We start from the raw sequence: 144,179 nt of genomic DNA on the forward strand, positions 1-144,179 counted from the left end.
TATACAGGTAATAATTGCAATCATTTTCCTCAACTCATGGGGTGCCTTTACACCTCAACCCATGCAAGTAGACCTAAGTCCATGGTACAACCCATCACACTCTAAGATGGTTCTAATTTTCTCCTCAAAACTAGGGCATAACACACCTTACAATGCCAAATGGTTAAGCCATCTCAAACTTGTGGGTTGTTTCCTTCATGGAACACATTCTAGCTACTAGTCATCAAAGTTTCAAACACAATGAAGTAACACCACTAACACACACCAAAAGTCTAAGATACCCATAAGATGTGGCCTCTGGACTACACCTTCAAATTTGGATGTCCCAAAATAATAATATCTTAACCCAATATGGCCTATTTGTTAGATTTGTGTAATTCGCTCCTTATCAGATGCACCTCCTTGACACTCCATGACAAATCTACTGCGATGGTCACCTTCCAAGTTCCAACACCTTTTGCAACATGATAAAACCACTATATATGTTGCAACAACCTTGCCAACTTCTTTAATGGATTGCACATATATTTCACATTTCTTCTTCGTCTTGCAAAGTGGTAGTGCCAAGGAGAGGGTATCAACTTCAATCAAGGAATGTTCACTTAGTACCACTACCAAGTTGACTTCGTTTAGCTCGTCAAATGTCTTAAGGTTTCTTCACAACTTCTCATAGTGCTTAACTTGCTTGTGTACACCTCTAAGTGAGACTACAACCCCCCAACCTCTCTAACTATTCCACCTCTTCAACCATTGTTAGAGTCTTCTTAGATGTGCACTCACGCCTCAAGCAAAACATAACACTAGCATCCCAAATGTGCATGCTCATTCCATCTTTTTATGCCTCACTGAAACCACATTATCACACTGCTTTAAATGAAATGTTCACATCTTAAGGCAAAGCACCTACTTTTCTTATGACAGCCTAAACTATGTGAGTGACTTGGAGAGGAATCCATTTTCTCAAGATGAAAAATAGGGTCTTACAACATGGGAATTGTCATGAAACTCTTACTCAAGTGATAGTATATACACATAGACATGCACATGTGATTAACATAGATGGAGGAATGATGTGAAGTAAACAATGAGGAATGCCTCTACTTGTGATGGTAACTTAATTCAAGATGGGGACCTCCATATACACCTTGATGTCCACATGCATAGTTGTGGAACACAAGTGTCTAGCCAACTAATCAGGACTTCCTCTTGATGCCTTCATAATGATCTTGTTTCTTGACTAATGAACCACTCCATAAGATGATAAATTACTCATTACATAATAATATGATTTCTAGCATATGTAAATACTACAAATCTTGGTCCATTTCTAGCACTTTTAGGACTAGAGTAGTGGTTTACAAATTTGTAAGCCTCAAAAGGGCCTATTGAAACTACTATATCCATACAAATTCCTTAACCTTCTTCTTGACCTTGGTAATGGCATTAGCTATCTTGGAGAATTCTTCTAGGAATCTCCTATAATACCCAACCAATCCATTGAAATAGTGTAGCTTATGAGCATCCTTTAGTGTTAGGAATTCCATAATGGCCTTGATTTTGGCAAGGTCCATGACTATACCTTCTCTAGAAGTAATGTGGCCCAAAGAATGGATCTTTGACTAGAAGAAGGAACACTCAGAGAGATTTTAATCATTCTTATTCTCTCCAAGTCACTACAATATCAACCTTATGTTCTCCTCATGCTCCTTTGGAACACATGAATAAATCAAACTATCATCCAGAAACACTTGAACAAACTTGCCTAGGTATTTCTGAAAAACCCCATTCATTAGTTTCATGAAGAGTACAAGGGCATTTGTAAACTTAAACAGTACCATAATAAAATCATAATTGCTTAATCATGGTTTGAATGAAATATTTGGGATGCCCTTCTAAATTCTTAATTGGTGGTATTAAAATCACAAATCAATCTTTAAGAATATTATGGTCCTTTTCATTTGATCAGAGAAGTCATTAATCTATGAGAACTAATATTAATTCTATATGGTGATGTTATTCAACCATCTACAGGAAATGCAAAGCTCCAACGACTAATACTTCTTCATCACCAAAATTAGTAACTTCAAAATGTTGCATTAAGCCAGATCAATGCAAAATTCAACAATTATTATAGATGCATATGTAATTCATATAACTTGGGTGAAATCGTTTGATAAGGAGCCTTGGAGATAGGAATCATCCCGCATTGAGTTCAATGGTGAACTTGAGATCACACATGGGTGGGAGCCCAAACAAATCTTTTGGAAATATATAAGGAAACTCTAAAAAAACTAGGTGTTGAGTCAGATCTATCATGTCCCTTTTGTTCATGGTCACCACATGGAAACATTATAGCAACCTGACATCATGATCAAGCTCTACACATGTCTGAAAGATACAACACAAACAACTTTGTTATCTGAAATATTAGTGTGCCCTCTGTCCTTATATAAGCCAAGAGGAGGGGGTTAAAAACTGGCCATTAATGGCCTCAAGGAGTGCACCATTCTTGGCTAATTAAATCCCTCAAGGAGTGTAACTCCTAAAGTAAATGCAGCCACCTACTGAGAAATAAATTCTCCTTGGTAGGTACTTAGAAATTAATGCCTCAAGGACTGCATGAATATGACGTTCGCACACACCTATCTAGATTCAAGTCTGATATTGACCTAGGGATTCCTAAGGTTGAGGATCCATCAAATGCACACAATTGATTGAGTTCTAAAATATATAAATAGGAGATATGCAACTTCTAGCTTCACAAACTGGGAAGTGCATCTCAGACACGGGTCTATATAGATTTGTGCTCGATGCAGGGGCAGTAGAGCATGACACACCTCCACTTATTGACCCATTTATGGGAGTTGTTGGGTCTGTTAATCATGAGGAGCTAGGGATGGATTTTGGAGCCAAATCGCAAGAAGAGAAATTACAGTAAGACCATGAAGCAAGATTCCTATGCATTGTGTAGTGGGTATCTAACACCTAAAAAATGTGGCAGCGTTGGTATTTGGGGATTTAGATGTATTTCTTTCAAGAAATTTAGGATATAATGATTGTAATCTTTGTGTATAAGGGGACAATCCTGCCTCTATGTAACAAAGACAGAGAGATAATGTGCTCAGAGGAGTCTTAGTATGCATGTGGCATTAATCATTGGCTAGAAACCATGGTTGTGTTCTACATTAAATATTAGAGGAGGAGCTAATAAATAAAGAGATTTTGTTTATGATGCCACAGGTTATGTATTCATGTTCATTTATCTGCTAGAATTAGGTGTTAAATATCTCTTGATTTCTCCAATTATAATGTTGTGTGGTAGAATGTATTTCTTAGTTGTATTGATACATCGGGTGCAAATTGACATGGTCCTAGCTCAAACATTTCTTCAAGAAATTGGTTGGTCTCTATATCTCCTAGGAAGATACACAACATGCAGATCCATAATTATATTCAATTTACAAGGAAATATTGGAAATGGATTCAAATATTCTAGACTTGAATCTACTAGGACTCATGTTTGTGATAGAACTTGAAGAATTGTGTTCCCAAAAGGTTATGGAACTTTATCAAGCAGATAGAGACTAACTAAATATCAAAATTTGATCCACATTGTAAACAAGATTCCTTTCTTTCATGCATAGATATTGGGAAAATGAAAATATCAATTAGCTTAAAACCCTGAAATAATAAATATTTTACTTAAAAGCCTTAAAAATAGGACCATTAAAAAAAAAATATCGTGATTATCACTTACCTCACTTAAATTTTGTTGAAAAAACATAATCTCATAATTATCCTTATAACTAGCAGGAAATTTTTCAAATAATCAAACAAAAACATCAGTATGTCTGGCTTCCCAACAAAAACTCCCACTCTTTTCTGCACCAGCATTATCATTTAGATTTATTTATTTTTGTTTTTTCTTTCCTGGTTCTGTGGTTCAATATATCTTAAAAGTTACAGAGATCTAGTCATTTTTATACGCCATTGAGTTGGGATGACTAAAATTAGTAGATACCACCCTCAAAACATTCAAAAGCCTCAACAGGTCAACAATGGTTCCACTAAAGCTGCCCTAAATTTAGTATGATATAATCCTTAGGTAACCAACCTCAGACATATCGTTGGTTAATTTATGTTGTTTGAAGTTTATTGAGTTTGAGTTTATCATGAAACTACTAGAAGTGTACTAGCATGGGTGAGTTGATTATCTTGATAACAATTTTATGGTTTGATCTAGTCCTTGAAAGGAACTTGTAGTTGATGGTCAAAATTTCACATTCCTTTCATTTTTTTATCTTCACATATAACAAATGTTTTTATGTTATAGCCTCTAGCTAGATATATACAGTAACTGCCACTCAGAAGTTGGATGCCATCATTTTGGAGCTTGAGCTTACTCAACCTACCTTTGTTTGAGTTGAAAATCTCATTAGATCTCATTATATCATCTATTGTAGAGCATGAATCCAATTTAGCTTTTTTTCAGTTAAAAATGTGATTAGATCTTTCTATATCATCTTTTGTAGAGAATGAATCCAATTTATCAGAGTCCATCTCTTGAGGTATAACAAAGATACTTTAATTCATTAAACTTTCTTTTCATATTATGTTTGCTGATTTTGATTATGCTGGCCACATTTTCATTGGAAAAGGGGCATATTTAATTAAGTGTGGAAGGAGAGGGAAGCTCCAGTTCTATCCTTTCAAACTTTCTAAGGTATGTCATAAAAAATTTAAAAAATTTCCATAGAATGTTGTGCTTTAACTTTTTCTTTTGATAATGGATTATTTATGTGATCTCCCCTCTCTGACACACAACCAGAGTCCAGACATACATGGGTTTTTGGGACATGTGGACAATTGACAAATTTAGGCTAGCCATTTATCTAGAAATTTACACTGTAGGAGATCAGGCATTTATAGTTGAATATTTCTTTACCACTAAATTAGAGTTGCAGAGGCAGACTCCTATTTGTCAAGGATATACCTCACTTTTAACTCAATTTATTGTTGAATTTGTACAGACCTTCCATGGGAGGGCAAAGAGTGATCACTACCATTGCTTAATTTTTCTGCAGACCAAGTAAAGATTCCAAATGTGTATAAATTAGTGGCTCCTTGGAGAATACCAAGAGTGGCACTATTGTAGCAACAAGAAATTCGTTTATTTTGACTTCTTCATTAGTGCATTGATAGTATATTGTTTATTCCATACAATACCTCAAGAGTGTATGATTAAATTACAGTTAAGCCTGTCATAATATTTTGACTTACCCTCTTTTAGAGGGAAACTAGAGTGTGTGTGAAGCTTGCACGTCACAATTGTATCATGCAAAGTTTACCTGGGACAAGTTTTGTGGATATAAGCAGTAAGATACCTGTTGGAATTCAAGAGGTGGAAATACTACAAAGTGGTAAAGAGGTTTCGCAGTTAACATGGCTTTCACATTATGGTTCGAGTCGGTTTGTTAATGGAAAGATGTTGGATACCCCAACTTCCTTTTTATGATTGAGTGCAAGATTGAATCCTTCGACATATTCCTCACTCAATTGTCATTAAGTGATGGGTTTTCTCAGAAGTGCTTCACACCTATAAACTTTACCAGAGTTGTTCTTGAGTCTTTGGAGGTGGTTAGCTTTTCAAAGCACACACGTACAAGAAGATAAGAAATAATATGCCCGACTAATTTGAAGTTATCTCCCTGCAAATAGGGTGTTCCCATTCATAAACCTGATGACTCGCTCTACTTCTTTCTAGTCAAAAACTTTGGGACTTGCCATGAATCGTGAGACAATTCCAACCCCGTAACTATAAATTTCTTATTTAAATCCATACCCACTAGATTAGAATCTGCACAAGGAGAACTTCATTCTTGTTTCAAAAAGAACCTACAACCGACTTGTACCATGTTATTTAATATTTCCTGTACTTATTTGCATCCTTGGTCTGTGACATAAAGATGCAACAGATTACCTTGCATTTTCAATACTAACACTCCTAAAAAATAATAAAGTATGCCCAAATCTATCATTTCAAATGATCTATGCAGCTCACCTTTTGGTTTTTCAATTATTGAAGTTGTTACCTATATTGATGAGATCTTCTACAACTGATACCACAGTGACAATATATGTTAGATTTTTATTTGTGTTGCTCTAAAGGTGTTTCTCCTTTAGTAGAGCAGCAATACACTGAAGTTTCCATTTAGGGGAGAAGTGTACCTATTAGCAATATTGGCATGTGTGCAGATGGGTTGAATGCACATTAGACTCTATTTGTTGTTTTGAAGGTGTTTCTCCTTTGACAGTACTTCATCTCAGTAGATCCTTTCGGTCTGCACCTTCAGTAGATGCATGCAACCTTGGGATACATGTTGTAGATTATAGTTTTCCTACGAGGGTGTAGCAGCGATGAAAGAAGTGTATCGATTTTAGGCATCTTGTGGTTTTTGTATGCAAACATGCTTGTTTAGTGTTTCCCAAACTTAGATAGAGCCATATTTATTATGCTTTTATAGTTTGACTTAGATGCTCACTTTTCTTAATTTAGGCGTTTTTCTTAGTTTTGTTTTATGAACAAATTTATCTTTAAGAAAAGTGCATAGTAGAGAAGGGTTCTATATTTTGAGCAAGGGACATACTTCTAGGTAGGAGGTACTCTATTCTAGGAAGCTTTTGCCATGCAGGTTAGGTGCTTTATCCAAAAATCCCAAGAGTGGCGCTATTGTAGCAATAAGAAATTCGTTTATTTTGAGTTCTTCATTAGTGCATTGATATTATATTGTTTATTCCATGCAATACATCAATAGTGTATGATCAAATTACAGTTAAGCTTGTCATAATATTTTGACTTACCCTCTTTTAGAGGGAAACTAGAGCATGTGTCAAGCTTGCACGTCACAATTGTATCATGCAGAGTTTACCTAGCACGAGTTTTGTGGATCTAAGTAGCCAGATACATGTTGGAATTCAAGTCAACAATACTACAAAGTGGGAAAGAGGTTTCACAATTAACCTGCCTTTCACATTATGGTTGGATTCGGTTTGTTGGAAGGATGCTGGATATGCCAAATTCCTTTTTATGACTAAGTGAAAGATTGAATCCTACGACATATTACTCGCTCAATTGTCATTAAGTGATGGGTTTTCTCACTTCACATCTATAAACTTTACCAAAGTTGTTCTTGAGTCTTTGGAGGTTGTTAGCTTTTCAAAGCACACACGTACAAGAAGACAAGAAATAATATTCCCGACTAATTTGAAGTTATCTCCCTGTGAATAGGGTGTTCCCATTCAAAAACCTGATGACTCGCTCTACTTCTTTCTAGTCAACAGCTTTGGGACTTGCCATGAATCGTGAGACAATTCCAACCCCGTAACTATAAATTTCTTATTTAAATCTATACCCACTAGATTAGAATCTGCACAAGGAGAACTTCATTCTTGTTTCGAAACAACCTGCAACCGACTTGTACCATGATATTTAATCTTTTCTACATTTATTTGCATCCTTGGTCTGTGACATAAAGATGCAACAAACTACCTTGCATTTTCAATACTAACACTCCTAAAAAATAATAAAGTATTCCCAGATCTATCATTTCAAATTATCTATGTAGCTCACCTTTTGGTTTTTCAATTATTGAAGTTGTTACCTATATTCATGAGATATTCTACAACCTATACCATAGTGACAATATATGTTAGATTTTTATCTGTGTTGCTCTGAAGGTGTTTCTCCTTCAGTATAGCAGCAATACATTGAAGTTTCCGTTTAGGGGAGAAGTGTACCTAGTAGAAACCTTGGCCTGTGTGCAGATGGGTTGAATGCATGTTAGACTTTGTTTGTTGTTTTGAATGTGTTTCTCCTTCAACAGTACTTCATCTCAGTAGATCCTTTCGATCTGCATCTTCAGTAGATGCATGCAACCTTGGGATACATGTTGTAGATTATAGTTTTCCTATGAGGGTGTAGCAATGATGAAAGAAGTGCATCGATTTTAGGCATCTTGTGGTTTTTGTATGTAAACATGCTTGTTTAGTGTTTCCCAAACTTAGATAGAGCCATATTTAGTATGCTTTTATAGTTTGACTTAGATGCTCACTTTTCTTAATTTAGGTGTTTTTCTTAGTTTTGTTTTATGCATAGATTTATCTTTAAGAAAAGTGCACAGTAGAGAAGGGTTCTATATTTTGAGTAGGGGACATACTTCTAGGTAGGAGTTACTCTATTCTAGGAAGCTTTTGCCATGCAGGTTAGGTGCTTTATCTGAAAATCCCAAGAGTGGCGCTATTGTAGCAATAAGAAATTTGTTTATTTGGAGTTCTTCATTAGTGCATTGATAGTATATTGTTTATTCCATGCGATACCTCAATAGTGTATGATCAAATTACAGTTAAGCTTGTCATAATATTTTACACATCACAATTGTATCATGCAGAGTTTACCTGGCACGAGTTTTGTGGATCTAAGTAGCCAGATACCTGTTGGAATTCAAGGCAACAATACTACAAAGTGGAAAGAGCTTTCGTTGTTAACCTGCCTTTCACATTATGGTTGGAGTCGTTTTTTTGGCAAGATGTTGGATACACCAAATTCCTTTTTATGATTGAGTGCAAGATTGAATCCTTTGACATATTCCTCGCTCAATTGTCATTAAGTGATGGGTTTTCTCAGAAGTTCTTCACATCTATAAACTTTACCAGAGTTGTTATTGAGTCTTTGGATGTGGTTATCTTTTCAAAGCACACATGTACAAGAAGACGAGAAATAATATGCCCGACTAATTTCAAGTTATCTTCCTGCGAATAGGGTGTTCCCTTCCATAAACCTGACGACTCGCTCTACTTCTTTCTAGTGAACAACTTTAGGACTTTCATGAATTGTGAGACAATTCCAACCCAATAAATTTCAATTTTGTATTTAAAATTATACCCACTAGACTAGAACCCACACAAGGAGAATTCCATTCCCGTTTCAAAAGAACTTGCAATCAACTTATACCATGCTATTTAATATTTTATGTATTTCTTCGCATCCTTGGCCTGTCACATAAAGACACAACATGCTACCTTGCATTTTCTAAACTAACACTCCTAGAAAATAATAAAGTATGCCCAAATCTGTCATTTCAAATGATCTATGCAGCTCACCTTTTGGTTTTTCAATTATCGAAGTTGTTACCTATATTGATGAGATCATCTACAACCGAGGCCACAGCGACAATATTTGTTAGAGTTTTATCCGCGTTGCACTAAAGGTGCTTTTTCTTCAGCAACACTACAATACATTTTAGTTTCCATTCAACGGAGAAGTGTACCCAGTAGAAACCTTCGTCTGTGTGCAAATGGATTGAATTCACAGTAGACGTTATCTGTTGTTTTGAAGGTGTTTCTCCTTCAATAGTACTTCATCTTAGCAGTTCCTTCTAATCTACGCCTTTAGCAGATGCATATAGCCTTGGGGTACATGCTAAAGATTCCAGTTTCGCTGTGAGGGTATAGCAACAATGAAAGAAGCACATCGATTTCAGGCATCTTATGGTTTTTGTATGCAAGCATGCTTGTCTAGTGTTGCCCAAACTTATATAGAGCCATATTTAGTATACTTTTATATTTTGACTTAGATGCTTACTTTTCTTAATTTAGGTGTTTTTCTTAGTACTATTATATGCACAGATTTATCTTTAAGAAAAGTGCACAGTAGAGAAGGGTTCTATATTTTGAGCAAGGGACACTCTTCTAGGTAGGAGGTACTCTATTCTAGGGAGCTTCTATCATTCATGTTAGGTGCTTTATCCTAGATAGAGTTCCAAGTCCCTGCCTCCTTGACAAAGTCCTTGCCAGACAAGACACCAGTGGACAGAGTTCCAAGTCCCTAAATTTTCCAAAAACCCACCTGAGCCTAGCTATCTAGCCTAAAATCCTTTACATTCTAGTCATCTCTTGGTTGTGATTTCATAGAGAGAGCCTTCTTTGGTTTGGTAGGGCTAGCTACCAAACTAAAAGCTTGGTCTGTGGTTACCTTCGTCGATATCCTCATCAGCCTAGGACATTGTGGAGGATAACAGAGGGCATGGCAACTAGGGAGTGCCAAGGTGTTCTACTGAATGTAAGGTTCCCAAGTCATGGAAAAATGTAATGCTAGTTGTGAGGTCATGACAGCAAAGGTGTGTTAGGGAATGTTAAGGCATGCTAACATGTGCCAGATAGTATGGAGACATGTCAAACAAGCTAAGATGTTTCAAGTGCTAAGGCATGCCAAGATATACAAGGGTTCTAAGCACCTACCTCCTCTTCTTCCATATGTTATCCACTTATGACATTTCCTTTGCAATATTTGGTGCATTTACTAGTTATAGGTCATTTATAGGTTGCATTTTATCTTCAGAGTTTCACTTCTATTTGAGTATTCAACTGAACATATTGATTCTCTTATTCATAACTATTTTTCCCTCCACCCACTTTTCATAACTTCAATAACCATTAGGTAGGGACCTGCAGCTTCGATGTTGCTTTGCTTGTTTAGTAAAATATTGTCGAGACTTTAATTTATTGAAAGTTGTAGAATTTACAATCTATGAAGTTTCAAGGTCTAATTTTTAGAATTATAATTCTTTAAATGGTTCTAGCTCAATGGAAGAGCACCTGCTTTACAAGAAGGAGGTTGGTGGTTCGATTCCATTGTGCCCTGACATCCATATGGAATGGTAACGATCAATTTTTGGTGACGGAGGCTCTTTTGACCATCACCAATGAGCTTTGGTGACATTTTTCGACCCTCACCAAAAATATGAATGGTGACGATCAACAAACGCCACCATATATACGCATCAATAATGACGACTCTCAAAGATCCGTAACCATAAATTGTTGTTGTTGATATAAAATGGTGATGGTCGTTGTCCGTCATTATTCGTGACGGACCTTGAATGTCACCACAACACCTATACTTTTGGCAATGCAACTTTTGGTGACGGTCAATGAGTGTCACCATATATATGCACCAATAGTGATGTCCATTAAAGATCTATCACAATAAATCATTAGTGTTCATATGAAATGGTGACAGTCACTATCCGTCATTATAATCAATATTGTTGATGGACCAAGAATGTCACCATAACACCTATACTTTTGGCGACGCCACCTTTGGTGACGTTCAGTTTTTGGTGACCAAGGCTATGGTCTATCACCATTGCTCATATGCAATGGTGGCAGTCATTATCCATCATTATAAATCATTATTGGTGACAAACTTTGAATGTCACTACAACACCTATACTTTTGGCGACACCACCTTTGGTGACGTTCAGTTTTCGGTGACGGAGGCTATGGTTCATCACCATTTTTCATATGAAATGGTGACGGTCATTATCCGTCATTATAAATCATTATTGGTGACGGACTTTGTATGTCACTACAACACCTATACTTTTGGTGACGCCACCTTTGGTGACGTTCAGTTTTTGGTGACGAATGCTCTTTTGACTGTCACCAATGAGCTTATGGTGACATTTTTCGCCCCTCACCAACGTCCTTTTTTCTTGTAGTGGATCTAGAACTTGCCAAGAGGATTCAACCTCTTATAAATGCAGGCTAAAACATGCTTCATCCAGCTGTCCTACTTTTCAAACAATTTTCAAACTAAAAAATAGTGGTCTACTTTTATCACATAAAAGCATAAAGAACCTATTTTGTTGTTTCTTACAACTCCTTCTTCTATGCTCTGCATCCACACTCTTAGTTTCCCTCTTCTTTGCAACCTCAACTCTATTGCACTAATTTCTCTTCTATTGTGCACAATTACACTCTCACTCTTAGAATAGAGCACTCCACACACATACAACATTATTATCTCACACTATCTAACTCAGTGTTCCCTAATTTTTGTTCTACAACTACATAGAGAATGATGTAGTTTGTCAACTCATCATTCAACTCATGTATCCCACAGTATGGCTCATTGATATTCAATAAAGAGCTTAAGTATGGGCACAATTTACTCAACCAACATGCACAAGAATGGTCTCCATTGTTTCTTTTTAAGGCTCTACATATCTGTCAACACGCTATCAAATATTTTAATTACACAGCATGGTTATCCTCGCTCATTAAAGGATTTGTTGCATAAATGTTATTATCAAGGATGGCTCTCTTTAATGTAAGTGCCGCTCCATTAATTCTTTGAGCTTCATGGTCCTCGTTGCCTTGCTTCTCAATTCTCTGCAGTCATCATTAATTCCAGTAGCAGGTTTTAGCAGAGTTTCCTAACTTTGGCGAACCTACAGATATGGCATAAGTACCAAATACAGTGGTTTGATGTCAAATTTGTTGACACGTTTATGCCTTCTGAAAAACCCAAAGTGCTTTGTTTTAAGCCCCAAGGCCCAAAACCTCTAACATAGGAACCACACAAGTCCTTGAGCTCCTTTCCTCATCTGTTGAAACCATTAACTATTGGGAATATTTCTATCTTTTCAGCTTAATTACCTCATAAATAAAAATTAGTGTTGTGGGGAATACCTCTGGGGTCAATCCTCCGAGATTACGTGTCCTGGTGGGACAACACTCCATGCACACTAACCAATTACGAAATAGACAAGATGATATGTCAATGCTAACTCACATTCCATAGTGTCCCAATGCTTTGTTAGCTTGGAAATAAAACATGCATATCATTCAAGAACTTCGAGGGTGCTTGTACTTTTGGGGTCCAAGATGATGTGTCCATATGGTACATCACCTTGCACACATGGACCAATCATAAAATAGTCAGGTTGATGTGTCTTGGTCACCTTTACTCCACCGTGCCATAGAAATTTTTGCCTATGCACCTACGAGAACTTTTGGGGTCATTCTTCTACAGTTACTTGTCCCTGCTAACTTGTGTTCCACCTCTGTAGGGATGCCACATGTCACAAACCTATGCCATGTGTTACTCATTTTCATCCCACTTGGGCACCTGAATATGCCAAATCTACATGCCATGTGCAACTGTCCTGGACTGCCAAGTGTTTGTGTCTTGTACCATACTGAAATCATCCCAACTTTATGGGATACATATATCATTTACCATCATTATTGCCACCCACCTCCAGCATCCAATTAGAATCTGTAATGTAGCCTTTTTACCAACTCACCACAGACCCCATATCCATGGAACGTTTGGTCTAATACTACTATTATAGGCCATTTTGTCACATCTGGTCAATAGGCCTGTTAACTAGATATATCAACATTCTTTTATCCCTTTTCATCATCATTACACAAAGCCCTAAGCATGACTCTCCCTAATCCATGAATTTATGCCTTGAACTACTTCATTTCAATGATTTTAAGGCCCAATGCACCATGTTTCCTTGAGGGATTGTGTTCACCAGCAAGTCAGCCCTCTCTGGACCTGCGTTGATCACCAGTAGGTTGCCCCTTGCTGTGGGTGCACTGATTCTAGAAATTCGGGAAAAATAAGAAGAATCTCGAAGCTTCCTCTTCCAGAAGCTTCGAGGAGTTATTATAACCATTTACCTTGGATGAAAGTCTTGAATCCTATCCTATCCTACCTTGGATATTTTTCCTCTTATCCCTTGAGCTCATCCTCCCATCAAGAGTGAATCTCAAGCCTAGGTTGGTAAATGGATAAGAATTCCTAACCTGCCATTCTCTTATATATATTTACTTCCATCCACAAGCTAGGGGTTGGCTTTTGGAGATATATTCTATCATCATGTTGTTGTTGTGAGAGTCATTATTCCATGAATTATGTGACATAGAGGAACACTTTGTGACAAGGAAGGACAAGTCAACTTGTAGGAGTTATTCTACAATACCAACTCCAATATTTGGTTGTAACTCTCTCCATTTCTATTAATATAATGAGTACATTTCTTTCCTACATGTGATGCTACGATTTCATGTATTTGAATACTATGTTTATCTATTGAATGAAGTGATTGGATTATGCTACATAGATATTGTAGATCTTTGGCTTCTGGTTTTTTATTGTGCAGGTTCTAATTATAGTGATTAGAGCTAGGATTGGAGCATACAAACCAAGAAAGTAATGAAGTTTGTGACAGATTCTAAGTAGGCTTCGTCCCATTATCCATTTAATTTAAGGAAGAAATTATAGTCCTTGCTTTTTGTTGTTCTAGTTCAGTCCACCAGACATAGAGAAGACACTTCTATCTCCATTCATAGATTCCATATAACAGCTACCTTTGAGTCTTCCTTGGAAGAAATTATGTGGTGTCATATCCCACGAAGGACTCATACTAACTCATGAGATTTTGATTGGATATTACTCTGCACAAGCTCTAGCTCATCTCATCACCTATCCCCTAGGCTCTTTATCGCTTACTATCGATGGTTTTATGCAGAGCCCCCTAGTGTGGTTTTTTGGAATAAGGGGAGGGGCCCCACTTGTAACTAGGATCGTGGATCATGAGACTAGTAGTGAAGAGCCTCACAATCAACCTTGTTCTAGCACATCCTAACCATCTTATGTGAATCAAAACCTCAAGTTGTGTGTCACATTTCCTTACACTTTATTATTCTTTCTTTCTATTTTGTGCCTTTAATTGCATCTCGACTATTAAAGGTAATTACCATTGTTTTTATGTGTTTTCTTGCTAAATTTATCTGCATTTCAGTAAATTATCTTATCTAATGGTTGTGAGACTTTAGCGCCCTTATTTTCCTAAATCTTGGGGTGGATGATCGTTGGTTACTAGAACAAGCATTGCATCAAAATCTACTGGAATGAGCCATCCTGGTGTTATATATCCATTTGGGCACATCAACCTCGACTTACAGATCAGTACCAGGGCCCATCAAACAATAATTCAGTTGTTACATGCCTTAATGAAGTCAACCATCAAAATTTATCCTTCCCAAAAGATTCCATGATTGAAATTATCCAAAAGCTGCCTCTAAGAAGATCAGCGCAGGCAGGCCTTTATCAAGGTGCACTGCAATGCAGCCCAGTACACTGCCAGGGTGCATTGCAGTGCACTTGAGATCTCTTTGGCTTGCGCTGGGAAAATTTGAGCGAAATATGCATTACGGTTTGGAATATTATTATCCATAGGATGCTTCTAGAAGTTTCCCAAGACTATCCACTCCTTTGGGCTCTAAATGGATGAGAGAGGAAGTTAAGGAACATCAATCCCTTTATCCCTTCCTCCATGGAACTAAATCCTAAGTTTGGGAGGGCATTCATTGTCACTATTTATGGCATAACTTCCTTCATCCACCTATAAAAATACCACTCATCTAAGTGATCAGGGGCTGGAAATCATTGAATTATAGGGAGATGTTGTTAGTATGAGACTTGAGTTGGTTTCAAGTATTGTATGATGTCAAAATGTCTTTCTTGTCATGAGGAGAGGATGGGATTGAACTGGAGGAGTGGCACTGAATCAAGAAAATTGGGTTGTAACTCTTCCTTTTACTAATAAAGTGTTCAAAACTTTTTCCATATGTTTGTATTGTTTACTGATGCTTTCATATGTGTATTATGCACTTGATTCCATTTCATGTTTAATCAATATATCATTATCATATGCTTTGATCAGTTTTTGTCTTATGTCTGTGTGCAGGTACTTTTCAAGCGGATTAAGTATGGAAAGGAGCGTCAAAATTGGTCAAGGGAGATAAGTTCAATCAGGCTTCTTTACTGTCTTATTAAATCTATTGGTTATAGAAAAAGTAGAGAATGATTTGCATTGTTGTTCTAGACTTAGCTACTAGTCTAGGGATTTAGGCATTCATCCATAGACATTAAAACTTCCCAAAACAAATTGGCAACTCCGCTAGGGATTGATTATACATCTTAGTAGCTTATCAGCCTCTTAAGATATTTTTACATATTGTATTTATGGTCGTTGATTGAATTCCAGTCTTATTTCATTGAAAATTGAGTAAAATTGTGTCAAATTGCCTTCCAAAATGGCTTACTGTCACTAGCGCAGCCCAGTGAAGGACACAGTGCAGTGCAATGCACTTCCCGCATCGAGCCAGTGCACTGAAGTGCACTGTATCTCACTGCAGCCTACGCTGATCCCTTGAGGGTCAGTTTCCCATCTAGGAGCTGAAGTCTTTTGCCAATTTTCTCTTGTTTGAATGATTTGTTGAATGTTAATGATGTCTTGTCTCTGAAAATAGTTTTTCATCTCCTTAGTTGGCTCTACTTAGACTAGGATTGATAAATGTTTCTTATGTATTTACTTTGTCATTTTCAATCTATAGTCGAAAGTTAGTTTTTTTGGTTGATTGGTCTTTGTCGAAAGAAAGTGTCGTAAAATCGTATTTTCCTTCGAAAAGTGAATTGTCGTAAAGTCTTCATTCATGAAAGATCGATTGATTGATGTGTGCATATGATTAGTCTTTTCGTTGAAAGTGTCGTAATTCCTCATTTCTTTGAAAACGAAAGTGTCGTAAATTCTTCCTTTCCTTGAAAAGAAATTGTCGCAAAATCATCATTTTTTATGAAAAGAGTTTATTGATCGATTGTGCATTAGTTTTCCTTTTTTTTCATTCACATTAAGGGAAATAAAAAAGAAATACATGCATGTTGCATTGAAAAATTTTGTGTGTGCTGATAGGAATAGTGTAGGGAATTTGCATTTATATTGTGCTCTTTGCTCTTTTATCAAAACGAATCTGATTGCTCTATCCCTAAGTAGCTAGCATTTTCATCGTTAAATTGAATGGAAAAAAATGCTTATCATGATAGTTGCATTCCTAGGAATTTTAGAATACATCACGTGGTGAACTTGAAAGGAAAATTCCTAAGCAAGATCAACTTAAAATAAACATCAATTTACCTAATGGAGCATTGTCATTAACGAGAACATTTAGTGGTTCTAGGCTAGAGACGTGTTCTAGCGTCATAAAACAAAGCAGTTGTCGCTAACTTGTCTGCAATACATCCCGAGTGTGATACCTCATTCCACGTACGTGAGTATATTGTAGCTCGTCCATGTACCTTCGGGTATATATGGCAGTGTTACAATACGTAAAGTATATGGGAATGCTCTCACTGTGCGGTTTTGCATTAGACAACGCTTATACGGATTGGGCCTCCACGTACCTTCGGGTATATATGGGAGGACAAATCTAGGTTGCTATCCATCCTTAGGTAACCGAGTTGGCCACCTTGTACACTGTGATACACCAAACACAACATTCAGGGAGATTCCCTGCCTGTACTTCTTGGTTCGCCAAGAGTATTCTATAGTTCACAGTTATTTGGTAATCCTTTTGCCTAGATCATCCCTCTTTTGTTTTGTTATGTTAATTTGATTAAAATAAATTTAATTGGCCACAGATAACATCCTCCACGCTCGCTCCTTAGTTGATATTAGGTTGAAACATATGGCGACAAATCTGGAATCCATCGATCAAGGAATTCCTTTTGATGGGAATCCTAGTCCTTTTCCTCCTTTTGGAAATATTGGTGCTCCATATATGGCTACATTTTCCCTTTCGGGATTTACCATTGGCTTGCCAGTATGTTTGTTTTCAACCTCCTTGGTTCCAAATGGCATGATTTCTCTACAATCGAGTACACCTCCAACTAGACAAAATCAACCTCCAATTGATCCTAACGTTGACCCTTTGCCTTCTTCCTCGGTCATTTCTTCCTCCCCTTCTTCCTCTTCACCTGGTGAAAGTATTGGTACTAGTAACCAGGTGGCTAAGAAGAAGAAGAAAGGGAACAAGAAGAACAAGAATAAAATACAGCAAAGGGCCAACCAACCAACCATTTCTTTGAATGCAACATCTCATGAGAAACCATTCGTCAAGACTCACAAAGTTCATATCCATGCAAACTTTTTGCGGGAGACCATCTTCTTCGAAATTGTCCTGATATTCCTTAGATCTTAGAAGAACGGTCTTCCCGTTCACATCATCTTGTGTCATCAACTTCTGGAGATCATGCTGGTGACACACCATCAACTAGTGGTAGTAAAGTTCATGTAAAAAAGGGTAAAGTTAAGTTTCCCTATAGGTTATGTGAGGGGAATCACCCCATTCACCTTTGTCCCTATCTAGATGAAGAAGCCAAAAAAGTGTTGGATAATCGTCCTGCTTCACCACAGTGACTTCCATATGGTTACAGGAAACTCTCCCTAAATCCTTCACTAGTTGGTGAACTGACTGACTCAAATCAACCATCGGTCAAACCCACTCTCCCTGAAAGTGAATCCTATGAGTCTATACATGACCCAAATCAACAAGTCGAGATAACAGTTGACCCGTTTTCACCTTCAGCTAATCGTACCTTTCCTGAAGAGAATGAATATGATACCACTCAAGTTATTTTTGTTTCTTCAGATTCTAATGAGCTTGGGGGTATTCCTCATGTTCCATCAAGACAGGAGGAAAATCCTCCCACTCTCGTAACTCAAGGGGTTAATTCTCTCATTCTTACGGTACCCCCTCCAAGTAGTCTGGTCACTTCGTTTGATTGGAATCGACTGGCTGGATTCTATCTTCCTTCTTATGTGCCTTTCCAAATCATAATACAAGTTCTTAATATGATTGTATCTGGCACTATTATAGATGAAGGTGCATCTATGAGTATCCTTTCCTCAACTACTTGGCAAGCACTCGGTTCGCTGCCACTTGTGCCAGTTACTCAGAATCTATTAGCTTTTAACAAAGGAACCAGTCAACCATTAGGGATCCTTCCTCAGTTGCCTATTAATTTTGGAGGAGACATCGTTTATCTGAATGTGATGGTAGTCCAAGGCCATTTAGATTACAACTTACTTCTAGGGCACGACTATGTTTATGACATGGGAGCTATTGTTTCAACACTCTTTCGAGTGATTTGTTTCCCGCATGAAGGCATACTTGTCACCATTGACCAACTTTCATTTCCCGGTCCAAATATGGCTTCCAATCAACCATCTTCCCTAAATGGTCCTTTTGTATCAATGTTACCATCCCCCCCACGGGTTAATTATGTGGCAACCCGTTCCATACCTACATCAACTGACGATCAATTCAGTGATGCTATACATCATCTACTGGGGGCATTGGAACTAGATCTCACTTTCATGACCTCTTATGAGTTGTGATTAAAGAATATGAGGATAGTTCCTGGTCTTGTTTCAACCTCGTTAAAAAATGAAACCAAATAATATGAGGATAGTTCTTTTACTGTGTCAACCTCGTTAAAAAATGAAATAGGCCCATGAGGATAGTTCCTTGTCTTGTGTCAACCTCATTAAAAAATGAAACAAAGGAGTATGAGGATATTTCTTTTACTATGTCAACCTCGTTAAAAAATGAAACAGGTCCATGATGATAGTTCCTTGTCTTGTGTCAACCTCGTTAAAAAATGAAACAAGGAATATGAGGATAGTTCCTGGTCTTGTGTTAACCTCGTCAAAAAATGAAACAAGGAATATGAGGATAGTTCTTGGTCTTGTGTCAGCCTCGTTAAAAAATGAAACAAAGGATATGAGCATAGTTCCTTGTCATGTGTCAAGCTCGTTAAAAAATGAAGCAAGGAATCTGAGCGAAGCTCCTTGTCTTGTGTCAAGCTCATTAAAAAATGAAACAAGGTCCCCTGGAGCAAAGTTCCAAGTTGATTAGATCTCGTAAAATCCTAGTCAAGTCTTTCACTTGATCTCGTAAACGAACCTTCATTCCATCCACCTGATAGCCACGAGTAGTCTACTTAGGTGAATGTAATGAAGCTTGGGGGGCATGCAACTAATGGTAAAGTTAAGTTTCCCTGTAGGTTATGTGAAGGGAATCACCCCATTCACCTTTGTTCCTATCTGGACGAAGCCAAAAAGGTGTTGGATAACCGTCCTGCTTCACCGCAGCAACTTCCATCTGGTTACAGGAGACTCTCCCTTTCATCATGTTGGGGGCATGTAAACCAATCTCAAGCATAGTTCTTCATTTCAAGCTTGTGTAAAAATGAAACTGAATTCAAGCATATTTCTTCGTTTTAAGCTTGTGTAAAAATGAAACTGAATTCAAGCATAGTTCTTCGTTTTAAGCTTGTGTAAAAATGAAACTGAATCCAAGCATAGTTTTTCATTTCAAGCTTGTGTAAACATGAAACTAAATCCAAGCATAGTTCCCTATGGTTCAAGCTTGTGTAAAAATGAACCCATTTCCATTTTTAACCCTTGTGATTGCCGTTCTATTAGCCTCTTTCGTCAGATGAGCCTTAGTTGTTTTCATCCCATCACCACCATCCCTTTGGCTGATCATACGCTTTCACCTGGTTGTTTTACCCTTTTTGAGGAATAGTTGCAATGAGTTGTCTTATTAGCCAACCTCTTCACATAAATCAACATGTTTTGAGGAGTTCCAACATCACCGGAACTAGTTGCTATCCTAGACACCACTCATTCCTCAAAGTGGAGTCCTCTTTAAGCTCTTTTCAAACTCTCCAAACATGAAAATATTGTCGAGTGCTTGTCCTTTTCAGCTCGTTGACGGATTGTAAATGATATCTCTCTTGTATTATTTTACGCTTTTTCGGACTTGAGAGATTAATTTACGAAAAATAACTTGCAAATTTTTCTTTTTGTCCCTTTTCAAACTCTTTAAACATGAAAACGACTGAGTTATCTTTGTCGTTAAACTCGTTAAAAACATCAAATAGTGACAAACTTGTCCATCTACACAAGACCGAGTTTCACCTTCACTAGACTCATTAAAGCATCAAATAGCGATGGATTCACCCAAAGGGTGAAAATATACAACAAGCATATGTTATCCTCCTCAAGCTTGATAAAAATAAAGAGGTACTGGTCAACAATGACTAGGGAAAATGGAAAAAAGGGGAAAACCACTTTATGGTAGCAGGTCGCTCTTGAACATGACACTTTCACTTTATCTTCGTGACTATTTGGGTTGGGTTATTTGCTTGACAGTTATCATACTTATGGTCTATGACACCATCCATCACTCTTTTTTGGGTCAATGCTGCCAATTCATTTAGACTATTTGGGTTGGGTTATTGCTTGATGGTTATCATACCTATGGTCTATCACACCATCCATTACTTTGGTTTTGGGCTAATGCTGCCAATTCATTCAATGTCGCCAATATGTTCAAGAGAAGTCATTCAGTTCAAACTTCATCCTTTGCAATACCGTAAACCTTCATTTTCATGACCACCATTCCTGAACCTTCTGTCGTCAGTCGATTTTCATCTCCAAAATCATTTACCTCGTTTTGTGTCGTTGATGTGGGATACATCAAGGCCCTCCTGCGATGAGTCGCTTCTTGTCGACATCAGCACATTATCCAAGAAGTTGACTTAGAAACACCCCTTCAGTACCTTGAGGCTTGCATACATCAATGGCAGGTTTCTTGCTTCCGGCGATAGGTTGACATCACTTGCCTTCAACCGAAAAACTTTGTATGGTGTTCGATATCAAATCATTTATTCACACCATGCGAAATGTACTATAGTACCTTGAGGGTCATTATCATTATCAGTGACTCCTCTCGTGTTTGTTTACGGCTTACATCATCAGCTGGTAATTAGTTTGTGTCTTCCCATGTTTGACTTCAGATCATATATTCACATGGTTAGACTCGTACTTGAGCGAATGGTTGAACGAGATTGAAGACTCCAGATCTAGTTTCATCCATCCGGGCTGCGATGTTTTCAGGAGTACTAAATCAAATGTACAATGGCCTTACATTCATGGTCATCCATTCATGGGTCTATATCTGTAGACGACTATATTTTTACATGTAGTGAAAGTTTATAAGTTGAGCATGGGAATGCCTTCCCTCAGCAAGTTCATGAGAAACAATCAAATTATCATGATATATGTATTGTAACTGATGTAGGTCACCTTCCACCTTGAAACCTACTCTCCACATAGTAAAGTAATTCACTTGACATATATATTTACGACTTCATGCCTTAGGGGGAAACTATTATAGATCCATTTGGGCACATCAACCCCGACTTACAGATCAGTACTATTAGGGCCCATCAAACTCTAATTCAGTTGTTACATGTCCTAATGAATTCAACCATCAGAATGCCTCCTTCCCAAGAGATTCCATGATTTAAATCATCCAAAAACTGCCTCTAAGAAGATCAGAGCAGGCAGGCCTTGCTCAGGGTGCACTGCAGTGCAGCCTAGTACACTCCCAGGTGCATTGCAGCGCACTTGAGCCCTCTTTGGTCTGTGCTGGGTGAATTTGAGTGAAATATGCATTGGGGTTTGGAATATTCTTATCCATAGGATGCTTCTAGAAGCTTCCCAAGGCTATCCACTCCTTTGGGCTCGAAATTGGATGAGGGAGAAAGTTAAGGAACATCAATCCCTTTATCCCTTCCTCCATGGAACTAAATCCTAAGTTTGGGAGGGCATTCATTGTCACTATTTATGGCATAACTTCCTTCATTCACCTATAAAAGGACCACTCATCTAAGTGATCAGGGGTTGGAATGATCCAAATGGAAAATGGCATCAACCCATGGTATTCATCCACCCATGGAATTTACCCATGTTATTCTAAGTGGCATCCACCCATGGTATGTATCCACCCATGGTATTCACTCACCCATGGTATTGTGACATCCACCAATGGTATTCATTCACCCATGGAATTGACCCGTGGTATTGTGACATCCACCCATGGTATTCATTAACCCACAAAATTGACCCGTGGTATTGTGATATCCACCCATGGTATTCATTCACACATGGAATTGACCTGTGGTATTGTATCTGAAAAATACTATAAGCAACAAGTCGCATTTTGTAAAAGGATAGATTGTCCACCACAATGTAGTCCTTACAGTTATTATCTGTTTTAATAAAAAACTTGTTTTGGGTTTTTTTTGGCATTCTTCTCTTTTTCTTCTGGCAATTTCAATTTTTCAGATCTTGGGGGCCTCCCCCCCAAGATCCATTTCAATATTTTATATCTTGAGGACCATCCCCCAAGATCCAGATCATGGAAATCATTGAATTATAGGGAGATGTTATTAGTATGATACTTGAGTTTGTTTCAAGTATTGTAATGATGTCAAAATGTATTGCTTGTCATGAGGAGAGGATGGGATTGAACTGGAGGAGTAGCACTAAATCAAGCAAATTGGGTTGTAACTCTTCCTTTTACTAATAAAGTGTTCAAAGCTTTTTCCATATGTTTGTATTGTTTATTGATGCTTTCATATGTGTATTATTCACTTGATTCCATTTTAAGTTTAATCAATAGATAATTATCATATGCTTTGATAAGTTTTTGTCTTCTGACTGTGTGCAAGTACTTTTCAAGCAAATTAAGTACGGAAAGGAGCGGAAAAATTGGTCAAGGGAGATAAGGAGTAAGCAAAAGCTTTAGGTAGGCTTCTTTATTGTCTTATTTAATCTATTGGTTATAGAAAAAGTAGAGAATGCTTTGAACTATTGTTCTAGACTTAGCTACTAGTCTAGGGGTTAGGCATTTATCCATAGACACTAAAACTTCCCAAAACACCTGGATAGTTATAAGAAGGGTGGACGTAATGTTCAATTTACATGCCATCTTGGATACTCTGACTACAACCTACACAATCAAATCACTTTTTATTTTGTAATCCTTTTATATATCATCTAGCTTTTATTTAGAACGACATTGTTGGTAGTTTCATCCACTGTTATTTTTGTAAAAAGACCATTCACTTAGTTATAACACATTTCCTTATTCTTTGGACTAGATTGGACGATAATGGCTTATATATTTTATTGTAAATAGCTGAAGAAAGTTAGTTGTAATGTTCTTGTGATGATGGTGAAATGGTTGAACTTAGTTCTAGACTCTGTACTACATTTTTCATGACTTTATAATATAATTCACACAATTTCTAATTAATTTGTCGCAGTAACCTGTTTCTTTACCTGTAGTGCTTCCAACCCAGTAGGGCCCACTGGACTGGAATGCACTTTCATAGATGATGTGTGTTCAATAGATTAAGTGTGGTGCTTTACAATTTTTGTAGATGTGTAATGTTAATGTTGTAAATAATTATCTCGTATTCTTTCCATTGCAGTTGTTTAATCTTATAAATTCCTTTATGAGCATCACATTTCAATTTAAATAAGTTTGATTGTTACTATGTGTTAAGGGCTCTGATTGCATGTGTTAAGAGAATACTAACCCAGGGATCCACCATAGGTTTGAGAGACACCCCCAGGACTTAAACCTATAGTCCTCCAATACTACGTGGTCTTATTTATTCTTCTTGGCATAATTGTGAAATGATTGAGTAGTTGTTACTATTATTGGACTTTGTTGAACATTGATGAACGTAAATTTCTTATGGGATTAATGTATATTGAATATTTGTTAACTGAGAGAAGCATAAAATCATGTCCAATAGAAATTAGTTTTTAATTAAATGTTGCAACGTGTGATATAATTTTCTAATCAAATCTAATCCTGCATATATTGTGTCGGTGCCTCATCATTTTACAAGACTGGGTCAATAATTTAATGAAATCTATTTAAGCAATTAAATTGCCCATCATTTTTGGCATCATTGTCGAGGAGGTACCCACAGAATAGGACCTGATTGGTTAAATATTTGATTAGACTTCCTCATTTGTAGTATCTAAGCATCCTATAACATGGAGTGGCGAGAGTGGTAAGATGAGAGATAAGAACCTGCACATCCATGTTTCATGGGTTACCCGCCTCACTGGATCTAGAGGATGTTGGTCCTGTATGAGTTGAGGGAGGGGCAAGAAAAGTAGAGGTAAGGAAAAATTTAGTACTCCAATTGGTAAAGACAAAACAGAATGACCCACTAGTACTAACATGGCACGTAATAACATCGATAGGAGAAGAGAAGGTGAAGTGCTAGAGAATTTTGGGGAAGCATAGGTATTTGGAAGAGGAGATTACTCTCCCACTTCCTCGCATGTGTTGGGAAGAGGAGTGGGGTTATCATCCTACAGTAACCCAAGTACTAGAATTATGCCCTTGGAATCTGAATTCAATTTTATCGGAGGTAAAAAAATGGTTTAAGGAGAAAGTGAGATGAACCAGCCAAAGAAGACAACTTTTTACTTTCTAATTGTTGATCCAACTGCTAATGTAAAAATGAAGAACATTTCTCCAACAGTACTTCTGTTATCACAAAACCTTCTCCTAAGAAGCTGTTGATCAGGAAGACCTTAAGTAACTATTTCAAACCAACTTTTGGCTAAGGCTTAGCCTCCCAAACCTAAGAGGGCTCTCTCACTAGGTTAAATATTTTAGTAAAAGATTAGATGGCTAACTCTATGAAACAAGTAAAGGAGTATGAATGGTTGAACACAGTCAATAAACATCCATTGGGCTTATGGAGTCAGAAAATGTTTAGTATGAAAACAATATTAGCTTAACATGGAAGTCAGGGCATCAAGAGTTCAATATATGAGTAACACATAGAAAGATGTAGGAAACACAGTCTACAAATGCATGAAGGAAGTTAGAGCATTGCCAATGAGTTCTAAGTATCATACATTCATACCACTGCAAATAAGGAAATGAGGACAAACATAAAACAAGCCACCATTGAACTCTTTCTAAATCCTGAGAAGTAAAGCCAAAGTCTGTATTCATAAAAACATAATCTTCTACAATGACACAATATGAGTGTTTTCTCCGAAAATTTCCAACCCTAGGTGCATTACATCTCTTGTCATATATAGAGTTTCCTTACAAGCTTGAATTCCTTCCTCCAACAAGAGGGGAATTCGAATTTCTCTAGACCTAACACCTATTGGACTTTAAACAAACTATTAATTACAACTGACTGTAAACTGACAGTCTTAGAGACCTAATTTGACTAGGAGTGTAACTACTTATCTATGTTTGCAACAACCTTAGTTATGAAAACAAACTCGTTCTTTGACATTTTTCCCTCTTCATCTTTGGCTTGAGTGATGACTTTAAACTTCATGCTGGCCTTTGATTGCTTGTCCTTTAACTGTCCCTGGATACTAGGAAAACTGCCCCTATTTTTTCTGCTTTGGTCTCCAAAGTGGTTCCTCGAATTCTGCTAACCATTTTATCCCTTTTAATAACATGTGATGCCTTGAATTAGACCAAAGGTCCTGCTCATATACTCGTGCTAAGACAAAACCCCTTAGATGCTAGTTGAAGCATGACAATTGTCTGAGCTACGAAATGACTATTGTTTTCGTAGCACAGAGTTTGGAGTAATTAAATGCCTCTCATTCTTTGAATTTTCCTTTGCCTAGTATTCAAAACTTCTTAGGTGGCCCTTTTGCATCTTCTGCAGCAGCATTCTTTCATAATGATTCCCCCTTTTCATTTCAAAAATGATTCAAAAAACAAAACTGGCAGCTTCAGAAGTTTTGTAGCGCGCTACGAAACTGTTGTGAATTATATGTCATTTTTCGCAGTTTTGTAGCGTGCTACGAAACCACTGTGTGATTCAAGAACACAGTTTTTTGTCATTTTTTGGGAATTTTTTGATGGCTTATCCACATGCTATGAGAAAAATAATCTGACATTATCTATCCAAAATAACCTTCAATCTTCAAAAAGTAAAATTCACATCGAAATTGTCTCAAAATTGCTTCACTTATTGTCTGCTTCTTGTATTCTTCTTAAATGTCTAGTCACGGGTCTTCTTGGCTTGAACACAAACTCTAATACCTGGTCATCAAATTGAAGCTTTTTAGAATATTTAACTCTTTTTGTTTTATTCTTACCTGCTTCAAGTAAATCTGCTTGGACCAGACGAGTCTCTTCTATGTCGATGGCCTGGAGGAGTTCATTCAAACTTCCCTTTGATGATGGGCTTTCATCAGCAATCACAATCTTCCCCTTTTCCTTGGCTAATTGACTTCTTGTTACTCTTCTTTAGACTCTTTTATCAACAGACTGCCCTTGTACCACCTCATTGATCTGAACCTTCTTTCTTTGTGACTTTTAGGGTGTGTCTTGAACTACTAGTGGTGTCATAGGTTCCTTCACCTGCTTTCTGGCTTTCAATTTCACAAATCTTCTTGATCTTGTTTCCTCCTGATGACTTACTACTGGTGAAGAAATCTCCTTAGCCTTAGGGCTAAGTCCTGTTTCAGTTTTAAAGCCTGTCATAAACAAGAAAGCAGACCATTCTCTTCCAATCTTCTGAAGCTCATATAAAACAATCAACTTGATCAACCCATGATGCAATAAGGAGGTTTCACAAGCTTCTTTCTTCAATTGAACCTTATCAAACATTTTGCCTAAGCTAAAAAATAGATTAAAAGGTAAATCAAGAGATATCTTTCCAGTGAAATGTAAGAGGAGCTTAAAATGGTAAGAGTACACCTTATGATATCTTCCCGCATAAGTAAAATATCTTTGGATGCATGTCAGCAAGTTGGCATATGAATCCTTTACTTAGTTTCTGGGCACTAATTTGGTTAAGTCCGAGCCTATGAATTCTGGCTTCAAAAATTCTTGGCAGGGTGCCATTTCGAATTTAAAGTTCTTGAACCATCCTTCTTGGCCTCTTAGTATCTCGGCTACAGATATAACCTCAAGAGAAATTGGAATTTCTAGCACTCCAACTCTTGAATTCAAACCAGCGAAATTGAAAGCAAAAGCTTTGGTTACTTGAACATGACCACCTTGAAGTTTTTTGTAGAATCTCCAACAACCCACCTATTTGAATGCATGTTCAACCTCTCTGCTTCTCATGAGCACATCTAAACCTTCAGGCTCAGCTCTAAGACACCGACCTGATCTGTGATTTTTCCTTTCTTCAGACATGTCTATGAAATCCCTGCAAAGAAACTTGAAGATAAACCTGCACTGTATTGGTTTGAACACTGCCTCGCTTGAATTTGAAACTGAGAACTGCCTCACTTGAGCTTTCAAAAATTTCTGATGAGTGCCATCCTTAAGCTTGCCAATTGTCTTCTTATGCATGAAAGGAACACGGGAAAAACCAAGACTAACTCACCTCACCTTACTTTTTTTGAAATTTGAAAGAATGTGTACAAGACATCTAACAAATCTAATGATGAGAATGAATGGCTGCATGTGATAGGCATGGTTCAAGGACTGACACATGGTGATGAAACATTAATGGATTTTGATGGAAAAGACAGCTAGACAAGATCTGGCACAAATCCCCGATTTCATAGCGCATTCAATGCAAATTCTGGGCTTTGCGCTACGAAAACTCCTAGAAATTTTCGTAGCTCCTTCAAAATTTTAAAATGACCAGATACATTAAACTTTTGAAATGATGTGGGATTCATAATGGGCAAAACAAGGTTGTTGACCTTTATTTGATAATGGAAATGAGACTCTAACTCTATGATTTAGACTCTAAAACAAAAAAAATAAAAAATGACTTGACCATGTTTAACATAAAAACTTTGGAACCATGCGAGCTGTCCAAAATTTTAAAAACTTTTGTAGTGATAACAACTTCAATGCTTTCAAGGGCTGATAAGTGAGGATCTAGACAATTTTCTTTTTGAATTCGATGTCTTATGTCATAGTATGGATTATTCAACTAACACACATAAGTTGAAGTTATTTTTGGCTACTCTTAAAGAGTCTGCTTTGTGGTGGTTCATGGTACTACCAAAAAAAGAGCATCACCACTTGGGAAGGCATGAGAAAGGCATTCCTAAAAATGTATCAGGATTATTGTAAGTCCCCCAACTTGAAGAAATTTTTAGAATGGTATTGAGGGAATACACAATTTTAGAAGACTATCTAGAGATATTTCTACGTAATCTTTAGCATGTTAGGTAGCATAGGTTGGACCCCTAAACGAAGAAGATTCTTTTCTTAGAGGGTGTGATGAAAGAATTGATGAAGGTGTTAAATTTGATGGCAGTAGGAGATATCTTTGTGTTTATATTCGATGATATTTCCAAATTTTGCAAAATATATTCATGTGGAAAAGGACGAACATTGAAAGGCTCACAAGATATCCTTAAAAATCAAAAGTTGACTTTTAGTAGAGTAACCAGGATGGAATTGGGAAATCTTTTGGAATATTTTAAAATAGATATATCACGCACTCTAAGTTTACATATTGACACTCTTATTTTCAAGATGAAATAGGAAGAAGAGTGCACCACCCTTGTTATTTTTCCCCCAAGTGTCGAAAGAAGCACCCCATAAAAGATTGCTCACTCGATATTCTCATTTTTTGTGCCATCTATGTAGAATATCACTCCACGTATATTTTTCCTTCTCTACTGGGACTGGAAGAAATATACCATGGGAATGAGCCTACAACAAAGTAGTCGTATGCATTAGCAACCAAGAATTCGTAGAAATCTAGGCCATAAGGTTTGTCTTTTGACCCTGATGCCATGAGTTTTTCACATTTTTCTAATTTACAGTATGCACCATGGAATGTCACCACACCATGGAAAATGTGGCCGCAACAACTGCCTCACATCCAATCCTGGAAATAGGGTTGGCAAGGACTAGGTTATGGACCCCTACCCCCATATCCTTATCTGTCACAACCTCAATATCCTCCACAGTCTCAAGTGTTCCTACAAAATTACTAGACACTAGCATCTCAACAGTAATCTCCAAAATCCCAATTATAGTTGTCTTCTACCAAACCTTCTAGGTCCAACCAGTTTTCTATACATCCTGTCACTAACCTAAATAACAAAGAATCCTATCTTGTCTTACAAGTTGAGTTGCAGTGCTTTCCAACCTATGTCATCACTCCTCTAGAAGTGTAAGATATCCATTTACGGTCAGGGAAGGTGTTGTCGAATTATGACCCCATCATTATAGAGGAAGAATTTTCTACCCCTATAGAAAGAACCAGTAGACCCACACCCTCTCAACAAGAGGACATTCCTTCAAAATTGTCATCCTACCTTCATTTTCTAGAGAGGTTGAACGAGAGTGAACTAGTAAATCCTCCTTAACATGATTTGATTAACGAATTAAGAAAAAATTGTGTTAAAATCCCCCTATAGCGAGGTATTCGATATATAGCCATTTATGCTAAGATAGTAAAGGAGTTTTGCTTAAATAGATTAGGGATGAAACCAAAGGATCCACCGACTATTCATCTTGTTGGGGAGTGCGTTGATGCAATTATTGGGAAAAATTTCACAAAGAAATCTTTCGATCCTAGAAGTTCCATCATTTAAATATATATTAATGGAGTATGTATTCCCAACACTTTGATTTGCCATGGAGTGGCCATCAACATCATGACTGCACACACAATGGGGTTTCTTTAATTAACTGTTCCTAAACTAGCAAATTTATCTAGGATTAAGCTAGAAGAATTTTTGGACCATGCAATTGTTTCTTTAGATTCATGGAAATATCTCATGGACTTCATGGTTGCACAAACTAAATCGATAGATGGAGGGCATCCAATAATCCTTGGGAGATTGTGGCTTTCTACTATGAATGCATTCAAATGATACAAGTCCAGAAGTATGTTTATTTCTCATGGTGGAGCTATGAAACAGATCACCTGGTATCCACCTACAAAGTCTCCAATGGAATTGGAGGAAGCTTCCTGGTTTGATGACTCAGTAAGTCATGAGGAAATGGTTCGACCTATGTGTATGGTCGATTAGGTAAATAATTTCTTGGTATGTTCTGAAGAAAGTCAGCTTAATTTTTTTCTATGCAATTCAGGTTCTCATGGTTCTGATAATCATCCATTTGATTTTAAAGAGTGATGCACAAGAAATGGATGAGTTGACAGCTTTGTCCTCACTAGGTAATTTTGTTAAAGTACCATCTCAAGAAAAAGAACCATGTTTTATCTTTGCTAAAGTAAGTCCTGGTCAATTTCTGAATATTAGTGTTGAACATACTGATGAGCAATAGAATTAATTGATGTAGGTTCTACCGGAATAGATAAATGCCTTTGCATGGGATTACCAGGACATGAAAGGGATCGACCTTTCCATTTTCTCTCATAATATTTATATGCAGACTGACATTCATCTTGGCTGGCAACCCCAAACACGTATGAACCAAACACTCAAGGAGGTAGTGAAAGAATAATTGCAAAAGCTCCTTGACGCAAAATTAATCTACTCGATATCTAATAGAAAATGGGTTCCCCCTTAGTTGTGGCCCCTAAATATTCAAGAAAATGGCTATTGTGTGTAGACCTTCGAGAATTAAAAAAAAAAACAACTATGAAGCATTATTTACACCTTCCTTTATAGATCAATTCCTTGACACCCTCTCATTTTTGGATGGGTTTTACGGAAATAACTAGATTCAGATTTCTTTAGAGGATGAAGAGAAAATTACTTTAACTTGTACCTTGGGAACTTTTTCCTATCGATTTTTACCTTTTGGGTTGTGTAATACCCTAGCTACCTTCCAAAGAGCAATGTTCGACAATTTTTTGGATTTGATCGACGATTGCATTGAGATGTAAATGGACGATTTCACTATATACAGGGATTGCATCAAGGAAGCCTTATCGAATCTTTAAAAAGTATTAATTTGTTGCAAGGAAGCACACCTTGCCTTGAGTAACATAAAATTTAGGAAGGGCGTTTTTCTTGGTCATGTTGTTTTTTCTATAGGTATCAAGGTTGATCCTACCAATATCAAGGTTTTGTCTCAACTACTAGTTCCCACAACACAAAAAGAGGTGAGGAGTTTCCTTGTTTTTGCAAGGTATTATCGATGCTTCATCGAATGATTTACAAATATCGCTATGCCTTTGTTGAAGTTATCTAAAGATGTTGTTTTCTAATGGATTGACCAGTGCCAATATGCATTTAAAATATTGAAATAAAACCCTCGACTGCTCCTATTTTGAGGGGACCCAATTGGGCTTTACCCTTTCATAACTCTAGAAACGCTTTAGATACAACTTTGGGAGTCATCCCTGGGAAAAAAGATGACCTATGTTATTATAAAATTTATTATACTAGTAAAAATCTAACCCCCAATGAATTGAATTATACAGTGAGAGAGAAGGAGTTCCTAACGATGATGCACTCTATTGATAAGTTCTGACATTATATTATAGGTTATGAGGTCTTCATTCATACGGACCATGCATCTATTTGATGCCTTATGAATAAACCCATAGCCAACGGATGGATCACGAGATGGCTCCTGTTGTTACATGAATTTAATATTTCAATTGTGGATCGGACTGGTAAACATAATTTTGTTGCTAATTTATTTTCTAGGTTGCAATCTAAGGAAAATGATGTTCTTGTAAATGTAGATTTTCCTTATGAACAATTATTTGTGATTTCTACTTACCTATCTTGGTTTGTAGATATTGCACATTTTCTAGCTATGGGAAAACTACCAACGAAGTTGCCTGCTCGTTAAAAGAATAAGATCATAAACAAAAGTGCTTATTATTATTTGATTAATGATGATTTGTTTTATACAGGTGCAGATCGTATTATTAAATGATGCATCTGGGAGGATGAAGTCCTTGACATTTTAAGAGTTTGTCACAATGAACCCTGTGGAGGCCATTTTTTAGGCAAGCACACTACATATAAAGAATTGCAGGTTGGATATTATTGGCTTAGCTTCTTTAAAGATGCGAAGAAGTATATGTGTCAATGTGATAGTTGTACGTGGATGGGGAGGCTAGTTCAGGAAGATGAGATGTCATTGCAACCAAGTACTGGTAGAGCCATTCGAAAGGTGGGCCTTGGATTTCATAGGTCCAATCACACCAATGTCTAGAAAGAATAATTATATTTTGGTATGCATGGACTATGTTATAAAATGGGTTAAGGCCAAGGCACTAGCTCGAGTGAATGAATAGGTAGTTGCAACCTTTCTCTATGATGATATCTTTACTCAGTTCAAGATGCCACGGGAAATAATTATAGATCAAGGGATGCATTTTACATCCAACGTAATTAAAGATATTACATAACAGTATCATATTAGACATCGGGCGTCAACACCATATCACCCTCAGGAGAATGGTAAAGTAGAGTCCATGAATAAAGTGTTGGAGGCCATTATTACTAAGACTATTCATATACACAATAGAGACTAGGGACCAATTAAATGAAGCTCTATGCGCCTGCAGAACAATGTGGAGAAGTACTTCAATATGCACACCATATGAGTTAGTCTACAAGAAATAGGTCTTTTTATCGATCAAATTTCAAATTCATACTTTCTGAACTGTTTCTTGGTAGGGACTGGATTTGAGTGAAGCACATGAACATAGACTGTTGCAGCTGAACCAACTTGATGAAATTAGGCATGATGTAGTCCACCAGATAGTCCTGATATAGAAACATAGGAAGAAGTAGCATAATAAATTCATATAGCAGAAGAAATTATAGCAGGGAGACTGGTGTTATAGACATTTTTGGGCACTGCAACCCCAAGCATAAAATGTCCATAAACCAAGGGCTTCTAAGTCCCTAAAAGTGTTGTTCTAACCCCTAAAGGAACAAGGTCAACTGATTACAGCTTCTCCCAGAAGTTCTCCATGAAAAACTGGTCAAAACAGGATCATTTCACCTGCTCCATAGGCAAAGTGCGTTGCATCTCACCTAAGTACACTCTGTGGGTGCGTTGCATTTCAAAAATCCCTTCTATGGGGTGCGATGGGCGAGAAGAGACAAATGGCAGTGTCAATCCGCGAGGTGGAGAGGCATGGAATATTCCAGAAACTTCTCCTGTGACACTTGCCTCTCTGAATTCGACCAAGGATGAGTAAGAGATCATCAATCTCCAAGTGGAAGCAGGAACTATCAGAGGGAAGACACAAATCAAATCACAAGCTGACTCATCTCCCTTATAGATATCTATATATGGATACCTCATCCCAGAGATCCAGAGGCTGGAATTTTGCATCTTGTAAGGAATTGTTGTTGGTTTCTTGAGACAACATCATAGTGTTGGGTGATATAAGCTTTGTATGAGGTGAAGAAGGGCTTACTTGCTGAGAGGATTATGCTGGGTCAGAACAACTAGTTGTAACTCCCTTGGCTCTTTCTTGATTATCAATAAAAGCTATTCAAGTTTTCCTCCATACTCTTGTGTCATTTATGTTTTATGCATTTGTATGGTCAATTTACATCTGATCCTAGATTTTTTATGATTATAGATCCATGTTCTTGTATAGTGTTATGCTAATCTGATCCTACAGGTACTCTGTGAAGCTGGGCGTACAAGGAAGCAAGTAGCAAAGGACTATCAGAAGAGAGAGGAATCGAACTAGGAGTCAAGTGCAAGACAGAGGTTGGTGTCCTTTGTTCTTCTTTCATCTATATTTCATAAAGGAAAAACGAAAGTAGCTTTACTTTGTTTGTTTCTAAGGTAGCTACCACACCTTAGTGGGATAAGCAGTTCTGTATAGACACTTTTCCCTGTAACAACTGGGTTCTCCTTTTTTACTCCAAATTTAAGGAATTTAAAGTAAAATTCATGACCCACTAGATGGTTCCATATGAAGTGGATACTATTTATGAAAATGGGTACGTTCCAATTAAAAGCATTGATGAACAACATATGTATTTTAATGTCAATGGACATAGGCTAAAGTTCTACTAGAGGTCGATGTCTAAGTACGAAGTCGTAGTTGAAATTTGCAAGGACAGTGGGATGGAAGTAGTGGAGTAGGGAGATTATCCTCCCGTTGTTATATCTTAATTCTTCTATTTTTATCTCATTAAAAAAAACAAAAGAAAAATGTAAAATAATAAAGGAACTATTGAAGAAAAATGGGGCCTATTTATGAAAACCACCTTGTGGCATGATTAGGTTGTTAAGATATTTTTAGGTAGAGGAGGAATGACCTGTTGTAGAGTTTTATGAACCCAACGTTTCGGACTACCAAGTGAGTCCATCATCAGGGGAGAATGCGTCAATAGATATTCTTAAAATCATAATGATGTATCCAAGAGCTAAAATTAGGGTATATATATGTTAAGATATTGTTGTCATTTTCTTTTATTTTCTAATCATGAAACTTCCAAAATTATTTTCTTATCTCTCTTAGTCGATGAGGGATTTCTTAAGAACCTCCTTTGAATGATTCTTCCACCATCAACTTAAACACATTTTCTGGGGAAGTAAACTAGGGATTATTACATTACATTGAGGCTTGCATACATCAATGGCAGTTTCTCTCACTGGAAAATAGTAGGAATACATTCATGTCTCCCAGTTATCGGATCTTGCAGGTGAGTCTACTTCATCTCATTTATCCATACCTCACAAGATGTATTGAGGTATCTTGGCTTCCATTGAAACTAAACGTGAACAGTTTCGTGTTGGTTAACAACATACATCAATGGTTGGTAATCCAATGATTCTCCCACATTCTCAACCTCAACTTCTTAATTTGCATGGTGGGAGAAGACTTGGGATTTTGTTCGAGATGAAAACTACCAGATGCAGGACTGGTCAAGGCAATTTCTATAATTCATGGAGAGAATTATGACCAGATCCTCTACCTGTTGCAACATTTTGTCATGTTGAAGTTACGAGTGACAGATAAAGCAACAAATAGAAGTAGAGCCACAAGATGAAGTCTAGCAAGGTGCTAAGTTAATCGTTGAAGTCATCAAGTCCATAAATTTATTTTTAGGAGATAGTATTTACCAAATGAAGAATCCCATACTTCTTAGTAATAATGAGCCATAATTATATGGTTGATGCAACTTTTTCTTGTAACTACCATAAAAGTGGATTGAATCTCAAAGTTTGTGGTAGCAGTTATCAAGACATGAACCTCCCAACGAAAATGCGTAGGTAAGTGAGACTCCCAAATCACTTAAGGTAATCACGGTAAGGTTCTTTTACTTTAATGCATGACTTTATTAGGTAAGGATTCACTAATCTATGAGATATCACCATACTTGAGACTGTGATTTATTGTGTTGTCACCTTATCCTATAATGATGGATCATACAATATAATTTCCCCATGCAATATAATTATTTGAGTTTTCCCTTTTTGCGCAATATTTTTCCATAATAGAATATTTTGGTTCCAATTTCTTCATTTATCTTCTTGTTCCCTTTGACCATACACAAAATTGAGGTTTATTGTTCTTCCCCACAGAGGATCGTATGGCACCAAAACCTCCAGTATCACACTTTGTACTTACGAGTTCTTAATTTCTTGACAAATTTCCCCAAGGTCATAAATAATTCAAGGAGGCTAGTTGGCATAAGTTTTGTTGAAAGTTTTAGGGATATAATTTTAAAGTAACGAGAGGCTTTGTGGAGAATTTTGATGGAAGGGGTCTCATCTCAACAAGTTGAATTTGTTCGTCTTACAAGAATCGATTACATAATGTATGGGCCTTCCACAGGGAGGAAAATGTCAGTTCAAGGGAACAATGAAGGAGTTTTGATTATGACCAGTTCCTGATCCATGAGAAACAAGGCCTACATTGGAGTAAGGGAATACCTCAAGCATGGCTGAAGAATGAGTGGCACAAGCCTCTATATTTGGTTTAGAAATACAACACTTGTGAAGGTAGATATACTATCACTTTCTGGTACCGTCTCAAATTTCTAATTTGTTTTAAGGATAAGAAAAAGATGAGAATTCCCTTTTAATTGTTAAAAAGTTTGACCAAAATGGCCAAAAACATTTAGGATCATCCTAACAACACTAATATTAGCGTATTCCACCATGGCCTGATAAAAATGTTAGCAGAAGCACAATTGCAAAAGCAGGGTAAGACATGGGAAGAACTTTTCTGGGGTAGATACAGGAAGACTTCCCTGTCATATCCCTTGAAATGAATATTATTTGTGTCTAAGAGAAAGCGAGACTAATAGGATGAACATTCATATGAATCCCTAGTGTGTGGAGAAAATGAGCAGGGCTCCAAAGCAATAGGAGAAACTCATGTTTCTAAGAAGATTAAAACCCTCCAAGAAGAAACACTAGGTGACCCCCATCTAAAAAAGAAGAAGAAATAGAAGATGAGAGGGAGAACAACCTTCTTCTAAAGAGGATGATAACCCAGTTGTAGAAAATAAGAAGCCTATAGGGAAAGGTCGTAAGAAAAAAAAGAAGAAGGTGCTCATGCATACAAAGACTTGGAAGAGAAAAAAGGTGTTGAATGAAATTTCTCCTATGGTTGACCCTCAGGAGTTAAATTTAAAAAATAAATATGAATTTGAGGGACATTCAGAAGAGGTGGTGGTCATTAATAGTGTACCTCATTGATCGCACACCCATTTTTCACTTATACAGTCTGCAAGCTTTTGGGTGTCTGTTATATTCTTTCCATGACTAACCCAACGTGTGAAGCAAGGGGGTTAGAGGGGGGGCGGGAGTCTCCCCTTCGTTGTGTCAGGCGCAGCGGGGGGGTCACAGGCCTTTAGGGGGTTTGCAGGGGATAGCGGTGTCCCCTTTGTGGCGTCAAGTGTAGCGAGGGTGATCAGAGGGGGACAGCCCCCCCTGTCGGGGGGTTTGCACGAGGCTATTGCCCATGGAAAAAAAAAGGACCCTAAATTAGGTGGGAAAACATACCTATGGTTTTTTGAATGGGTTTTGCACCTGGTTTTCAGCATGATGTTTTTTTGCCCATGGTATCTTGTAGATCCAGTCAAGGGAAGTATGGTTGTGTTCTAATTCAGGGTTAATGGAATAGGGTTTATGAATGCTTCAACATGTATATATATGTATTATAGCATTGAAAGGAATATAATGAAAAATCAATCTGGTAGTCCCAGTTTTGGGATCCAAGGGAAAATTTTTGTTTATTTGTTTTGTGTTTCTCACCATTGTATACTTTTTGTTTTTTAATAATCCGTTTGTAGGTAATTTTTGTACAAGGTTAAAACCTACATAATTCGGGAAGGGACGAATGAACTGATGAAAACCTCAACAAGTTTAGCGAAGGAATCAGATTTGTTAAAAATGGTATCTCATGTATGTCATGAAGTGAGTCAATGTCTATTTCATTTGCCATATTCTAATTCTAAAGAAAAGAGAGAGGGCTCCAAATCTAAATTGGTGAAGGATGAGGATAATGTTGTGAAAAATGTTGTTGATGATAATGTTGAAGATGTCTTGCTCTAAGATGGTCTTGACATTGAAATAGGAAAGGAAGTTTAGGCACCAAGTTCCTTTCAAGATAAATTAGCATGAACAATTCCAGCACCGAAGTTATTTGAAGTTGGTATCAAGGAGAAGGTGGGATTTGTTGAACTGGAGAGGTCTGCTAAAATTGTAGAATTAAACTCAGAACTGGAAGCTTATAAGAAGGATGTGGGGTATTTGTTAAGTGAGCCTGTGGATTTAACATTACCATTGTCATTATAAAAGCAAAAATTTATGGAAAGGAGGAAGTGTCAAGTTCTCCTAAACTAGAAGAAATCAAGGATATCGAGGAGTTTTCGGAGGTTGATCCTAAAATGTTAGTAGATATGTAACTAGATCATATATGCTCTAGGAAGAAATCGAAAATAAAGAAACTCTAGAAAAAGGTTAATAAATTTGAAGTTAAGTGTGTTCAATTGGAATTGGAGAATCAAACTATGACTCAAAGTAATGATTGTTTGAGGAAATCATGAGTCGGGTTGGTAGATTAAGATGGACCACCTAATGTAGCATTGCCACATAATGAAATTCAAATACTCCCAAAGGAAACAAGAGGAGAGACAGGAGAATCTTGACCATCTGGTTCAAGCTTCTGATGGAAATGAGCACGAGGACGTGCAATTGTCTAAGCGTGGGGGGGATGAAGAGCCTCAAAATCAACCTATTTCCAGCATATCCCAACCATCTTTTGTGACTCAAAACCTCAAGTCTCGCCTCACATTTCCTCACACTTTGTTGTTATTTCTTTCTACTTTGTGCCTCAATTGTATCTCAACTATCAAAGGTGATTATCATTGTTTTGATGTGTTTTCTTACTAAATTGGTTTGTATTTCAATAAAATCGCTTATCTAATGGTTGTGAGACTTTGCAACCCTTCTTTGCCTAAGTCCTAGGGTGGATGCTTGTTTCTTACTGGATCAAGAGTTGCGTAAAAATATACTAGAATAAGCCATCCTGGATAGTTACATGAAGGACAGATGTAATGTTCAATTTACATCCTAGCTTGGATATTCTGACTTCAACCTGCACAGTCAAATCAATTATTATTTTGTTATATTTTTATATATCGTCTGAGTTTTATTTAGAATGAGATTGTTGATAGTTTCATCCACTATTATTTTTGTAAAAAGACCAACCACTTGGTTATAATGTGTTTCCTTATTCTTTGGACTGGATTGGCTAATAATGGCTTATATATTTTATTGTAACCAGCTGAATAAAGTTAGTCGTAATTTTCTTGTTCAATTCCTGAAGGGGTTGAGTTTAATTTTGGATTTTGTACTACATTTTTTATGACTTTATAATATAATTTGCACTATTGTTGATCAATTTGTTAGCGTAACCTGTTTCTTTACCTACAATTCTTCCATCCAGGTAGGCCCCCTAGGTTGGAATTCACTTGCATAGATGATGCGTGATCAATATATTAAGTGTGGTGCTTTATCCTTGTTATATATGTGTGATGTTAATGTTGTAAATTTTTATCTCATATTCTCTCCATTGCATTTGTTTAATGTTATCGATATTATACTGAGCATCGCATTTAGATTTAAAGAAGTTTGATTGTTACTGTGTGGTAACGGCCCTGATTGCGTGTGTTAAGAGGCTACTAACCCAGGGATCCACCGAAGGATTGAGAGACACCCCCAGGACTCGGACCTGTAGTCCTCCTAAACTGTGTAGTTTTATTTATTCTTCTCGACATAACTGTGAATTTATTAATTAGTTGTTACTAGTATTTGACTTCGTTGAACATTAATGAATGTAAATTTCTTTTGGGATTAATGTATATTGAATATTTGTTAACTAAGAGTATTATAAAATCATGTCTAGTAGAAAGTAATTATTAATTAATTGTTGCAATGTGTGATAGAATTTCCAATTAGATATAATCATGCATATATTATGTCAGTGCCTCATTAGCTTACAAACCCTTGTTGATAATTTAATGAACTCGCAATTTAAGCAGTTAACCTATGGGAGGGTATGGGCCCTCGTTCTCCGATAAGATGGTGGGGACGTGTGGTACCAGATTTGGCCGAGAAATTAACTTCTCTTTAACCTCAACCTTCTGCCAACTATTGATATGTTGTTGAATGTTAGTTTTGTTGTGCTAATTTTAACTTCAAATTTAAAAATAATGCTTATCTTTTGCTTCATGTGCATAGGTTCCCTTATACTGTTTTTGAATGAAAACAAGTAAATTTTAACAAGTTTTATGTTCAGTTCATGAGAAAAATAACATGAAAATCAAGGGCTGAACAACAGCAAAAAAAATATACAACAAACCATCAAAATGAACGCTTAACACGGTGTTTTGATAAAGGAGTTCACCCCCCTGGGCTACATCTCCTTGGTCCAGCTTCCATGGCTTGGGCCTCTGTATTAGCTCAAAATGGCTAAAAGTGTTGTTTACAATGCTCTATTTACCCTGCAACCTGCTTCAATGTGCTCAGAACATCAAAATCAACTAGGAACACCTTTTCCTAATCCCCATTTGGTCGAATTTTGCCAAAGTTATGGTCAAAAAATAGTTTATCCTTGTAAACCTCCACCAAAACTAGAGGAATCTCTGAAATTGGAGGGACCGCCAAAAGTTCATCGAACTAAACTCCAATTTAATTAAATTTTAAGCATGTTTAATTAGCATTAAACCTAGATTAGCACAAATACCATGCAATTAGGCTAATCGTTAGCCTGGCAATTAGTAGTAGTGGACACATGTCATGGTTTATCCGTCGATTAAGCTGGCAGTTACGGTAACACTGGCCTCTAGTTGGTTGGTACAGGTCACATGTCATGGTAATTTCATCCTTAAGGTTTGTTGCAGCCTCTGAATGGATTAGCCATTAGTTATTACCGTAGGATTTACATTGTTGTGTTCACATGGGAGGGGGTTGTCCCACAAGCTGGCTCCCTCCTAACCCCCAACTTCCATAGCATTAAACTTTAAACACTATTTGCAACCATTACATGTTAAGTCCCAACGTTTGGTAGAACGGTATCTCGTGTGGTTTGCTCGGTGCAGGTCTCGGGTTCAACCCCCCGGTCTAGCATAAAATTCTACTGCACACCAATATATGCAGTCCCTTGGGGAGGGACACGTGGTGGCCTTTGGGCTTGCCAATTGTCCCCTCCTCATTGGTCCACCACATACCAATAAAATCGCTCCAAATCACCAATTTTCAAACTAATAGAATTGCACCACTTGGCGGGTCTTGATTGAACGTTAACAACCATTGACCTTCTCAGTCACCTACCACGTCAGCAGTACAGACTGTTGACTGTGCAGTGACTGTACCTTTTTTTAATTTCTTTTGTTTGGAAAAGTGGTCAGTGGGCTCTATCTTCCTCATATGAACTTTTTTTTGAACGAAATGAGTTGCATTGGGATCGTTTCACCGAGACAGACGTAGTCGTTTAGGTTTCGAGCGATTCTAAAAACTTTGATTTTTGAGCTAATTTTTTCCCCTAATCCAGATTCCAATCACTCCTTCCCACTGACAGGCTTTTGGACCCACAAAAGTTGGTTATCTAATGAGAGTTGAATACTCTTCTCCTTCCCAAGTTCTATCAATTGATTCTACTTGGAAAAATCTCCATGACAACCACTTGGGTTCACTGACATGCCTTGCCTTGCAAATGGCTTGGCACTTCAACCAATGTTCTCCTTTTGCTGCTGACCCAATCCAACACTTGTTGGCTGCTTACTGATTAAACACCCTGTTGTACCAAAGTGATCCCTCGGTGCTTGGAAAGCTGACTAATGGCCTTCCCATTGAGAATCATGTTCCTCCTTTGCAACACATGCATTCGATGCAAGCTTCTCCTTGGAAACCACTTTTCCAAGTTAAGCCCATCTGAGTGAACTACAGCAATGAGTTCCAATATCAGTAATAACAAGAAATGAAATGACTATTGTTTTACCTCCATGGTTCCAAATTCCACATCTAGAAGAATGCATTCGCCATCTCTTTCACTTCTTGGCGTCAACACATAAAATTGCATTGTAGACCATTTGATATTTTACAAGGGCTACAAATTATTTTGGAATTTTTGTCCACTTTCCTCGAGTATTAACATGTTGCTCATGTCATGATTTGAGAATGAAGGCTAATCATGAGCCTCTTTCTCAAGCTTGGGCCTTCCAAAATCCTACGACATCTTGTCACATGAAACACACTCATCTTGTTTTTCAAAGTTAATGGTATTTGAAAAACACTCATGCAAGAATATAACTTGGCGACCTCTTCCTTTTGCTTCTTCAAAGCAACAAATGTCACATCATGTGAACATCGCCATGTACTCTTACATCTTTTTATGCACCAATATGTTATAAAACATCGACAAAACATGCTTCTTCAAACAACTGACTTTCAAGTCAAGCGAAAGCATGTACAACAACTTGACGATTTTCAACAAGAATTCCACAATCTCATGAAACAATTCGTCACATCTCCCTTTCATCTTTAGAAACAAAATCAACTCTTCCAAGTCGATATAACATACATGTAACAATCAATCGGTCACACAAGCCGATACTCATGCATGTGCAAATGATCAACATTCTCAAGTTGACAACATACATGTTAACAAAGCAATCAACCAACACAACTCAATCACTCATGCATGTTCAAGCACAATGAAACTATTAAAAATTCCACCATTCACACACACAAACTCTCATGCATGTATAACAATTCTCAACTCTCTCACAAGTACAAGAATCCCATTGGTATGTATGAGTACTTAAAGAGCTGAAATGACCAAATTTGTTGCAATAAAGTGAGTTAACATACTCCACTTTTGAACACCTTCCTGGCGTAAACATGCAAGTTCAAGAATACAACATGCATGCAAATTTGTAAGTGAAAATTGCCATCTTTGTTGCATCTAAGTGATTCAACATAACTCTACTTTTACATCATCTTGCTTCATGCAATATGCAGCATACTTTCAGGCGGAAAGAAATGCATCCAAATAACAAGGAAATGCATCAAAAATGAAATGCAAATATTTCTTTATTTGCATCAATTATCAAAATAAATTCAAGGCCTTAATTGGTTAAGAAATCTAACCATCTCTTTCCAAACCATTTCAATGCCACTTCTTTCAGCTGCACTTCATCACGTGTATCATCCTAATCCACATCAATTATGGAATCCTCTTTTCCGTTCTTGCCAAAATATCTCTCCAACTTCTTCAAATGTCGTGGATGACTTGTTGGATGCAAAGTCCAACACTTGTCTAGAAGATGAACCTGCTTATGGCAATGAGTGCAAAATAATTGCCTCTTCTTTTCAACATGGTTTCCATTATCCAATGGACCTTTGGATTTCCATCTCTTTTGTTTTAAAAGTTTCATGTGTATGGCTATCCTCTTCCAACACCTCGAAACAGTATGGTTATTCAAACCACAAAAGGAACATGTAAATTTTCTCCAAATATTATGTGAATATTTACCATGTTTATCATAATCAAAAGAAACTCGATTAAAGGCAGATTTATACCTTGCACATTCACCTTTGTCACCTTCTTGAGGAGGTGAATTTTATGAGGTAGTGGCTCTCTTTGGAATACGAACAATGGTTTCAATGACCTTAGAGCTTTCGACATCCTCTTGTTTTCCATTTCCACTAGTTTCATGCTTATGAGCATCTTCTTGCAAAGTGGGTATAAACATTTTGCATTCCTCATGAACACAAACTTCACAAGCTTGAGGTAATGAACATGTAATGAAAGAACTTCTTGGAACACCTTCATGTGCCTCCTTGGCTTTGGATAATTCTCCATCATGTTGTCCATAACCAAGACCCAAATATCTAGGCCTTTCCTCAACAACAATTGGCTCAACTATGCCTTGTGCATGTGTGCCTAACCCTTTACCTTCATAGCCCATATTCATCAATAATTTGGACCCTATTCCTCTAGTGTTTCTTTCAAAAGCATAAAAACATTAATTTTTAGAGGAAATTGAAGATAAGCTTGAATTGCATACCTCCTTTTCATGCACATACTTGGCTATGGTTTCCTTGGCATCATGGAGTTGAATCTCCATCTCATGCACCTTTTTAAGAAGCTCTAGCTTCTCCTCCTTCATGGCCATCAACTACTCTTGAAGTATAGTGTTCTCCTTCCTATCTTCATAAAACTCTTGCACCATATCTCTCATGATGATAAACTCTTGCAACATCTCTTCATCAAAGAATCTTGATAAGGAAGATGGATTAGAAACATCACTTGTTGAAGCTGCCATCACACTTGTAATGCATCAAAAAGCTTCACAAAACTACGACCATTAAAACCCTACTGGCACAAAACTCAAGCAATCAAGCAAATAACCTTTTCTCTGATACCAACTTGATCTGTTGTTGAATGTTAGTTTTGTTGTGATAATTTCAACTTCAGATTTAAAAATAAATTCTTATCTTTTGCTTCATGTGCATAGGTTCCCTTATGGTGTTTGTGAATGAAAACAGATAAATTTTATCAAGTTTTATGTTAAGTTCATGAGAAAAATAACATGAAAATTAAGTGTTGAACAACATCAAACAAAATGTACAACAAACCATCAAATTGAACACTTAACACAGTGTTTCGATAAAGGATTTCACCCCTCCTGGGCTACATGTCCTTGGTCCAACTTCCATGGCTTGGGCCTCTGTATTAGCTCAAAATGACTAAAAGTGTTGTTTACAATTCTCTACTGCTCCTGCAACCTGCTTCAATGTGCTCAAAACATCAAAATAAGCTAGGAACACCTTTTCTTGATCCCTATTTGATCGATTTTTTCCAAAGTTATGGTAAAAAATAGTTTCTCCTAGTAAACCTCCACTAAAACTAGAGGAGCTCTAGTTAGTCCCGCTAAAACTGGAGGAATCTCCAAAATTGGAGGGATTTCCAAAAGTCCACCAAACTAAACTCCAGTTTAATTAAATGTTAAGCATGTTTAATTAGCGTTAAACCTGGATTAGCACAAATATCACGCAATTAGGCTAACCTTTAGCCTGGCGCTTAGTAGTAGTGGACACATGTTGTGGTTTATCCGTCGATTAAGCTGGCAGTTACGGTAACGTTGGTTGCCAGTTGGTTGGTACTGGTCACATGTCATGGTAATGTCGCGGTTAAGGTTTTCTACAACCTCTGGATAGATTATTCGTTAGGTGTTACCACTAGAGTTACGTTGTTGTGTTCACATGGGAGGGCGTTGGCCTACAGGCCGGCTCCCTCCTAACCCCCAACCGCCATAGCATTAAACTTTAAACACTATTTGCGACCATTACATGTTAAGTCATGACGTGGTGGTAGAATGGTGTGTCGTCTGGTTTTCTCGGTGCAGGTCTTGGGTTCGACCCCCTGGCCTGCCATAAAATTTTACTACGCACCGATATATGCAGTCCTTTGGGGAGGGACACGTGGTGGCCTTCAAGCTTGCCACTTGTCCCCTCCTCATTGGTCCACCATAAACTAATAAAATCGCTCCAAATCACCAATCTGCAAACCAATAGAATTGCACCACTTGGTGGATCCTAATCGAACGTTAACCATTGTTGACCTGCCCAGTCACCTGCCACATCAGTAGTATAGACTGCTGACTATGCAGTGACTGTACCCTCTCTTTTTTTAAATTTCTTTTGTTTGGAAAATCGGTCATCGGGCTCTATCTTCCTCATACGAACTCTGTTTTGAATGAAATGAGTTGCGTTGGGATCGTTTCATTGAAACGGATGCGATCGATCAAGTTTCGAGTGATTCTAAGCACTTTGATTTTTGAGCTAATTTTTGCCCCTAATCTAGATTCTAATCAGCTGCTCTGCCAAGAGTTTTGCCATGTTTTCCCAAACGCAAAACTAGTGCCAACAGTGGAGTTCACTAACTTTGGCTTCTCTGCAAAGTTTGACCCTTTTTGGCTTGCCTAAATTTGATTGGAAATAACTTTTGATCTAGGGGGTCATTTTTAGACTTCAACATACCATTGGAAATCTCTTTCTGAGAACAATCCACCTGTGCCATTTCTATGAGAATTTGGGTTGATTTATTGAGGAAGAAAATCCTTCAAACCCTCAACTACATAACCATCATAGATATAATATTTTAGATTCTTTACTCATCTTGCTATTATGATGGTTCTCTACCAAAGACTGCAGCAACCATATGACTCCCCCTGAACTTGACACACCATGCATTTGTTGCAATAAGGAATTGCTGAGAGGGGGGGTGAATAAGTAATTATGAGATTCTTTTTCTTTTTCTATTATGCTTACAGTCCCTTCTTATATTATTTTACTTCTGAGAGCATTTATTCACAAAAGCAGTGAATAACAATTTCAAACATACATGTTCATACAATAATCACATGAGCATCACACACATTTGACACAATGTTTTTCACGTAGAAACCCAAATAGAAAAAACCACCAAATTTGTTGTTTTTTATGATGTAAATTAAGAACCCACTTAATTACTTTTTTTTGTTTCTAAGCACCCACTCACAGGAGGCACCAACCCCCTTTGGTTAGCAAGCACCAACTTACCAAGAGGCACCAACCTCTTCTGAGTGCAGGCACCAACCTGCTCTAGCCACTATTCTACTATTTCATAAAATTTTCAAACTAAAAATAGAGGCATACAAATTACAAGTAAAATACCAAAAAGGTTGGTTGCAGATTCAACTTCTGCACTCTGTCTTTTGTGTTCACATAAAATTGTTCTTTACTTTCTTCTCACAACAAGATCTCCTCAGCACTCAGCCTCCTCTCTCAAGATCTCTCTGCTACCTACTCTTTAGCACTACCCTCATTGTTCTCCACACAACACACCCACTGCACTTGCTGCTAAATCACTCAATGTGCTTCTCGGTGCTTAGACCTCTCTATCTCTATGCACACCTCTCACTTCTCATCACTTAGGCCATATGCTCAACTCCCCACATGCACAATTACAAATGATGGTTTTTTTAAGGCACTCTATGCAAAACTATCTTTTTTATTTTTACTCTAACTGCCCAAATGTAATTCAACATGGCTCCCTCTGTCGTTGTTGCGTCTCCTGGTAGTTTCCTATCATAGTATTAAATCAGAGATAGGCCATGGAGCTTCTTACTGAACAACTACGTAAATCTCCACGCTGAGAAATCAATTCTTAGACGACTTGCATACTCCTCTGAGAGTCCCATTGTTACTTATTTCTCAAAATAGCTTGACTATCCTTGTTGGGATGGGGTCCCTTGGGTCAATTTTGGGGCAAAAGCCCAAATTTTTATATAAAGGAATGTAAAGTCTCTGTAAATTGTGGTTGTAGAGAGCGTAGATAGTTAAAGAGTCAAAAAGGGTTTTACCCTCTTTTATGTAAGTTAAGTCGGCTTTCTAAGGAACTACCCATGGTCTGTGGACCATGCAACTGTATAAATAGGTGTGTCTTAGAGAGTCTAAAGGAAGACATAGAGGATGAAGACGAATGTATTGGGTCAATAGAAGTAAGATCTTAGAATTCTTGGAGGAGGAAAATTCTCTGTAGTTGTGTGCACAAAGGCCTAGAGTATAGTCCGCAGTTGAGTGCGCGGACCCTTGCAACTGAGTGTGTGTTGGCTTGTTGGGGCCTAGAGTAGAGTCCACAGTTGAGTGTGAAGACCCCTGCAGCTGAGTGTGTGTTGGCTTGTTGGCTTAGTGCTCCAAATATGCTCCAAGATTTCTCTAAGTGTGCAAGAGTGTGAGAGAATGAGAGAATAGAAGAGAGCCCCAAAACTGAGCTGACAAAAGCTAACAACTGATCCTCTTAAGCCTTTGTTGGCTTGTCGGGGCCTGACCTAGGTTTAGAGTTAATTAGGCAAACAAATCCCTATACTACTAGCCCTTTCGGCAACATTCCGCAAAGCGCAGACTCAGGTCTCACCTGAAGCAGTATGGGGGGATGTTGGAACCAGGTTTCCGCACCCTTGAGATGTCTAAGGGGTTGAATTAGTCCAACTGTGAATACCTTTTTGCAGGTTACTTTGTACACTTTCCTAGCCTGTGAGGCCTTCACACCCTTGTTATATTCATCTTCGCGCAGCCCTAACCAGGGGCTATGGGGCTTTCACGCTACTAGAGCAACGATCTGTAATTATTTCCCCAAGTCACACCCCAGATCTTACTTATCTTCTTATAACAGTTAGTTCTCTTCGCATAAATAGATACCTTATATTATATTCACTTATTTAGCACATTCATATAAGTTCGTGAAACAAATAAACAGTAAACTTGCAATTCATACCCAATATACTTCAATGCATAAAATAGGAAAAGATACACAGAAATATGTTAAAACTTCTCTTTATTAATGCTTCAATCGGTTACAAACTCAACCTGCCCTGCGCACTCAGCTACAAGGGTCTGCGCACTCAGCTGCAGACTGCTAGGCCTATACGCACTTAGTTGCAGAGCCTTCTCCTACTCTACAACCCGAAGACACGACTCTACACTTCGACTCAATGCTTCCTTATTAGATCTTCATTGATTCTTTTCCCTATTGTCATATCTTTACACTTAGAGCCTCGCTCTATTTATACAATCCCATGGTCCATAGACCATGGGTATATTTCTCAAACTGACATTACATTACAAAAATGAGGGCGGACAACCCTCTGACTCATTTACCATCTTTGTGCTTCGTGTCCACAAATCGTAGAGTCTTTACATCGGACTTAGTCAAAACTTTCCTTGGGGGATCCCACACCCAATACGCCCCCAACACAAAAATCGTGACTCGCCCTTGAGTCACGATGTCAGTGCAGAGATCTTCGCATGGAGACCTCCCAACTCTGCTCGGATGACTGCAACGTCGGCAATGCACTGAGCGGCTGCCTGCTGTATCTCTTGCATGCCTTGTTCCGAGACTGTGGTGTTGGAACTGCTCCCCTGTATCTGTTCCTACATCCCCTGCATCTGCGCGAGCTTGCCTTCAATTGTTGCAGTGATTACAAAGGCCTCGTCAATCCAAGGTTGAACACGCACCTTCAAAACTGCTTCTCTGTGTCACGTTGCATCTACTTGCGCCTTAAGCGCTTTGGCTTGTTGCATTCGTGCGAGCCTCTCTGTGAGGACCACCGTCTATGTGGTCCCTTTGACATTGTCATACTGCTATTGTAGCTCACATGCCTCTGTTTCTAAGCGCTGTATGTTTGGGTCCTCCTGCAGATTGGTGAGGACCTCAAACGATTCTTCCAACATTTTGGTGCATTCCCTCACTGCACCATTGGTCTCCTCCATCCCCAATGTAATGACGCTAACATGTTGTTCCCTTATCTATGGAGGAGTTGAAGGTCGCACCTTCAACCGCAGCTCTGTTATCTGAAGGTTTAGCTCTAGATGAACCTTGGTCATTTCTTCCCGCCCCTCGTGCACCCCTACTGCTAATCTCTGGATGCACACCTCTGCTAGTTCTTCTGCAGGGATGGCCAACTCAGGGACCATCTGGTAGGCTTCTTCAATTACCTGTACCATCTGCCTGTCCTGAGACACGACCTTGTCGCGCTGCAAGCTCAACTGCTTCATGTTGATCCTATATTCACTCAACACCCGTAGTGTGCAGCTCTCCCTAGCTAGCAGTACTGTAGTAATCCCATCCTGCAGAACATAGAGCATCTCCCGAGGGAGCGCATCCATGTTGATCCATATTCCTTTCAATGTACTGACCGTAGGCCTATCGGCCTCATTTGATGTAACTAGTGCCCCTTCTGGCAGCATTATTGTGTTGGTTGTATGAGCACGCAACATTTCCTTGGCCGCGGCTTTTCCTACTGCGAGGATGGTCGAGAGAGGACCATCCTGAGGAGTGTGCACCTGCAACTCTTGAATCTATGCTCAGAGGGCCCCCAACACAATCTGATTCTCCTTTGCAAAGTTCTGGAGGAGCTCTGTGGTGATGTCACACACTGCCTTGCCTATATCATACAGATCCCCCTCGGTAAGGGTGATCAAGTCTATAGACATCTTCGAGGCTTTTACCTTCTTGCGCGACCCCATGTGCTCTCTTGCGCACTGGCTCTTCAATAGTTTCGACGATATTTGTGGGTCTGCGCTGCCCTCCTCTACCTCTATTTCCATCTCTTGCTCCTGCTCAGGGGAAAGCGACTTCTGGCCCTCGTGCTCCTTCTTTGCTGCCTTCTGTGTTTTTGCTGCAACCTTTTCTTGTTCCACTGCTGTCTGCACAGCATCCCATGCTTCCTGTGCCTTTGCTGCTGCTGCTTCTTTCCTTCTCTTTTCCGCTAACTGTGCCATGTGTAGTTTTTCCTCCTCCTTCTTTTTCTGTGTAGCCAACTTTTCCACCTCGGAGATGTCTGGGGCACACCATTCCAATGGCCACGTCTCCAGTACGTCGAAGATCAAATCATCTGTGGCCATATATGGTAGCTCATTCCACTTCTTTGTAGGGTCCTTGCGCGCCCTGAGGTAGATTTGATGAAAGTCCGCTTTAAACACTGTGAAACTTTGTAGGTTGTTGTAGACAGTGGGTGATTCTGATGTTCATCTCCATAAACACCCAGAATATTTTACTATCACGTATGCGGTGCACATCTTTAGTAGCCCACAGCGAAGCATACTTCGCGGCTTCCGGGAGATCCCTTGCAATTGTGGGGAACTGGCTGTCCTTAGGAAATTCCCCAGCCACCAGCACTATGGACAGCAGAAGCCATGCATAGTGGAAGGTTTTCCCTTGTTCCCGTGCCTCACAAAAATTCTCCAGGAACTCCTTGCACAAAAATTCGGACTAATTAAACTGGACCCGCTCTCTGCACTGCTCGGCAAGTGAAACCACTGATGTGGGCACCTCATCCGCGCGGCACTTCCGCATGAGCTTACCTGCTAGTATTTGAGTCATAACTTTGACTGCCTTGTTGTTGATACTGGAGATTGCGTAGCCCCTCTTTTTCTTCTCCAACTTGTATTTCTTTTTCATGGCCTCCGTGATGGCCAAATCACTGCTTTTACCCTCTGAAATGTTTGCGGGGTCTTCTCCTTTACACGGGAGTCGGGTAATTTGATGGATTAGGTGGTCCATGATGGGGATGGGCTCCTCCAGCCACAAACACCCACCATGCACCAGGCAGAGCAGCTGCCTGATGACAAAGATAGTCACTGGGGTGTGATGGTAATGTGGCACCCAGAGCAGGTTCAACAACCCTGTCTTTTCGACTCCTCGTAACCACTTGTGCGGCTCCAACTCTATGACTCCTGTCGCGATGTTCTGCTTCGGCTTCATAAGCGGCGTGGTCGGCAAGTGAGGGAATTTCTCGTGGTCAGCAAGATCCAATCTTCGAACTTCAGACTCGACACCCGTCCCAGGTGCGTGCCTTCAAAAATGATATCATCCTAGAGGAGCGGAGTCAGCAGAGAGATCTTTCTCTCATCGAGGTCCTTGGGCACCTTTTCCTTCCCCTTCCATGGAGGGACATACGCAGGCAGCCTTGTTGGAGGGTGCGCAGCCTCGGTTTCTTCCTCCATGTCTTCTTCCTCATCCTTTTTTATCAGGATCATAGAAAATTTTAGGGGCGAATGTTCGCCCTTTGGCGAAATTAAGGGGTTTTAAATTTTTAGTGGGCGAATATTTTGTATCATAGTACATTTTTACAAATCACCTCAAATAGCCCACCTTATTTTAAGGGAGAGGGTAAAAAAGGTAAATTTAGCCCTTGAAACTTGGAGTTACAACCTTCCATTCGCCCATTTTCAAGAATAGGTTTTATTTAAGTGATTCCATTCGCCCATTTTCAAGAATAGGTTTTATTTAAGTGATTCCATTCACCCATTTTCAAGAATAGGTTTTATTTAAGTGAATCCTATGGGCCAAAGGCCCAAATACCATATTTATAAAAGAGGTATGGTAAATTAATAAAAATATAAATAAATGAGAGGTATGCTAAATAAATAAAACATTTTTTATATTTACTCCATAAGTCACCTTATATACATGCAAAGGTGTAAACAAATAAAAATATAAGTAAAGTGGAGGTATGGTAAATAAATAAAACGTCTTTTTATACTTACTCAAAAGGTATGGTAAATAAATAAAAATATAAATAAACTAGACGCATGGTAAATAAATAAAACCTCTTTTTGTATTTAGTCCATAACCCTCATTCTATTTATGAAGGCTCAAGAAAGAGGTTTTATTTAAGTGAATCCTATGGGCCAAATACCATATTTGTAAAAGAGGTATGGTAAATTAACAAAAATATAAATAAACGAGAGGTATGGTAAACAAATAAAACATTTTTTTATATTTACTCCATAAGTCACCTTATATTTAAGGACACTCAAAAAATGTGTTATATTTAGGTGAAACCTATGGGTAAAATACTATGGGACAAATACCATGGACTAGATTGTTATTAATACCATGCAAAAAAACATTATTAACCCTAATATTAGTATTAATGAAAATAAAAATGGCACATGGTATTGACCCATGGTATTCACCTGGCACATGGTATTGACCCATGGTATTCACCTGGAATGTAGCCTATTTAAATGGGGGAATTAAACTAGCATAGATCCATCTTTACTCTGGATCTACTAACCCCCAAGAGGTATCAAATATCGTGATATGCAAACTAGCATAGAGCGAAAAAATATTTGATCCGATCAAGAGTAAAAATGGCTGTGGTAATTTAATGTATGTTAAACATTTTAGCTTGGTTAAAATAAAAAATAAAATAAAAATCAACTATTAATTTTATTAATTTTATTAATTTTTATAAATTACTAATAGTAATTTTTAAGCTCCAGGTTTATGATAACCCATGGTATTGACCCATGGTAATACCATGGTATTCATGTGAGCATAGACTATTTAAAGGGCAAATTCTATCATCTTAGATCCATCTTAATTCTTGGTCTACCAAGTGCTCAAAGGGATAAATAGATTTCATCCCCCTAAGAGTGGTAGATGTGGAGTTAAGATGGATATAGGTTGGTTTTTATAATAATGAAGATATTAAATAGACTTAGGAAATTATATTGTAAAAACATCTTAAGGTGAATGGTTAAAGCATAGACATTGGACAAGTATATTTGTATACTTCTATTTTAAACTGAAACAAATCCAGGGCTAAAAGGAATGGATTGATTGCACTATTCATCCTTCTATAACTTTCCAACATATGTAAAAGTAAACAGATTGTAATTTGGGTAATTTTTCTAATTGCAAACAAGAACATACTTGTGTATTGGCAAGGTGGTTAGGAGGTCCCTAGAAGTGATGAATTTGAATTTTTCTTGGTTTTATATATAGTATTAGGTTTTTTCTCATGCTTTCTGTGAATGGCACGGGTGAATTTTATCCTACACCCACTAGGTTATCGATATGTATTTTCGGTAATTTTGATTTCAAAAGATATTTTAAAGAAATGAAATGATTTCATTTGTGTATTCAATAAACACAAGATTGTATAATTGAGTAAAATATTCGCCATGCCTGGTGAGAGATTCGCAAAAAAATTATATATACATATCATATTATTGATGAAATCGTCTTCCATTTTTCCTATATACCATGGAGATTCGCCCATTTATTATACATGTAAATTTAGGGGGGGTTCTTAAAATTTTCCCTGATCAGGATGTCCTCAAGATCTTCCTCCTCCTCATCGGTTTCCAAATTAACTGCTTTCCCTTTCTCCTCCATGGTCAATTTGGTTCTAAGCGGGTTTTGAAGGGACATGCACACCACAATCATGGGCTGCTTATCCTTCTTCGGTCTCGGTGTGTGTAGTGATTTAGGGATTTCCGCAATAATCCCGGTGCTCTCAGGGGCATCTCCTATGGTCATGGCCTGCGTGGCTTCTTTGGTGGTCATTTCTATGATTTCCCTGGCTTCTTTAGACGTTGCCATTTTGTTTTCCCAGAACTCTCTCAATCGTTCAATCAGGTGCTCAAACAATTCTCTCCACAGGAAAAACAGGTCTCAGCTTGGAATACACAGGGACAGCTCAATTCGCAAATGGACAAGTGATATTTGATGCGCATCCCTTTGCAATTTATAACACCTTTTGAATTTGAATTCGACCGTTCCCCCCAAATTCGGTCCATTAATGCTCCTTTGGTGGCAGATTTTCCCAAATCTTTCCCATAAAGCTCATCTTAAATGCCTTCAGCCCACTCCATTTGGTCTAAAATCAAGTATCCCATCATGAATAATGACAACAACAGTCACTTTCCAGTCAACCCACGTAGTAGCGTAGCCCCCCTTGCACTATCGTGAACCTTGTGACCCTTTGCTCATGCACGCAGCCCCGACATCGTGAAATGCTTGGGCAAAGTAGTTTATAGTCTCGTGCCTCCTTTCAACTGCCTGGAGCGCTAAGACTCTACCTCCCATGGCAAGTCAGATGGTCGCGCCGCCTGTATAGGGCTTCAACCAGTCATCCATCACTTTTCCTAGAAAAATTCTGCCTTTTATTTTTACTGTCTGCATCACGCACTTTACCATCTACATCGCGCCACCATGGGTGATCCATTTTGTAATATACAATCCATTCCAAGGCATCAAGTTGATCAACTCTTGGCAGTAGTCCCCAATTTTTTCAACGTAATCGTGCACCTTGTTTAATCACCCCAGTTTCCTTATCAAGAAAATCCTTCTTTATTTCCTCCTCAAGCTTCTTGGCTTCCTCTTCCACCAGAGCACTTTTCTCCTTTAATGGCACTCTTTCTTTCATGAGTTCTTAGAGCCTAAGATCACCCTGTCAGATTTCTTCCTTAGGTCCCAAGTGTTCTTCTTCATTTAGTTGTGCTATCCCTTCTTCCAAGGCTCCGCGAACCGTCATATCTATCGGTGCTGCTATGTGCAGACTAGGCATATTATACTCGGTTGGGACTACAGCATTGGCTGCATAGGCCAGCCATAAAGGTGCCTGTCTCGTCAATTTCTTGTACGTTGTCCTATAAGCCCACATAACTACTGGTACGCGCAGGTCCCAATCACTCCGTTGTGCATTATATACCCTATTCAGTGCTTCGCATACTTTGTTAAAGGCTTCTGCATGGGTAACCTTCTGCACACTCATTCTTTCCATACTTCATTGTCCCAACTGGAGGGACTGTTTGTGCAATTTCCTTGCCAACACATGCGTATTGATCGTGTTCCTGAACGCGAAGTCCAGGTGCATCCACACAAGTTGTTTACCATATGCCTATACCCACCTAGACAGATGTGCGCGCAGACCATCCCATACATTATATTTATCTGTTAGTCGCATATGAGGCTTCCCAAAATGCATGCGCATCATTCTCATGCATTTGCACTAGTCCTCAAAGCTTCGTTGGTGCGTACCCCACCACCTCACGAGCGTAGCATGTAGTACTCATTTCAAAGCCTCAAAACATTGCTTTTTCAACACCTCTTTTTCAAATCTATTCAGGAAAGCAACTACCTCACTTAACCCATCATAAGTAGGCAGATCCCTTACTTCTGTCGATATGCAATGCAGCGATATTGTCCTCATGTTGCAGTTTAGCATGGTTACCTCATGTAACCAGTTCTGCCATCGCTCTATCTCTTCATCCAAATCCGATGTACAGGAGCTTTCGCGCTCCCATGAGATTCGTTCATCCGCTATGGGATTTACCCAGTCTTGCTCATGCGCAATTATCTTGTAGATGTAATCTAAGTCGTCGTTGCTTTCACAGTCACGCACTGGCTAAGTGTAGCATGATCCATCAGCAGGGTCCAAAGGTACGACTATGCGCAGAGACTTGTTCTCAAAAATCATCTTGTGCTTTTTCAAATTTATCACCCTGTTCATGTCAGTGGCCTAATCGATTCCTAATAGCGTGGGGTAGGGATTGCTGTCATCAACAATCTCTATCACTTCAAAGTCTACTAGCGCGCTTGCCCCTTCAATATCCACAGTGATTCCCTACAATCTCCCCATAGGTATGATCTTTTGTTGGTTCGCCATTTGCATTTGGATAGGAGACCATTGCAGCGTAGGCCTTTCCATGTGCTCCCATGTCTGCTTCGGCAGAACGTTCGTGTCTGACCCTAGGTCCAGAATTACTTGGTCCATCTCATATTCTCCAATCTGCGTGGTCAACCTCATTTCTCTTCCCATCCTCGTCGCATGCTTTCCAATCTTCTGAACTATGCATGGTTCTCCTGGCATAGTCCCAGTGCATCTATTAATGAGTTCTTGCAATCCCTCTACAGCCTTCATATTTCGCAGTAGCTTCATGCATGTTTATAGGAATGTCGTGAGCATCGATGGGTCCATTATTGGCTCCAGTCTGTCTTTGCTTCCTGAAGTGGAGGCATCAGCGAAGCTCTTCCTAGCTTCCATGAAGGTTTCCTTAACGTGCTGCAAATCAAACTTTGGTTCTTTTGTCACAGCCTTGCGAACCCAAATACTATCTTCAGGTTGTTTACCTTTATCATCTCTTGTCATAATTCCACTTCAGAGCACAATGTTCACATTGGGGTCTTCCTCGCGTGGCTCAGACCTCATCATCTGCAGGTTCTGAGTTGGGGGAGGTTGGAGTGCTCCCTTGTCACGTACCCTCGCTATCAGTGTGGAACAATCCTCCGTCTCATGATTAAACAAGGTATAATACGGACACGATGGATGCGTTGGATTCGTACAATCACGGGCATAATGTCCTAGCCCCCCACAATTGTAACATATCAGTTGTCCGCGACCTCTTCTAGGTCCTCCTCCACCCCGGCCTCGTCCACGCCCCTGAAATCCGGTTCGCGCCACTCCTGCATTCTGGTGAAGGGGCCGTGTTTTGGCCTGAACTCTATAGGTGGGAGTCCTATCCATCATCAGCTCATAGCTTCTACAGGTACACTCATCATGTCCCACTAATCTATAGAAATTACAGAAAAACTATTGTGAAGTCTGCGTGTACTTCTGCAACAAATGGCAATTGTCCGTAGAATGCTTTCCTCCTATTTGAAAAATTGTGCACCACAGAGCAGGCGTCACGCTAGGTCCTACTTGTGCCTCTAGTCTTAAAGGCATCGGCCCTCCTCCCGCGAGGTAATTCGTGAACACTAGGCAGTGGTCCTTGTCATGACCCTGACCCTTACATTTAACACACCATACCTCTTCGTACACCTTCGGGCGAGCTGTTCTGTCCTGTTTCAGACTCTACATCTCAAGGCATAATTTTTTCAACTGCGTGTGGATCTACTGAACTCCCAAGTTAGGATCCTATATCGAAGTCTCATGCAGCCTCATCGCGATCTCCAAGGCCTCTGCCTAAGTTGTTAACCTCTGTTGTGACAACGCATTCTTTAAATGTATCATTAGCAATGCTACAAACCATTTGCGGTGTTGTCCATCCGTCAAAGTCATATTAGCTTCGTGAATCGTGCACTTCAGTCTTTGATCCAATTCCCAAGGGGTCTCGCCTGGTAGCATTGTGATCTCTTTGAATCTAATGATCGACTGCGCCTCTGACTTCAACCTACTAAATTATTTGTTCAACGCAATTTGGATATTCGTGATCCTCGCATTCAGATTGTCATTAGAATGCTTGATATACCAGGTCAGTGTGCGAACCTGTAGAGTGTTGACCAACATTGCTTTCTTTATGTTATCATCTGTAACTCCCTGCGCTTCCCATACAACCTTTATCATGAACTAAAACTGGTCCAGATCTTCATTTCCTACTCCCTTGAACACCGAAAACTTTATCGTGCTTCCCATATTGAGTCGCGGTGGTGGCGGAGATGGTACAGGCGAAGATGGGGGTGAAGGCGGTGAAGCGGTGGTGGTGTGGGTGGGGGTGGTATGCACGGGATCCTCTTCCTTATCAAATTGATTGCACTTCTTGGTGATACCTTCGCGAGTTCTTCCTTGTCTCCTCGTGGAGGTGAAACCAAGGGGCTAGTTTCTAGTTCTGCACTACCTTCGCTTCTGTAAATTCTCCCACTTTGTGTAGCCCTGAACATCAATGTATTCACATAATCTGCTTTTCACACAGTAGAATTTTAATCCAAGTGTTCAAAGACTTAACATACTTACCTCGTGGTCCTTTGAGAAAGCATCGCTCTACCTCGCTATAGCTGACTGAAGTATCTACTGCGAACTCAGTAATGAATCCTCCTATAATCTGATTGAGCCAGTGATCAACAGTGCACACAATCTTATCCTCCGATGCTTCCAATCTACGCACCAACTCTGGGGTCCACACAATAGGATTGTCGAGCTTGCACCTTCCTTGGCTATCTGCTAGCTTCGCAATCCACTCGTACAGCTCAGTAGGGAAAGATGCGAAGAAAATTTCGTGGATATCTATGTACAGGTAGCAGTCTAACCACTATTCTTTTGACAGTCGCGGATTCCTATTCTCCTGCACCGTGAACTCGTGGATTCTCCTGTCCAACCAACCTTCAATTTCTTTCTTAGTTGGATTCTAATGATACGACATCAGACATCTCTATGCAAATTCTGGTCCTGGCAACGAAACCATTTTTTGGCTTGTTGGGGCTTGACCTAGCTTCAGAGTTAATTAGCCAAACAAATCCCTGTACTACTAGCCCTTTTGGCAATAGTCTGCAGAGCGTGGACTCAAGTCTCACCCGAAGCAGTATGGGGGGATGTTAGAACCAGGTTTCCACACCCTTGAGATGTTTGAGGGGTTGATTTAGTCCAACTGTGAATACCTTCGCGCAGGTTACTTCGTGCACTTTCCTAGCCTGCGAGGCCTTCGCACCCTTGTTATATTCGTCTTCATGCAGCCCTAACCAGGGGTTGTGGGGCTTTCGCACTGCTAGAGAAGCGATCTGTGCTTATTTCCCCAAGTCACACCGTGGATCTTACTTATCTTCTTATAACAGTTAGTTATCTTCACGTAAACAGATACCTTATATTATATTCACTTATTCAGCACATTCATATAAGTTCGCGCAACAAATAAATAGTAAACTTGCAATTCATACCCAATATACTTCAATGCATAAAACATGAAAAGATACACAGAAATATGGTAAAACTTCTCTTTGTTAATGCTTTAATCGGTTAAAGACTCAATCTACCCTGTGCACTCAACCTTAGGGGTTCACGCACTCAGCCGCGGACTACTAGGCCTCTGCGCACTTAGCTACAGAGCCTTCTCGTACTCTACAACCCGAAGACACAACTCTACACTTTGACTCAATGCTTCCTTATTAGATCTTCATTGATTCTTTTCCCTATTGTTATATCTTTACACTTAGAGCCTCACTCTATTTATACAATCCCATGGTCCGCGAACCATGGGTAGATTTCTCAAACCGACATTACATTACAAAAATTAGGGCGGACAACCCTCTGACTCATTTACCATCTTCACGCATCGCGCCCCCCAAATCGCGGAGTCTTTACATCGGACTTAGTCAAAACTTGGGCTTTGAGCCCCAAAACTTTCCTTGGGGGGATCCCACGCCCAACAGTGCACAGGGAAGTCTTGAGTCTGTAAGTTGAACTAAATATTAATAAAGAAGATTATTACATAAATTCTTGTGTTTTACCTATCTACTTCTGTTATGTATGAATGTGCTTTATGATGTGATGAATGATGGGTTTATAAAATAATGTTGAATTAATGTGCAAATTTACCTTATCTATATTGTTATATGAATGCAATTGATGTTAAGGGTTTACGTGAATATTATATCATTGTATGTTAGAGTTATCAACACCTAAACAGATATGAGTAAATATTGGACTAAGAGTAATATTTGATGCACGTAAGTAGTTTATTTACCTATTCAGGGTTCGCGAAAGCTAGTCGTAGATCTTCATGGAGGTCTAAAGGCTGATTAAAGGAACTTACATAGTTAAGCCATAAAAGCTTATCGATCTACGTGAAGGCAAATCTAAAGCACAAAATGACATCACCCTGATCTCTAGGTGCAGAAACTTGGTTCTAGCATCCCCCCATACTGCTTCAGGTGAGACTTCAGTCTGTGCTCCGTGGATTGATGCCGAAAGGGCCAGTAGTGTAGGGATTTGTTTGGCGCAACTAACTCTGAACTTGGGTCAGGACCCACTAAGCCAACAAATGGTTTTGTTGCCAGGACCGGGATCTGCATAAAGAGATGTGTGATGTCACATCACTGGAATCCGACAAAGAAATAAATTGAGAAGTGGTTGGATATAAATATCCACGAATTCGGGGCGCAAGAGGGCAAAAATCTACCCCTAACAAAAGAATAGTGGTTGGTAAGATATCTATACATAGAGATACACAAAATTTTCTTCTGCACCTTCCCGATCGAACTATACGAGTGGATCACTAAATTGGCAAGTGGCCAAGGAAGGTGGAGGCTTGACGGTCCAATAGTGTGTACCCTACAGCTAGTTCGAAGGTTGGAAGCTTCTGAAGATAAGATCATGTGCACTGTCGATCACTGGCTCGATCGAGTCATAGGAGGATTTGTGACATAATTCGTGGTCAATACCTCAGTCAGCTACAGTGAAGCAGAGCGGCACTTTTTCAAGGGACCGCGAGGTAAGTATTTGAGATCTTTGAATACTTGGATTAAAATGCTCTTGTGTGAAAAGCGGGTTATGCCACTGCCTTGATGTTTGGATCTACACGAAGTGGACAATTCTTTAGAAATCAGGAGAGAGCAGGTCCTGAATACAGCGCATTTATAGAACGTCCTTCAAGTGACGACGAGGGAGCGGTACAGGCCTCACTATGAAGTGTTGTATAGTTGATAAAGTAGGATTTTCTGTAAATACCTCCTCCGCCCACACCACCTCCACCTTCACCTCTACAACATACAACTTCACCCACACCACCACCACCTCCTCCATCGTTCAATATGTTGAATACCATGAAGTTTCCCATTTTCAAGGGCTTGGGAAGTGAGGACCCGAATTATTTTTTCTTCGGTGCGAAGGCTGTATGGATGGCACAGAGTATTACAGATGATCATATAAATAAGGCACAGTTGGTTACTGTTATACAAGATTGCGCATTAACATGGCACATTAAGTACTACACCGATAACACATTGGCATCATTAGCGGACACTCAGACCACTCTGAACAAAGAATTCAATAAGCCCAAGTCTAAATCATGATCATTTATTGGATTCAAGGAAATCATGATGAGGCCTGGCTAAACACCCTAGGAATTATATTAAAGATTGAAGCGCCAGATCCACGAAGCTAACATGAATCTCACGGATAGTCAGCACCACGAATGGTTTGTATCCTCACTCCTACCCCACCTACGGGTTGCTTTATCACAACAAAAGATAAGGACCCAAGTGGAAGCCCTGGAAATTGCGATGAGATTGCATGAAACGCCTATTTAGGACATTGCATGGGAGTTCAGCAGATTAATGTGGAATTGCAAAATCTCTGCTTGGAATTACAGAGCTTGAAAAAGGAGAAAGCAGCTCGGCCGGAGGTGCGCAAAGAAGTTTGGTGCAATGTAAAAGCCATGGGCATGATAAAGATCATTGCCCTGTTTTCATGAATGATATTACAGGGGGGGACCAATGCCTCTGAGGCAGGAGGCTACCACAGGACCAAGTACAAGGCCGCGTTATGGTGCGTTATCTGTCAGGTAGCTGGAAAACATGTAATGGACAATTGTCACTCGCTACAAAAATTTGTACAGACGCCGCAACATTTATTCTACAATTTCTATAAATCGGTGGGCCACAATGAGCATAACTGTCGTAGCTATGAATTAATCATAGAAAGAACGCCCACGTATTGAATGCAAACAGAAACTTGGCCTACGGATCAAGGCCCTAGGAGAGCGCATGAAGGATATCAGGGGCGCAGACAAGGCGGAGGAGGGGGAGGACCTGGTATAGGTCGACGGAAAGTTATTTGCTTTAATTGCGAAGTGTCGGGACACTACGCACAGGAGTGTACGAGCCAGACATGCCCATCATGCTGGTATTGTACTCAGTTTGACCACGCGATAGAAGAATGCCCTATATTGATAGCTAAGGTGCATGAGAATAAGGTGCAGCCTGAATAACCTACCCAAAATCTACAGATGATGAGGGCCGAGCCCCACGATGAGGATCCCAATGTGAACATTGTGTTGCAAAGAGGAATGATGACTGGTGATGATAAAGGGAAACTGCCGATGAAAGTGGATGGATCCGCAAGGCTCCAGAAAAAGAAGTTGGGTTTGACCTGGAGCGCGTGAAGGAAACGTTCATGGAAGCAAAGAAAAGCTTCATTGAGGCCTCTACCTCGGAAAGTCAGGATAAGCTATCCGAAGAGGTTGACCCCTCCATGCTTACTACTTTCTTGGAGACTTGTATGAAGCTATTGTGCGATAACAAGGCCGTGAAAGGGCTACAAGAGCTGAAAAATAAGTGTGCTAGTAAGGAAGGTGCTCCTGAAGGACACTGCGCAGTCAGAAAAATAGGCAAACACAAGATGAGAACAGGGTGCGAGATGAGACTCACCATGCAAATAGGAGACTATGAGATGGACTAGGTTATTTTGGATCTAGGGTCGAATGCGAATGTTTTTCCTAAACAAACATGGGAAAGAATGGGGAGACCCGCACTGTAGTGGTCTCCGATTCAATTGAGGATGGAAAACCAACAGAAGATTATCCCTATGGGGTGATTGCATGGAGTGATCGTAGATATAGAAGGTGCGACAGCACTGGCTGATTTTGAAGTGAGAGAGATTGTTGATAACAACAATCCATACCCTGCACTCCGCTCTTGACATGATTGGGGTAATCAATTTGAAGAAGCAGACAATGTCATTTGAAATAAAACTGCTCTACGTTATAGCACCATTGGACCCTGCAAAAGGACCATGCAATACTGAACTGTTCTGCGATTATGAGGAAAGTGATGATGATTTGGACCAGATCTATAAAATAACAGTGCGAGATCAAGACTGGGTTAATCGGACAGTCGATGGACGAATTGCATGGGACCGTGAAAGTTCTTGTACATCAGAGTCAGCTGAGGAACTAGAGGATTGTCATAATAGGTTACACGAAGTATCTATATTGCACTGCAATATGATGAGAAAGTCGTTGCATTGTGTATCATCGAAGGTAAGAAATTTACCTTATTATGATGGTCTAACTAATGTAGATAAGTTTTTGGATGCATTTGAAAGAGAAATACTTGAGAAACATCGCTTCCAAGCATTGGATTTGGCATTGTGTGCTATGCTCGTATAGTGGTGGGGTACGCATAAGAACAATTTTGAAGAATGGCGTGAGTACCAAAGAATGATGAGATTGTGGCTCAGTAGCCCAAAAGTTAGGATAACTGAGAAATATGATGGGAGAAACTATCCGCACGATCATTTAGCAAAGTGAACTAAAGTTTATGGAACGGAACCACAGCCAGAATGGGTGCATTTATTCTGTCACACTCTGGATATAATCTCTATGAACTGGTATTTAGAGACGGAGCTCTGCCACGGCACCACGGAACGGGATATCTTAAGAGAAGAATTCGTGAGGACCTTCAGCTTTGAATATGGGTTCAAAAGCATTGATGAGGCACTATAGGAGGTTAAGGCAACTATCTTCCGAATATTGTACGATCCTTTGGAATTGATTCAACCAGATTGGAGCACCCAGTTGCGCCATGTGTTGGAATGCTATAATGTGACTGTTGAAGGAGACGATGAGGATACAAGGAAGCTTAACATTCCTGAAACAGAAGGCCACCGCGAGATAGAGGGACCGCAAATAGAGAATCCAGACATCACCATGCCATTGAAAAATAAGCAAGTAAACATTAGCACTGAGGTGGAGCCGAAGTTTACGAAGATTTTGGATTATTAGGATGATGCCATAATACATAAGGTCACTGAGTTTCTCCGTGAATATCAGGATTTGTTCCCTACAAAATTTTCAGACCTGAAAGGTATCATAGGAGACTTGGGCATAATGAAGATTACCATGAAACCGGATGCGAAGCTGATTAAGCAGCGACCATATCGCCTTAATCCCAAATACGAGGAAAAGGTCCGCTTAGAGTTGGATAAGATGCTTGAGGCGGGCATTATTGAACCTGTGGAGGAATCTGATTGGGTGAGCCCAATTGTAGTCCAGGAAAAGAATCAGAAAGGAGAAATAAGGATCTGCGTAGATCTTAGGAAGCTTAATGATGCCCGCGTTCATGATCCTTTTCCAACACCATTCACAGAAGAAGTACTGGATAATGTTAGAGGGAAGGAGGCCTACTAATTCATTGATGGGTTATCTGGATACCATCAGATTAAGATCATGCCAGAAGACAGGACTAAGACCACCTTCATGACAGAGTGGGGATGTTTCTAGTATACAGTGATGCCTTTTGGACTTAAGAATGCGTCAACGATCTTCTCACGCATAGTCATCGTGACGTTCAAAGAATTTATTCACAAGTTCTTGGAGGTATATTTTGATGATTGGACAATGTTTGGGCTAGTAAAGTGCCATGTAGCCAGTTTGCACTTGATGTTGGATACATGCCGAAGGTATCATATTGCGCTAAATCTAAAGAAATGCTTGTTTTGCGTCCCTTTCAGAATTTTTCTAGGTCATGTGGTGTGCAAGCAAGGACTAATGGTGGACCCTACTAAGATCGCGGTAATAATTAATTTGGAGGTGCCAAGAAGTGTCAAAAAGCTACGCACAATGTTAGGTCATACTAAATACTATCGAAAGTTCATCAAGAGTTATGCTCATATTACCGCACCTATGGAAAAGTTGCTAAAGAAGGATGCTACATTTTGTTGAAATGAAGAATGTTAACACAGTCTGGATGTCTTGAAGGAGAAAATGGTCACTACGCTGATCCTGGTATTCTCGGATTGGAAGAAGGAATTCCACATGCATGTTGATGCCTCGTGTATTGTGCTAGGAGAATTGCTAATGCAGACCGATGAAGGGGAGATGGATCATCCTATAGCGTTCGCAAGCAGGAAGCTCTCAAAGGCTAAAAAGAATTATTCAACAACAGAGCGCGAAGGGTTGGCTATGGTTTACGTGCTCCAGAAATTTAGACATTACCTACTAGGTAGACATTTCAAGATGTACAAAGACCATTCTGCAGTGAAGTATCTAGTCAATAAGCTTGTGTTGGGGCGGGGGGGGTAATATGCAGATGGTTGTTGTTGTTTCAAGAATATGATTTTGAAGTAATTGTGAAGCTAGGAAGATTGAATGCAGGACCAGGCCATCTGTCGTGCATTAAAATAGGAGAGGAGCTTACCAATTTGGAGGAAGGGATGCTTGACGCGCAGCTCTTCACGGTGTGCATAGCGGATAATCCCTTTGCGAATATTATCCACTTCCTGACTACAAACACGGCTTTGGAGGGATATACCAGTCAGTAGAAGAAATAATTGGTGGTGCACACAGCAAAATTTTCGGTCATTGTGGGCCATTTGTATAAGATGAGATCGAACGAAATAATTCGACGTTATGTGTCTGATTTTGAGAGAAATAGTATCCTTGTTGAAGCTCATGGAGGAGCTGCAGGAGCGCATTATGTAGGAAAAGCAACAACGCAGAATATTTTACGTGCTATATTGTGGTGGTCGTCATTGCATAAAGACTCTAAAGCAAATTATAGGGCATGTGATGCATGTTAGAGAATAGGCAAGCCATCGCGGAGGGATGAGCTGCCTCTGAATCCATATGTGTCATTCTAGCCATTTTAGAAATGGGCAATTGACTTCGTAGAACCAATTCAAACCCCAGGAAATAAGACGGGTGCACGTTAACCAGATGGGCTTGTGAAACACTGTACAGGGGCAACAACAGCAAATTTTTTGTTTAAATATGTGTTGACCAGGTTTGGTTTCCCAAAGGTTTTGATGAGTGATCACGGTACGCATTATCTTAATGAAACGATCAACGCTCTAACAAAAGAGTTCTAGGTTTACCATCAGAAGAGTACACCATATCATCCTCAAGCCAATGGAATGGTTGAGGCTTTTAATAATATATTGGAGAATGTGCTGACGAAGTTTTGCAACATGCAACAGAATGATTGGGATGTGCATGTACCGGCAGTATTATGGGCTTATAGATGGTGGAGTAGTTCAGCTCGCAAAGTTGAATGGAGATCCATTTCCGAGGAGGGTAAATGGAAGCCGATTAAAGCCATACATGGGGGATCCGACCCAATGACTACATGATGGTAGCATAGTCTTAGCGCTCCAGGAAGCTGCAAGGGAGCGCGGGACTATAAACTACACTGACTGGATTATAGAGCTACGCAACAAGGGGGCTGCACAAAAAAGGGTGATGTCACAATACTAGAAGAGGCGCGAAGGCAACTGTGCTACAAAGGGAGGTGTCACGCAACATAGCCAGAAAATGACCGTTACAGTCATTGTTCATGATTTGACTGCCAGAAGACGGTTAAGAGGAGCGGGGAGGCGACATTTAAGGTAATTAAGGTTGAAATCTTTGGAGATTTGCTACCAAATCAGCATTTATGAATGAATTTTGGGGGGAACGGTCAAATTTGAATTTGAATTCTCCTATAAATTACGCGTGGCCATCCAGTGGAAAACACTTTGCATCCTTAGATCTCTTATCGAGTTGTGCTATCTATTGCCTATGAATCACTCGTATTGGGAGGATTTAGTCGTGAGCCCTGCATTTGCCAGGTTATCAGAGGTAAATCATACATTCATATTAGAAAGGATGCTAGGACCAAGGACCGCAGAAACTATGAGTATTGGTAGAGATGTCACTTCTAAGGGAACGGTTCTGGAATTTATGAGCGTGGAGGGTCCAGCTGTTGTGCCTACAGTGCCAAGGTCGCCTAGGTTGAAACCTACACCGGTGCGGGAAGTCCCCAAGCCCAAGAAATACAAGAAGAAGAAGCCAATGTCGGTGCGCAAGTCACCAAGGAAGCATGCTGCTACCCAAGCACAGAATAAGGAAAAACAACTGGCAAAGGACAAGGGGAAAGTGGTAGATTTGGAGGCTAAAGAAGGCACGAAGGATATAGATTCCAAGGGGTGGAGCCTATCTCCAAACTTTTAGATTATTTCCCTTCGCGTAAGGGAAAAGTGAAGGTCAATAAGGACCTAGATTTAGAAAAATACCTCCTCAATACACCACTGCTACTGGAGGGCATCACTTTTGAAGGTCTGTGCTTGGTGCGGATTCCCCATTTAAAGTTGGAAGACTAGGAATTGGCAAACCATGAGAGGTTCCCCACCTTGCAACAAAAAATTATATGAAAAGGGTCTATTATAAAGAATCATGTGTCACTGTGTTGAAGCCTATGGAATGGATTCATGGAGTGAATCAATCAGGGTTGCTAAACCTACTGTGGGTGCCCCACTACCATCGCTCCAACATCAACCTCGTTGTTATCAATGAATTGTTGACCTTGGTGCATGATGGATGTTTGTGGCTGAGCACACCAATCCCAATCATTGATATGCTGATCCATCAGATCACGCTATTGCCGCACTCAGGGTTGAATCTAGCCAAGGAGTTTGGCGAAAAGACGAGTGAGCGCGACCTTGCAGAGAAAATGAAGGAAAAATTCAAGCTAGTGAAGAAGTTGTGCAGGTAATCCATCACATCTATCATCGACCCTGTAGCACAAGTTGCTACACAAATGCTAGCTAGGAAAGTCATGAGAAAATGCCGTGCGGACGAGGCTCTAGCGCCCGTAATTTCATTGGCTGCATAGTGCGCGGAGGGTGTGCAGTTCAATTGGTCGCGCTACCTTTGTAGTGAGTTCCTCACGAATTGTTGTGAGGCACGGGATGAGAGAAAAACCTTCCACTACGCGTGGTTGTTGCTCTCCATCATGCTCGTAGCTTGGACCTACCAAATGGTAGTCAATTTCCTCCTGTGGACAAGGGATTGTCGAGGCTGCACAGTTTGCATCCCTCTGGGAAACAAAGGATGTCGCGTGCATAATAAAGATCAAAGTCTTCTGGGTGTTGATGGAGGTGAGCATTCACATGGCCATCAACCAGAAGCCACGGTTATCACCAACCATGTTTGAGAAGCTAGCAGAGTATGTGGAGTTTAAGGCATATTTCCATCGCATTTACATCAAGGCACGGAAGGATCCACAATAAAAATGGTTTGATCTACCTTACTTGGCCACGGAAAATGCCATCCAAGAAACCATCAAGCATTCGCCAGTAGATTGGCATACTCCATCCAATCTGGTCGCAGGCTCTAGCAAATCCACGAAGAAGAAAAAGAAGGAAGCAGCAAAGCAGAAGGTCCAACAATTGGCCAAGAAGCGCAAAAAGGAGGTCGAGGAAAAGGACAGGGTGGAAAAGGAGCAGGCAGCGAACCAACAGGCTGAATAAGGAGAGCACGACTCCAAGTAGAGTGGTAAGTCCCCTTCACCACAACAGAGGAAGAGGAACAGTCAAAGCAGGGCAGTGGCAATCAGGAGGAACAGAGCACTCCCTTTCGGGTGAAGCGGTACAGGGAACAAGAAAAGAAAGGGCCCTGGAAGAAATCCAAAGCAACAAAGCCATCACTAGATCCAATCACTCTAACAGAAAGCGACCTTGACAAAATTGGAGATAAGGTGCGCAATACTACAATGAAACTGCTTCAGCAATTCGAACAACAGCAACATCAGGCGCTAAGTACCATTCAGAAGGATCTGCTTGAGGTGCAGATTCAGACAAGTAAGATCTAGGTGGGTGTATGGCATGTAAGTGCCACACAAACAAGCTTGGCGCCCGGGACCAGTCAAGCAGCAGAGATGGTCAGATCATTGGATCTTCAGGCAGTCGCATTACCAGAAGGATCCTTGAGCGTGGAGGCAGCTGATGACAAGGCTGTCGTAAGTTCTCTGAGGAACATTGGCCTCAACCTGGCTATGCTCCCCAATGCGTACCTTCACATGTTGCAGTCAGGTGTGATAGCGGAGCTAAGAGCACGAGAGTAGCGCACACTCAGCCTCATAAGTGAGTATCAGGTGAACAACGAGCAGATGTTCACCGAAAACACTGAGGCCTTTAAAGCCAAAGACACAATCCAGGTGCAGCGCACTCAGTTAATGGTCACGGTGGCAGAAGCATGCAAGACGATGCCAGAATTACATATCCATGAGGAGGCACTATTGGAGGAAAATATGAGAAAGTGTGCTGCAGGCATACGGGATGCCAAGGCAGAGGTGGCTAGAGTTCAATTCGAGTTGAACATGAAGATAACAGAACTGGAGCTGAAGTCATAACCGTCAACCCCGCCAGAGGTAAGGGAACAGTGTGAAGTCGCTGCCAAGGATGGAGTTGCTACGGTGGATGCCGCAGTGGTGGAATGAACCGCGTTGTTTGAGCAGGCTATGGAAGTAGTGACGAGCCTGCAGGAAGATCCCACCCTGTAGGTAATGAATACAAAATTCCGTGAGCTACCGTAGCAATATGATGAAGTAAGGGTGAAATCACGCACCATTGCTACAGCACAATGCCTCACCAAGCTGCAGGAAGCTAAGCAACTGCTTACACAAGTGGAAGCGGCACAGAATAAAGAGGTAGCACTTAAGGCCAAATTTGGGCCTTGGTTGGATGAGGCCTACATAGTCTCCACCAATATTTAGGAAAAATTGGCGAACTTGTAGAGTACGCAGCAGAAGATCAAGTAGGACAATGCAGGACCAGCCATAGAGAAGCTAGTAGAATAGATCAAGTAGGCAGCCACGCAAAGCGCAGCTAAAGTAGCAATTGCACAAGTGGAGTTGGGGGATCTTTGCAATAAGATCTCCATGCCAGCTGAGTAACTTGAGGGCGAGTCACGATCTTTGTGTTGGGGGCCTGTTGGGATGGGATCCCCTGGGTCAATTTTGGGGGAAAAGACCAAAGTTTTATGTAAAGGAATGTAAAGACTCCGCAAATTGTGGTCGCAGAGCACGTAGATAGTTAAAGAGTCAAAAAGGGTTTTACCCTCTTTTATGTAAGTTAAGTCGACTTTTTGAAGAACTACCCATGGTCGGACCATAGGATTGTATAAATGGGTGTGTCTTAGAGAGTCTAAAGGAAGACATAGAGGATGAATACGAATGTAATGGGTCAATAGAAGGAAGATTGTAGAATTCTTGGAGGAGGAAAAGGCTCCGCAACTGTGTGCACAGAGGCCTAGAGTAGAGTCCTTAACTAAGTGCGCAGGGAAGTATTTAGTCTGTAAGCTGAACTGAATATTAATAAATAAAATTATTACATAAAATCCTGTCTTTTACCTATCCACTTCTATTATGTATGAATACGCTTTATGCTATGATGAATTATGGGTTTATAAAATAATGTTGTATTAATGCGCAACTTTACTTTATCTATATTGTTATATGAACGCACTTGATGTTAAGGGTTTACGCGAAGATTATATCATTGTATGTTAGAGTTATGGAAACTTAAACATATCTGAGTAAATATTGGGCTAAGAGTAATATTTGATGCACGTAAGTAGTTGATTTACCTATTCAAGGTCCGTGAAAGCCAGTTTTAGATCTTCACGGAGGTCTAGAGGCTGATTAAAGGAAGTTACATTGATAAGCCATAAAGGCTTATCAATCTATGCAAAGAAGATCTAGGGCACAAAATGACATCGCACTGATCTCTCGGTGCGGAAACTTGGTTCCAGCATCCCCCCATACTGCTTTGGGTGAGACTTCAGTCTGCACTCCGCGGGTTGATGCCAAAAGGGCCAGTAGTGTTGGGATTTGTTTGGCGCAACTAACTCTAAACTTGAGTCAGGACCCAGTAAGCCAACAATCCTCATGAATGGCTACTCTGACTTCATTTATTTTTCCCAGTTGTGCACACGAAGCAGTCGATTTATTTATTCAATCCACATAATCATCTTTGTAAAACGATGTCCTCAATTCCTTGTTATAGAGTCTTATGCAAGTTTAGTCCATTTCAACGACCAACTCCCTTGATCTTGTATTCAATTCTACAGTTTCCAACCTATGCATCCTTTAACTCGATATATTAATTCATCAGAACATGCCATATTGTAACTTACATCGTCAGAATGTTACAATACTCCACCTCTTCGATATCCTTGACCCCCTTTGCCTTTAGCTCCTTTAGCAACCGTTTTCTCATAGGGCTGGACCTGTGACTGAAGGCTTAGTAATATATCAAAGCGCCCCAATATCGCAACTTACACAATTGAAATCTTACGATATTTTGTTGTTTGATATCCTTCAATCCTTTTGCATTTAGCTCATTGTGTGTTTCCTCCTCAAAGGACTGAGAATTGTGACCAATGGCTTAGCACTTAGGTGTTAAGGCCTTCTAGCTCTTACCAAGGGCCAATCTTCCTTTGTTAACTGCTTTGCACCCTTAGTTCTTTGAACTCTCATGGTCGAGTGCCTACACAACATCGAAATCACCTTCCATCGTAACTTTTCCAAAAACCATTTGCACAGGAGTTATGAGGTCCTCATCCTTTGATATGTCGACCTCCAAGATGACATCATTACTACACGTGGTGACACGTGTCACCGAGATTTTTCCCACTATGCCACCCAATAGTGTTGAATCTATCTGCCATGTGTCCTATCATACTACCACCTCCTACTAACGTCAATTTCCACTGCAAATTCTCGAAGACAATCTCATCCCATCGTGTGTCCTACTAGAGGAGAGAGAAGGAGTCTCAATTAACCTTAGATTTTGCAACACAATCCTTTATTAATCATATCGACAGCACTAGATATCATAACTTCTTAAAATACATATGTTAAGAAGTTATGATACTCTGATAGGTTGTGACCTCTGATATTCTGATGTGTCGCCTGCTCTGACCTTCGATATTGTAACTTGCTCCGATGCTCCAAGGTTCCAATGTGTCACCTGCTCTGATATCTGATATGTTGGTCTCTATGGTTCTGATATCAGGTCCTGATGGGGTCTAATCTCTGATATTTCATCTTGATTAAAGCTTCATGTCCCAGGACTTAGGCAACCCATATCTTTCAATCCCAGAATCCATTTTTAGACTTCTACATACCATTGGAAAGCTCTTCCAAAGAAGTTTCCAATGGAGAAGGTCCAGTGTATGATTTAAGGCAATATTCTACCTCTGAGATGGATGCAAACTCTTTGCCACACTTTTATCCTTGACTCTTCTTCTTGTGCTTGGAATGTTGAACTCCCAACCGCCATAGTGATCATTTTATGGCTTCTACAGTAAGATTTCTACTATGATGATTTTCTACAAAGCATTCCAAAAACCACAGGATTCCTCTGGAACAACACAGTAGTCATCATTTTATGGATTTTCCAGTAAGCCTAATATTGTGATTATTCTCTACATAAAGTCTGCAGCTACCATAGGAGTCCTCCTGAGCCATGCATCTATTGTGACATGCATTCATGCAAGTCTAGTTGACATCAACGTCAATACTAACACAGCCACCACTAATTGTCCAACAATCTCCCCCTTTGTCATTTATGGAAACACCATAATATCCCCCTCAGGATAGGCATGGTCTCCTTCGATGCCCCAGTAATATTCTCCCCCCTTGACATCAATGGCAAGGTATACTTCTTGAGTGCTCCCCTTGAACCATTATAGCCTACTCTTCCATGGCTCCCTCAAGCTAAGTAGTTGTCACCACCTACTAAAATTCAATCATTTGGAGGAGATACAACTCCTATCTGTTGTTTGAGATGTTCAAATGGTTCTATTTCCAGTGGCTTGGTAAAGATATATGCTAGTTAACCTTTAGTGGCCACATATTCAAGTCTGACAGTATTGGCTACAACCTAGTCCCTCAAGAAATGGACTTGATAGGAATATGCTTAGTCTTTGAATGCATGACTGGATTTTTGGAGATGTTGATGGAACTTGTGTTGTCACACATTATTGGAATGGGATCAGTCATACCTACCTGAATATCTTTCAAAGTTTTCGTCATCCATAGAATCTGCGTACAATAGGTAGAAGCAGCAAAATACTTTTCTTCAGCAGTCGACAAAGAAATGGAGGCTTGTTTCTTGCTGACCCATGACACCAAGAGTTTCTCCAAGAAGAAAGTTGCATCAAAAGTACTCTCCCTGTCATCAAGGTTTCCATCCCAATCTGCATCAGTGTAGGCCTTCAACTTGAATTCTTTGCTCTTAGCATACCACAATCCATACTTTGTTGTTCCTTGAAGATATTTGAAAATCCTCTTGACAACAACAACATGACTCTCACGTGGGAAAGCCTAAAATCTGGCCACAAGCCCCACTTCTTGCATGATTTTTGGCCTTGAAGCTGTTAGATACAATAAGCTTCCTATCATTGATCTGTATTCAATCTAATTTACCAATGGTGTTCCATCTTCTTTGCACAACTTGCAGCTTGTAGTCATAGGTGTGCTTACTAGTTTGCAATCTTCCAGCCCAAATTTCTTCAGAGTTTCCTTGAGATATTTGGATTGGGATATAAACACTCCTTGTGGAGACTAAGAAATTTGCAAACCCAGGAAGAAGGACAACTCTCCAATCATGGACATTTCAAATTCTGTTTGCATACATTTTGCAAATTGATGCCCCAATTGTTCCATATCATTGCCAAATATTATATCATCCACATACACAACAACTATCAATAGATGGTCACCTTCATACTTTACTTATAAGTTACTATCAATTGTACCTTTCTTAAACCCTTGTTGTTGAAGGTATTTATCCATCCTTTCGTACCAAGATTTGGGAGTCTGTTTTAGTCCATACAGGGCCTTCTTCAGTTTGCATACGAACCCTTCATATGAGGTGAGTATAAATCTTTCTAGATGCTCAATGTAAACTTCTTCTTCCAAATCTCCATTGAGAAATGCAGACTTCACATCCATCTGATATACCTTGATATTATTATGGGTGGCAAGAGCAAGAAAGATCCTAATAGCTTCCAATCATGCTACTGGTGTAAAGGTTTCTTCGAAATCTACCCCTTCTATTTGAGCATACCCTTTGCAGACCAATCAATCTTTGTTCTTGATTACTTGACCTTGTTCATTTAGTTTGTTTTTGAAAACCCATTTGGTTCCAATAGAATTTTTCTCTTTGGGCCTTGGAACAAGATCCGAAGTGTCATTCTTTTTAATCAAATCAAGTTCTTCATTCATAGATTTCACCCAGAACTTGTCTTCACTTGTTTGACAGAGATTCTTGGGTTCTATCTGCGATAATAGAGCCAGATTCGCATAACTTGTACTACCAACAAGTTTCCTCCTGGTTTGGACACCATGTCTTTTATCTCCAAGTATCTGACTCTAGGGATGTTCCTTTTGTACATACCTTGAGGGCGTCTTTGGCCTTGAAGTTGTGCCTACTTCCTCACCTTCACTATTTGAATTTGTTTCCTCCATATCCGCGGACCTCATATATGAACTTTCTTCATAATCTAAGTTCATATTTCTTTTAGAGGACTCAGTTTGTGAACCTAATTCATCTACTATCACATCAATGCAATCCTCAATATTATTTGTTCGCTTGTTTTAACACTTATATCCTTTGTTTCGAGCAGAGTACCCAATAAAATCCCATCGTCAATGCATCAATCAAACTTTCCAAGATTCTTATCATTCCTTTATATGAAGCACTTGCTTCCAAATATCTTGAGGTGTTTAACTGATGTAGGCCTTCCCTTCCATAACTCATAGGGAATTTTATTACTATTAGGCCTAAGTTGATTTCTGTTTGACAGATACACTGCTTCCTGTGTTGCTTCTCCCCAAAAGATGTGAGACACCTGCTTCATTCAACATTGCTCTTGTCATTTCCTAGATTGTTTTGTTCTTCCTCTCTACTACTCCATTTTTTTGTGGAGTTATAGCCACTAAGTATTTCCTCCTGATGCCATGCTCTTCACATAATTCCTCAAATTCTCTTGGGGTGTACTCTCCTCCTTTATCTGATCTTAAGCATTTTATCTGTAAGCCTTTCTCATTTTCTAATTGAGATTTAAAATTCTTGAAGAACATTTTCCTTCCATTTAGCTTCTTCCAATTTAACTTTCAAAGGCAAGATATCATCTTTACATGTCTATGAGATTGTTTCCATTTTTAACTTGAGCAGCTTTTGTTTTAAATGCTTGTTCTCCTCTTCTAATCTCTCACATGTTTTTTATTTTCTTCTAGTATAAGGACTAAATTATCTTTGCTCTTGATAGCTTCCTCAAGTTTTTTTTTAATAGGAAAACTCCTCATTGTCATAGTTAGACATACCTTCCTCTGCACGTTGTAACCATTCCTTTAGCTGCTTGTTCGTATTTCTCACTTTCTTGAGCTCATTAAGGGCACTGATGAGTTCCCCTTCAAGGTCAATTGTTCCTTCTTCTTCTTCTTCTTCTTCAGAGTCCATAATACCTTGTTTCTTGGATTCTGTTTCAAAATCCATAAGTAAATACTTACCTAAGTCATTCTCCGACAAGTTTTCATTGTTTGATTTTGATGTTGAGTTATCCTCTTTGAAGTAGAACCCCTTTTTCTTATAAGGCTTTTTCTTTTGATGTTTTTGAAACTTGCTTCCAAAATTCTGGTCCTCTTCCTTTTCATCCTTTTGTTTATAAGGGAATTTGGATGATAAATGTCCAAATCTTCCACAGTCAAAACACTTAAAGGGAAACTTCCCTTTATATTTTCCTGAGCCACGCTTTAGTTTTCTGGCTAATTGAACCAGCTCCTGATTATATTCACAGCTGGAGAAGTCTTGATTATATTTATGCTCCTTGGAATTTTTGGATACTTTGAATGGTGCCTCCTTATGTTCATACTTTTCTATTCATACTATCATCTCATAGGATGTGAGAGAACCATGCAGCTAATCCATCTTGAGATCCTTTAAATTAGCCATTTCTTCAATAGCTGAGACTTTTGGATTAAATTTCATGGGCAGAGATCTTAATATTTTCTTAACAATCATCTCTTCCTTGACCTCTTCACCAAGTCCTCCAATCATATTAGTTATTTCATCAACTCTGACGAAGTATTATGCTATGCTTTCATTTTCACTCATTCTCAGGCTCTCAAACCTCATTCTAAATGTTTGAAGTTTCGCCTTCTTAACTTTGTCGTCTCCTTTGTGATTCTAATTGAGCTTTACCCATACTTCCTTAGCATACTTACAATGCATAAATTTTACAAGTTTGGATTGACTAAGACCAAAGAGAATGCATTCTTGGCTTTATCATTGATTCCATATAATTTTTTACCATCTGCATCAGTAGAGGAATATCAGGGACATTATAGTCTACTAGCAATGAATTCCAAACATCTACTCCCAGGGACATAAGATATGCTTCCATTATTAGTTTTCAAAAGGCATAGTTTGTCCCATCAAACACTGGTATTCTACTTGAGTAAGCCTCTTGACTATCTTTCCTAGACATAATTCCTTATAGATATACCTTTGAGTGATTAGATTGTTGATGAAGGAACTTGGCTTTGATACCAATTGTCGTAATAGGAATTGCTGAGAGGGGGGATGAATCAATAATTATGAGATTCTTTTTTTTATAGTATGCTTACAGTCCCTTATTATATTATTTTACTTGTGAGAGCATACATTCACAAAAGCAGTGAACAACTATTTCAAACATACATGTTCATACAACAATGAGCATCACACACATTTGACACAATGTTTTTCATGTGGAAACCCAAAGGGAAAAAACCACCAAATTTGTTGTTTGTTCATGATGTAAATTAAGCACCCACTTAATTACATATGTTTGTTTGTGAGCACCCAGTCATAGGAGGCAACGACCCCCTTGGTTAGCACACCAACTTTCCAAGAGGCACCGACCCCCTTTGGTTAGAAAGCACCAACTTTCCAAGAGGCACCAACCTCTTCTGAGTTCAGGCACAACCTACTCTAGTCATTGTTCTACCATTTCATACAATTTTCAAATTGAAAATAGAGGCATACAAATTACAAGTAAAATACCAAAATGGTTGGTTGCAGATTCAAACTATGCACTCTATCTTCTGTGTTCTCATACATTTGTTCTTTATTTGTTGCTCACAACAACATCTCCTCAAAACTCAACCTCCACCCTCAAGGGCTCTCTATTGCATGCTCTTCAGTACTACCCTCGTTGTTCTCCACATAGTACACCCACTGCACTTGCTGCTAAATCAATCAGTGTGCTTCTCGATGCTTAGACATCTCTATCTCTATGCACACCTCTCACTTCTCAGCACTTAGGCCATTTACTCAACTCCCCACACACACAATTGCAAATGATGGTTTTTTTTCCAAAGGTACTCTCCGTAAGGCTATCTCTGTTGTTTGTACTCTTACTGCCCAAATGTACTTTGCCATGGCTACCTCTACCATTGTTGCATCTCCTGGTATTTTCCTGTCACAGTATTAAATCAGAGATAGGCCATGGAGCTTCTTACTAAACAACTTCATAAATCTTCGTGATGAGAAATTGATTCTCAGATGACTTGCACACTCCTCCGAGAGTCCAATTCTTATTTATTGCTCAATGGAGCTTGACAGTCCTCAAGGATGACTACTATGAATTCATTTATTTCTCCCAGTCGTGCACATGAAGCAGTCAATTGATTTCTTCAATCCACATAATCATCTCTGTAAAATGATGTCCTTGATTCCTTGTTATAGAGTCTTCTGCAGGTTTAGCCTATTTCAATGATCAACTCCCCTGATCCTTCATTCAATTCTACAATTGTCGACCCATGCATCCTTTAAATCGACGTATTGCTTCATTGAAACACGCCATATCGTAAATTACACCAGTGGAATGTTACGATACTGCACCTCTCTGATATCCTTGGCCCCCTTTGCCTTTAGCTCCTTTAGGAACCGTTTTCTCATAGGACCGGACCTGTGACTGATGGATTAGTAATATATCGGAGCCCCCTAATGTTGTAACTTACACAGTTTAAATCTTACGATATTTTGTTTTCCGATATCCTTGGCTCCTTTTGCATTTAGCTCCCTTTGTGTTTCCTTCTCAAAGGACCAAGAGTTGTGACCAATGGCTTAGCGCTTAGGTGCTAAGGCCTTCTGGATCCTACCAAGGGCCAATATTCCTTTATTAATTTCTCTGCACCCTTGGTTCTTTGAACTCTCATTACTGGGTGCCAACACAACATCAAAATCCCCTTCCATCGTAACTTTTCCAAAAACCATTTGCACAAGAGTTGCGAGGTCCTCATCCTTCGATATGCCGACCTTCGAGATGATGTCATTATTACATGTGGTGACATATTAGTGGTGACACGTGTCACTCGGATTTGGCCCACTTAGCCATCTAATAGTGTTGAATATACCTACCACGTGTCCTGTCATACCACCACATCCTTCTGACGTCAGTTGACACTGCAGCTTCTCGGATCCAATCTCATCCCATCGTGTGTCCTACTAGAGGAGAGAGAAGGAGTCTCAATTAACCTTAAATTTTGCAACATAATCCTTTGTTAACCATATTAATAACATTGGATATCGTAAATTCTTTAAATACATAAGAATTTTCGATATTCCAATAGGCTCCAACCTCTTATATTCTGATGTGCTATCTGCTTTGACCTTTGATATTGCAACCTGCTCTCATGCTCTAAGGTTTCGATGTTCTAGCTGCTCTGATATCCGATATGATGGTCTTTGGGGTTCTAATATCAGGTCCCAATGGGTTTCGGTCTCCAATATTTCATCCTTCTTAGAACTTCACATCACCGAACTTAGGCAGCCCATATCATTGAATCCCAAAGACCATTTTTAGACTTCCGCATACCGTTGGAAATCTCTTCTAGAGAATTTTCCAATGGAGAAGGTCTAATGTAGGATTTTAGCTAATCTTCTACCTATGAGATGGTTGTAAACTCTTTGCCACACTTTGCTCCTTGACTCTTCTTCTTGTGCTTGGAATGATGAACTCCCAACCACCATAGGCATCATTTTATGGCTTGTCTAGTAGGCCTACTATTATGATGATTTTCTGCAAAGCATTCCAACAACCATGGGATTCCTCTGGAACAACACAGTAGTCATCATTTTATGGATTTTCCAGTAAGCTTTCTACTATGATGATTCTATACATAAAGCCTCCAACTACCATAGGAGTCCTCTTGAGCCATGCATCTGTTGCAACACAAATTCATGCCAGTTTGGTTGACATCAATGCCAACATAAATTCCAATACTCCAATTTTCCAACAACATTTTCCATCCTTTCCCTTTTGACATCAATGGAAACATTATGCTCAACAATCTCCCCCTTTGTCATTTATGATAGTAGTTCCATACCTTATTGTAGCAGCTCCCCCTGACACTAAGTAGGGTTCTCTCCAATTATGCATTCCCCCTAACATATATAATCATGATTCCACTCATCAATTTATTCTCCCCCTTTGAAATCAATGGAAAAGAATGCACCAAAGAAAAGAAACTCCCCGTGAAACTTTGCAGCCTACCCATTAATTGAAGCAACGAGCTGAGTAGCTACCAAAACTCATTCAAATTGAGTCATTTGGGTGTAGGAGAAACAAATTTTATTTGTTTGCTGAGATATTCAAAGGGTTCTTGTGCCAAAGGCTTCGTTAATTTATCTGCAAGTTTCTCATTAGTGGCCACATACTCAAGTCAAACAACATTAGCAACAGCCTATTCTCTTAGAAAATGAAACTTAATTGGAATATGCTTGGCCTTAGAATGCATGACAAGATTTTTAGAGATGTTGATAACACTAGTGTTATCACATGTGATTGGAATTGAGTCATGCAACTCTACCTTGATGTCCTTTAAGGTCTATTTTATGCATTGAAGTTATTGTTGATATAAAGATGATCTGAGGTTGTCATCAATATCAACCCAAGCAGCACCAGGGGCTACCTTGATCTTGCAAGGGAATTTTGACTTGACAACTTAATCTATTTTGAGTCAAGGATATTCTAGATAGATTCTACTCATCGAGATGTTTCTGTTGATATATGGGACGCCAAGTAATTCTTCACAGTTTGAGAGATATTCATGTTTGAAGTTAGTAACCCCAGTTAGTGGGCTAAAACCCTATGGGGTTGTGGCATGGAACTCATAATTTGTTTTGGTCATTGAATAGACATTAATTAATAATTTTTTAAGCTCCTAAAATCCCTCCAACATTCTCTATAGAAGCCCCTCTCAACTCTATAAAAAGAAATCTCATATATCCTCCAAATGTAGTGATCGTGGAATTTTCGCTATAACTTCATTTTTGTGAAGTCTTAGATTCTGAAATTAAAACCCGTTTGATTTGCAATCTTGATGAACGTCGTGACCAAATTTCAGGTCTTAGTTTGCTATATTTTCGGAGACATGATCTGTGGAAGTTAGGGTTTTTGCAGGCTGCCAAATTTCATCTCAAAGAAGTGACCATGGGAAAATCGTCATAACTAGTCCATAATTAGGTCATTGTGAGAGTTTGGGCATAACTTTGCCTTGAAGAGTCCAAATTGGGTCAGACCTGTGGCATTGGAAATAAGACTCAGAAGGCTTCTATAGGACTGAAGATTACTGTTTGGGATCTGAAATCGCAGAGATACATTAGATTAAATATTGTGCTCCTAGAAGGCAAGAAAAACTAGATCAAGTGTTGTCAAGGGGTGCAAAGGACTAGACTTTCTAGGGAAGAAAAGAGCAAGGTGCAGCAAAATGATGCAGCAAAGGTAAGATACAGGTAAGTGTATTCTATATATGCATGTTCATCTCTTAATTGCATTAAGTTATTTGTATTCTAATTTGTTGTTTTTGTTTAGCACTGACATATGCTCTACAAGATGAGGTAAGTTTTGCTATTATCATGTCATGGGTATTTCCTCGAAGACTTTTTGCAAGTATTATATATTCATCAAGAGAAGAATCAATGCATAATCTAATGTTATAAAGAATGAGAAAGGGTAGCATGAAAAGAGCAAAAATCAAGGTGCAAAACAGCAGCAAGAAGTTCACCACATGAAGTCTTCAAGTGGGCAGCACTGCATACAGACATTGTAAAAGTATCATTGTACAGAGTCATTGTAAAAGCATCTTTGTAAAAGTTGTACAAGTTTCCATTTACCAAGAGTTGAAGAGATAGTGTCAGGAGGTCTATGATCATCATTAGGTGGTTGTATCATAGTTGGGGCTATGGTCTAGTGTGTCATCTTGTCGTCTTCTTCTACATCATTCTATATCATTGTAAAGTGGACCATTTTCCCTGGTATGAGAGTCCATTCTTCTTTTATTATTCTATATGGTGGAAGGGTGGTGCTAAACTGGTGCATGAAGTCACCAACAAGTTCAAGCATGTGAAAGCTTCAGGGTGGTAGGGTGGTGCTAGGGTGAGTTGTAGCTCATTCGGTGTTGGGGCATCCGTTCAGTTGGACTACTGGAGAATCTCAGGCGTTGGAGCGTCCATCCAGTGGGAACTGGAGAATAATTCTTTTCTAGATTCTAGGAAGTTGGATATTTCTTTTCAATTGGAGTTGAATATTAAAGACTTATTAGAAAAGAATTCGGTGGTTTTTGACCCGGAGGGGGTTTTCCACCTAAAATTTTTGTGCCTCTTGTGTTCTTTTATTCACTGTTGTTACTGCATAAACATTAATGATAATTGAAAATTAACTAATGCTTTGAAAATATTTAAAAGTGCTAATTTCTAAGGAACATTGATTCACACCCCCCCCCCTCAGTATTTTCCAATAGTTGGTATCAGAGCTTGGTTCCTTCAATAGTAGTTTAACAACTGGAAGGAGATCATGGAGCATACCAAGAATGGTGTACCTCTATTCAATGAAAATAATTATGCACTCTGGAAAGGAAGAATGGAGGTCTATCTCTTGGCACAAGGTTACGAAGTATGGGACACTGTTCAAAATGGCTTTACACCAACCGCAGATGAACAAGGTAAGAAGAATTTGGTAAATGATGCAAAAGCAAAGAATATTATTATCAGTGGACTTATTGAATCTACTTATCATAAGGTGTTGGGTTGTAAAACCACCAAAAATGTATGGGACAAGCTTGAGAATATATATGCAAGTGACTCAAATGTCAAAGAAGCAAAGCTTCAAATCTACAGAGCAAAATTTGAGCAACTCAGAATGAAAGAAGATGAAAACATTGTTGCATACTTCCAACACATTGATGAAATAACCAACACTCTGGAAGGATTGGGAGAGCATGTTGACGAGAAGACTATTATACGAAATATTCTTAGAACATTACCAGGAAGATTCAACCCAAAGATATCGGTCTTAGAATACAGTGAAAATCAAGACAAACTCAGCAAAGAGGAATTACATGGAATTCCCATAGCATATGAAATGAGACTTGGTGAAGAAGATGGTACTTCGCATCTAGAAACAGTGTTCGTTGCATCTAAGAAAACCAATAAGGACAAACAACCTTCAAAGGCAAAGACCTGCACCTGCACTTGCAAGTGTGAAGAAAAGGAAGATGATGAAGAAGGTTTTTCAAATGGAGAATATGCTTACTTTACGAGAAAACTAAAAATTGGTAAGGGAAAATTCAAATGTAAACTTCCATTGATATGTTTCGAATGTGGTGAGGTTGGGCATTTCACAGCAAAATGTCCAAACAGAAGTGATGGAAACTCAAAAGGAAAGAAAGGCTTTAAGAAATTCAACAAGCAAGGCAAGAAGAAAGGATTCAAAAGGAACTTTCTCTCTAAAGAAGATAGCTCATCATCCGATGAAGACAGTGACAGTGAAGAAGAAGCCAATGAGAGAGTACTGTTTATGGCCAAGGACAATAAACAAGAGGTATCAAACAATGAAGAAGAAGGGTTGACCATAGAAGAATTTTCTAAGGAGGCAATCAAGCTTATAAAAGAGCTCAAGGCTGAGAATATTCATTCCAATACTCTTGAAGAACAAGTTCAAGGTCTCAAAATTGAAGTTGAAGAACACAAATGTATTGAAGAGTCACTTCAAAGGAAGTTGGAAGAAGGCAACCGAGAAAGGGAAGCATTAGAAGCCGAAGTAGTCTCGTTGTGTAAGGAAGTGAAGAAGAGAAAAAACTATCCAAAACTATGCCAACAGCTCAAGGGCATTGGAATAACTCATCAACAATCAATGATCTTACAATGACAAAACTGGCCTTGGTTACAAATAAGAAGAATATTCATTGAACCTATGAGATCTAATAGACATGTAGACTTCATTGAACAATATTCGCAAGAACATCCTTGGAAGACAATTCCCGAACGAAGATTTCCATCCAGGTACCAACATATTTTTCATGGCTATTGTTATTCATGTGGAAAATTTTCTCATAAAGCTGTAGAATGTCCCACATACCCTAGGAACCAATACAATTCCAGGAGATCTGTCAAATATGAACCTCCCAGGGCTCAACGAAACATCAATAGATTTGAACATTTAAGAAGTAATATTGAATGTTACAAATGTCGAAACTTTGGACACATAGCCAGAGACTGCAGACTTGAAAATCCTCCAGAAGAATCTTCGAAGCCACAGAACGAACGAACATGGAAGAAGAAGAACATTGATAATTGTGCTTTTGCTCTCAAGGCTCAAAACAACAAAGATGTGTGGTATGTTGATAGCGGTTGCTCAATGCAGATAATCTAAGACAAAAACAGATAGTGGAGAGCATAAATGTTACATTTGATGAAGATAGTATTCTAATGAATAATGATGAGGATCTAGAATATTTGAAGCTTGAGACAGAGGCTAAAAAAGGTATAGAGAAAATTCTAGAACAAGAAGCTCCTCCAAAGAGAACAAAAGAATGGATTCAAAAGAACCATCAATCAAATCAAATCATTGGTGACATAAATGAAGGAATTCGAACAAGAAAAGGTCAACAGCTTCGTTCATCACAACAAGCTCGCATTGCTTTTCTAGCAACCTTTGAGCCTAGTAGTTTTGAGGAAGTCAACTAGAATGAACATTGGGTAGTAGCTATGAATGAAGAATTGGATCAAATCGAGAAGAATAACACCTGGGAATTAGTTCCATGACCAAAAGATAAAAATGTCATTGGGACTAAATGGGTGTTCAGGAACAAATTGAATGAAGATGGACAGGTTACCAGAAACAAAGAAAGATTGGTTTGTAAAGGCTATGCACAAGTGGAAGAAATTGATTTCAACGAAACATTTGCACCAGTTGCCAGAATGGAAGCCATCCGGATGTTTTTCACCTATGCATGCTCAAGAAAAATAAAATTTTATCAAATGGATGTTAAGTTAGCCTTTCTAAATGGAGAATTAGAAGAAGAAGTTTACATCGAATAACCTGAAGGTTTTCTACTATCAGAAAAAGAAGACTATGTTTGCAGGTTAAATAAGGCTCTGTATGGTCTCAAGCAGGCTCCCAAAGCATGGTATGCTCATCTTGACGGATGTCTATGTCAACAAGAGTTCAAGAAAGGTAATGTTGATAGCAATCTTTACGTACAAATAGATAAGGATAATTTAACAATCGTTGAGGTATATGTGGATGATATAATCTTTGGTAGCAATGATGATCAACTAAGTAAGAACTTTGCTACAAATATGCAAAGTGAGTTCGAGATGTCTTTACTTGGTGAGTTGACATACTTCTTAAGGCTTCAAATATCTAAACAAGAGAAAGGAATAATTATATTTCAAGCCAAGTACATCAAGGAAATGCTCAAGAAATTCAAAATGGAAGATTGCAAACCCGTCCTTACTTCGATGATAACAGGTTGCAAATTGAGCATAGACGATTCATCTAAGGATGTGGATCAGAGGTTGTACAGATCTATGATTGGTAGTCTTCTATATGTAACAGCCTCTCGACCAGATGTTATGCAAGCAGTTGGACAAGTAGCAAGATTCCAAGCAGCACCAAAAGAATCACATATTATTATCGTCAAAAGAATTCTTTGATATCTAAAGGGCACAACAGAATATAACTTGTGGTATCCCAAGGGAAAAAATCTCATTATTCAAGCCTTTACAGATGTAGATTGGGTAGGAATCATTGATGATCGTAAGAGTACTAGTGGAGCAACATTCTATCTAGGTGGTTGTCTCGTATCATGGTTGAGCAAAAAGCAAACCTCAATCTTGTTATCTACAGCAGAAGCAGAATACATTGCAGCGGCAGCTTGTTGTACTCAAGTCCTTTGGATGAAACAAACTTTGCAAGATATTCAAGTACAATTCAGTGAGCTTATTCCCATCTTCTGTGATAACACCAGTGCCATCAGCATCTCCAAGAATTCTGTCATGCATTCAAAAACAAAACACATTCCGATAAAATATCATTTTGTTAGAGAACAAGTCGCTGAAAAGAATATCAAACTTGAATATGTTGGTACAAAAGAACAAATCATTGATATCTTCACTAAACCTTTACCTTGTGAAGCATTTGAATATCTTCGCCAGAAGCTTGGGATTCTCCCAAGTTCTCATTAGATTTTCCTTATTCAGAAAATAATGGGGAGGGGAAGAGTGTACAGGGACGCAGGATGGTTACGTTTCAGGGGGAGTTACCCTTTTCCATTGATGTCAAAGGGGGAGAGAAGGCAGTAGGAAGAGGTGCCCTAATTGCAGGGGGAGTACTTGTGTTGCCATCAATGCCAAAGGGGGAGATTGTTGATCTAAAGATGATATGAGGTTGTCATTGATGTCAACTGAAGCAACACTAGGGGATACCCTGATCTTGAAAGGGAATTTTGACTTGACAACTTACTCTATTTTGAGTCAAGTATCTTCTAGATAGATTCTACTTGTCGAGATGTTTCCGTTGATATATGGCACGCCAAGTAATTCACCACGGTTTGAGAGATATTCATGTTTGAAGTTAGTAACCCCAGTTAATGGGCTAAAACCCTATGGGGCTGTGGAATGGCACTCATAACTGGTTTTGGTCATTGAATAGCCATTAATTAATAATTTTTTAAGCTCCTAAAAACCCTCCAACAATCTCTATAGAAGCCCCTCTCAACTCTATAAAAAGAAATCTCATATATCCTCCAAATGTAGTGATCATGGAATTTTCGCTATAACTTCATTTCTATGAAGTCTTAGATTTTAAAATTAAAACCCATTTGATTTGCAATCCTGATGAACATTGTGACCGAATTTTAGATCTTGGTTCGCTATATTTTCGGAGATATGATCTGTGGAAGTTAGGGTTTTTGCAGGCTGTCGAATTTCATCTCAAAGAAGTGACCTTGGGAAAATCGTCATAACTCTCTCTCTGAGAAGAGGATTGGAATTCTGTAAAAAGTAGCAGATAGTGCATAGAATTTAGTTTCCTGTGTATCAATTTCAGAGCCGAAGGAGGAAACAATGAGACGTGGCACGTCGTACAAGTTAGCTCTACTGAACTAGTCCATAATTAGGTCATTGTGAGAGATTGGGCATAACTTTGACTTGAAGAGTCCAAATCGAGTCAAACCTGTGGCATTGGAAAGAAGACTTAGAAGGCTTCTACAGGACCAAAGATTACATGTTGGGGATCTAAAATCATAGAGATACATCAGATTAAATATTGCGATCCTAGAAGGCAAGAAAAACTAGATCAAGTGTTGACAAGGGGTGCAAAGGACCAGACTTTCTAGGGAAGCAAAGAGCAAGGTGTAGCAAAATGATGCAGCAGAGGTAACCTAAAGATAAGTATCTTTTGTATATGCATGTTCATCTCTTAATTGCATTAGGTTCTTTGTATTCTAATTTGTTGTTTTTGTTTAGCACTGACATATGCTCTTGAATATGAGGTAAGTTTTGCTATTATCATGTCATGGGTATTTCCTTGAAGACTTTTTGTAGGTATTTGTTGGATCTTGAAATTGTCATTCACTTCCATTAAACTTTCACTATTATGTCCATTATATCACCTCCATTTCACCTCCATTTCACTACCATGTCACTACATTCATCTCACTTTCATTATCATTGGGTCACATTTATGTTTTTCCAAACTTTATTAATTCTTAGCCTTTTTAAGTGAATTTGTGGTTAAAAATTAGAAAATAATGTGCATATGCTTATACCTAACAAGTGAGTTGAGATTGTTGACATGTGTAAGTCAAAAGGAAGCTTCTAGAAGACCTTTATGTGGCACCCTAAGGCCAAATTTGAATTTGAGTGGAGAGGATCATGGGATCATGAGGATATGTCACATTTTCTATTTGTATTGAAACTCTACGAAGACATGTGTCTTATCATTTCCTATTTTGATTAGAACTCTAGAGGTATAGGGAGATATTCATGGACTCTCATTAATGAGATGACTTCTCATCTTTTTGTATAAATAGGAGATCTCTCTCCTTCATTTGGTAGCTTTTTAGTTTTGGAAAGTTTTTGGAAAGCTTTGGAGAGCTTTGTAAACTTTTGTAATTTTGAAGAATTTGAATAAAGCTTTGATGTTCTCAACATGGAAGGAGATGTGAAGTAGATGTCAGTGAGCATATTAGAATGTAAGGTAGAGTAGATTGTATTTTTTAGTTTTGCTTTGATTTCATGCAAGTATGTCATTTTATTGTTTTCGAGTTTAATAGTTTAAATTTTCCATTCATGCAAGTTTAATTCATGCAAGTGTGTTCAACCAATTGATTGTAGATTTATCTAACTGTGTAATCTATGCTTGACAAAATAGTTCAAGAAAGTAGTCCTCCTATTTTCCAATTGGTGCTTGGAGCATTAGAGCACACCGTAGCTTAGTTTTCCTTTACATGTTTTGTATTTTCTTTCCATTTCAAACTAGCATATATAACTGTGTAATCTATGCTTAACAAAATAGTCCAAGAAAGTAGTCCTATTTTCCAATTGGTGCTTGGAGCATTAGAGCACACAGTAGATTAGTTTTCCTTTACCTGTTTTGTATTTTCTTTCCATACTTTAATAACTCATGTTGTAAGTGAATATTTCCGAAAGCACTTGGTTCACTAAGTGAAGTATTTCATTTATGAATGAGTCTTTCTCTGCATTTTTATGTTTACTTTTTCTTAGAACAATGAAGTATTGGATCCCTCAAAATGCTATCACAAGGAGGTAGTTCTCCCAAAATTGTGTAGCAAACTGATAAAACACTTCATTTAGCTGTTATCATTTTTGCTTTCATTTCATAGACATTTTGCCGGCTTAGATTAATCTAACTATTCAAAGTTTGATTTGTTTTTATCTAATGTTTATTTCCTTTTCTCATTTCTTTAGAAATTAGATTTTAACATTGAAAGTCATTAGATTTAGTTGACCATTAACATTTAGATATTTTCACCTAGAAGCATATCTTTTCTTTCTTAGATTAATTTCCTTAAACATAAGAAAAAAACCCCCAAAAACAACATAAACTATAAAACAACGAAGTAAGAGAAAGGTTAACTAAGCACATATAATGCACCACACTTCATCAGTTTACGATACCCGGATTGATAATTTATGTAGAGAAATTTAGGACACTAAATTGACTAGACATTTTGGTGCCGTTGTCGGGGAAGTGTAATTAGGACACCTTATTTCTTACATCTAAAAAAAAAAAAAAACTTGAGTATGTTGTCCTCCTACACTTTGTGTATCTGAAGGATCAGAAAAAGAATTGTTATGTTAAAAAAAAAAATCATTTCATTTGATTCAATGAAAAAAATAAATAAATAAATCCAACTGCTTCGATAGGTTCAGCTGTCCAAGATTGACTGGTTATGGTTTGTAGTGACCCTCAAAACACTATGTCCTGTTTTAATAAGATTTTGCAAATTAGCTCTGTTCCGCAGCTAATTGTGTGTTTCGCAGCTATTTCCAAGGTTTAGCAGGTTGCAGGCATCAAATAAAGAAACCGACCACATGGGCATCTTTGGAATCGTCCCGACATGGATCCTATCCTAGTCACCCATCCCAGATCGATAAAAAAAACTAGCTAAGACCTCAGTCAAAGTCCTGTTTTTAGCACATTTACTTCGAAGCCTTTGATGCCTGAAACTGGGAGCCATTAGATTCCAATCCGTTGTTGTGATTAGGACTTCATCAAAACCTATCAATGAAAAAATCTAATTGTGCAAATCATCTAAGCTTTAGTTAAATAGGAAAATGTTGATTTGTAAATAAGAATGGTGAGAGACAAATCCAATTTTCTGTGTAAGCAAGACAAGTTTCATTTGTGCGGTGGCATTTTAACAAATTTCAAAGTGTCATTTACCGGCAAAGAATTTATATCAAGTGCCATGATTTGTTTGTTGGCTCTGTTTTATCCACTATGTCTTATCAGTGACCACGGCTGATATCAAAGCCTACTTCAAAACATGCGTTTAACCAGGCTTCAAACGACCATCCAGAGGACTCTCTAAGGCCTTTGCGAGAGTTATCGAAGCTATAAAATCTCTGCAAGAATTTCCCAAGATTGGCTGGATCATTGCTGGTGCCATTGTCTACGCTGTGATTGCATCTGAAAACAATTTTTTTTTTGAAATCGATTTTACAGAGGATGTAATTGACAAAAACGCAGAACTGAAAAAATGTCAAACTTTCACTGCATGATCCGGAAAAATTAAAATGAATTAGGAAAAAAATAAAACATGGGTTTTTTCGTGGATAAGGTCAGTTAGATAACCTAGAAATGGTTTTAAGAAATTCGCAGGGGTTTGGGAGTATTTCTCGATTCTCTGAACCCTCTTTTTGCATGCCGCGTGAAGAAAAACATATTTTAATTGATGAACAGTCTATTGTTTTAACTCGGCGTGCTTGGAGAGGGAAAATCCAATTTGGGAACTTATTGTGTGGTGGCATTCAATCCTGATTACACGCCTCCCGTCTTTAATAACTCGTACTTCACTGTTACTTCAATTTAACGGTTGATTACATGACGTATCCCAATTGAATACAACTCTTCCAAACTGATCTGTTTAACGGCTAATTCTATAACTTGAACCAGTTGGATACGGCTCTTTTACATCCCTATTGTTCCTTTAATATACCGAGTTTCTCATTTTTACCTCCGCAACCTTCCTATGTATACGAGCACTTGGATTGATCATTCAGTTTTTGGTTCTCTCTGCATATAAGCAACACTCTGTTTTCATACAATCTGTGTATATAGCACCTCCATTCCTTACATCCTCCGCAGTATTTTTTTTGCTTCATATACTCTCTATGCTTCATTCACATATCCATCATTTTCTTTCCACATACCTTGACATTTCATTTCCGACTTTGTAACTGTTTTTGTTTCCATATACCACCGTTTACAGAGTTTTTTCCATGTAGACAGTGAAGAAATTTTTTGAAAAATAGCAGAGAAGCTCATGAATAATTGGTCTTGTGCACCAGCTGCGATCTTGGACTTTTCTCCCTGGTACTTGGCTGCATAAAATCTCTTCTCCAATAACTTAAATCAGAAAACTGATGGTTGGCTATCTTTTAGCTATGGAATGTAGCCCTGTTCCACAGCTAATCCGCTGTTCCGCAACCATCTCCACGCTTTTGTAGGTTACAGGTGTCAAGAGAGGAAAATGACCATATGGGTAGCTTGGAAAACATCAGAGCATGGATTGTATCCTATCCATCTGGCCTAGATCAATGAAGAAGACCCTGGTCAAAGGAAAGTCAAACAAAGAAACCTATGGCAAACAGGACGTTGTTCTGCACATGTTTCTCAGAGATAAGGATCCAAAGCGGTTTCCTGAGGCCACGGACTTCATCTGCCACCTGCACAAACAGAATTCAATAAGATTTATGTTTCCAAGCAACCAAGGAAAAAAAAAAATATATATATATATATATATATATATATTGAATCAATGAAATAAGTAGGTTATTTGCTCATTTTTCTTAAAGGTATTGATTAATTTTGGACTGATGATGAAAAATGAATGGCTAACTTTATGTTCAAGATTTTTAGTTACAGAAACTGGGCCCTGTTCCGCAGCTAAATCCATTCCGCAACTAAACATCAATTTTGCAACTAAAAAACCTCATTGTTCAAATTCACCCTAACTTTCTCATACGAAATCAGATTTCGATGATTCAAGTGCCATTGGAAAGATATCAATGAAATCTACGCAATGAGAAATCCATCGTCAATGTTTGAAATAGAAATAAATTGTTGAAAAGATACAACAGTTAACTTGAGGCACTAATTCTGAAGCAGGTATAAATTCTTTTCGTTTTCCTTTGTGAACTTGTTTCATTAATATGAATTCTTAGTTTTGTGTGTAAATATCATAACTAGAGAGATTGATCACCTCTCTCCTTTGATAATCTTACATTCCATTGCAGAAGAAGTATTTTTTTTTTGCAGGTTCCAGGAGGAAAGACAAATGACTACAAGTGAATAGTATCTCTCTTAAGAGACCAATTTTTTTCATAAGAGGATGATCAACAACAAAGAAGAAACATGCTAACGCAAAATCAGATCCAAACACTTGAAAAAACTTTCAGATACTATTGTCTCCATTACATCCATACTTCATAATAAACCATTCACCTCATTTTCCTTCATATTTTCCATTTACATTCACTTTCCATTACTTTTTGCCCACTCCTAACCCACAAATAAAAGCAAAAGGCTCAGTTACATGCTTATTTCCCATTTCCATTACTACTTTCAATTGCCATCTTCCATTTTCATTTTCCCTTTCCTATCATTTTCATTTCACAAATAAACCCTGCTTCAATGCAAATTATTGAGTCCATAGTCCTTTGAGTCTAAATTCCTTGCAAAAACACCTTGAGGCTTTCATGGCTTAATGGAAAGTCCTCATGCCAACAAACAATGGGAATACATTAATTTCCCTTGTTCATCGGATCTTCTAGGTGACTCGACATCGGCAAATTTATTCGTACCTAGCAAGATGTGTTTGGGCATCTTGACTCTCATTGTCATCAATGGTAAGAGTTTTCGTGTTGACTAGTGGCATCCATTAATAGCCACTAAGTCAACAAATTCCTACTATGTTCGACATCAGAACATCTCTTCACATAGTAGGAATTGTGCCAATGAGTTTTGAAGACATGAAGACTATTATTTTCAACATTTTGGAGCAGATTCAGCAAGTTTTAGTAGAAGAAATAAAAAGTCATCTTGACTCTTTTATCCATGACTCTTTTTGTCCAGCCACTTGAAGAAGATTATGATCAGAATTTTTGTAGCCACCACACATACAACTCATCCATTTCAAAGGGTATGTTAAGGTATGTCATTTTCTAACTTTTGGCCATAGAATTCCATAAAAAGCTAGAATGATAGTTGTTGGAAAAACATTTCTCTTCCTCATTTCATAAAATTGCCAATACCATCAGTTGGGGGGGGGGAATACATTCATATTTGTATCTTGCCATATTCATATCATATTCAGAAGCCCACATACTTCCAAAATATATTAACTATTACATTATTATTATGAGCATACAATGGCTTTTTAAAAGTGCTTAAAGGATAATTGGATACGAACACAATCATGATTGTCACACAAGAAACAACCATGATGCAATCCAATAAAAATATATTTTGCAACAATAATCAAATTATCATTATGCAAAGTTAAAAGATGAAAATTGAATACAACAACAAAATATGGTTGTAACACAAGAACCAACCATGTTACAATTCAAGTAAAACACTTTGCAGAAGTATGAAGTTATCAAATGATATCATGCAAAGTTAAGCCAAAGTTAAAGGATCAAAAGAATTAATGTAATATATATTGCATGAGGACATGCAATAGCTTCAGTTGGGGGGTATGTTGGGCCTTGAAATTGTCATTCACTTCCATTAAACTTTCACTATTATGTCCATTATATCACCTTCGTTTCACTACATTCATCTCACTTTCATTATCATTGGGTCACATTTATGTTTTTCCAAACTTTATTAATTCTTAGCATTTTCAAGTGAATTTGTGGTTAAAAATTAGAAAATAATGTGCATATGCTTATACCTAACAAGTGGGTTGAGATTGTTGACATGTGTAGGTCAAAAAGAGGCTTCTAGAAGACCTTTATGTGGCACCCTGAGGCCAAATTCGAATTTTAGTGGAGAGGATCATGAGGATATGTGTCACATTCCTATTTGTATTGGAACTCTAAGAAGACATGTGTCTTATCATTTCCTATTTTGATTAGAACTCTAGAGGTATAGGGAGAGATTCATGGACTCTCATTAACGAGATGACTTCTCATCTTTTTGTATAAATAGGAGATCTCTCTCTTTCATTTGGTAGTTTTTTAGCTTTTTGTAGCTTTTTAGTTTTGGAAAGTTTTTGGAAAGCTTTGGAGAGCATTGTAAACTTTTATAATTTTGAATAATTTGAATAAAGCTTTGATATTCTCAACATGGAAGGAGTTGTGAAGTAAATGTCATGGAGCAAATTAGAATGTAAGGTAGAGTATATTGTATTTTGTTGTTTTGCTTTGATTTCATTCAAGTATGTCATTTTATTGTTTTCACGTTTAATAGTTTAGATTTTCCATTCATGCAAGTTTAATTCATGCAAGCGTGTTCAACCAGTTGATTGTAGATTTATCTAACTGTGTAATCTATGCTTGAAAAAATAGTCCAAGAAAATAGTCCTCCTATTTTCCAATTGGTGCTTGGAGCATTAGAGCACACAGTAGAATCTAGATTAGTTTTCCTTTACATGTTTTGTATTTGCTTTCCATAGTTTAATAACTCATGTTGTAAGTGAATATTTCTGAAAGCCCTTGGTTCACTAAATGGTGAAGTATTTCATTTATGAATGAGTCCTTCTCTGCATTTTTATGTTTACTTTTTCTTAGAACAATGAAGTATTGGATCCCTCAAAATGCTATCACAAGGAGGTAATTCTCCCAAAATTGTGTAGCAAACTGATAAAACACTTCATTTAGCTGTTATCATTTTTGCTTTCATTTCATAGACATTTTGCCAGCTTAGATTAATCTAATTGTTCAAAGTTTGATTTGTTTTTATCTAATGTTCATTTCCTTTTCTCCTTTCTTTAGAAATTAGATTTTAACATTGAAAGTCATTAGATTTAGTTGACCATTAACATTTAGAGATTTTCACCTAGAAGCATAGCTTTTCTTTCTTAGATTAATTTCCTTAAGCATAAGAAACAAAACCCCCCCAAAAAAAAGAAACTATAAAACAACGAAGTAAGAGAAAGGTTAAATAAGCACATATAGTGCACCACACTTCATCAGTTTATGATACCTGGATTGATAATTTATGTAGAGCAATTCAAGACACTAAATTGACTAAACAGTATTATATATTCATCAAGAGAAGACTTAATGCATAATCTAATGTTTTGAAGAATGAGAAAGGGTAGCATGACAAGAGCAGCAATCAAGGTGCTGAACAGCAGTAAGAAATTCACCACATGAAGTCTTCAAGTGGGCAACACTGCACACAGACATTGTAAAAGTATCATTTTACAGAGTCATTGTAAAAGCATCTTTGTAAAATTTGTACTAGTGTCTATCTGCCAAGATTTGAAGAGGCAGTGTAAGGAGGTCTAGGATCATCATTAGGTGGTTGTGTCATAGTTGGGGTCATGGTCTAGTGTGTCATCCTCTTCTACATCATTCTATATCATTGTAAAGTGGACCATTTTCCCTGGTATGGGAGTCCATTCTTCTTTTTTTCTTCTATAGGGTGGTAGGGTGGTGCTAGACTGGTGCATGAAGTCGCCAAAAGGTTCAAGCCCGTGAAAACTTCAGGGTGGTAGGGTGGTGCTAGGGTGAGTTGTAGCTCATTGGGTGTTGGGGTATCTGTTCATTTGACTATTGAAGAATCTCGGGCGTTGGAGTGTCCATCCAGTGGGAGCTGGAGAAGAATGTTTTTCTAGATTCTAGGAAGTTGGAGCTTTCTTTTCAATTGGAGTTTAAGATTAAAGAATTATTATAAAAGTGTTCGGTGGTTTTTGACTCAGAGGGGGGTTTTCCACCTAAAATTTTTGTGCCTCCTGTGTTATTTTATTCACTGTTATTACTGCATAAACATTAATGATAATTGAAGATTAACTAATGCTATGAAAATATTTAGAAGTGCTAATTGCTAAGGAATATTGATTCACCACCCCCCCCCCCTCTCAGTATTTTCCAACATTTGTGTGCAGCAATTGGCTACAACAATGTACTCAGCTTCAGCTGTAGATAACGAGATTGAGCCTTGATTTTTGTTGACCAAAGACACAAGACAATCTCCCAAAAAGAATGCTGATATAGAGGTGATCTTCTTATCATCAAGGTGGTTTGCCCAATCAACATCAATGTAAGCTTTTAATTTAAAGTCTTTAGCTTTGGCATACCATAAAGCAAAGTTTGTCGTTCCTTGCAAGTATTTGAAAATATTTTTTACAACATTGACATAGCTTTATCTAGGGCTAGCTTGAAATTTGGACACCAGGCTCACTACTTGCATGATGTTTGGTCTTAAGGCAGTGAGTACAACAAGATTCCAATCATTAATTTGTAGTTGTTTGGATATACAAGAGGAATTTCATCCTCTTTACATAGCTTATATCTAGTAACCATGGGGATACTAATTGGCTTGCATTCTTCCATCCCAAATTCCTTTAGTGTTTATCTCAAATACTTGGATTGAGAGATGAAGATGACATTTTTAGATTGAGTAATTTGCAGCCTAAGAAAGAAGGAAAATTATCCTATCATACACATCTCAAAGTTTTTCTGCATTGACTCAGCAAACCGGTGTCCCATATGCTCCAAATCACTGCTAAAGATAATATCATCTACATAAACCACAACATCCAGCAAATGATCATTACAGATTTTATATACAAATTACTATTTGTAGTGTCTCTTTTGAAACCTTGTTACTGAAGATATTTTTCCAATCTAGCATACCAAGCTCTAGGGGCTTGCTTTAGACCATAAAAATCCTTTTTCAGTATGTAAACATAATTTTTATTTTTTGAGAGCACGAATAGATATGGAAGTTCCATGTATACTTCTTTGTCCACATCTCCACCGAGAAAGGCCAATTTCACATCCATTTGATAGACCTTGATACTGTTATGGCTGGAAAAAGCAAGAAACATTCTAATGGCTTCCAATATTGCTATAGGTGCAAAGGTCTCTTCAAATTCTATCCCTTTTATCTATGCAGAACCTTTGCATGCTAGTTTGGCTTTGTTCCTTATAACTTGACCTTCCTCATTTAGATTATTTTAAAGACCCATTTGGTGCCTATAACATTTTTGTCTTTGGGCCTAGGTACAAGCTCCCAAGTATCATTTTTATCGATTTGGTCCAATTCTTCATTCATTTCCTTCACCTAGAAGTTGTCTTCACTTGCCTGACTGAGACTTTTGGGCTCACTTTGTGACAACAGAGCAATATTTGCATAGTTCGAACTGCCGGAATTTTGTCCTAGTTTGAACATTGAGCCTACAATCACCAATAGTTTGACTTTCTGGGTGTTTTTTTTACTCATACGTGGAAGGAGTTTTGTGCCTTTGTGTTGCATGTTCTTCTTCATCTTCGTCATGTACTTCTAATCTGATAACCTGGAGGCTAATTATTCTTCACATAAGTCCTTTTTTCTCTATATGGCTTTAAACATGGTAGTATTTCATACACTACAATATCAATTCAATCTTCAACCCCTTTTTTCCTCTTGTTGAGGCACTTATATCCTTTACTCTTGGATGAACACCTAAGAAATATACGCTCATCAGCTCAAGAGCCAAATTTTCCAATATCATAACCATTTATTTTGATATATCATTTGTTCCCAAAGACCTTGAAGTGTTTCATAGAAGTTGGTATCCCTTTCCATAATTCATAAGGATTCTTATCACTATTATGCCTGAGTTGTTTTATGATTTCTAGATGGAAAACTGCTTGTGTTGCTTCTCCCCAGAAGGTGTGTGGAACCTCTCCTTCATCCATCATTGCTCTGGCCATCTCTTGAATTGTTCTTTTTTTTCTCTCTACTACTTCGTTTTGTTATGGTGTTTTGGTTATTGAGTACTGCCACATTATGCCATGTTCTTCAAAAAATTCTTCAAACACTCTTGAGGTTAATTATCCTCCTTTGTCTAATCTTAAGCATTTAATCTTTAAATATTTCTCTTTTTCAACCTAAGTTATCATAAACTTTTTTCAAAATTTCTTATTTTTCTTTCAACAACATTATCCAAGTGACCCTGGTCAAATCATCAATAAATAAAATAAAGAATATTTTTCCTCTTAGTATATTTGTTCTTATAGGGCCACAGATGTCAATGTGAACCAGATCCAGAGGTTTAGAGGTTGAGAATTCCTTTGTCTTGAACTCAGTCCTTGTATGCTTGCCAAACTAAGAAGACTTGCAAATTGAGCCACTAGGCTTTAACAGTCTTGGCAATCCTCTATCTACATCCATTTTGTTGATCTTTATTAGGCTGTCAAAATTTATATCACCAAGTCTTCTATGCCACAACCAAGCTTGATTTGTTTTACTCATGAAGCAACTTACTCTAGAATAATCAAACAAATACACATTGTTGTGAGTCCTAACTGCCTTTCCCACAAACCTCCCATTCTCTGCTTTTCAGATCTCACAGTCTTTAGATCGAAAAGTCACATTGTAGCCATTATCACAAATTTGACTTACATTGAGAAAATTGTGCTTGAGGCCTTCCACATACAACACATTTTGGGCCTTGGACTTCTCATCAAGATTGACCATACCCTTCCTTTTAAATTGTGTTGGAGCATTATTTCCAAAGGTGACATTCCATTTATACTTTTCTTTCATAAACAATAATTTACTCTTATCCCTAGTCATGTGTTTAGAGCAGCCACTATCCACATACCATATGTTTTCTTGATCATGTGCAAACAATGAAAGTTTGATTTCCTCATTTTTCTTAGTCTTCTGCTTCCAACTCCTCTTGTCCCTCGGAAATGTTGGTTGCTCAATGTATTGTGGTTTGGAAGGGTACTCAAATTTGTTTTTGCACTCACTTTCCTTGTGACCAAAATTATTACACTTGAAGCATTCAATTTCATCCAACGGGGGAGAGAAAGGATTTCTATTCCTGGGGAATGAGTTCCGAGCTCTAGAATTCTGATAATTTCTATATATAAAATTTTCATCTCATTCAAATTTAACAATTTTGCAATTAATGGCTTTATGTCCAAAGATATGACATTTATAGTAGTGTCCATAAAACAATTGTGGGTACCTAGTATTTATAGATTGACGAGCTTGAGCCAGTTTCTTGTACCTTTGTTATTTTGTTGACTAATTTAAATATTTTTGTGTAGGAGTATTTGAAAAGTTAGCATTCTTGATCCAACGTTGTGTGCTTCTATTGCTTGGTTTTAGTTTATCTTCATTGTCTCTACCTTGTAACACCTTTGCAAAGCTTTAGGGGTTGTAAATATTGCACACCCAAAACTTGCCCTTCCTTTAGAAGACTCTTATGTTTCAAAGTATCCCAGGCCTATCTTGTTCTTTAGAGACCTTTGACTACTCAAAATGTGATTTACTTTCTTTGTTCCTTCATCAAGTTTTATGTCCAAATCCTTCTCAACTTTGAACTTCTCAAGACATGTTCTCAAATAAATAATTTATGCTTCTATACTCTCACATTTCTCTTCCCATTCGAGAATCAAATCATTTCAAATCTCTTCCTTTCATTTTTCTTCCTATAACTTGAATTTTAGGGATGTAATTTATCCTTTACATGTTTCTAAAATCATCTCCTCCTATTTATTGATCAACTCTTGTTTCAAGAGTCTATTCTCATCCTCTAGTTTTTCACATGTCTTTTGTTTTTCTTCTAATTGAAGAGTTAGGTTGTATTTGATTTTAATGACTTCTTCAAGTTTTTTCTTTGATAAACAAACTCCTCATTATCAAAGTTGTACATACCTTCTTCAACTCTCAACATTTGCACTTTTAGTACTTCTTCTTCTTTTTGGCCTTCCTTAACTCATTAAGAGCACTGATGACCTCCCCTTCAAGATCCACTACTCCTTCTTCTTCTTCCTCAAGGTCTGAGTTATTCTTGGATTTGGAGTCAATTTTGAATGCCATGAGTAAGAATTTTTTAGGCTCACTTTTTGAAGAATATTCATTATTAGCTTCTGATGCAGAACTACCCTCTTTGGGGTAGAGCCCTTTCTTCTTGAAGGATTTATTCTTCTAATATTTTGAGCTTTGCGTACGGGCTTATGAACCTTATCTTTTTCTAGATTTTCTTTATAAGGACACTTGGAAGCAAAATGCCCAACTCTTCCACAATCAAATCATTTGAAGGGTAGCTTTCTTTTATACTTACTTGAACCACATTTTAATTTTTTGGAAAAATGAGCTAGCCCTTGATCAGATTCATAGTTGGAACATTCTTGGTGAATTTTTTGCTCATTAGTCTTCTTAGAAACTTTAAATGTTTCCTCCTTTGGTTCAATCTTCTCTTTTCCTAATCTCATCTCATAGGTTGTGAGGGTTCCATTTAGTTGGTCCATTGTAAGATTTTTTAGGTCAGTCATCTCCTCGATGACTGATTTTTTGGCAATGAATCTCATAGGAAGAGATACCAAAATCTTTTGAACTACTACTTCCTCTTTGAGATCTTCAATCCTCTCTTTTCCTAATCTCATCTCATATGTTGTGACGGTTCCATGTAGTTGATCCATTGTAAGATTTTTTTACGTCTGTCATCTCCTTGATGACTGAGTTTTTGGCATTGAATCTCATAGGAAGAGATATCAAAGCCTTTTGAACAACTACTTCCTCTTGTCTATACATGATTCTTTATATATCTACCTTCTAGTCGTTAAACTGTTCCTAAAGGATATAGGGTTTGATACCAATTATTGTAATAAGGAATTTTTGAGAGGGGGTGAATCAATAATTAATGTTAATTTTAACTTTTAACCTAAATTCTCATTTTCTCTTTTAACTTGGATATCACTCATGTGAGAATTCACCACTAAATACATAAGAAAAAATGTAAGCCATTCACATGAACACATGCCATCAACATGAGTAGCATACACATATGGACATAAAGATTTAACATGGAAACTGAAAAGGGAAAAACCACTAATATGTTTGTTATTATGATGTAATCTAAGTTCCTACTCAGTTACATCAATTTTTTTGTGAGCACCCACTCATAGGAGGCCCCAACACCCTTCAAATTAGTAAGCCACAACTTGCCAAGAGGCTCCAACCTCTTATAGATGCAAACCACAACCTACTTCAACCAAATATCCCATTTTTCATACAATTTTAAAACTAAAAAATAGTGGCATACTTCTATCACATAAAATCATAAAGAACATGTTTTGTTGTCTCTTACAACCCCTTCCTCTCTGCTTTGCATCCAAACTCTTAGTTTCCCTCTTCTCTATAACTTTAGCTCTGTTGCACTCTCTTCTCTTCTCTTCTCTTCTACACAACACACTCTCACTCTTCAACCAAAGCACTCCACACACACATACAACTCTACTATATAACACTATCTAACTCAGTGTTCCCTCAATTTTGTTCTGCAACTACATAAAGAATGATGTAGTCGGACAACTCATCATTCAAATCATGCTACTGCAATATGGCTCACTGATATTCAATAAGAGCCTGAGTATGGGCATAATTTATTCAACCAAAAGACACAGGCATGGTATCCATTGTTGCTTTCTAAGGCTCTCAAGATCTGTCAACACACTATCTGAGATTTCAATTACACAGCATGGATCTCCTTGCTCATTAAATAACATTTTGCATAAATGTTGTGATTAGGGATGACTCTATTTAATGTAAGAAGTTCTCCATTAATTCTCTACATTTTGTGGTCCTTGTTGCCTTGCTTCTCAATTCTCTGCAATCGCCATTAATTCCAGCAACAAGTTTTAGCAGAGTTTCCCAACTATGGTGAACCTTCAAATATGGCATAACTACCAAATATAATGGTGCGATGTCCAACACGTTGAACCGTTTATGCCTTTTGAATAGCCCAAAGTGCTTTTCTTTAAGCCCTAAGGCCCAAAACCTCTAACATAGGAGCCAGACACAAAAAGAAGTCATGGAATGCCTTTCGTCATCTATTGGAACCATAAAAGGTTGGGAATATTTCCGTCTCCCCAGATTCGTTACCACATAAATAAAACTTAGTGTTGTGGGGAGTACCTTTGGGGTCAATCCTTCGGGGTTACATGTCCTGGTGGGACCACGCGCCACATACACTGACCAATTACAAAACAACCGAGATGACTTGTCAGTGCCAACTCGCATTCCACTGTGTCCCAACACTTTATTAGCCCGGAAATAAAAATGCAACTTATTCAAGAATTATTGGGGTGCCTGATCATTTGGGGTCCAAGATGATGTGTCCCTATGGGACCTTGCCTAGTACACAAGGACCAATCATAAAATAGTTTGGTTGATGTGTCTTAACCACCTATACTCCACCATGTCTCTGAACTTTTTGCCCGTGCACCTACGAGAAATTTTGGGGTCATTCTTCTGGGGATATTCTTCTAGGGTTACGTGTGCCTGCTAGCTTGTATGTCACCTCTGCAGGGATTGCATGTGTCACATGTTGAGTGGTGCCATGTGTCACTCATATTTGGCCCACTTGGCCACCCAAAAATGCCAAATATGCATGCCATGTGTCACTGTACTAGACTGCCACATTTTTATGTCTTATGTCATGCTAACATCATTTGGGGTCTATGGGCTATGTATGGCATCTTCCATCATCACTGCCACTTATCTGTGCCATCTAATTAGAATGTTCCATGTGGTCTTTGTGCCAAATCGCCCCAGATCCCTGAAACTTTTGGTCCTGTGCTACCTTTGAATCTTCCGAGGAAGAAATTTCAGGGTGACGTGTCCCAAACGAGACCCATGCCAACTCTCTTGAGCTTCTAATTGGTTTTTACTCTATGCTTGCGCCAACACATCTCGTCGCCCGTCTCCTTAGCTCTTTACTTTTTATCGTCGATGGTTTTACGCTGGGTCCCCTTGTGTGGTTTTGTGGAATAAGGGGGAGGGGCCCCGCTTTTAACTAGGACCATCGATCATGAGATCAATAGTTTGGGAAAAACCAAACACCTCAAGTCCTCACCTATTTTTAACGCGTGGGAGGGCATGCACCCTTGGATTTTCTTTGATGAGATGGTGGGGATGCATGGCGCCAAATATGGCCAAGAACTTGACTACTCTTTAACCTCAACTTTCCGTGAACTACTCTACTAAGAGTTTCATCGTGTTTGGCCAAACGCCAAACTAGCATCGACGATAGTGTTGACTAATTTTGGCTTCTCTGCAACCTTTGACACATTCTAAAATCTTCCATATTCAAGGTCTACTCTCCCTTCTTTGCACACTATCTTAGGTGTGTCATCTCCCATTAACATAGGAGGTCTAGTGTAAGGGACCAAGGAAGAAAAATACTATTTTGATGTAGTCATATGTTCAAATACACTTAATTCCAAGATCCATTTAATAGATGATGAATCAATAATAGTCAAAACATGACCCATATCTTGACTTTTGGTGGCTTGTCTCCAATATTATTCTTGATATTGCCTGGTTTGAAATCTACTAGGTTGTGTTGTTGAAGTACTTTTTCCATAAGATCCATAGTCTTCACCATATAAAAACTCTCCAAATGAAATCCTGTGTTATAATAGATACACTTTCTAAAATTTTGTGGAAAAACCTGTGAACAGTTTTGAAACCAACGTTTCGGACTAGCTTAGTGAGTCCATCATCAGGGCAATTGTTATAGACATTTTTGTGCCTCGCAGCATGGAGCATGAAATGTCGATAATTACAGGGATCCAAAGTCCCTAAACATGTTGTTCTTACCCCTAGAAGAACAAGGTCAGCAAACCACAGCACTTCCTATCAGTTCTCCACCTGAAAACACTCAAAAACAGGCTATTTTTGGATCATGTCAGCTGCTCCACTGAGCATCTGCGCTGAATGTCAACTGTTCCTCCTTGTACCTGCGCTGAAAGTCAAAACTAATAAAGGCTACCTGCGCTGGGCGAGATTGGCCAAGTGGCACAGTCATTCTGCAAGGTGTCAACTGCCCAGGAAGCTTCCAAACTGACACTTGGTTCAAGGAATTCGCCCTATGATGAGTAAGAGGTACTTGATCTCCATGTGGAAGCAAGGATCTCCAAGTGGACTCAAGAACTGAAGTTTAACTGAAGAGGGAGAGGACACAAGGCAGCTTTATGTCAGTCTCAAGTTGACTCATCCTTTCTCCTTCTACCCTATATATAGAGCTCTTCTATGAGGTCTAGGGAGGCTGGAATTTTGTGCAAAGTAAGGAAGTGCTGTTGGTTTACAGTTAGAGCTATTGGGTGATTGCTTTTATAGAGGGGAAGAGGAGATTTCTTGCTGCTGGGGAGGTGCTGCTGGATTGGAGCCATTGATGGTTGTAACCTTCTCAGAACCCTTTTACTTCTATCAATAAAGCTTTGAATATTCTCCTATATACTTGTATTGCATTGATGTATTGTATTTACTTGTATATCTGATTCACTCTAATCCATGCATCAGTTATGAGTACATGTTTCTTGTAGTTTCCCTCTCTTGTTTGCGCATGATCTTTGTGTAGCTGGGCCGGCAAGAGAACAAGGAGCTGGGAGCAAGGGACGAAGAGAGAGGACAAGATCGACAAAAGCGAAGGATATCGGTTGGTCAATCTTTTCTTCCTTCTCTGTACTTTCATAAAGGAAAAATATCAAAGCTTTACTTTCAGTTGTTGCTAAGGAACTATCACCCTTAGAGTAGGGATAGGGTCATTCCGAGTCGGATACTTTTCCCCACAACAAACTGGCGACTCCGCTGGGGATCGTATCCGTTTGATTGTATTTGTAGTATCTTTGCTATTCATTTCCTGAAGAAAAGAGTACCAAATCGAAAAGCTTTTGACTATATCAAAAGCGAAGTAGAGGGGCTGCTACTCTTGCTCATTTTCTGAGCAGATTCATGATTTGAAGAGCTGATCTACAAAAGAATCTTGTGCTCTTTGTGATAGCTTTTCATCCTCTTGATCATCCCTTAGCTTGTACTTGACCTATAGCTTTTATTTCAGCAAAAACAGTGAATTTTTGAGCTTTTTATGACCCGGAAATCCTTGTAAACGCAACTCTCGTGTCTCAGTGCAGGCTGTCCAAAGGCAGTCTGCATTTCAGCGCAGGTACTCCCTTCGGGAACTGCGCTGAGAGTCAGTTTGACAGACCAGAGCCTGCGCTGAACCAGTTAGGCTATGTCTTCCTGAGGTTTCCCACTGAGTCTTAGCCCTGTTTTCACTGTTATTTTGCTGCTGATTGCTTGTCATTTGTACTTGCTGTAAACCAACTTTCCTTGACATTATTCCGCCTCAGTTGTGTGATGAAACTGTGATTGTTCTTTCAGTATTTCTTGTTTCAGTTACAGTTTCCCATTGTGAAAAGCAAACCAGTATAGCTGTGGCCTCTTAGATCCTGAACTGTAGAAGTGTCTTTGTGATCTTAAGAGCTAGTTTTATTACTGTTCATGGCTGTTTGAGTTTGTTTGTTTTTCATCTTGTGGTTTGAACCTATACATTTCCAGTGTCTAAACAAGTCAATCTTAAGGTGTCTTTTGATTTTGGACAAGCTTGTTTACTTCCGCTTGAAATTAGATTCAAAGTTACACAACAGTTTCCTTTTTGTCTTACATCAACATTAAGGATAAAGAAAAGAAATATCTGCATTGTGCATGTGCATTATTGACAGTTTGCATGTTGATTTAGGGAAAAGTGCATTTAGTGTGTGTTCTATGATCTGTGTGAAAAGTTGATGTCTTTCTTTTCCCTCAGTAGATTAAGGTTTTCAAAGTTGAAAGATTGAAAAGTTTTGCTTCTCATCTTAGATTGCATTTAGGAAGTTGTATATATACATCTCGTGGTGATCCTTAAAGGCAAACTGCTAAGCAAGATCAACATTAAAATAAATCCAATTTACATAACAACGCTTTGTAACATAACGCAAACATCTAGAGGTCTAGGTAGAGACGTGTTCCGGCGTCGTTAAACATAGTGACTGTCGATCTCTACGAAGGTGGGTGATTCCTCCTGAGAGTCGGTGGCACTAATACGGACTTGTGCTCCCACGTACCGTCGCGTATATATTGGGAGACCCCTATAGGCAATTATCCTTTATCCATAGGAAGCCGTGTCGACCGCCCTACTGATCGCGATGCAGTGAACACAGCATTCACGAAGATCGACCACCCGTACCGTAAAACGTATTCTGTGGTTTCGCGAAAGGTTTGGCACACCCTCTGCCTAGATCTCCAGAGCAGTTTCTTTTGGCCTTTTTCAAACTCTATAACTGAAAAAGTCCAACCGAGCATTTGTCACTTCGGGCTCGTTAAAACATCGAAGGCGACTAGAGTCATCTTTAGCTTTTTCTCGACTCTTAAAACATGAAAAAGCAAGTTTGTGTCTGAAAGCGTCGTTAATAAAATTTAATTTAAGCGGAACAAAATCACCTGTTATTCCCACGTTGATCTTTCAGTTGAAAAGTATGGAGCCCACCAACCAAGGAGGCAACCTTGGCGGAAGTCCAAATCCCTTCTCCTCTTGGGGAGATGTTGGTGCGCCTCATATGGCAACATTGTCACTTCCAGGATTGACAATCGGCCTCCCTGTATGGCTCTTTTCAACTAATGTAGTCCAGATCGCCACTAATCCTGAGCAGTCGAATCAACAGTCAGAACAGTCTAGAACTACCCACCAGCCTTCCACTTCTTACAATACTTCCTCTGATCCTTCATCTTCGCAAGGTAGAGTTGGCAAAAGTCAGCCTCCCAAGGAGAAGAAGGAAAGGAAGAAGAAAGAAAAGAAGAAGAAGGAGCCTAAGGCGACTGGGGGCAAGCAAAAGACATCTGACGAAAACCCACCCACTGCACAGACCGGGCCTAAATCGCCATGTGTCATATGTAGAGGAGACCATTTCCACAGAGATTGTCCCTGTATTCCCCGGATACTAAGGGACTGGTCCCCTCGTCTGCACAATTCAGGGGCATCAACCTCTGACAATCAAGTTGATGGCTTTCCGTCAACCAGCGAAAGTGAAGGATCAAGACAAAAAGGGGGAGTAAGATTCCCCTGTAAGTTGTGTGAAGGCAGTCATGCCATCCACCGTTGTCACTTCTTAGACGAAGCGAAGAGAGTTTTGGAAGATCGTCCGGTTTCACCGGTAAAACTTCCTCCTGGATACAAAAAACTCGTGCCAAGTCCTTCGTTGATTGAAAATACAGCTGGCCCGCTCAAGTGGTCGGCTGAAGCGTCAGTCACTGAAAATGAACCTACTGAATCCAGACCGGACGAAAGTCCAAAGGTCGATACGGCAGTTGACTCGGTTCTACCTTCAGAAGTTTCATCTTCAAATGACACCGTCGCCGAAGAGTCATCTTCATGCGACACCCTCACTGAAGAGAATAAGGATGACACCATCCAGGTTCTTTTCATCAGCGCCGACTCTGATGAGCGTCAGGGCAATGCGCCCATTCCTTTATCGCAGGAAGGAACATCATCAGGGTCATATCCGGCCGTATATTCGGTCCCACCACCAAGCAACCTGGTTGTATCCTTTGATTGGAATCAACTAGGCAGACCCCGGTTACCAGCCAGTGTACCATTCAGAATCATTGTCCAGATCTATAGAATGATCATGGCTGGTACTATCATTGATGAAGGGGCGTCTGTGAGTATCCTTTCCTCTGTTGCTTGGAAAGCACTGGGTTCCCCGACGCTTTTACCTGAGTTAAGAAATCTCTCAGGTTTTGATAAAGGAACCAGTCGACCATTAGGAATCCTCCCCAATGTGCCTGTTACATTGAAAGGGAAGACCGTTAATTTGAACGTGATGGTCGTCCAAGGACCCTTGGGTTATAACCTACTCCTTGGACATGACTATATTTATTGCATGGGAGCGATAGTCTCCTCACTCTTTAGAGTAATGTGTTTTCCACACGAAGGAAGGATGGTCAAGCTCGTAGACCAACTTTCATTTCCGGGATCTCGCATCGCAAATAGTCAAATACCATTCCTAAATGGTCTGTTCACACAAGATTCGCCTCCGCCCCCAGTCCTCCTTCCCGATGAGTGCGAGTGATTCGGAAAGAAAGACTGGAACCCAGGGGGCATGCACCCTGGTCTGCTTCGGGCAGAAGAAACCCTGGGTATAAGGTAGAATTTCCGCAGAAGAATATGACTAGTCCGTACCCCGTCCGTGGATGGAAGAGGGGTTGTTCTGGAATAGTATTCTTTTGTTAAAGTTATGTGTTTGGCAAAAGAGTCATTCACCTTTGTCTAAAGAGGTGGGCACTGCCCAAGTAGGAATTCCCTTATTGCGACAAGCAGTAACCATCTTTGGGGAAAAGCAAGCCTCACCCATTAAAACAAATGTTTTGAAGGATAAGTAGGGGCAGCCTCCAAAGAAAGAGATTCTATTGTTGTGACAAAGGGTAACCATCTTTGAGTAACCCAATGATAGACATCGCCGAAGAAAGAGATTGATTTGCGGCAGCAAATAGAACCCTCTTCGGATAATAAGAAAGAGGCAAGCCTCCCTCAATAATACCAATGTTTTGTCTTTGAGTAGTGTTCTTCTCTTGTCACAAATAGCTGTTCGTTAAAAGGTGGGCCGACGGGAAGACTGAGTACCGCGTAAGACCCCTTAAAATAACGAGAAGACTAGTATCGTTAACATTAGATTAGCAAGATGACAAGTAGCTGTGAACACCCAAAGAAAAGCAGAGGTGGGGGAGAGGAGGGGCAGCCTCGAAATCCTACCCTACACCTGGGGGCATGCAAACCTTCTGGAGTGCAAGCTAGGGGCGGTTATTTATCTGGTTTTAAGATTAACCGTTTTCCGAACTTACACAAAGGAAGGATGAGTTGGAGCATAGCTGTGGTAAGGCGCAAGCTCTATAAAAAATGGATCCTTAGAGGAGGCATTCTTATTTTATGACTGGTATTTCGAGCAGTTTTAGCACATAGTTCATGCTCATTAAAAAATAAATGCAAGATCCGAGCAGTTTTAGCGCATAGTTCATGCTCGTTAAAAAATAAACATAAGTTTATGAGCAGGCTTTCCTTTAGAGTTCAAGCTCATTCAGAAAAAATGAACCGGTAAATACCCTTTTGAGATCGTAAATTCATCAGCCATAAAAGCCTTGGTCGTGTTTGTGCACCGTCACCTCCACCGTTATTTGGCCGATCATTCACTTCCATTTGTGTGTTTACCCATTTTGAGGAACATCTGCGAAGAGTGATTTCACCTAGCCATCCTTGTGACACTGCCGTGATTGGAAAATTTCAACTTGTACCTGGAATCAGTTGCTATCCCTGTTCATCACTCGTTCCTCAAAAGACGAGTCCTCTTTGAGCTCTTTTCAGACTCGTAAAATATGAAAAGTTTGCCGAGTTTTGGCCTTCCAGCTCGTTAAAAGGACCGGAAGAGCTATCCCTCATTTAGACTTTAATCTTTTTGGACCTGAGGGATTATTACACAAAAAGATCGAGCGCTTGTCTTGTTCGGCTCGTTAAAAGTACCGAACACCCATCCCTTCTGTATTGTTTTATACTTTTTCGGACTTAAGGGATTAGATGACGAAAAAGGAATTATGGAGTTAACTTTCTGTACCTTTTCAGACTCTCTAAAAATGAAAAGGACCGAGTTTTCCTTGTCGTTAGACTCGTTAAAATGATTAAATAGCGACAAACTTGTCTTTAGACGAGAACGAGTTTCCCTATCGCTAAGCTCGTTAAATCATAGCAATGGGCTTGCCCGAAGGGCAGGTTATAGAACAAGCATATGTTATCCTCCTCAAAGCTTGACAAAAATAAAGAGGTACTGGTCAGAAATGACTGGGGAAAAATTGGGAGAACATCAAAGCTTAATGGTAGCAAGTCGCTCTTGAACATGACACTTTTCTTCCGTACCACATCGGGTTGGGTTGTTTCATTCACCGGTCTCATCACCATGGTCTTCGCCAAACCATCCACATTTTGGGGTAATGCTACCGATCCATCGCATCAGTGTCGTTATATGTTCAAGAGAGGTCATTCTGAAAGTGTCAACCGTGTCCCATCCACTGCCATACATTATCCTTCATCCATTCATGATCGCCACCCTGAATCATATGTCACAGTTTGTTTTCACCTCCACTAAAATCATTAGCTCCGTTCCGTGTCATTGATGTGGGATTCATTAAGGCCCTCCTTTGACGGATTGCTTCTTGTCGACTTCAGCTCATTATCCAAGAAGTTGATCTACACAACCCCATCAGTACTTTGAAGCTTGCATGCCTCAATGGCAAGTTTCTCACTTCCGGCGACAGGTATACATCAATGACCTTCGACCAGAAGATTTTGCGTGGCGTTCGACGCCAAGTCCTTTATTCACGCCACGTGAATTGTACTGCAGTACCTTGAGGGTCATTATCATTATCGGTGATTCCTCTCGCGCTTGTTAACGGTTTTCATCATTGACCGGTAATCAAGCGATGTCTTTCCATGTTCGACTTCAGCGAAATTCTCACATGGATCGACTTGTACTTAGAGTGAAGATCGAGCGAGTTTGAAGACCCCGGATCTAGTTTCATCCATCCGGGCTGCGATACATATTCAGGAAATATAAAAGCATTTGTCATGTACATCATTGCAGCAGATGATCATCCTATTCAAAGGATGATAATTTCAGCAGAAAATTATCAGTCTACCATCAGACGATTGTCTGTTCTATGTACCAAAATGTATTTATAAAGCTGAGCATGGGAATGCCCGCCTCAGCTAGATCATGAAAACAGAATGAAAAATAATGTATTGTATTGTATTGTATTACAGGGCACCTCTCAGCACTCGAATGAACTTCGGACCCTCTGGATAAAGCATTTCACCCGATAAACGGCCTCATACTTTAGGGGGCAACTGTTATAGACATTTTTGTGCCTCGCAGCATGGAGCATGAAATGTCGATAATTACAGGGATCCAAAGTCCCTAAACATGTTGTTCTTACCCCTAGAAGAACAAGGTCAGCAAACCACAGCACTTCCTATCAGTTCTCCACCTGAAAACACTCAAAAACAGGCTATTTTTGGATCATGTCAGCTGCTCCACTGAGCATCTGCGCTGAATGTCAACTGTTCCTCCTTGTACCTGCGCTGAAAGTCAAAACTAATAAAGGCTACCTGCGCTGGGCGAGATTGGCCAAGTGGCACAGTCATTCTGCAAGGTGTCAACTGCCCAGGAAGCTTCCAAACTGACACTTGGTTCAAGGAATTCGCCCTATGATGAGTAAGAGGTACTTGATCTCCATGTGGAAGCAAGGATCTCCAAGTGGACTCAAGAACTGAAGTTTAACTGAAGAGGGAGAGGACACAAGGCAGCTTTATGTCAGTCTCAAGCTGACTCATCCTTTCTCCTTCTACCCTATATATAGAGCTCTTCTATGAGGTCTAGGGAGGCTGGAATTTTGTGCAAAGTAAGGAAGTGTTGTTGGTTTACAGTTAGAGCTATTGGGTGATTGCTTTTATAGAGGGGAAGAGGAGATTTCTTGTTGCTGGGGAGGTGCTGCTGGATTGGAGCCATTGATGGTTGTAACCTTCTCAGAACCCTTTTACTTCTATCAATAAAGCTTTGAATATTCTCCTATATACTTGTATTGCATTGATGTATTGTATTTACTTGTATATCTGATTCACTCTAATCCATGCATCAGTTATGAGTACATGTTTCTTGTAGTTTCCCTCTCTTGTTTGCGCATGATCTTTGTGTAGCTGGGCCGGCAAGAGAACAAGGAGCTGGGAGCAAGGGACGAAGAGAGAGGACAAGATCGACAAAAGCGAAGGATATCGGTTGGTCAATCTTTTCTTCCTTCTCTATACTTTCATAAAGGAAAAATATCAAAGCTTTACTTTCAGTTGTTGCTAAGGAACTATCACCCTTAGAGTAGGGATAGGGTCATTCCGAGTCGGATACTTTTCCCCACAACAGCAATGGGATTTGTACTTTGAGAAGAGAGAGCGCGAAATTATGGAGCTTATTAATAGTTAATTGAATTTTTTTTTTTTTTTTTTTTTAGGGTTCAAATCATCCCTATTGGAATCAACGTTTTCTCCATCTTTGTGATCAATATCCCTTGTTTTCTACTTGTTCTTATTTCTATCATCCTTCACTTTAAGTGTGCAGGCATTAGAAGACTTTAGAGCCCCCATATGAATCAACTTGTTTTCTCTTGAATCAATAATTCCATAAATATATTCAATTAAGGAATCTTCCAATCTTTACTCATGGATCATTTAGCAGTGTTGAAGAAAGAAAGAAATATTGAATGCGTAGGTTGTAGTTTTGAAAGAACTAAAATAATAAATTGTGTTGAAAATGCAACAAGATGATGGAGCTTAGTGAAAAGGAGTCGCCTTCACTAAGTGGGCCCGCAGGCTATTTTTGGCGCAAAGTCTATTTTTAGACATATGGATCATGGTCTATGAGTTGCAGGATGCTATTTGTGGATGATTGGTCATGTTGGTAAAAATAGATGGACTTCTATTATTAGACATATGGGCGGAGTCTATTTTTAGACTGCCAGGCTAAAAATAGAACAGTCGAATATTATTAGCTCTTGATAATATTTGGACTATAAACATTATCTTATCCTCTTGGACCACTTCAGTTCGAGCTATGGATGTGGCACATGCAACTTCTAGAAGGAAATACGCTTTTCTTATGGGCCAGGTGAGCTATTGCATGGTGGACATCAGTTAGAATTCAAGTGGTTGAGTTTTGGTGGAGTTGATTGAGGAGTTGATGGAGTTGTGTTCAGTTTGACTTGGTTGAACTAGTTGTGTTTAGTTTAACTGCAAATACACTAGTGATGAGTGATGTGAATTAATTGTTAATTAATTCACTAATTATTAACTCATAAAGCAACTAAACAATACATCATTTAACTCAATGCATGGACAGTTCAGTGGAGACAGGTGTTAGAGGTTGAGATTGCTGTCAGTTGTGACTATAGTTGTGCATGAAATTTGCAAAATCAATGGATTGAGTATTGCCAATGAGGATTGTGTGGTTCAGCCAATGGAAATACGAGTTTGGATCAGCCATACTCATTCATTCTCATGCAGGATTGCGCAGTGGAGGAGATTTGAACCTATGATTGATTCAGATCTGAGCTAGTTTATGTGTAGCAGGTGGAGATAGTACTGAGTACTTGTGAGGACTATTGTACTATGTATTGTTACATGTTCTCAATCATTATAATATACATATAGTGTGGGGTTTTCAGCTATATGCTTTCCTCGGGTTACATATTGTGTTAATGTGCGCATGCGATTAATGTTTCATTGTTTTTAATTCTACAAAATTGATGATCAACGTAGAGGAGGTTATGTATTATGCATGAATTCCGCAAATAGTGTATAGCTGGGATAATCTCTGTGAATAAGTGTCATATTATGCAAAATTTATACATGGTATCAGAGCAGAGTTGATCATCAGATCTATATTATTCAGAAATTGTTTACATTTTGTTTCTTCAGGCAGAGTCTGTAATCGGGCCAGGTAGCCTCTGGATTCATCCTTCCTTCGGAAGGTGAGATATCTAGTAAAATCCCATACAGTCAATCTCTGTACAAGAAATACTTTGTTCTCACGAATTTTAGATCAGAGGCGGTTGAGTTTTGAGCTGGTGGAATTCGAATTTGCAGCAGTGTTTTCTTGGTGTCAAAGTTGAAATGTCTTTCAAGGAATTGTGATTGGAGTATGCCCTTGAAGGCAACTCGAATTATATTGCATGGAAAGACAAGATGGAGGCGGTGTTAGATGATAATGGGTTGAAGGAGTTCATAGAGGCTGAGGTCCCAAAGCCTACTGATACTACTCAAGTTGAGGTTTGGCAAAAGAAGACAGCAAAGTGTTGAAGGATTCTACTGGAGGGCATGAAGGATCACATTGTATCCAGCCTGCATGGAAAGGCTTCTCCATACTTGATGTGGAAAGCGTTGACAGATCTATTCCAAAGAAAGAGCGACCAGAGGAAGTTGGCGCTCAAGGATAAACTCAGAAACATTAAGTGTGAGAATGGAGACAGCATTCCCAAGTATCTCACGAAGTTCACCCAATGCCGGGATGAGCTGGGAAGTGTGGGGGTGACTGTCAATGATGAGGACTTGGTGAGCTTGGCTCTCCTTGGTCTTTCGAAGAGTTGGCATTCCTGTTGAAAATAATACTGAGAGAGGGGGGTGAATCAGTATTATCAAGTTCTTTTAATAAATCTTCCTTATTTATACTTTGAATTATTTTTGCATGTCAGTACCATAAAATAATGAGCATGAACAAAGAAAACAGATAGTCACACCAAAGAACACCAGATGTAAGGTGGAAACCCAATGTGGGTGAAAACCACCTGCTGCAATATGTCTCTATCTTCTTTCAAATTAGAAACTCTTTTTACAATGGTTTTGTACTGGTGCAGTCCTTTACCAGTACGCAGGCTGCAACCTGCAGAGAGCTACAACTCTCTCTCATTTTCCAGTCTCTCCTGGAAGGGAGCTACAACCCCCTACTTCTTTTCTTTCAAGGACCACTTTTCATAAATTTTCAAACTGGATCCATGATCATCAAGTACAAGTAAATCACCCAGTCAACTGCAGTAACCAGATCAATAGTAACAATAAACTAAACCCAGAACACCTTATCAACAGAGAAAAGTCAGTCAAATAAATGCCTTAATACAGATACGCAGTTTTTCTTTCTCTGGTCTGCGTGGCTACGCACTTCGCCTTTTGCTCCCCTGCGTATACCCGCAGAGAGCCTTCTGCTGCACCGCGTACCCATGCACTATTTCTTCAATCACGTTGCGTACTGTTACTGTAGGCACGCACCCACAGATACTATTGCACCGTGTACTGCTACTGTAGCCACGCACCCACAGATGTTATCGCGTCGCGTACCTACGCACCTGCGGCTTCTGAAGCGCCGCGTACTTTCCCTGTGCCTATGCACCTGAACCTCTGTCGCGCTGCGTACCCACGCACTGCGCCTTCTTCTGCTCTGCGTACCCACGCACTTCTCCTTCTTCTGCTCTGCGTACCCATGCACTTGCACCGTTAATCACCTGCGTACCTCTGATTAGGACCGAATAGGCAGTCCCCCAGTGTGCCACAGATAGTCAGATGCTCAGATCTGATCATGCGCTCGAGAGATCACCCTTCATAGATTCGCTTTCAACTTCACTTTTATATAGATCAAGCTTTTAAAACAATAACCCAATATTTCAAATCTTAAGATATTCAATTTGCAAAAGATACTTAGCCAAGTGATCTCCTTTGCTTTATATAGGCAAGCTCTTCCTAAAATCATGGATCAATACCATAGGTAACCAATACAAGGGGCCCAAAAACATGGGGCTAAATGATAATAATAATAATATAAAACAATACCACGGACCAAAACCATAGAATCAAGAACGGCGGGCTAGATACCACGGGCCAAACATAAGAAACCCCATGTGAACGCGCTTCTCTGCCTTGAAGTAAGTGAACTGGGGGTACGCACCTTTTGAACGGGTGACCTGCGTGTGTGGCCGCAGTCCCTTCTCTACGTACCTGCGGGTACGCACCTTTAGAACTATTCTCCTACATACCTCTTAATTTCCAACATTTTGAGAGCCTGATCAGAGCATTGCCACTTGAGGGTGTTGCCATCAAGTACAACATCTGTATCATAGAGCCATACCAGAATCATAATGCCAACAATCTCCCCCTTTGGACTTGATGGCAACCTCAAGATCCTCAACGTCATTCTCCCCCTTTGACATCAAGGGCAAAGGGTTATGCTCCCCCTAAGAACATGCTCCCCCTGACTATAAACCAGATCTGCATATAAGAACCATAAGCCATCAAAACACCATAAATGACCATGAAAGAGATAGAGACATATTGCAGCAATATTCAGACCAGCATCCATGATCTCCTTCTGTATGTCCTCCATAATGCCAACAATGCATTATATGCTCCCCCTGAACCTGTGCCATTCGATCTTCAACCAATCCGCAACCCAGCACATGTACGCATATGCCCTAGATGAGCCTTGCGTACAGCCAACCATCAGAAGAGATTCAACAAGATGATGCATCAACAACCCCCAGCTTTTGCCTGAGGTATTCAAAGGTCTCCCTGGGCAATGGTTTGGTGAGTATATCAGCAACTTGTTCCTTAGAAGGAACATACTCCAACTTGACCTTTTGTTCAAGTACTTGTTCCCGGAGAAAATGATACTTGATCGGTATGTGCTTGGTCTTTGAATGCATGACTGGGTTGTTTGAAATGCTGATTGCGCTTGTGTTATCACATAAGATGGAGATAGGTGGTGTACAAGTGATTTGAAAGTCCTGCAAGGTTTGCATCATCCAAAGGAGTTGAGTGCAGCAAGATGCAGCAGCAACATATTCTGCTTCAGCTGTAGACAAGGCAATCAAACTATGTTTCTTGTTGAACCAAGATACTAATCTAGAACCCATAAAGAACGCACCACCACTTGTGCTCTTCCTGTCATCCACGCTTCCTGCCCAATCTGCATCTGTATAAGCATGAAGTGTGAGATCTGTATCTCTAGGATACCATAAGCCATAATTTTGAGTCCCTTGAAGATATTTAAAGATTCTCTTCACTGCCTGAAGATGAGTTTCCTTCGGATTTGCTTGAAATCTTCCAACTATTCCCACTGCATGCATGATGTCTGGTCGGGTACCTGTCAAATAAAGTAGACTTCCAATCATAGATCTGTAGGTTGGTTGATGCATTGCTGTTGATTCATCATTTGCACTGAGGCTACATCCTGTGACCATGGGTGTACATACTGGTTTTGCATCTTCCATGCCATATTTCTTCAAAATCTGCTTGAGATACTTGGTTTGAGACAAAAATATTCCTCCTTCTTTTTGTTGGATTTGCAAACCAAGAAAATATGTCAGTTCTCCGAGCAAGGACATTTCGAATTCTTTCTGCATCACCAAGGCAAAGCTTTGACTCATAGCTTCTTCATTGCTGCCAAAGATAATGTCATCTACATACACAACAAGTATTAGCAATTTGTCATTTTCAACTTTTATATAAAGATTGTTGTCTGCTGATCCTTTTGAAAAACCTTGTTGATGAAGATATTTGTCCAAACGATAGTACCAAGCCCTTGGAGCTTGTTTGAGACCATAGAGAGCCTTTTTCAATCTGCATTTTGGATCATTTCCAAGAATGAAACCATCTGGCTGCTCAATGTATACTTCTTCTTCCAAGTCTCCATTCAGAAAGGCTGATTTCACGTCCATTTGAAATACTTTGAATTTTTGAAAGCTTGAGAGAGCAAGGAACATTCTGATGGCCTCAAGTCTTGCAACAGGAGCAAAGGTTTCTTCAAAATCTATTCCTTCTTGCTGCGCATACCCTTTACAAACAAGTCTGGCCTTGTTTCTAATTACTTCTCCATTTTCATTCAATTTATTTTTGAAGACCCATTTTGTCCCTATAACATTCTTATCCTTTGGTCTAGGAACCAGCTCCCAAGTGTTGTTCTTTTCGATCTGCTCAAGTTCTTCATCCATTGCTTTCACCCAACATTCATCTTTGCATGCCTCTTTCACATTTTGTGGTTCAGTGGAAGAGAGTAATGCCAAATAGCTTGAAGCTTCTGCAACTGTTCTTCTTGTTTGTACACCTGCTTCTTTCTGCCCCAAAATCTGAGATTCTGGATGATTCTTCTGAACATATCTGGATGGAGTCTTTTCTTCTATCCTTATCTGCTCCTCTGGTTCTTCTTGAGGTTCTTCTTCTTCATCATTCTGTCTTTGAGGGTAGTCTTCATCTTCTTCGATATCTTCATGATTTACTTGCCTAGGAATGTATCCCTTCTCATCAACCACTACATCAATGCTGTCAACAATTCTTCCAAGTCTTTTATTGTAGCACTTGTATGCTTTGCTGTGTGGAGAATAGCCAAGAAGAATGCCTTCATCTGCTCTAGGTTCAAGTTTGCCAAGTTGCTCATCAGTATTCTTAATATAGCATTTGCTCCCAAAGATTTTGAAGTGCTTTACCGAAGGAGTCTCACCATACCAGAGCTCATGAGGAGTTTGAGTGCTATTCACCCGGACATTTGTTTTGTTGAGAATAACAACCGCGGCATATGCAGCTTCACCCCAGAAAGTTGCGGGAGTTCCAGACTCATCAAGCATAGCACGAGACATTTGTTGGACTGTTCTGTTCATTCTTTCCACTACTCCATTTTGCTAAGGAGTTCTAGCTGTAGAGAATTCTCTTCTTATCCCATGTTCTTCACAGAAATCGAAAAATTCATTTGAGGTAAACTCCCCACCTCTGTCGGATCTGAGGCACTTAATTTTGTATCCTGATTCATTTTCAACCAAGGCTTTAAAGGATTTGAATTTTTTGAATGCTTCATCTTTGTGCTTCATAAGTCCTAACCAGACAAACCTGGAGAAATCGTCAATGAATAATATCAAGTATTCTTCTCCTCGAGGTGTCCTTTTCCTGAATGGTCTACATACATCTGTATGTACAAGCTCAAGAGGCATGCTAGCTGATCCTTCCTTCTCTAGAAAGTTAGTTCTGGTTTGCTTTCCAAACTGGCATGATTTGCATATGCTGTTGTCTGGAATTTTGATATCTGGAAGACCGCGAACTGCCTGATATTTGCATGCTTTCCTTATTTGTGAAAAGCTTAGATGCCCCAACCTCCGATGCCATAACCAGTGTTCATCATCCTTGCTTAGATAGCATTGTTGTTGTCCTTCTTCAAATATGCATAGATTATTTGGAGTTATTTTACCTTTGATCACCGCTTTACCTGTATCAAGATCACGAACAAGACATCCATTTGATCTAAATATCACCTCGGTTCCTTGATCACACATCTGGCTGACACTCAGAAGATTATGCTTCAATCCATCGACATACAAAACATTTCCAGCTTTGACCTTTTCTTTTAACTGAGCAGTGCGTTTTCCTTTTATAGCTGTAGGAGTTTCATTTCCAAAAGAAACTGTCTTTCCCTTTTCTAAAGCAGAATATGATTCAAGTTTTTCTTTATCACCTGTCATATGCTTCGAACATCCACTGTCAATGTACCACAGATTTTCCTGTCCCTCTGCATAAAATGCTATCCCACATCTTTCTGTTTGTGGTTCCTTTATTCTCCATGCTTTGGTGCTTGAGGCTTGTTCCTTTGTCTGTTGAAACCTGCTCCTGCATTTAGAATCTTCATGACCAAAGTTATTGCAAATAGAATATTCAACTTCATTTTCAAGAATCGAAAAGTTGTTATAGGTCCTTTTTGTAATCCCGGTCATACTTCTTTGTTTTTGAGCTTCTCTAGTCATGATCGTTTTATATGCAACACATTGAGCTGCTTTGTGACCAAAGTTATGGCAAGAAAAGCATTGTCCATTGAAGAAATTTCTGCGGTTATCAAATCTTCCGGCCAAACGATTGTAATTTCTATTGTCATTCATTCTTGAAGCAAATTGAGAGGATTTTACCTGTGGCTAGTTGTAGCTTTTGTTCATCTTTAAGACGGATTGCCCCTGGTTTACCTGATAGTCTTTGTTTGTAATTGGTCCCTGCTTTACCTGGTGATCTCCATTGCGCTTTTGCTCATTCCTTCTTGCTGCATCAAGATAACTCTTTGAGGTGGATGCTTGAGAAGTTTCTCCATTATACCCCAGACCTGTCTTGTTTAGTGGAGAACGCTGTACATTGATGATCTCATCCAGAGTTTCAGATCCTTTGACAAACTTAAGATTAATAGCCTTTGTTTTCTCAATCTCTTTTCTAAGACCAACAATTTCACCTTCTAACTTTTCAAGATATTTTTCTTTTTCATCAATCTAAAATTGTAGAGTATCAATGATCATATTCTTTTCTTCTATACATGTCTTGAGTCTAGAAATTTCTTCATGAAAGCTATCCACATCTATAGCATCCATGTAATCATCATCTTCAAATGCCATTAAAAGTTTATAGTCATTACCTCGTTCATCTTCATCACTATTTGATAGACCATCACTATCTTCATGAGTGTAGTAGCTTTTCTTATTTGCATTCTGTTTCTTGCTCCATCTAGTAGGTTCCTTTCCTTTGTCAATCTTATCCTTATGAGGACATTTCGCAGCATAATGACCTACTCTTCCACAAGCAAAACATTTAAAAGGTAACTTACCTTTGAACCTTCCAGTACCCCGTTGAAGATTTCTGACAAAATTTTATTCTTCTTCTTCTTCTGGCACGTGATTTGCTTCATAGTAGTCTCCTTTGCCTGAAGCCTTGAAAGCAGCTTCTCTCCTGTCTGATGGACCTCCCTTTCTCATTTCATAAGCAGTTAGAATTCCGTGTAGCTGAGACATAGTAAGAATTCGTAGATTTTCCTTTTCTTCTATTGCAGATACTTTAGATTCAAACTTGGGGGACAATGATCTTAAAACTTTTTCAACCACAATAGCCTCTTTTATTTCTTCACCCAAGTTTTTCATGCAATTAACAATCTCGTCTACCCGAAGAAAATAGTTAGCCACACTTTCATCATTATACATTCTGAGATTCTCATACCGAATCCTGAGGGTTTGAAGTTTAGCACGCTTTACCTGTTCATCTCCTTCGTAGCTCAAGACAATCTTGTCCCATATTTCCTTTGCGGATTTATATTGCATAACCTTTACGAATTCTGTTTGAGATAAGCATCCTAGCAGAGTATTGACTGCTTTAGCATTGGTTTCATTTTTCTTCTTCTCGGCCGAATCTGTAGGAGTAGCTGAAGGAAAAGTGTAGCCCGTATCTATGATATCCCAAACTTCTGTACCAAGAGATTGAAGATAGGTAGTAACGCTTACCTTCCAATAATTGAAGTTTGTCCCATCAAAGATTGGTGGCCTGATTGATGCTTCCCTCTCGTAGTTGCTCATGATGAATGATCTTCCTTCAAGCAATCAAGCTTCTCTGAAGGACCTGCTCTGATACCAATTGTTGAAAATAATACTGAGAGGGGGGGGTGAATCAGTATTATCAAGTTCTTTTAATAAATCTTCCTTATTTATACTTTGAATTATTTTTGCATGTCAGTACCATAAAATAATGAGCATGAACAAAGAAAACAGATAGTCACACCAAAGAACACCAGATGTAAGGTGGAAACCCAATGTGGGTGAAAACCACCTGCTGCAATATGTCTCTATCTTCTTTCAAATTAGAAACTCTTTTTACAATGGTTTTGTACTGGTGCAGTCCTTTACCAGTACGCAGGCTGCAACCTGCAGAGAGCTACAACTCTCTCTCGTGTTCCAGTCTCTCCTGGAAGGGAGCTACAACCCCCTACTTCTTTTCTTTCAAGGACCACTTTTCATAAATTTTCAAACTGGATCCATGATCATCAAGTACAAGTAAATCACCCAGTCAACTGCAGTAACCAGATCAATAGTAACAGTAAACTAAACCCAGAACACCTTATCAACAGAGAAAAGTCAGTCAAATAAATGCCTTAATACAGATACGCAGTTTTTCTTTCTCTAGCCTGCGTGGCTACGCACTTCACCTTCTGCTCCCCTGCGTATACCCGCAGAGAGCCTTCTGCTGCACCGCGTACCCACGCACTGTTTCTTCAATCACGCTGTGTACTGTTACTGTAGGCACGCACCCACAGATACTATCGCGCCGCGTACTGCTACTGTAGCCACACACCCACAGATGCTATCGCGTCGCGTACCTACGCACCTGCGGCTTCTGAAGCGCCGCGTACTTTCCCTGTGCCTACGCACCTAAACCTCTGTCGCACTGTGTACCCACGCACTGCGCCTTCTTCTGCTCTGCGTACCCACGCACTTCTCCTTCTTCTGCTCTGCGTACCCACGCACTTCTCCTTCTTCTGCTCTGCGTACCCACGCACTTGCACCGTTAATCACCTGCGTACCTCTGATTAGGGCCGAATTGGCAGTCCCCCAGTGTGCCACAGATAGTCAGATGCTCAGATCTGATCATGCGCTCGAGAGATCACCCTTCATAGATTCGCTTTCAACTTCACTTTTATATAGATCAAGCTTTTAAAACAATAACCCAATATTTCAGATCTTAAGATATTCAATTTGCAAAAGATACTTAGCCAAGTGATCTCCTTTGCTTTATATAGGCAAGCTCTTCCTAAAATCATGGATCAATACCATAGGTAACCAATACAAGGGGCCCAAAAACATGGGGCTCAATGATAATAATGATAATAATAATAATATAAAACAATACCACGGACCAAAACCATAGAATCAAGAACGGCGGGCTAGATACCACGGGCCAAACATAAGAAACCCCATGTGAACGCGCTTCTCTGCCTTGAAGTAAGTGAACTGGGGGGACGCACCTTCTGAACGGGTGACCTGTGTGTGTGGCCGCAGTCCCTTCTCGGCGTACCTGCGGGTACGCACCTTTAGAACTATTCTCCTGCGTACCTCTTAATTTCCAACATTTTGAGAGCCTGATCAGAGCATTGCCACTTGAGGGTGTTGCCATCAAGTACAACATCTGTATCATAGAGCCATACCAGAACCATAATGCCAACAATTCCTATCAGGACTCTGTCAATGGTCGGGAGAAATTTTCAGGATGGGAGAGACTTTGGTCGGATCTTGTGCAAGAGGAGATCAGGCGGAATACCAGAGACGGATCTTCATCAAAGGCATCTAATGAAGAAAATTGCGCTTTGGCTACCAAAGCAAAGAAGGGGAAGGAGAAGGGTTCTCTTTCCGATTCCAGTTCTTCCAATGATGAGAAGAAAGTTGACAAATCAAAAGTGTGATGCTTTCGTTTTCATGAGGTGGGCCATTATGCTGCAAATTTTCCACGGAGGAAATCCAAGAAGGGATCCGGGGAAGGATTTGAAGGTGAGGCACTTGCTTCACAGTTTGAGTTGGATTTCACACTCTTTGCATGCATGGTTTCATCGATGGTGGGAAGTGGTTGGTTTCTTGACAGTGGATCTTCTTTCCACATGACCGGTGACAAGAGTTTGTTCAGTACTTTGGAGGAGAAAGATCTCCAGATACTCATAGCGATGGGTAATGATAAGAAGTATAGTGTCTCAGGTGCAGGCACGGTTATTTTTCAGAGGGAGCATGGAGCTCGTCTTACCTTGACCGATGTCAAGTATGTACCAGGACTGAAGAGAAACTTAGTGTCGATCGTGATGCTGGAAGATGGAGTCTATGATGTAGTCTTCAGTAAGGGAAAGGTTTTCCTTAGACACATCATCACTAGACAGGTGAAGCAGATTGGTTCATGGGTCAAGAACCTGTATGCTCTTGAGGTTCAAGATGCATGCAAAGCCTTGAGCAGCGAGGCAACTAATGGAGACTTGGTGGTTGAGAGGGAGCGTATATTACCTCTCAACATGTAGAGCCAGAAGAAGTCTCAAACGATTGTGGAGGAGCCACGATTGGTGCAGCAGCGTCAGGAGGTTGTGGAGCAGCCACAACAAGGGAAGCTGAGAGGAGATCGAGTAGAGACATCTACTCATGCAGAGACCTCCAGTAGGGGGAAACTTTGAGCCAGGTGGGCTGAGGGATCACATGCAGCCATACCTCCAGGTAGGAGGTGGGGCGATATAGAGTGATCGTCCCAAGGAGGAGGGGCAGGATCCTTGAGGTACCCAACCTCTTGGACGAGACCCTTCTACGGGAGCCCCGATGTGGAGTAGCAAGAACTAACTGATTGGGTAGAGATAGATGCGGATGGAGTGGCAGAGAGAGCGACAGTGTAGGGAATCCCAAGACAGTGCATAGCTAGCAGGCTGCAGCAATGCGAGAGGCACAAGTGTTTTGCACAGTGCTAGGTGGCATAGAGAAGTGTGCAATGGTGCGAGATGCATGGAGATGTTGCAGTAGCGCAGATGTCAGAGAGGGAGAACTTGTGAGTAGCAGGTAGAGCTTCAGCATCAGAGTATGTTCCTAGCCCAACAGAGTTGTCAGTTGGGAGTGTTTTTGTTCCAAGTGTTGTTGGAGCAAGTGGACCGGGCAAATGTGTTGCATGCAGAACATTCCAGAGTTGCAGGATAGGGGTTGTAGATAATCCATATCTTGTTGAGAGGGAGTGTTGAAAATGAAACAAGATGATGGAGCTTAGTGAAAAGGAGTCACCTTCACTAAGTGGGCCCGCAGGCTATTTTTGGCGCAAAGTCTATTTTTAGACTATGTCTATTTTTAGACATATAGATCATGGTCTATGAGTTGCAGGATGCTATTTGTGGATGATTGGTCATGTTGGTAAAAATAGATGGACTTCTATTTTTAGACATATGGACGGAGTCTTTTTTTAGACTGCCAGGCTAAAAATAGAACAGCCGAATATTATTAGCTCTTAATAATATTTGGACTATAAACATTATCTTATCCTCTTGGAGCACTTCAGTTTGAGCTACGGATGTGGCACATGCAACTGCCAGAAGGAAATACGCTTTTCTTATGGGTCAGTTGAGCTATTGCATGGTGGACTTCAGTTAGAACTCAAGTGGTTGAGTTTTGGTGGAGTTGATTGAGGATTTGATGGAGTTGTGTTTAGTTTGACTTGGTTGAGCTAGTTGTATTTAGTTTAACTGCAAATACACTAGTGATGAGTGATGTGAATTAATTGTTAATTAATTCACTAATTATTAACTCATAAAGAAACTAAAGAATACATCAGTTAACTCAGTGCATGGACAGTTCAGTGGAGACAGGTGTTAGAGGTTGATATTGCTGTCAGTTGTGACTATAGTTGTGCATGAGATTTGCACAATCAATGGATTGAGTATTTCCAATGAGGATTGCGTGGTTCAACCAAGGGAAATACGAGTATGGATCAGCCATACTCATTCATTCTCATGCAGGATTGCGCAGTGGAGGAGATTTGAACCTGTGATTGATTCAGATCTGAGCTAGTTTGTGTGTAGCAGGTGAAGATAGTACTGAGTACTTGTGAGGAGTATTGTACCATGTATTGTTACATGTTCTCAATCATTATAATATACAGATAGTGTGTGGTTTTCAGCTGTATGCTTTCCCCGGGTTAGATACTGTGTTAATGTGCACATGCGATTGATGTTTCATTGTTTTTAATTCCGCAAAATTGATGATCAACGTAGAGGAGGTTATGTATTATGCATGCATTCCGCAAATAGTGTATAATCGGGATAATCTCTGTGAATAAGTGTCATATTATTCAAAATTTCTACAAGTTGCTCTTCCTTTCTATCAATGTCACAAGATTTTACCTGATGAAGAAAGGTCTTGAACCTAGAGTAGAAGTCTAGTAGGGTCTCTAATTTTCTTGGGCTTAAATATATGAGCTCATTCTCAAACTAATGCCTCTCATCTCATCTAGCTTGCCAAACAAACCATCCAACTTGGTTCATACTTCATTGGGATCGTTACAAGCATCAAGATGAAAGTGTAAGTCTAACGAAATAGACAAGTGTAGCATCCCATAACCCTCATTCATTCTATTGAAGTACCTTTCCTTATTTGTAGCTAAATTGGGTTCAACTTCAGTCCCCATAGTGTCTCTATAAATCCCCTTACTTTGTAGTAGAAGTAGGATCTTGGGCTTCCTCTCAATGTAGTTGAATGGAGTAAGAATCACATTAATAACAAGCAACTCCATCCTATTTGGGTTTTTCAATCTTGTATGATGTACATAAATGTTATTATTCTTCATAAAAAATCTAATGCTCTACTATCATGTTCAATTTAAGCACAAGATCTAGGGGTGTTAAAAATAATACACTAGCAATTGCAAGATAAGAAAGAAAGAGAATGGAATTGAACTCAAATAGACCGACTAGGTCAAAGAACCAATTCGAATTACTCCATAAATATTCTATGTATTATTGCTTGACATGAATGCATATTTATAATTCTCCCTTGAGAACGAATGAATGCACAGTAGGTTGAAGTTTAAAGGTGCATGTACACTAGAAAATTAAAAAACACTTTATCCTATTTAGTAAACTAGTCGAAAAATAGGGTTGTAGGTCCTAGAATAGGGTAGGAGTCAATAAAAGAGTTTATTATGGATAAGGTGACCCAAAACAATAAGTGAGAATGGAAGAAATAACTTACACATGCAACTTCCAACTTTAAATTAGTAAGTAAACCCTAGAAATAAGACTAAAAGTCGAAGGAAAAGGTGATAAGGTGAGTGAATCAGGTTGGATAAGACAATTTACCAAAATAAGAGAGGAAATGTGCAATAATTGACAAGGTGGTTAGAGAATAAGGAATACATACTAATGGACAGGAAATAGCCATGCCATTATGAATCAATGCCTAGTCACTATCACATGTCATCCTAGGTGGGTTCCCTTGCTAAAAATATACTTACTAAAAATAGGAAGTGACCCTAAAGGGTGTGGAATGTGTAGTAGGTGATAAAAAATCGTCAAATTTTTTCCTTTGAATTCAAATCCTTACAATCTTAATGGCTTGTTGGCCAGAGCATTGCAAAGGTGTTACAAAGGTAGATTCAATGAAGATAAACTAAAACCAAGCAAGAGAAGCACATGACGTTGGATCAAGAATGCTAACTTTTCAAATACTCCTCCACACAAAGATTTAAATTAGTCAACAAAACAACAAAGGTACAAGCAATTGGCTCAAGCTCGTCAATCTATAAATACTAGGTACCCACAATTATTTTATGGCCACTACTATAAATGTCATATCTTTGACATAAAGCCATTGATTGCAAATTCATTATTAAAGTTCAATGAGATGAAAATTTCAGATATAGAAATTATCAAAATTCTAGAGCTCGGAACTCATTCCCCAGAAATAGAAATCCTTTCTCTCCCCTATTGGATGAAATTGAATGCTTCAAGTGTAATAATTTTGGTTACAAGGAAAGTAAGCGCAAAAGAAAATTTGAGTACCCTTCCAAACCACAATACACTGAGCAACCAACATTTCCTAGGGATAAGAGGTGTTGGAAGCAAAATACTGAGAAAAATGAGGAAAGCAGACTTTCTTTGTTTGCACATGATCAAGAAAACATATGGTATGTGAATAGTGGCTGCTCTAAACACATGACTAGAGATAAGAGTAAATTATTGTTTATGAAAGAAAAGTATAAAGGGAATGTCACCTTTGGAAATAATGCTCCAACACAAATTAAAGGTAAGGGCATAGTCAGTCTTGATGATATCAACATGAGTAGCATACACATATGGACATAAAGATTTAACGTGGAAACCCAAAAGGGAAAAACCACTAATATGTTTGTTATTATGATGTAACCTAAGTTCCTACTTAGTTAAAACAATTTGTTTGTGAGCACCCACTCATAGGAGGCCCAACCCCCTTCAAATTAGCAAGCCATAACTTGCCAAGAGGCTCCAACCTCTTATAGATGCAAACCACAACCTACTTCAACCAACTAACTCATTTTTCATACAATTTTCAAACTAAAAAATAGTGGCATACTTCTATCACATAAAAGTATAAAGAACATGTTTTTTTGTCTCTTACAACCCCTTCCTCTCTGCTTTGCATCCACACTCTTAGCTTTCCTCTTCTCTATAACTTTAGCTCTACTGCACTCTTTGCTCTTCTCTTCTACACAGACACACTCTCACTCTTCGACCAGAGCACTCCACACACACATACAACTCTACTATATAACGCTATCTAACTCAGTGTTCCTTAAGTTTTGTTCCACAACTACATAGAGAATAATGTAGTCAGCCAGCTCATCATTCAAATCATGTTACTGCAATATGGCTCATTGATGTTCAATAAGAACCTGAGTATGGGCATAATTTACTCAACCAAAAGACACATGCATGGTCTCCATTGCGGCTTTGTAAGGCTCTCAAGATCTGTCAACACACTATTCAAGATTTCAATTACACATCATGGATCTCCTTGCTCATTAAATGACATTTTCCATAAATGTTGTGATCAGGGATGCCTCTCTTTAATGTAAGAAGTGCTCCATTAATTCTCTAATTTGTGTGGTCCTCATTGCCTTGCTTCTCAATTCTCTGCAATCGCCATTAATTCCATCAACAAGTTTTAACAGATTTTCCCAACTATGGTGAACCTTCAAATATGGCATAACTACCAAATATAGTGGTGCGATGTCCAACCCATTGAACCGTTTATGCCTTTTTAATAGCCCAAAGCGCTTTTCTTTAAGCTCTAAGGTCCAAAACCTCTAACATAGGAGCCACACACAAAAAGAAGTCATGGAATGCATTTCGTCATCTACTAGAACCATAAAATGTTGGGAGATTCGTTACCCCAGAAATAAAACTTAGTGTTGTGAGGAATACCTTTGGGGTCAATCTTTCAGGGTTACATGTCCTGGTGGGACCATGCACTGCATACACTGACCAATTACAAAACAACCGAGATGACTTGTCAGTGCCAACTCGCATTCCACCGTGTCCCGACACTTTATTAGCCCGGAAATAAAAATGCAACTTATTCAAGAATTATTGGGGTGCCTGACCTTCTAGGGCCCAAGATGATGTGTCCCTATGGGACCTCGCCTAGCACACAAGGACTAATCATAAAATAGTTTGGTTGATGTGTCTTAACCACCTATACTCCACCATGTCTCTGAACTTTTTGCTCGTGCACCTACGAGAAATTTTTGGATCATTCTTCTGGGGATATTCTTCTGGGGTTACATGTGCCTACTAGCTTGTATGGCACCTCCGCAGGGATTGCAAGTGTCACATGTTGAGTGGTGCCATGTGTCACTCATATTTGACCCACTTGGCCATCCAAAAATGCCAAATTTGCATGCCATGTGTCACTTTCCTGGACTGCCACATGTTTGTGTCTTATGTCATGCTAACATCATTTGGGGTCTATGGGCTATGTATGACATCTTCCATCATCGCTGCCACCTATCTCTGTCATTTAATTAGAATGTTCCATGTGGCCTTTGTGCCAAATCGTCCCGGATCCCTGAAACTTTTGGTCCTGCGCTAACTTTGAATATTTTGAGGAAGAAATTTCAGGGTGACGTGTACCAAGCAAGACCCATGCCAACTCTGTTGAGCTTCTAATTAGTTTTTACTCTGTGCCTACACCAACACATCTCATGGCCCGTCTCCTTGGCTCTATTTTTTATCGTCGATGGTTTTACGCGGGGCCCCCTTGTGTGGTTTTGTGGAATAAGGGTGGGGGGGTCCCGCTTTTAACTAGGACCATCGAGCATGAGATCGATAGTTTGGGAAAAACCACCCAACTCAAGTCCTCACCCATTTTTAACGCGTGGGAGGGCATGCACCCCTGGATTTTCTTCGATGAGATGGTGGGGACGCATGGCACCAAATATGGCCAAGAAGTTGACCACTCTTTAACCTCAACTTTTGGCTAGCTACTCTACTAGGAGTTTCGTCTTGTTTGGCCAAACACCAAACTAGCGCCGACAATAGTGTTGACTAATTTTGGCTTCTCTGCAACCTTTGACCACTTTTGGCTTGCCTAACGTTGATTGGCAATAACTTTTGATCCATTGGGTCTTTTTTGGACTTCAACATACCATTGGAAAGCTCTTTCTGATCACAATATATCTATACCATTTTTGGGAGCATCTGCGTTGATCTTCTATGGTAGAAATTCCTTCAGATCCTGAGCCACCTAACTACCATATGTCTAAGATTTTAGCTTCTTTCCTCATCATGCTACTGTGATGGTTCTCTACCAAAAACTACAACAACCATAGGACTCCCCCTGACATGCCATGCATTTTCTATCCTTTCCCTTTGACATCAATGCTAACATTATGCTCAACAATAAATTTGTTTATTAAATTATTTATTACTTTGAATCAATCAATAAATAAATCACATATATTAGAAAAGAAATCACATCAAAATAGATTAAACCATTAATTAAATGGGTCTAAATCCATTTTAACTCTAGATCTATCAAGTGTTGAGAGGGATCAAATACCAGTGGTTTTTGAGCTCCAGGTTTATGAGAATCTGTTAGACTAGCAAACACCGAGATGGATCAAATCTCTTGAGATGCAAACATCTTTTAGAGTAAAAAGAGATTTGATCTCTCTAGGGGCTTGGTAGATAGAAGTTAAAATGAATCTTGTTTGGCTTAATTTCCTCCTTTAAATAAGTTATACTCCATATGAATACGATGAGTCAATACCAAACCTGGAGCTCAAAAACCATTGGTAATAATTATATATATATACACTACAACATATCTACCATAGTGATAACACCTCTCTACACAATTAAAAAAAAAAACAAAACAAAACAAAAAAAAACAAAACAAAAACAAAAAAAACAAAAAAAAACAAAACAAACAAACAACTATAAAGGGATCAATTTTTTTTCACTATAAAAGACGTTTGTATATCAAGAGATTTGATCTCTCTCATAGCTTGGTAGATCTGGAGTTAAGATGGATCAAGGTTGGTTTAATTTTCTCCTTTAAATAGACTATATTCCACACAAATACCATGGGGCAATACCATAGGTTCTCATAAACCTAAAACTCAAAAACCACCAATAACTTGACCAAGTCAAATTTACTTTATTATTTTAGTTTAAAATTATTTTTATTTAACATAAAATTATTTTTATTTTATTTTGAATATATAAAAATATTTAACATAATATTTTTTATATTTTATTTTAGCCACATACAAATATTTACAAGATATTACATCCATTAAAAATTTATAAAAATAATTATAACCGAATACTATAATAGATAATATCAAATGCAATCCTAGTACTTAAATACAAGCGTAGTACAACAAAAGTAAACGTTGCATCTATATTATATGGGGAAGAACATTTGTCATAACATTAAAAGATGAGCATGTTGCATATTCCCGCCCACAAATTCTTACTCTGTTATAAAGAATAACACTTCTGCGATAAGTTTAATTAATTATTATCAATAACTAACTCGTCAATTAGTGGATTGCATGTTCTCGGCCGAATTAAAAAAAAAAAAAATGACACGACAAGGAAAAAGTGTGAAAAATGATTAGAGAAGATTATACTTAAATTATAAATTGTCTCTACGTATATTTATGCACCTTTCATATGGTATTCTTATAATTGTTATTATTTAATTTCATTGCAGGGAACATGGTTCGCAGGGAACATAAGTAAACAAACAAATAAGGTGGTCCACCGTCCACGAGGCACATAGTTATCGTTATGCGGCCGTTTCCTTGGAAACCTCATGGCAATGTGTGCACCATTTTTTTAAATAAATCTTTCACACATTTCCATAATAATGTGGAATTTCGATTGCATGACCGTGGAATTTTATCTGGGATATATAATTCAAACTTTGAATATTTTTTTTATATATTCAAAATGTGATTCATTTATTTGTAATTATTTTTATTAAAAAATTATTGCAACTATATCATTTACTAAGTCACTACAAACTAAAATTTAAAAGCTTTAACATTATAAATTTAAAACTTTTATATCGTTAACCATATGATTATAAAGTTTATTACTTATAAAGTGAGTTCTTATGAAATTATGTTTGAGATATATTTAAAGCTTTAGAATTATAAAAAAATATGTAGGTTAAAGAATTTTCATTTATATCCACTTTAGAGTTAATTAATGTTAAAACTTTTACATTTTTAACCATATAATTATAAAGTTTATTACTTATAAAGTGAGTTATTATGAAATTATGTTTGAGATATATTTAAAGCTTTAGAATTATAAAAAAATACCGTAAGTTAAGGATTTTTCATTTATATTCACTTTAGAGTTAATTTTATTTATTATGTTTTTTTACACTAGTTGAATTATCTTTTCATATTTGATAATAGTTTTAATAGAATTAATATTAATTTAGGGAAGAGAATTCATAGAATGTGAGCTCTTAGCAATGTCTAAGGTTAATTCACAAATTATATTGAAGTTTGCTTTTAATTTTTTTATTTGTTTGTTTTTATAGGCTATAATTTTCGATAACTCTAAATTTTTTGTTTTTTTGAGATTCAATTCGATTTATCATTTTCCTACTATAATGAGAAAATGCCACCTATAAATCTTTAATTTGACTTGCACTCATCCCTTATGCTCTACAAAGGTCTAAAATTTCATAAGGGATACGACAAGTAGAGTGCTTGAGTGAAGTTGAACTAAAACCAAGAGCTAGAGGTAATGTCTACCATCTTCCAAATTTGAAACAACCAATATGTATAAAATAAGGGAAAACCATACGGGCATGCATTAAGAATGGAAGCTCAATTTGCATAGGGACATGAACCAAAGCCAAACCATGGGATCTTGCCAAACCTCTAGGTCAAAGAGAATGAGATTATACCTATAAACCATAATTTTAAAAATCGGTCAATCTGAATCGGAAACCGGTCAAACCAACTGGTTCATTGGCCAAACCAACCGAACCGGTCAAAATACTCGGTCAATAGCTTTATTCGCCCTTTTTTAGATAAACTGGGCATAAACCGGCTAGTTTATGATAGAACTAGCCAATTTTCCCATAAACCAGTCGGTTATGTCATAAACCGACTGGTTCATTGCCAAGTCAGTGGCAGACCCACCAGAGGCATTCTTGGAGGCTTGTGAGGCCATTTGGAGGGAAAATAAGGGTTGTTTCCCTTCAAAAACAACCCGTCCAAGCTAATAAAAGGAGGTCTCCCCTCTCATTTGCCTCGAGTTTTTGTGAGCTTGGAGAGTGTTGAGTTTTTGCTAGAGTAGTGGAACAACAGAGAGTTTGAGCTAAGTAGTAGCCACCGTGCCTCCAAAAGCCAAGGATACTACATGGGCTCATTGTGATATGATTGATGACAAAATGATCTACAAATATTGCCAGAAATTTATTGAAGGAGGGGGTATTAACAGGTTCAAGCAACACTTGGCTGGGATATGAGGCAATGTAAAGCCATGTGGAGCACCAAATGAAGTAATAGGGCATATTAGGGCATAATACCTTCAAAAGTTTGAGACTCAAGTCACTGAATCAACAAAGAAGTTTGTGACTCAAGCAGATGCAAAGTTTGGGAATTGAGACTCAACCAGCTGAGTTTGATTGCGATGAGAAGTTTCAAGTGATGATGTTGATCACTAATATCATATATGTAGACTTGTATTAGGCCAATGGCCCCATAACTTGTAGGCTTTGTTTTTGGACTCTAGAGGCCATTTAGAGCCTCACTGATTATATATTTTGTTGTTGATATGTATTGCACTTGGTGCCATTTTGATATATTCGCCTTTACATGGTACATATATGAGCAAACTTTGCATATTTTGTGTCTATTGGTTTGTAATCATGGTTTTAAATCTTAAAAATAGTTTTTTTTTTCATTAAAAATTAATTATTTCATGTGTTTTTTTAAAACCGGTTCATTGAGATCTAACTAGTCTCGATTTGAAACCCAGATTATTAGGTGGACCGGTTCGGTCACTAGTTTCTAAAGCTACGTTATAAACCCAATTGTGCCAACATTCAAAAGCACTTGTAGAGACCATGAACCAGAGAGAAGAAAATCCCACCTTCACTACTTACTTCCATCCCTGCAAGTTTATTACACATCTTGTCTTCATGCATGTTAGAATGAAGAGGAAGTTTAGACATTTGAGATTGCCTAATTCCCTATCTTATCTCCTTAAGTTTAACATGCCACATGTCCACTAGCTTTATTGTCATAGATAAGTTATAATTTATGAATCTTAATTTCATGGTAGGTAAGAGATGTCGAGAACCATCCCATTTATACTCAATGTTTCAACCTTTAATGCAACTTCTCCATTTTCTTTAAGATCAACTAGGTTATTAAAGGCCCTTGGAACTTAAAAATATTCTATGGACTCAAAACTTCTTGTCCCTCCTTGAAATTTGTATTTCAACGTGTATAGGAACAAATTCTCAGTGATCAATTAGTTTCACATTTCTCAAATTTTGATCGATGAGTTCCCTACTAATATTAAGCTTTTGAATTCCCTTGGTTTGAGAATCTTTAAACCCTAATGCAATGTTGATACCTTAGCTTCATTGTTAGACAATTCACTTAAAACCCCTAATCAAAGCTTATTTCATAATTTCCTTCGAGATTGAAGGTGATCACCCAACCTACCAACCCCTTGGGATCACCTTTTGAGGCACCATAGAAGAATAGGAGATTCTACTTCTTCTCATATTTCCATTTTCAAATCCATTCTCCTCCATCTTGATCTGCTATAAGGATGCTAGTCGAGGTCTACTCGTGGAAATTTTAGGCCTTAATGCTCCCCTAATCAAAAGATACCTTAGCTAAAGTCACTCCTCCACATCCAAAGAAATAAACTTATTCCCTTTTACTCCAATATGATCAACTCTAAAAGTAACCTTTATGTTTCATCTACCACTAATCTTGGAGAAAGCTTCTCTTGCTTGAAAATAACTCTATTTCTTACCAGCCATATTTTCCAACTAAAGAGTTGTCGCATTGATGACCATGCTAAGTTTAGGATTGACTTGCTTTGAAATGCGCTTTTATACATTTTGTGTCGTATTATAAGCATTCATAGCTAGGTTTCAGGGAGGCCCACATTTTGTCCTAGCGTAGCAAAGGAACTCTACCATATTTGTTTTGTGAAATCATAATCCATGAAGAGGTGACTTATAAGTTATGATTATTTAGTGATGTAACATAAATGACACCCCATAGTCCTTGGTTCATGGAGTTTTCTACTATTATAAGCTTACCATGAGCCACAATCTAGAAAAATATGCCCACTTTTGGTAAACTTGCTTCTTTAAAGGCCACAACCCTTGTTGTCCTAAATATAAATGTTTAAAGGGTCAATCCACATATAAGGATAAAAGCGAGTGCAATTAAGCCTTTATCAAATCCAATATAGATAAAAATTTTCATCCTTTCCATTTGTCCAAGTCTAATAAATCCCACTTGATAACTCACAAAAAGTGAGCATTCCTTAATCGCAATTGAGCCTTTATCAAATCCAATATAGATAAGAATTTCCATCCTTTCCATTGGTCCAAGTCTAATCAATCCTACTTGATAACTCACAAAAAGTGAACATTCCTTGATTTGCCAACCATTATTTTATCCCAACCAATTCATGGTTAATGTCTAATGAAAGCTTCCCCATGATGCAATTCTCCTTGATCTTAATTTGTTTTTATTTTTCAAAATTCACACTAAATAATTTTGAATGAAGCAAGCCAAATAAAAATTCCTCCTACTCCAAAATGAAATCTCTTATTTCCAACTTAGAGATGTTTTTTTTCCTTTGTCATCAATTAAATTAAATATTGTGTCCAAAACTAGATTCATAATTGAGGGGATTTTAATATTTAACACTACATTATCTTCTAATTAATTAGGTGATATTTTTAATGTGGGTCATCCCTTTTTGTCATAAAAACTTTCCATTTTCTATTTTGACGTTACATTATCCCACTCAAATGAACATCATTGCTCACTTGTATATAAGAAGAGTGTTGATGATAGTAATTTAAAATTTATAAATTATACTAATTTCACTATAAATGTATATAAAAACTCTACATTGTATTACATGAGGATGGAAGTGAATAAAAATAATTTAATAAACAGAGAAGTAAATAAAAATAATTGCCGTGGTCTAATTATTATGTTCTCTTTGTCTTGAAAGTTATAGAAATTCCTGTCATTTTTTGAAAAACTTGAGCAGAGATTTTTATAAATCCAAGTAAAAATTGTCAAATTTCATAATTTTAGGTGTCCTCAAAGTTTTTGATGGTGGTGAATCCATTTCCACCATCAAAAGTAAAAATTGTCAAATTTCATAATTTTAGATGTCTTAAAAGTTTTTGATGGTGCTAAATCCATTTCCACCATCAAACACATGATTCAAACACTGCCTTTACAGGATAATTTGAATTTTTTACCTAAATTCAGACCATTTTTAACCATCCAAGAATTCTTCCACCTCCATTAAAAAAACTCCAAAATAATTTAACAGAAGGACAATTATAAAACGTAAGCCACGCAAGGTACTAATGGCAAGGACTCTGCCTTTGTCCCGTACCACAATGGTAAGGTAAAACGTAAGCCACGCAAGGTACTAATGGCAAGGACTCTGCCTTTGTCCCGTACCACAATGGTAAGGTAATGTTGTGTTGTGAAAATGACGGCATTACCGTGGGTGGAGTTGGTATCCATAAAAATTCCACATTCTATTACGGAATTGACAGCAGAAAACTGAGGAAAAAACGCAAGTGCACATGGACATCATGTTCCCACTTTTGACCGCAACAGGCAATAGGTGGAAAATTGAGATCCACATAGTGGGCGGGGGGAGAGGGAAAATTCACACCCACATAATTCAAAGGTAAATTGGATATTTTCATGTTTGATAAAGACGTTTGAGTAAAACAAGGGCAAAGGACAGTTGCGACGGATGGGACTTGAATCCGTTTTTTCCTTGATTTTCTTATCTTTTTTGGATTTTGCAGCCCGCGAATAATAATAATGTCATAAAAGGGGGGACGAAGAATCCAATGGGAACGACTGACGAGAAGTGGGGGACGAGGTTTCCAGGAAGGTGCAGGGTTGATGGAGGAAGGAGCCACGAAGCTTCGTAACTGCTGTTCGCCTCCCATTATAATGCGCGTATGCGTCCGTCTTTTCTTTCCATCCATGCCTCCTCCTTTGTTAGCCTGCCCTGGTTTGTATCATTGGAGGGCGATAGGTAGCTGCGCATCCCTGTAGGGTATCTGGATACGCAGGGTCTCCCACCCCTGGTCACAGGTTTGGCTAGTGTTCATATCGTTTTTTTTTTTTGTAATTCACTGATTCTGCAATTATGAAGTTCGTGGAGAGTAAGATAAAGGGGTTGTTGAGGAGAAAATCGAAAAAATCGAGATCCATTGGGGAAGGGGGATCCGGGGAGGAATCGACCTCGTCACGTTCCGGATCTTCGCACTCGCTATCATCTTTCTCGAAGAGCCCCGTGGAAACCCCAAAGAGCGTTCTTTCTTATTCTGCCGCCTCCTCTTCGTGCAACCTCAAGATGTCGGTGCCCCAGCCCAACAACTCAGAGATAGTGGTTTGCCTGGAAGATGAAAAGGGGAAACAAACCCCCGCCACGACCAACGGTAAAGGCAAAGGTTTCCTGCTTCCCACGACCACGAGCACCGGCACCGGCTTCATGCTGCCCACGGCCACGAGCCGCGTGGACGAGCTGAGGGAGGTTTTCAAGGTATTTGACGCCGATGGCGATGGAAAGATCACGAAATCGGAGCTCGGCTGCGTCCTGCGGAGCCTGGGCGACGATCTTTCCGAGGAGGAGTTGGCCCTCATGGTTCAGGCCGCCGATAAAGACGGTGACGGCTGCATCGATCTTCAAGAATTCATCTCCCTCAACACTGTTGACGCGGCCGACGCCACCGCCATTGCCGCCTGCGAAGGCATATTCCCCGCCACGGATGACCTTAAGGACGCCTTTCGCATCTTTGACGCCGACATGGACGGAAAAATTTCGGCGCAAGAACTTCACAAGGTCCTTACAAGCCTCGGAGACGCAGAGTGCACCATTGACGATTGCCGTCAGATGATTAGAGGAGTCGACAAGGACGGCGATGGCTTCGTCGATTTTCAAGATTTCCGGAGGATGATGACGACGATGTGCTGAGATTAGGGTTCTGTAGCGTATTTTTGGGGGTTTTTACAGATCAGATCTTGATTTCTTGAAATGGTGTCTAGATGAGCTTGTAGTACCATATACCTAGCAGCACCATTCAATCAATCAATCGTTGCTGCAGGAGAAATCGAAGCCAGAGCCGGAAGCCGAAACGTAGGGCTAAGCAGCCGGAGCGGGCAACCGGCACCCCGGCCACAGCCACTCTTAGGTTTTTATTTTGCGTTGCGTGGCGAGGCGTAGTTGCTCTTCTAACAGTTCACTCGTGTGAAGCAAGTAGGGTCGTTGTCATAATGAAATGAAATAAGCCCGGCTATGCTTTAATCTAAATGTATTATTAAATAATATAATATTGTGATAGGTAGTAGTATTGTGCGACTTGAATCATTATCTATTTTCTGTACGGTGCTTGGCACACAATCAATGGAATGGTGCCTTCTCTTTCTCAAGAAAAGGTGTCTGTCTATATATAAATGAATGATTATTTTGAAAGTGTCTCACATCCAACTTTGAAAATGGATTTCACCTAACTTTATGACTTTGACAAATTATTTAATGAATGATTATTTTGAAAGTGTCTCACATCCAACTTTGAAAATAGATTTCACCTAATTTTATGACTTTGTAAATTATTTTATTTGTTTATATCGGTGAAAATGAATTTATGAAATTTATTTGTTATATTTGTTTACATTGGTGAAAGTGAATTTAAGAAATTTATTTGTTTAGAATGGTCAAAGTGGAAATTAATTTGAGATGTTATGGCAACTTTCCCTCCGGAAACTACACTTACCTTATGTACCTCGATGTTGTGAAAGCAACTTTCCCTAGCGAAACTACACCAACCTTATGTACCTTAATGCAGTGAACGGAAGTTTCTTTTCTCTTATGTTTACATCTTAAAAATTATACTTACCTTGTGTACCTCAATATTTTGAAAGCGACCTTTCCTGCCTTAAAGGCCAAGTGGTGTGACGACATGAGGGGTACATTTTAGAAATAGTGATTGGTGTGAGGACATGAGGGGTACACTTTAGAAATAGTGAAGATGCCCTTGTAGGGATGTCAAGTATTTACATGGTGTAATGACAAAGGAAAGAACAAAGATAATCTTAGTAAAGTTGAATCATCTTTACTTGTTTTGTAAGCGTAACACGCACTGATTTCATTCCAAAGGCTTCTAAGGGGATTCACGACCAATTACAATGTTTATATTTTGTGGTTCATTTTATACTTTCTTTTCCTTTATTATTTTGTAGTTTATTTTTTTGGTATATTTTATTTTTTCTTTTCATTTATCCGTGTTTATTTTTATTTATGATGGAACGATGTTAATTACCATTGGTTTATGTGTGTGGTGTGTGACACTGAGTTAATTACTTACTTGTAGGTTTATGTGGGGTGAATAGATGGGATGAAATGAATAGCAATTTTGAAAGGTTAGATGGGAATGTGTTTATCAATTTTGCTATGTGGTCAAATTCTTGTATTGTTTCAAGGTTTGGTAATAGTATGGTGGTTGGTGAGTTAGGTGAACTTGGTGGTTGGTATACAAAAAACTCTATATGCTTTAGTGACCAACTCATGGGTAGGTGGTGTGACATGGTTAACTTGGTTAAGGGTGCATGATAAGTGGTAGCTTTGGTGATCAACACATGAATAGATGCCACAATATAGCAAGATGGTAGGTTAGATAATTGTTGGGTAGGTGAACCAAGGAAGTTCACCCATGCAAGGTGGATAATTACAAGGCATTGTGATGAATACATTTGTATCTGATAGTGCGATCTGGAAATGAAGAGGGTAGTGCATTATTTGGGTTAAGACAACAACATTTAGGAGTGAACTATCACATGTTGGTCTAAAGTGGATGGCTGGCTCTTACATTGTGTAGTTCATTTTTATGTGAAGTTATCTTAGAGGAAGCGATGATTGATCATAACCTATGGGTGGGTGGTGATAATGGAAAATTGCACATGATGAAGATGAACAACCAATATTTTGCACTCTATAAGTTGCCTATATTAAATCCAATTAGATTGTGTTGGTTAGGGATATTCAGGTGATACAAGTAAATGATAATAATTCTTAATATCAATGTTACATTGATGCTACATGGTAACTAGGCTTCTTGTGTAGGTTTTAACCGTGTACATAAATTACCTACAAACGAATTCTTAAAAAATAGAAAAATAAATAATGACGAGAACATAAAATAAATTTACATAGATTTTTCCCCTAGATTACCAGATTGATATTTTCATTATATTCCTTTCGATGTTACAATACAACATATATATACATGTTGAAGGATTCATAAACTCCAATCCATTAACCCTGGATTATAACATAATTGTAGTTCCCTTGAACAGATCTACAAAATATAGTGGGCAGAAAACCATCATGACCAAAACCATGTGCAAAACCCATGCATAAAACCATGTATAAGTCTCCCAAGATTTCTAGGTCTGCCCCCAATCCTTGGGTCCGCATAAAAAAAATTCCCGGGGCGCTTCCCCGAACTTGTGCAAGGGGGTTGTTGCCCCTCGCTGCGCCTAACGTAACATACAATGCGTGGGGCTAGTCGTGGAAACAATGTAACACATACTTAAACATCTTGAGTGCTATGGAATGCTTAAGTGAATTGAATAGTCTAGCCTTGTGGCATAACGTAGAATGCATGAGGCTAGTCGTGGAAAGAATATAACACATATCTGACATCTTGAGTGCTATGGAATGCTCAAGCGAAATGAATAGTCTAGCCTTGTGGCATAATGGACCTTGTGACCTCGCATTAACACTATGTCTTTGACAATATCATTGAATCAATCAAATTATCCGTCTATACTATTACAACAATTATATGATTAATTTTTGTTATATTAAAAATAAGGTGAGATTGATTATTTGAATGTAATTCTTACTTGGTGAGATTGATTATTGGAATAACTCTTTGTTCAATAAGTCAATTTAAGCATGACCCACTTAAAGGGCCTTTGATTAGTTGTCCATGTGATAAGTGCAAGAAATTTACACTCTAGGACTTGTGATGTCCCCATCAACATGGGCCATTCCTAGTACTCTAGGGTGTTGATTAGTCATACATTGGATAAGTGCAAGAAATATGTGTTACAATGTCCCCATCAACATGGTGCCTATAAATTTAGGCATATACATTTTACAAAGTCAAAACTGTGGGCTAAGATATGCATTATACAATCATAGTTTGTGTAAGTTATGTTCATCATTAATGTTCACCCTCTCACACACACATACACATACTTTCTTCCTTGAAACTTCAACCTTAAGGAAATTGTTGGGCACTTCCCCTCATCTCAAGGATAGGACTTAGGGTAATCTAGATTTTTTATCAATGATTTTCTAATGAAAAGCACATGTTACTAATGCGACTTAAACATGTGAGGGAAGAATAACAATCTTACCCTCAACCAATTGGGTTTGTCCCAATGGACACACAAACATACATATTTCAAAGGAGGAAAAATGCTTTGATACTCAATGTTGTTGACCTAGTCTTCATTGACATTATCTCAAGACCTTGACATGTTGTGGCATGATTGTCTAGAGACAAAACCTCATAGCTAATAATAATTGATTGATGATCTCACTCTCCTGTAATAATTTGTCAACAACCTCTCTCTGAGCAAAGAAATCGATGCCACAAAGCTTAAAAGATTTCGTAGGTGCCTTATGATTCACTATGGTTCCTAACTATATTGATTCTCTTTAGTTAGAAGGTGGTAGGTCAATATAACAAAGTGCTATATGAAAAATATGGATCTCCTCAAAATAAATGTGTCCAAACTAAAATTAGTGCATAGGCTGTGCAACAATGTTTAATGAGTGTATTTCAACAAACCACAATGTAATGCCCCAGTTTTGGATCCCCAATTGTATGTGTATGTGTACATATGATATCTTAAGTTAGTTAGCTAGTATGTTTTGCATTGAAATGCTTGTACATATGATATATTGAGTTAGTGAGCTAGTATGTTTTGCATTAAAATTCTTGTGTGTGTATGTTTTGGATCAAAGTGATTGTATGATATTAGGTCGAAGTGCCTATATGTTGAAGGGTAGTGAGTTAAGCATTGTACATGTAATAATGTGAAGTCCTAATACTCCATATTTTTTTTTTTTGTCTATCTCAGTTTATGGCAATGGTAGAGTATATGGTAGTGGTAGATTATATAGTGGAAGACAAATGACAAACGTGTGCTTGAGATGCTAAGTAGAGAGCATTCTCAAAGTGAAGAAGGATTTTCCATTCACCCATAGATTCCTAAGATACAATTATTAAACTAGAATTGCAAAGAAGGATGCCTAACAATTATTTTCATATCGAAAATGAGACTATCTATTTATATTACATGGTTTTTTTTATTATCTTTAGAGGAAAAAAACAAGTTTTGATATCTAAGTTTTTAACTATAACGCATGGTTACCACAAGTATTAAAGTAATTTGATCTGTGTTACCAACCTTTACTTTTCCCCAATAATGAAAGATAAAAGTTTTTGATTTGTGTAAAACGTAAAACCATCAGAATGTGAACATTTATTTGGATTTAAAGTCAATAAAAATGATAAGAGTCACATCCTCATATAAATTTATCAATATTAGGATGTAAAATGAAGATGGGATGTCAAAGATATTTTTTAATTTGGTGACATGAAAGGATAGTAATATTATTATGTAAAATGCATGATTCTATGTTAAGTATATTTTAAATATTATTATGTAAAATGCATGATTCTATGTTAAATATATTTTAATTTTGTTGAGATGTAATGATTTGATTTTGTTTAGCTATCATAGAAATAGATAAGGATAACAACTTTTTTCCTAAATTTATTGATAAAGATAGCAAAATTATAAATGTATTTCTTTAAACTTATTTTTTTTTTTTTAATTATAGGTAAAAAAAGTAATGTTAATAAAAATATATTATCAAATTTAACCATTAAAAAAATAAAATGTTGTTTTTTAATTAGGATTTTATTTATATAAAATAAAATTATATAATTATGTGTTTTAGGGGATTTATAATTAAAATTTTTATAATCAAATAGAATAACAAGTTTTTATGTTATATATATAACAAGTTTTTATGTTTTATATATATATATATATATATATATATATATATATATAATTAATTTAAAACGATATTAATTACAACTTTTAATATCAAGATTTGAGAACTGTTCATTGTTATGAATCTCTAAGTTGCATCTTTAAAAAAATATGGATATTCTATAATTTAAAATGATAAAAATATAGAAAATTACGTATTTCCAAAGGGAAATATGCAATCTGTTTACTATAAGAAAAAAGAAGCTATATCCATAATGGATGGGGGAGATCATTTGTGTGTGCATCCTAAAAGATGAAAATAGCCTAGGTACCACTTTCTAACTCTAATGTCTTTTTTGGAAGGCTATATACTACTTTATTTTTGTCCCTATATGTATGAGGCAAAGCAATGCATGGAAAGGTCATCATTTGTTGTTTTATATCATTAAATAGTGGTTGTAAAGTAAAGCTTTTACGAGATGCTTCCTTTTGAATCCATTGGATAAGAATCCCCAGGAAATTGAAGTCGTGTAACCCCATTTTCTTGAGCCAATTGGAGGGTTAACTTGAGAGCCATCAATTCACAACAGTGGTTGGTCTCCTATCTAATGCCAACTTTGAAAGCTATGTTGCGATTTGAGGAGAGGTATAAGATTCCTCTTGAGCCTTTTACACGAGGGTTTCTTTGAGAGTCACCATCAAAATATGCCCAAGATATATTGGTATTTATGTCTTTTTGTTTCTACCTAGCCCTTTTTTCTTTCTTTTACCTAAGAATAAGCATTGGGATATTAAGAGATTAAATTGCACATTTAAGGGGCACGATCTCCATTATGTAAAAAATCCATGCTTCTAGCGAGCCAAATTCCCCATGCTATATTGAGTGGTAATATCTCATCTTCTTTATGTCCTTATTTGTATAACAAGACGTGAAGGCTTCATTAGTACTTCATGCTCCACATACATTCCTTAGCCTTATCATGCTCCAACTTCTTCCCAAACTTTTTTGAAAAAGGAGAAAATTAGAAGTTAGTAATCTATAGTTTCCTTTGCTTGTTGGCATAAACTACACCATCCTAAGCCATTTTTATTTTCTTTTCTTTTTAAACCTCCCAAGACCCTTATTGTTTAATGTCAACTAGTAAATAATTTAATCTTGGATAGACATCTTAACTTCCATATGGTTCTCCACCACCAAACTAGTTTCCCCATAAAACCTTCCTCAATAAGAGCTCTAAATCTCAATTTGGGGGCATAAGTCCCAAAAGGGTTAAGAGACCATAAAAATTGGTCTTCATATTCCCCTAATTTGACATTTCTATCTTTTAGGGCATTTGTAAATAACTTCCAAGGTTTCACAAGTTCCTGTCTCAATCTAGTTTCCTCCTAGGTAAGCCATTTTTGTTGCCAATTTTTAGATTTCTCCCAATTCACACTCTGTCTTAGTGGAAAAAACACATTTATTCGAAGTGCTTATGCTACCTGAAGAGGTAGTTTGTGCTATCCTTTGCTACCTAACCAACAATCAAGCCTTATTTGGATTTTATCCCTTTTTCCCACTTCCATATCAACCAATTACCAATTAGTTGGAAGGCTAAGTTCACAACTTTCCATATAATTGAGGCATTATGCATATGTTTTGTAGTATTTCTAATCCACTTGTCTAATATGGTTGGGTACAAGTATTTAACTTTCATTACTTGGACCCGTGATCCTTTTCCTTGGACTAGCCTCCATACATTTTTTTGCTGCTAGAGCCTTTGAGAAGAGGAAGAGGTATTTTAGGCCTCATCCTCTATTTTATCTGGGATCACCAAATTTTTAGGTTTCCATCATAGGTCCTTTCTTAGATTTTTCTCTTGAGTAGATAAATTTATAGCACACTTTCCTAATTACTTCCAATACACATTTTGGGACCCAAGCCAATGAAATCCAATATATAAGTATGTCTTATAGTATACACTTGACAAGATCCAATCTTCCCTCTCTTGAAATCCATTGATTACATCAATGATTTATCTTCTTTTCTGCTTTGGAAATTAACCATTTCCAATCACCTTTTCTATATAGGTTTGGATGCGTATGGAATCTCATGTACTTTAATCCTTGATCCAAATATATCATAAGGTACATAAATGATTGAGAGAAATATATCTATTAATGCTCTGGTATGTTTCACATGGACATGGCATATTTATCAAGATTTATTTGATACCCATAGATTTATAGAATTTGTCCAAAATATTTTTAACTTTTCATTAATTCTTCTAATGCAATGATATAAAATTAGCACATTCAAAAACAAAATATGTGATACTAAAATGCTAATCGAAGCAAATCCCTTTAAAGTTGCCATTTTCAGATGCCTCTCTTTGTAGTCTGCTCTACACTTCAGTTGATAGTAGAAATAGAAAAAGGGAAAATTCACACTTTCATCTAATGTTGAGATTGCAACAAGATGATGGAGCTTAGTGAAAAGAGTCGCCTTCACTAAGTGGGCCCGTAGGCAAAT

General features: G+C 38.6%; 1 protein-coding gene across 1 annotated transcript; it reads left to right on the forward strand.

Annotated features, from left to right (window-relative positions):
* Nucleotides 1–135,418: 135,418 nt before the first annotated feature.
* Nucleotides 135,419–137,071, forward strand: LOC149228430 (uncharacterized). Its single transcript, XM_089378199.1, has one exon. It carries the CDS (start codon nucleotides 135,738–135,740, stop codon nucleotides 136,563–136,565), a length of 828 nt encoding a protein of 275 aa, XP_089234325.1. The 5' UTR covers nucleotides 135,419–135,737; the 3' UTR covers nucleotides 136,566–137,071.
* Nucleotides 137,072–144,179: the final 7,108 nt, after the last annotated feature.

The sequence above is a fragment of the Pinus tabuliformis genome, chromosome J, assembly GCF_031772625.1.
Source record: "Pinus tabuliformis cultivar Carrire ecotype Pingquan chromosome J, CPIR1, whole genome shotgun sequence".
NCBI classification, from domain to species: Eukaryota; Viridiplantae; Streptophyta; class Pinopsida; order Pinales; family Pinaceae; genus Pinus; species Pinus tabuliformis.

Coding starts and splice junctions, on each gene's coding strand:
- LOC149228430 (XM_089378199.1), top strand. CDS start 135,738: ATGAAGTTCGTGGAGAGTAAGATAAAGGGGTTGTTGAGGAGAAAATCG.